This window comes from Gorilla gorilla, chromosome 16 (genome assembly GCF_029281585.2).
Source record: "Gorilla gorilla gorilla isolate KB3781 chromosome 16, NHGRI_mGorGor1-v2.1_pri, whole genome shotgun sequence".
NCBI lineage: Eukaryota > Metazoa > Chordata > Mammalia > Primates > Hominidae > Gorilla > Gorilla gorilla.
The window spans coordinates 38,943,655-39,067,203 of NC_073240.2; the positions used below are offsets into that span (position 1 = coordinate 38,943,655).

Here is a 123,549-nt window from a genome sequence, read left to right on the forward strand (position 1 = left end):
GTTTTAAGGACTGTAAAGGCTGAAGGCATAGCCAGATAAGAACATTATACTTTGACAGAAAGCAGTTTAACTGGAACAGACTTGAAAACAGAAGATGTTCTGCTGAAGGGAGATTTCCTAGAGTTAAGATCAAAGGCATATTTTTACATTGGGGAATGAAATAAAGTATCATCTTACCTAAATGTGAAGGTAAATCATCTGGACAGAATGTATATTATTTCCACAATCCTAGAAAAACTAAGAAGCAGATAGAATCCTCTGTCAGTATTTAAAATTTTTCTATTTTGTTCATCATGAATTTTTATGTATTAATTTGATTTTTTTTTTTTTTTTTTTTGAGATGGAGTCTCGCTCTTTCACCCAGGCTGGAGTGCAGTGGCGTGATCTCGGCTCACTGCAAGCTCCACCTCCCGGGTTCACGCCATTCTCCTGCCTCAGCCTCCCGAGTAGCTGGGACTACAGGTGCTCGCCATCACGCCCGGCTAATTTTTTTTATATTTTTAGTTGAGACAGGGTTTCACCGTGTTAGCCAGGATGGTCTCGATCTCCTGACCTCAGGTGATCCGCCCACCTCGGCTTCCCAAAGTGCTGGGATTACAGGTGTGAGCCACCGCGCCCAGCCTTAATTTGATTTTTATAAAACATTGCATTAAAGTATTATTTATCTTCACTACCGAGTTTTTTGATCACCCTTTTACATTTTTAGCTTGAAGTAAGTCCGTCACTCATCTCACCTTAGTCCTGAGCATTCCATCTGTACAAAAGTTCAAGGCAAGGGTACTGGTAAGAAGTGAAACAGGAGGAAATTATAGAAGCTTTAGTACCTGTTAAGCCAAATTAAATAAAATAACTAAATGGTATATTTATAATTTGCCTTTCTGCACCTAATTCATGTCCCCAAGATTTCCTCACTCCGTAGTAGAGTAGTTCTAAATTTTCAGTAGTGACCTCAGTATATATTTTGAACAATTACTGTGTAAGAAATACATGACAGGGGCCAGGCGCGGTGGCTCATGCCTGTAATCCCAACACTTTGGGAGGCTGAGGCGGGCGGATCACAAGGTCAGGAGATTGAAACCCCATCTCTACTAAAAATACAAAAAATCAGCTGGGCGTGGTGGCGCTCGCCTGTAGTCTCAGCTACTCGGGAGGCTGAGGCAGGAGAATGGCATGAATCCAGGAAGCAGAGGTTGCAGTGAGCCGAGATGGTGCCACTGCACTCCAGCCTGAGTGACAGAGTGAGACTCCATCTCCAAAAAAAAAAAAAAAAAAAAACAGAAAGAAAGAAAAAGAAATACAGGACAGGGATTAGAGGTACATTTCCTTGGGACTCTGAGGTAAAGACTTTTGTAATGAAATGCTGGAAAGCTTTCAGTCTTGTGCTGTGGGTCTGCCTTGTCACACCATATTTTTTTCCTGATGGATGACGAGGGGGGAGAAGACCCCCTCCTGACATATTACACTATACTCATGGATGGGGGCCATATTCTCCTATTACTATTGTGTCATTTAGTTTTAAGTGTGGCTATGAACTGGAACTGACATCCAATACTGATATGACAAGAAGCTATTTCTAAGAGAGTTTCTGAAGAACCACAGATATGCTGGATCTCCTAGTCTGATGTATACAGTGAAGAAGAACTGACTCCAGTACTCAAGTGGTCTCTGAAAGGGGTGAAAAAACCCCAGGATGTACACAAGATGATTTTAAGAAACAGAAATAATATTTTAGAAATTTTATTTTTACTTGTTCTTTGTTGCTTTCATTTTTGAAATTTTATTTTGGAGTGTTTATAATGAACATAATATTTTAACATAGCAATATATTTATATAATGTAATCATGATTTCATTTAGGGGTATATTTTATAAATTACCAATAGAGATATAGCCCATTCTTCAATGCTGAGAACAAGGATAATGAGATTGACAGAATCGTATTATGTAAATATGCTAGATTTGGTTTGAGTCAGAAAACATGAATTAAAATCCTAGTCTGCCTCATACTAGCCTATATAAGCTTAGGCAAATAACTTGAGTGTTTAGTTTCCATATCTGCTAAGTGGGTACACGAGGCTTAAATAAAATCATGTACATAGGATTGAGCAGAGTATGTGGTATATAAAATTTTAAATAGTATATCAATTTCAGACACAATTATTAAGCATTTTTATATTCTTAGAATGTGACATAAATATATCACATTATTATTATTAGACACATAAAAGAGACAACATTCAAATCTGTAAAGTAAGGTTTTTTTGAGATAAGGAATATTCATCCAAGTGTCTGAGTCTAATTATTGGGTAATAATTATTCCTTAGACAGTTTCAGTGGAATAAAGGTTTTCCCTTTTTTTCTTCTATTATTATCCCAACAACACCTGCTCAGTTTCATTTTAATCCATAGCTTTATAAAGAGATACCCAAATAATATCATTCACAAAATCCTTTGGCAAAATATTCCTTGATCAGTGGTAGAAAACTCAGACAACAAATTGCAAGCAAATATATTGGCTTGGATCTTTATAAAACTTTTTTTTTTTTTTTCAAACCAATGGCCTGCCCTTAGGCCAGACAGGAAGGAGTTGGAAGGGAAAACAATTTTTTTTTTTTTTTTTGAGAGAGTCTTGCTCTGTCACCCAGGCTGGAGTGCAGTGCCACAATCTCCACTCCCTACAACCTCCGTCTCCCGCATTCAAGCAGTCCTCCTGCCTCAGCCTCCTGAGTAGCTGGGACTAGAGGCAAGCGTCACCAAACCCAGCTAATTTTTGTATTTTTTAGTAGAGACAGGGTTTCGCCATGTTGGCTAGGCTGGTCTCGAATTCCTGACCTCAGGTGATCTGCCCGCCTCGGCCTCCCAAAGTGTTGGGATTACAGGCGTGAGTCACTGCTCCTGGCTAAGAAGAATTTGGTTGGAAAGAAAAGTGTCACCTGTCCTTGTATCTTTGTTAGGGAACAAATTCCCATGCCACCAGAGAGGAGCTTTCGCTTGAGCCTGGGTAGCATTGCCTCATGGAACAAGGTTTTTCATCTTTAGCACTGCCAACATTTCAATCAGATAATTTGTTGTTGCGAGGGGCTGTCTTTAGCAGTAACCCTGGCCTCTATGCACTAAATGCCAGCGGCATTCCCTCCAACCTTGCCAGTAGTGACAACTAAAAATGTTTTAGACATCACCAAATGTTTCATCACCAAAATTGTCCTCGGTTGAGAACCACTGTCATGGAGTGATCCTCATTACCTTCTCTACCGTGCACAAGATAAGGTGAGTCTAATGAATTAAGGAGAACTTGAAATGCAAATCAGAATTCTATAATGTTTCTGCTATAATTTTTTTTCTATCTTATCTCCGCTATAATTTTTTAAGGGCACACTTCGTACATATGCCACCGGCCTGTATTAAGCCTGAAAGCACAAATCAATGAGTATAGAGTTGATCCCATTTTGCTTTGTAAGAGTTCATCTTTTACAATTTTTGTCAGCCTTAGAAGTAAAGCAGGGGGAGATGCTAGGACAATATTCCCATATTAGAAGAAGTATGTCTATAGGTGGAGGGAAGGGGGTGGCTAGGCCAAAGACTAGGGAGGATTAGGAAGACCAAATCCAAAATGCAGTGCATTTCATTAGTGCTGATATGAGCAAGCTCGGGTTAGTTGGCCATTGTGTTGGTGGCATGAGAAGTTTGGAGGGTAGTTGTCTCCATTTCTTTTTTTATTGCCTCCCTTTTGTCTACATCTCTATTTTTGTTTCTTTTTCTCTTCTCTTATCCCTTACTTCTTTCTTTTCTCCCTTGTGCAATGCATCCTTGTGCATGTTATTTTTCTAGTTCCTTTCCCCTCTGTTGCTATTTTAGTCAAGCATTGGTCATGAAAGCCCAGCATCATGGTTGTAAGTGGGGTTCCGGAACAAGATGGCCTGAGTTTGAATCAGAGCTCTGCTACTTTCTTGCTATGAAACCTTCTCAAGCATATAATTTAACCTCCATGTGTTTTCATTTCCTTACCACTAAAATGGGGATGATATTAATAGTACCTGTCTCTTGGTCAGCAGTATTAACATATGTAAAGCGCATGGAAGGGAGGCTGTGGCAGGCAGTAAGCACCCAATAGATGTTAACCATTATGATTACCTTCACATCCCCTACCCTGTAGGGAAGAATGTGACCACACACTTTTATATAAAAGCATCTAGCAACATTTGCCTGTTTATATTTATTGAGAGAATTATTCTATATTATTGGTTTGGGAGAGGAGAAAGTTAGGCATCTGTTAATAACACTTTCAGGAATAAGGCTCATTTAACACCTTTGGGCTGGGGAAAGTGCTGAGGAAACACTATGAACAAATGTAGATTTTATAGTAATAGAAAAGAAGTAATTCCATTGAATTTCTCCCTATAGTATGTGTATTGTTATTGCTAGTCTGAATATAATGTATGCAATATTTCTCTGTGGCTGGAGGGAAAGCAAACTTTAAAATTACATAAATAACAATAGAATATTGAATATAGAAAATGAAATTTTGAAAAGCCTTTCTGAACAAGACTGTTATTTTTCACGTATTATTTTTCTTAGAAAAGACAGTGAGCTACTGCTAATACTGTTTAATAAATGAATATTCTCTGTATTAGTCAGTTTTCACACTGCTATAAAGAAATGCCCTAGAATGGATAATTTATAAAGGAAAGAGGTTTAATTGACTCACAGTTCAGCATGGCTGGGGAGGCCTCGGGAAACTTACAATCACGGCGGAAGGTGAAGGGGAAGCAAGGCACCTTCTTCACAAGGTGGCCGGAAGGAGAAAAGCAAGCAAGAGCAGGGAAGACTACCTCATAAAACCATCAGATCTCGTGAGAACTCACTCACTATCACAAGAACAGCATGGGGGAACCAGCACCATGATCCAATCACCTCCCACCTGGACCCTCCCTCAACAGGTGGGGATTATGGGGACTATAATTCAAGATGAGATTTAGGTGGGGACACAAACCTAACCATATTAATCTCATTACAGTTACTTCACAATAACAGCTAATGGTATAGCTAAGGAAATTGAAGCAAAGAGAAATTAAGAAACAGGTAGATTAGGGAACTCACTGAAGAAGAAACATGAATAAAATTAAACCTAGTGATTAGGGAAACACAAAATAAAACAACAAGATACCATTTTGGTAGGGCATCACACTGGTAAAAATTAAGAGATTGTTAATATCCACTTTGGGTGCACCTATAGAGTAAAAGGTACTCTTACACACTACTGGTTAAAAAATATTGGTTAAAAAAAGGAACAATGCTTTTTGGAGGGCAGTTTGGCATTATCTTTTATTATTTAAAATATTCATTCTCTTTGATGTAGCAATTTCACTTATATAAATCTTGCTGAGAGAAATCTTTGCCTTTACGTCCAAAGATAAGTGTACAAGGATAATCACTGAAGAATTGTTTTTGTTTGTTTGTTTGAGACAGAGTCTTACTCTGTTACCCAGGCATGATCCTGGCTCACTGCAACCTCTGCCTCCTGAGTGGGTTCAAGCGATTCTCCTGCCTCAGCCTCCTGAGTAGTTGGGATTACAGGTGCCCACCACCAGGCCTGGCTAATTTTTGTATTTTTAAGTAGAGATGGGGTTTCACCATGTTGGCCAGGCTGGTCTGGAACTCCCAACCTCAAGTGATCCATCCACCTTGGCCTCCCAAAGTGCAGGCATGAGCTGCTGCACCTAGCCAAAGAATTGTTTTCAATAGAAATAACAAAAACTAAAACAATAAATGATTGATGTCCATTTGTAGACAGAAACAGATAAATAGAAATAAATAACTTGTAGTATACCCACATTATGAAATACTATATAACCATTTAAAATAATGAATACTCATATAAAAATATACACAGCTTTTTAAAAAGTAGCATTATAATATGTAAAACTTGTGTTTATTATGTGTGTGTAAATATATGGAAAAGGATCTGAAATTATATACTTGTATTCTAAACTGCTAATAGTGGTCACCTTTGAGAAAAGTGGGATTGGAGTCCTCACTTTTACTCTGTACACTTTTTTATACAATTCTAAGTTTTTAGAAGGAGTACTTGGTTTAATTATTAAGTGAGCAAAAATGGCAATTTAGCAGTTTTGTCTTTGCACTTGGGGATTACTAGGGTTATATATGGAGAGTACATGTGGACTTTAAATTCCAATATATCTGATTTGAGCTAAGTATTGAGATTTCTTCATCTTGATATTATTTTGAGCCTTTTAAAAATTATTGTTTTGGGCCAGGTGCAGTGGCTCACACCTGTAATTCCAGCTCTTTGGAAGGCCAACGCAGAAGGATCACTTGAGCCTAGGGCTTCAGGATCACCCTGGGAAACAAAGTGAGACCCTTTCTCTACAAATATTAAAAAATTAGCCAGGCACGGTAGTGCACTCCTGTAGTCCCAGCTACTTGGGAGGCTGAGGCAGGAGGATTGTTTGAGCCCAGGAGTCTGAGGTTACGGTGAGCTGTGATCGTACCTCTGCACTCCAGTCTGGGTGATACAGTGAGACCCTCCCTGTCTTAATAAATCAATCAACAAATAAAATTATTCCTTTGAATTATACATGACATAGGTGCACATAAGTGTCCGTCAAATTTCTGAAAGGCAACAGGCAGTTTCTACCTATCAACAATACTAGACATTTGGGGAAGATAAAAGAGATCTTAGAAAGTAAGGCTACTGTTTTCTTAATGTGATATTCAGAGCAAACACGAAGAACCAAGAACACTTTTTGGAATAAAATAAACACAACAAAAATGTGTCTAGTATAGAATTTTTACATGCATTCAGAAGAGACAAGAGAAACAGGAGGCCTAGTAAAAACTATATTGGAATGGATAAGATGAGAATCAGAACAGGTGGCCTTGGACACTTAGAATTTTTTTTTTGTTTTTTCTTGAGATACAGTCTCGCTCTTCTTACCCAGGCTGGAGTACAGTGGTGCGATCTCAGCTCACTGCAAGCTCCGCCTCCCGGATTCAAGCCATTCTTCTGCCTCAGCCTCCCAAGTAGCTGGGATTACAGGTGCCCACCACCATGCCTGGCTAATTTTTGTATGTTTAGTAGAGACGGGGTTTCACCATGTTGGCCAGGGTGGTCTCGAATTCCTGACCTCAGGTGATCCACCCACCTCAGCCTCCCAAAGTGCTGGGATTACAGGTGTGAGCCACCATGGACAGCCAGGCATTTAGAATTAATAAAAAAGACAACCACTCTCAGTTCTTGGGTTGGGAATCAAACCAAGTGCATTATGTAAAAGATAATTTTCTCAGAGTATTTAGGTACTAAATTACGAGGTTGCTGAAATAAGCCACAAAGGGCCCATGTAATAAAAAACTGCCAGAAAATATAATTGAAAACAAACAAGTCAGCTACATAAACATCCATTGGGTCACTGTGTGGTACCAAACAGATATTTTCCCAGGGAAAATGAAATAGGTGCTGGTGAAAAGGATAACATATTTAAATAGGTTAAAGTTTGGGCAATGGCTATGACAGCTTAATTCTGATGGGGTTTCCTCTTCAGCCAAGTCCTAGCCTTGTCATATAAAAGTGTACCAAAAAAAAATATCCAAACACGTATCAAATCTCTCTTAGCTTCAATTGGCCCTTTGAAAGTTGAAGTTATACAAATAAATAACAATTAGCATATTTTTTCTATTTACATTCTCCTTGAACACATGGTTAAGTCAATTTCAAGGACTGTTTTTCACTTCCTTGTTCTTGTTTATGTTTCACTATAATGCTTCATGGTAACTCATCTGCTGTTAATCCTCTACTTTGTGAAGCAAAATCAGTTTCTCCCATAGTAACTCTTATAGCACTTACCATGGTAATGGTAATTACCAATTTACACCTTTACTAGACTATACACTTCTTGAGTTTAAGAACTGCTTTCATTTCATCTATAATAAGAGGCTGGCAAATAAAATAAGTAAGTCGATAAATTAGTGTTGCTGATATAGATATCTTCTGTGAGTTTATCAAAGATGGACCCTTTGAAAGTTGGACCTAAACACCACTCTCTAATGAATTCTAGATGGCTTTGATAGTTTTCTGAAGGTTCTTTCTATTGTTTATTGAGTACTGTTGGCTCTGTAAAATAGGATAAATATCAGAAGTGAAGGTGATAAGGAAAAGTCTAAAAAGAGCAAAACCAGGCAATAATAATGGTTAGAATTAAATGAGTTACACTTCAAGTGATTTTCAAGCAAATTTGATATTTTAGATATATGAAAAGTAAAAATAAACTGGAATTACACATAAGTAGAGTTTATGAATTTGGATGAAAGCATGTCAAAATTTCCATGCCATTTAAATGGATAGGAGCTCCAGATACATAAATTCAAAATATAAACTAAGAGTTGTCCTACTAGAGTAATAAATTACTATTACCATAATAAAATAACATATAATAAGTGCCTATCTGACATCTCACTTTACAAGTTATTATACAAAATAATTTGTGTAATGAATGATAATATGAAATTTGAGACTTCATAAAATTTGGAAAGGATGGTTAGCTAAATACAGACATTAAACAAATACATAGTTAAGGACAGACTCATGGAACCTATAAAGGATAATTACATTTCTAAGACATACTCTGGACCAAATAATTTAAGATTGCAGAAAGTAATTTTATTTTCCCAAATCAATTCCAAAAAGCTTTATGGAAAATATCGGGAGATATATAGTAACATGTTACTTAAAGACAAGGATAAATTCTGAGAAATGCATTGTGAGGCAATTTCCTCTTTGTGTGAACATCACAGACTGTACTTAGACAAACCTAGATGGTATAGCCTGTTGCTCCTAGGCTACAAAGCTGTACAACGTGTTACTGTATTGAATACTGTGAGCAGTTGTTACACAACGGTAAGCGTCAATATTTGCATATCTAAACATAGAAATGGTACAATAAAAACGAGGTATTATAGTCTTATAGGATCAATGTCATATATGCAGTCCATCGTTGACTGAAAGTCATTATGAGGCATCTGACTGTACCTGAAATAAGCAAGAATAAGATAGGTAAAGACAGACTGTCCAAAATGCATGGCATCTTGGCAGGGGACCCAGAAGGAAGTCTGGGGCGATCCAACAAAAGAAGGAAACTTGACATAAACAAAAATTGGCTAAAACCCAGGAGGCAATGAGGGTGTTAATTATTTTAGGGCTTTTTGATAAAGAGCTTTAGAGTTGAAGGAGGCATTCTCTAGGATGAAGGAAAGCCAGTGTCTTAGGATTTTAAATCTTATGGAAAATAAAAACATCTCTTTCTGGTGATGTAAGAACTGGCCAGATGTCACTGGACTGAAGTTTTCAGCATTTTTAAACCGGAAGAAGTTTTCCTTCGGGTGTGTATTCTTTATTTCTCTATACAAAAGTACTAAAGATAATATCATAGATCTTCAAAACAGACACATTTGAGGATACTAATAAGATTAGTGTCATTGGAGAAAAACGAGTTAATTTTATTACTTTTTATGGCATTTAGTCATACTGCAATTTATATAATCTAAATGTTCCCTTCTGGTTCTATGTCTCCCTAGCTAGACTGTAAGTTTCTGGAAAGCAGGCCTCCTCCCTGTACCTAGAGTAGTCCTGTAGATTCTACCACCTACATATGTCTACAGTCATCTTCTTTCTAGCCCCATGAGCAATGTCCTCAGTTTTCTCCTGTATAGATGATTGCAACAGCCTTTTTACTGGTCTCCAAAATCTTACAGTATAGCAAGGAGACATGGAAAACCAAATGGAAATATTTAAATAATATAAAATGTTATACAAACATATAAAAATATAATATATAAAAATAACTGCTATTTTTCCCTTGAATACTGACATTTTCTTTATAGCTCTCCTCCCACCTCTACCTATATTCTGACTTTGAATTATAACTATGAAACTGCACACACACACTGCCAACACAGAGGGCTGGAGGGGCCAATGTGGCATGCAAATGCAGGGTCTTTTGTTTTGTTTAGCTTTCTAAAATTATAGTGGACTACATGGAAGCTACAACAAAATGCAAAGTTTTAAGGTCTGAGTGACTTATGTAGAAACACCAGGCTTTACACGTGCCTAATGAAGTGTGACAAAGTCCAATTAAAATGTGATGTTGCAGTGGGAAGAGGAGGGAACCTTCAGGTAAGCTAGAGAGTTGAGGGCGGGGGTGGGGGGGAAAGACTTTTTGTTTTTTTTTTTTAGAAAAGCACAGAGATTTTAGAGAAAAGAGGGAAAGCAGGGAGCAGCTGCTAAGGCCACAGTCCCCTGCCAGCACTGCAGGGAGCTACGGGTGAGCAGTGGGCTTAATCCAGAGATGAACAGAGACAAGGTGCTGAGTGGTCCAAGTCACAGGCCAGGAAAAAGAGGCTAAAGGAAAACAGGAATAAAAATCCTGTTTTGGGGTGGGGAGCGCAGAAAAAGGGCTAGAAGTGGTAATGGGAATATCTGACTTTTGCATACTTGGAAGCTGGACAAGCTTGAAGAACAAGGTTAGGAAGGGACACTGTTAAAGATAAAGGGATTACTGGCCAGGTGTGGTGGCTCATGCCTGTAATCCCAGCACTTTGGGAGGCCGAGGCAGGCAGATCACCCGAGGTCAGGAGTTCAAGACTAGCCTGGCCAAGATGGTGAAACCCCGTCTCTACTAAAAATACAAAAATTAGCCAGGTGTGATGGCGCACGCCTGTAATCCCAGCTACTCGGGAGGCTGAGGCAAGAGAATTGCTTAAACCCAGGAGGCAGAGGTTGCAGTGAGCCGAGATCACGCCATTGCCCTCTAGCCTGGGCAACAGAGCGAGATTCCATCTCAAATAATAATAATACTAAAGATAAAGGGATTACTTACAATAGGGCTTCTTAAACTTTAATGCACAGATGAATCATATGGCGGTATTGTTAAAATGCAGATTCTAATTCAGGAAGACTGGAGTGAAGCCCAAGAGCCTGCATTTCTAACAAGCTTCCGGGTGAAGCTTTGCAGCTTTGAGTGGCAAGGATATGCAATATTAAACATGAACACTTAAAACATTTTTTTGTGTGTGTGACGGAGTCTCGCTCTGTTGCCCAGGCTGGAGTGCAGTGGTGCGATCTTGGCACACTGCAAGTTCCACCTACTGGGTTCACGCCATTCTCCTGCTTCAGCCTCCCAAGTGGCTGGGACTACAGGCACCCGCCACCATGCCCGGCCAATTTTTTGTGTTTTTAGTAGAGACAGAGTTTCACCATGTTAACCAGGATGGTCTCGATCTCCTGACCTCATGATCCACCTGCCTTGGCCTCCCAAAGTGCTGGGATTACAGGCGTGAGCCACAGCGCCTGGCCAAAACAATTTTATATGCGGGGTGTGGTGGCTGACGCCTGTAATCCCAGCACTTTCGGAGGCCGAGACAGATGGATTGCTTGAGCTCAGGAGTTTGAGGCCAGTCTGGGCAACATGGCAAAACCCACTCTCTACAAAATACAAAAATTAGCTGGGCATGGTGATGGGTGCCTGTAGTCCCACCTACTTGGAGGCTGAGGTGGGAGGATTGCTTGACTCTGGGAAGTGGAGATTGCAATGAGCTGAGATTGTGCCACTGCACTCCAGCCTGGGCAACAGAGGAAGAAAAAAAAAACAAACCCAAACTAAACAAACAAAAACCATTTTTTTACAAAATAAACCAGTCAATGAATTTATGCTTCCCAGTACAGATATCTTCTGTAGGTTTATCAAAGACTTATACATCAAAGATAACTATGAAATTATCCTCCCTTTTACCCTTAGTTAATGGCAATGAAGAGATGATCTACAGTGCCCCAGTTCACACTAATAATGTATTTGAGAGCATAATCGTTGTTACATGTCTACTTTAATAACAAGATAACTACTTTTGTTATTTACAGCAACACATTTGCACATTCATGTGTCTAAGAAAACAACCCGTGATGACAGAAATGTTTTATATCTAGATTGTTCAATATGATAGCGACTAACCACTTGTGGCTATTGGGCACTTGAAACATGGCTAGTATACCTGAGGAATAAACAGCCACATATGGCTAGTGGTTACCATGATCATCGATATCTGCTAGCATCACCCAAAGACAACCAGATGTTATTCGCCTTCTGATGGAAGTAGTCCTCCTATCAAGGCTCTAGATTTAGAAACCAATTTACAAAAGAGACTCCAGATGTCCCCAGACCCTACTCTAAGAACTGATGGTATAAAGGAACTTACGTACCTGAGGCCCACAAAAGGCAGCTGATAATAGCCAAGGAATTTAATTCTTTCGTTATCTAAAAGTAGGACTCTCCTGTTAAATCATTATCCAAAGTAATAATGACTTGAAAGTCTATCCCACCAAATATCCCATCTTTGAGAAATTATAATATTGAAACATACACACATACACACCCACACACACAGAATTTTGAAGGAGGGGATGAAACGGGGTTGAGCTCTAGCCATGCCTTTACTATTGTGTAACCTCTGGGACCTCTCTGATCTTCAGTTTGGAAGTCTCTTTGTAACCTGGAGTTAATAATAATACCTACTGGGGAAGGGTGTTAGGAAGGTAAGTTCCTGAAGGGCAATGTATATTTCAAATGTAATCCTGTTGTAATCCTATACAATGGTTAATTAGTACTCATTAAAAGGGAAGGCAATGCCATATTTAAAGCAAAATCCAAGGAACCAACCTAGAATGTTTTGTTATACTAAATTTGTGTTGCACGTGGCCTTGGATTATTTTATGATGGGTATTTCAGTCCTTCATATTTGTTGTAGTGGGACATAACCGTTAAAGAATGAGCATGCTAAAGCCATTTGGGAGAATAATGGTAAGTGCTTTATTTAGTAGTGTGGGGTCTGGTAAGCATCCTCCCTGCTAAGATTATACAGAAAATAAAGGAAATTGCAGACTGCTCATTTCCCTTGTACTCATCCTAATCTTGTGGAAACTTCCTGTAAAAGGCAGTTATAGCATTAAAAGTAAACTGATTACATACTCACCGGATACTGCCAAACCAACAATTGCCATCCTTAGGGAAAAAAGGAAAATAGCATACTTATCCTTTATACTTTGCATTAGTTTGGAAGAACATGGGAATCCTAGTGATGGGGAAGCAGACTCATGCCAGAGGCAAGGAAACTATTTAGAAACATGGTTACCACTTAGTAATTCCACTGAGAGGCAGGGCTCATTAGCCAAGAGACTGGTTAAACTAAAGAAAAAAAATCATTTATTAAACAAAGTACATGATGAAAATAGGAAGTTCCGATTGATCAAGGCACACATTAACTACAGTTTTAAAAAACAAAATTTTAATAACATCTGCTAAGGAGTAATGTTAAGGGTAATTTTAGAAATGGAAATATGCACTTGTATTTTATGTACTTTTAGAACCTCATATGTTGGCATGGCTGTCTCCTCTTTTGGCTTCTCAAGAATACAAATATCTGATGAGAGCTTCTAGTGCAAGGCACAGTGTATGTGAAATGCTAAACTGCAATAGTATTAAGTCCCAATAGGAAGCCAGAGGGGATTCCTGATTTCGACTCCAGTGCCAGTCAGTATAGCTTCATTTTTATATATAGTCAAGGCTCTGGTATAGTATTTCACCTAAAAAGCCTCTATTACTTACAACCACTGCTAAAAAGGATGCCAAAAAATATAAAGGGCAGCCCCTACCTTCAAGTCACTAAAATTTAATTGGGAAAACAAATATAAACTCATAAAAAATGAATCAGCAAAAATAATAATTATCAACACAAGTATAAACAGCAAAGGCAAAAATAAAAGAATCTGAGAAGACCAATTCTGAACTCATAAGAAAGATGATTACTATGGGCTGAGCAATGTGAAAAAAAGAAAAGAAACTTTGAATAGGAGAATGGCATGCCATCTGCCAGTGTCTCAGTGAGGACAGCCTACTTTTTGCTGTCCTTGTGAATAAACCCTGGCCTGATACCTACATGGAACTCAGAATCCACTTGTACCTTCTTAAATTGGATCATATCCTATACTGGCAATTACTTGGCAATTGTTCTCTTGTTCCTCCCTCTTTGGCCCATGGATCCTATTGATAATTAATTACCTCGAACAGGTCATTAAATGGTTGTGGCTAATTCCTAAAGCTGAGGACAATAATACAGATAGTCACTTGTGATAACCAGCTATTGTGACTAGCTTCCTTCCCACAGGGCTACCTAGAAAACACAACTGAGCAAATATAAGTATCTCCTTTCTTGCTGAGCCCGAATGTGGCCATAGAATTCTTCTTGATTAGTACCAACTGAATGGAGTTGGAGCTTAAGACAAAACTATGATCTGTATTTAGCTTCTCACATCTGGCTGGATCCCCTTTCCTAACTGAACTATCCCTCTGGCCTTGACCAGTGTCTATCTAAGCTTATGATATACCACGGGCCACCCTTTTTTGTGTTTAGCTGGAACACAGCTTTCAATCACGGATGTGCTGGGAGACAGGATGACAAAAATGGTTTTAAGGAAAGGGGGAGTAGATGATGAAGGACTAAAAAGGGCCAAACACCTGGCATACTTACAAAAGCATGGCCCCATCATAGACCTAGTGATCACAGTTTCTGAGCTGGGGTCCAGGAATCTGCATTTTAAGTACTTGCAGTGTATTTTAAAAAAATTATTATAGAACATTTTAAATTATAAAATAGTAAAGAGAATGTATTCATCATTAATCTATAACCAATCTTGTTTCATCTATATCCTTACCCATTCTTCCTACTCCTCACCCCAGTGGATTATCCTGAAGCATAACGTTTCATCTGTAAATATTTTAGTACATATCTCTGAAAGGTAAGGACTTGAAGAAAATGTTGCCATAAACCAATACTTAAAAAAAATTCCTTGTTTTCATCAAATCTCCAGTTAATGTTCAAATCTCTCCAGTTGTCCCAAATTTAAAAATATTTAAGTCACGATCCAAATAAGGTCTCACACATTGTCTTTGGTTGGTACGTCTCTTTACTCTTAAGGTCCAGACACCCGGATAGATAAGTCGAGGCCTCCTGAGTATAGAGCAGCCAGTGATTGACAGTCAGACTAGAAGATCCCTTGGCTCTGAGCAGTAGCACCATTTCTGACTGCTTCAGAGTAGAAGACTCTGAGCTCTGCTAAACCAAAGCAAATTTTTAAAAAGTTGGTGAGATCTTTAACAACTGGGTGAGAGAACTACAAATGCGTTGTTGAAAAAAGGGCACAAAAGTGTTCTAGAAATGGCATAGGACCACCAAAGGCTGTGGATGGTTTGGTGACTATGTCTTGGTCGTGGAGTTGAGAGCAATCTTTAAAGCATTAATTTGGGCTATTGATCACATCTTGCTCCCTTTATGTAAGCAGTGTGTGGTGTATGTGGAATGTGGAAATAGCCAGCACAGTGCCTGGCTCATGACAACAAAGATTCTTCCAAAGACTGTACTGACAATTTCCTTGATACACTAGAACCTCGAACAGATGCAAATCTTCAAAAGATAAAGGTCTTTGCAAATGACCGACTTTCCTTCTATTTACTTAATCATAATAACTGTGATAGTTTCATTTATTAATGGCTTACTAAGGACCAGGCCATGTGTCTAGCAACTGATAATTATTTGTTGAATGCATGAACAAGAATATTGAATGCTTTACATTTAATCCTCAGAGCACCTGCTACTATTTTGCCATGAAGTTTATTACTATCTCTGACAAAACAGTAGTAAGAACTAGGACTTATTCTTACTGTGAATTCTTAATCTGTTCTAAGTAACTCTGTATATCATTATCTCGTTCATCAGCTCTGTAAGTTAAGTACTATTATCCCCATTTTATGCAGGTCCAGAGTTTCAGTAACTTAGATAAGAACACAGATTATAACTGATGGTACTTGACTGAAACTTGAGCAGCCTAACTGGTTAACAGTAGTCCTGGAAGGGGAAGAGGCCAGTATCAACACTCCCACGTATAAGTTCTTGGCAAGAATAAGTTCAAAAAGGCAGGTTTAGAGGTCATGTCTAGCACAGACATGCCGCTGCTGAGGCAGGAATCAAGTTACATAAAGACACCTCAGAAATCAATGGGATGGTTTTTTGGGTACATTGACTGGTTTAGCGCCTCTGTTCATTCGTCAAACATTTATTAAGCACCTGCTACGTGCAAAACACTGTTAACAGTGCACTACTGTGCACGCTCATTCTCAGAACAACAATCCTGCGATTCCTGGAGAGGGATGGTAGGAGAGGAGTGCTGCCTTGTTAACGAGGTTCTCCCAACTTCTTTTTTTCCTCGGGAATTGTTGTCTTTAATGTGGCACCAGCGGCAACCTTCATTCTTAGGTCGCACAAATCTGAGAAGGAAGAGAAAAACATTGCACGCAGGGCGAGACTTATATCTGGGAAGATGAGTCAGGAACTTGGGAGCACTTGGGATTCAGTCCCCTAAGGTGGTTCATGTACAGGCTGGTTTTCTAAGTAGAGAACAGATAATAGAATTTGCAGAGCCAGGAGCTCTGACTCCTGTGGCTGGGCTGACCTTAGGCTCCAGCCCGCAACCCCAGTAGGTTTCTGTGCAAAAATCTTTTGAGATGAATGCATACATTGTCTTCTAACAATGCATTCGTGACAGCTGTCTATCCAATCGGTCCGCCTCCGTTCAGAGCAGTTCGTGCCACAGAAGCATCTCCTGCGCTATAGTTATGCAACCTCACTCGCAGCGGGAGTTATTTCCTCCGTTCTGGCTGCGCCAGATTCATGTAACACGCCTACCCTGGGCTTCAATGGAAGTCGTTCTCCATTAACAATCACTCCAGCTTTCCGAGATGAATGCCCTGACAGCATACCCCTTGCGCAGTAAGAATCCAGGCAGCGAGGCAAGGTGTTAAAAACACACATACATTCTCATATTCTCTCTCTCTCTCCCTCTCTCTCTCCCTCTCACACACACACACACACACACACTTCGTGCATGCAGCTAGGGGACTGCAGCAGTGCAACCAGGGGGACAGCAGGAGGAGCTCTCTTTGCAGTCCCTGCTTCTAACCCCCACTAACTAAAGATGAACTCATGCCAGTTCCATTCTTTGCTCTGCAAGGAAAACACACACACACACACACACACACGGCAGAAGAGAGTAGCCTCCAGATTTCCCCTCTGAGCACACTGTCTTTCTAGCCTCTTCGTTCAAGCAACCCGGATATTCCAAGCAGAGTAACGGGGAGTAACGCGCCACAACAATGCAACCTCCCTAGCAGCTCCCCTCGCAGCTCCCACCCCCGCCCCCTTTCGCGGCGTGCCAAGAGTTTGGAGCGCGCGCACGCACACCGAGCACGGTGCAGGGCGGATATCCCTCCGCCTCCCTCCCCCTTTCTCCGCGAAGTGTCTCGACAACGATTTGGGAAATGAAGGGAGGAGGGAACTACTTTCCTGAAACTTGCTATGCTGCACATGACTTCGAGTTGCAGTGATTCGCCCTGAGGCCGCGGCTTTTAGTCCTACCCACACACCCTCACAACCTGGGCACCCCGCTCGGCAGCCCCACCCCGCGCCCGCTCTGGCCTCCGGGGAAAGCGGGCTGCCGGGAGAAGTCGCGAGGGACTACTTCGCCTCCTTCTCTCGCGGGCGCCCCCGGTTCGGGCAGCGGCGGCGGCGGCGGCGGCGGAAGGAGCGGGCGGCGTGAGCGCTTCCGCCGCCCCCCTCGCGGCTCCCCTCTCTCGGGCGTGAGGAGCTGGCCCGCTGAGCTGCTGGTGGGCACTGGCTGGCGGGGAACCTGCGGCCGCTCTTGTCCTCTCCCGCCGCTTCTCGGGATCCTGCCCCCCGGACCCGGGCCCGCCCGCTCTTCTGCGGCCGGGTGGGAACGATCGGTTTGCCTGCCCCTCGCCTCACACGCTCCCCGCCGCCCCCTCCACCCCCCGAGGAGGAGTCCCGGCTGGAGCGTGTCTGGAGGAATCCGCCGCCGCGGGGCCCCTAGCCCTGCTCTGCCCGCGCCTGAGGACCGACCCAGACGCCGCCGGGGGTTGAGGGGCAGCCGGCGGCGAGGCGGGAGATGGTGGGGTGGGCTCCGGCAGGACCGCGCCGCCGCTGCCCGGAGCCTGGGCTCGGCACCCCCCCGCCGGCCCCCACCGAGCGGAGCTCTGCTTCCTCCTCGCCGCATCCCTGAGGGAAGCGCCGCCTTTGCTCCCGGGTTCTCCGCCCGCCGGCTCCTTCCTGGCCGGACCCCGCTGCGCTCCACCCCAGTGCCTGGAGTAGCAGCTCTCCAGTCAGCCTTTGCAGCCCCTCTCTTTTTCCCTTTCCACCGGGCCTCCTCGGATCCCTTGGCTGGGCACTGAGGCGGGGGAAGAGGCTGGGGTCGCCACGGCGGAGGTTGCTGCCGCCACCCCCCTGCGGGGGTGGCCGGGGTTCCCGGCTGGGGGGGTACCGTTCTGGGTGAGGCATCCACCATGGTGAGGCCCCTGTGCCGCTGCCCCCGCGCCCCCCCGGCCGCCGCTGCCTCCTGCCCCTCGGTGCTGCTGTTGCTCCCCCGCCTGCTGTTGCTCCTCCATCTCCAGATCGGATCACGGTGAGGGAAAGATGAGCGAGGAGACGGCGACTTCTGACAACGAGTAAGCGCCTCATTGATCTCGATTGCTAATCCCCCTCCCCCAATCCGCCCTCGGCTCTCCCCCAGACCCATCCGAGACTTGGGTGCCGGAAAGCTTGCGACCCTGGAGAGTTCAGTGCATCTTCTGGAGATAGCTGATTTCTTTAGCCGTTTTTAGTGGCAGCACCCCTCCCCATCCTCCCACATTTAGTTGCTTTCTTTTGGGGTAGGGGATTAAGTTTTGGGAGAGGATGGCAATTGTACGTCTATGAGATGGAATAATGTGGATGGATGGAAGTGGAGTAGAAACTACCCCTTTGCCTGTTAGACCCCTGTCCCGTTCTTTTTCACTCACATACCAGTCACCATACCTTCAGTATCCATCCTACTTCCTTTATAGCTGTTTCACTTGGAAACTAATGTGTGGGAGCACCTCCTGCAGCAAACTGCTCTTGAATCTTAATTCGATGAGTCAGTGACTCTTAAATACCGATTAAGCCTTCACCCTCTCCCCCCTCCCCCTTTTAAACTTGTGACCTGTAAGATTCTTGTAAAAAATAGGGTTAGGGAAACATTTTTAGAATTTAATAGGATTAAGGACACCTGGAGTGTGGGCGATGTTGAGCTAGAGTTTACCTTTGTGACTATTGGACGTGTCTTCAGGAACGGAGAAGAATTTTGAATGCTAATTTTTACCTTTCAGCTATGTGAAAACACATGATTTACGTTGATGTAACCGAATTTACATTGCTAAATATGTTGGTGATTTCATTAACTTTTAGAGCATTCCGGTTTAAGTTTTAGCTTATTTGGGCTTTCTCCTTGCTTTCCAAACGAAATACTTCGTCTTTTAAATGTTTTGCTTTAACGTGACAGCTGCGTGGAGAAATAATGGTTGGCAACACTTTTCTATTGAGAAGGGATTTAATTCCAAGCAGAATATTAGCATCCGTTTTCTTGTAATTAAGTTCAACTTTTGTTTATCTTTGGAGGGTTGGAAAGAGTTAAGTGAGTTAGGACTTAGTCATTTGGATGCATTCCTTTAAATACAGTGCATTACTAAAGTCAGACCTTTTTGAAATAACTTTATAAAGTCTAGTGCCGAGTCCTGTTTAACGTAAAATAGCTAGAGAAAGGCCAAACAACATTTCCTCCTCCCTTACTCCCTCCCCACCCCAAAACACACGCTTCTGCTGAGCGGGTGTAGAAGGAGGTACATTGCTGCAGTGTCAGTGCAGTGTAGAAGCAGAAGTGGCAGCCATGTTCTGTCTCTTTTTGTGAATCGCCCTCATTTGCATAGCACACTCTTCATTCATAAAAAAAATAATTAAACATCCATCACCTTGGACATCTTGAAAGGATTTCCCAAGAAAAAAAATTCGCGGCTTATTTGTCTGTGTGTAGATTTTTGAGTTCAGAAGGTAAGAAGAATGTGAAATTTTAGGTTAAATTTAAAAACATACGCACACACAAACAACTACCCCTGTTCTGAGAATGTTGACACAGTTATGTGGGAAATATCAGTTCGGGGAGGTGCTGGGATCACGTGATCGCCTCCATTCATAAAATACCTGGCTGTCCATTCACAGTGCAGTACAGTGTCTCCCTGCCTTCTGCAGATTAGACCTACTTTGAGGGAGATCAAGAAGTCTATCTCAGATAATGGTTATTTAGGAGAAAAACTGCTAAAAATGCTGAACCGAATGACGGTAACTTTTATTGGTATCTTTCAAACAGTTTGGATTAAAAATGTTAAGTTTTCTTTTAGAGATGGGAAAAGACTTCTTACCAGTTTAATTTTTTTCTTAAAGCAGTGAATATCTCCTTGTTTCCTTCTGGTTGCAGCTAATAAAAAAAGCAGATGATGGAATGTGAATTAACACAAGTAAAATATATTTTTTCTAAATGGCCATTTTTTAAATACTTGCCATAAATAAATTGAGACAACAGGTTTTTTTGTATAGTGATAGTGCGTTCCACTGCTATTACAGTAAACTGAGAAAATACTCCCAGTGATTTAATCCCCAAGATGTTGATATTTGAAACACCGATGGCAATCTTCAGTGAGAGGATTGCTTTAAATATTTTTTTATCTAAATGTACTTAGTATGGGACAACTTGGAAATTATCTCACTCACCCAGACTTTTAAAATCGTTTTTTCACAAATTTATCCTGCTTTATTAATAAATTATTCCCTAGGAGCTTTGTAATACTTTTAAGTTTGGGCAGGGCGATAATAATATTTAGCATAATATTTTGGTAAACCCTTCATGGGAACAAAATCTTGGGGGTTTTACTTTAAAAAACTCTATTATGTTAGAAAATAATGTGTTCATCTGATAATCAGTTTTACTAGAGCCAGCATTGTTTGCTTGTGCATTAGATAAACCACTGAGTGAACTTATTTGGAATGTAGCTTTTAATATAGTAATTTATGTCTCATCTTTAATAGGTGAACTGTTTTGAAATGGAAATTTATTATTTATAGTCATATATTATGAAGAAAGATACGTATCATGGCAGAAGCCATTAAGGCCTTAGCACAGTTTAAAACTGCCCCGTAACATGGATTTTATTTGGGCCTTACATTTTTTTCCCTTTTCTCTTTTTTAAAGCCATTGCTCATAGGGATTTAATTACAGTAGGGACTATTTTTAACATTCTTTAGTTTCTTTTTCACCTGATTTCAACCTTCAGGAAAAGTGAAAATCACCAGTTTCCTGGGAAACCATTAACCCTTTCTAGATAGCCATTGTGGTAAAATCCAGTAAGGCCTCATTCTGAAATCCTCGAGTACATGCTGTATTATCTGAAATTAAAGTTTTATGTAGAGAAATGGATAACTCCTAGGCTGACTGTGAGAATATATTTAATCAAGAATTAGTGGGGGATCTGTTATGTGTAGGGCTTTGCTTTAATGCCAAACCAAGTAAGGAAGAAATAAATTAGAATAAAGCATTTCTTAGATTGTTTCACATTTACGTTTAAAAATCTTACTTTTCAAAAATAGTAAACGTACTCTAGAGCAAAAGAGTTTGTGTTATAAATAGTAGAGGAAATAGCCACATACATGTTTGTTTTGTAGGTAATTTGCACAGAGACTGTTTAATACTCCAGTCAAATGTTTCCGATAGATATAACTGTACCATATTTTACATTATTGAATTAGCCTTCTAAATAGAGTTTTAAACATTTAAAGGCATATTATATAATACTTAAGAGTCTTTGTCCTTTGGTATTGAGTGTATGTAGCACTGCATGTCCTTTTGTCAATTTGGCCAAAACGTTTGGAGAAGTGAAGTAGCTGAAATAATAAGCATTTGGCTTATTAGGCTCATGTTAGCCAGAAACACTTCCTGTGTCAGTATTAGGCTTTCTAATAGCAAGTTGGGATTATATTAGATTTTGGAATTAAGTTAATTAGAATTAGACCATGTATGATAAACGTACTATGTTGTAATCTGAGTTTGAACCGTTTTTCCGTAAATAGAAAGCAAATTTTTGTGGTTATATCATTTAGTGCCTCATAAAAAATATACCCAGTGGTGAGTTATTTTTGATAAGTGTAAGTAAACATATGTTCACCCCATACATTTTACATATGTATATGTATGTACACACACACACACACACACACACATATATATATAAAATTGGAAAACATTCTAGAAATAAATGGAAGCACTGGAAAGCTGTGTAATATTAAGCGATCTAATGTTTGTTTATATAGATGTGGTGTATACATAATATAAAAATTTGCTTATTATTCAGTTGGCCTATGTAAAAATCAGCTAAATGACTGCATACTTGCTTCAACTTAATTTCCCTCTGCTTTCTCACTTAAAACTTTATGATCCTGAATTATATATTTTAAACACATTATGATACCATACCTAGAATTCCTCTCCTTACAAACTTTTGTAAATTCGTCATTTTTCCCCAAAAGACCTTCTCTCTTCCCCTCTTTCAACACTCTGTCCCTCTATGTTGCCTCTGTACTTCGTACATATGTATATTAGTTTTAAAATCATATAATATTGTGATTATTTACTTATTTCTATGACCGCTATTCTGTAATTCCCTACTTTTGTTTGTATGCCTAGCACAGTGCTTGATGGCAAATGCTCTACAAATGTGGTTGAATTAATGGAGCCTCATTACCTCATTTTTTTGTTTTCTCTGAATTTATGCGTTTGAGATCATTAGCTGTATTAGAAAAAAAGGCTGAAAAAGACTATGGGAAAAGTAAATTATTACCCGTTTAAGAAGGCTTACTTTTTTTTTAAGAAAATACAAAAATTGGACTCATTTTTGACATGTTTTGTTTCTGCAAGTTTGAGAAATAACTTAGATCAGGCTTAAAAACTGTCCTAAAATGCTGTTGGGATGTTTGGATGTGCTTGGCCTCTGAGTTATGTGGTGTATCTGAAGACCCGTGTTATATCCACAAGAAGGTAGACATTTGTGTGTCTGTCTTTTTTTGGCATAGGAAGCTCAAAATTTAGGAATATGTATCTCCAGCTGTTTATCAGTTTTAAGTTCTTTAAATTGCTCTCCCTTTCCCCCATGGTTCCACATTAGTGCCAAGGGTGAGGAACTGACTAGGGATAAAGAAGTGAAATTGATCAGGAAGGGGTGAACAGCAGCAGATTCCATGATTTTATACTGCAGCTGTTGGTGACTGAGAACTGCCTAAGGGGAAAGTGTAACAATTTAGCCTTTTCTCTGGTGTTGTATAACTTGAACTTGACTAGTCTTACCCAGTTTGGGGAAATGATTGGTAAAGACAAGCCTGCTTTTCTTCTCCATCTTTCAGTAGGAACAGGAACGACATTAAAAATGCCAATTTAAAAAATGCTTCACCCCTGTAAGAGTAGTAGTTTATTTCAGATAATGTACAAAATGATCTCTAAAGTGAATAATAATTTATTTGCAATTCTGCCATTAAATAACAGCTGTTAAAATTTTGGTCTACATGGAAACCTTTCTTATGATGTTGGTGATGAAACGTATTCATTTATTAGATTTTTACTGTATGCCAAGCACTGTTATAAATGCTTTATCAAAGCATTATGTAGTTTATATATATACATGTGTTTCTTCTCAGTGGAATGGAATTGCACAGTGGGTACAATTGTAGCTTAATGTGAATATTTTCTTAAGTTGTTAAATATTCTAGAATATAATTTTTAGTGGCTACATTATGTTCAGTGTATGATATACATTAGTTTTAATCAGTCTCCTATTGTTGGATATTTTAGTTATTTTTAAACAATGTTGCATACCATCCTGAGTTCTGTCTCCATCCAGATCTCTTACTTTTCCCTTGAGATAGTCTAAGAATGGAGTTAAAAGAGAGGAAAATATTTAATTTTATTCTTTCTGTTAAATTGCCCTCTAGAAAAGATTTAGTATATGAGAGTGCTTACACTTTGAAATGTCTGTACAGTTGTCTGAATTTTTCTTTGCCAATTTTGAAGGTAGAAAATGAAGTCTTATTTTTTAAATGCTTTATGGTAAAATAAAATTGATTTAAAAACTTATTAGGTTGTTTTGCGGTAACTAGAATGTTTTTAAATACTATATTATAAATAGAATTTAAGTGCTCATGTAAAAGCCATTTGTACATCATTTATTTAACTCTTACCATCTTCTGTGCAGTATGGTATAGTCTAAAGAACACTGGACTTGAAATTGGGAGATGGATTTCTTTTGTAGCTATTTTTAATTTATTCTCTAATCCTGGGCTCTGTAGGCCTCAGTTTGCTGATTTATAAATTAAAGAATTTGGACTAAGCATCATATGCGCCCTTCCTTTGTTGATGGTGTATGATTTAGACTTTGTTAATTTTATTATATTGTTATTTTTGACATACTTAAACAAAAGACTTAAGAGTAGAAGTGGTAGGAAGATGAGGTAAAAGCATGCATTTTGAACAATTAAGATACAAAATTTGGAAACATTTGGTATATTAATAGTCTTTTAAGACTTATGTTGGGCTTAATAGCCATGTATCTTTGATGACACAAAATTTTGTACTACTCAATTTTGTTTTTTATTTATTTATTTATTTTAAAGAGGCAGGGTCTTGCAGTGTTGTCCAGGCTGGAGGGCAGTACAGTGGTATGATCATAGCTCACTGCAGCCTTGAACTCCTGGGTTCAAGTGATCTCCCACCTGTGCCTCTTAAGTAGCTAGGACGACAGGTGCGCCACCACACCTGGCTAATTTTAAAATTTTTTGTGGTGATCCGGTCCTGCCCAGGCTGGTCTCAAATTCCTTGGCTCAAGTTATCCTCTTGCCTTGGCCTCCCAAAGGGCTGGGATTACTGGCACGAGCCACCATGCACAGCCCTCATTTTAAAAAAGAGAGAAAAAGTATGGCCTCCATCTGTGGATGAATAAGTAAACAAAGGCTATTGGGCTTAAACACCAACTTGATTAGTTCTACAAGGAATATGCTAACAAGATACCAGTCTTTATGCTTTACTTACAGAAGTAAGTTTTTTACTAGGTCACTTACACAAATCAATAATGTAACACTAGGGGATAACTGTATATTAGTTTAAGAAGTTAACTCAGGTAATGAATTTTGTCATTCTTTAATGTTTAGATTTATGATAAGTATTATGTCATAGCTGCATCTGAGAATCCAGAACCAAAATTATTACATATCTGTGAGATTGTGTTTTTGCGATACTCACAATGAAAAACAGTTCATTAATAATGGATTTCACGCTAAGGTATTATGTTGCTGTAGACAAAGCATTCTTAAAATTCAGAGTGTTTGTGGGCTTGAAGGAAAATGTGACGTTCTTACTAATCTCTACCTGAACATTCATAATTAAAGGAAATGTTAACAAGCTATGATAGTATTAGAGGTACTTGTGACAGCAAATGTGTTAGTTTTTATTGCTGCTTTAACAACGTACTACAAATTGGGTGGCTTAAAAAGCAACAACAAGTTTATTGTCTCACAATTACTAAACGTCCAAAATCAAAGAGTTGGCAGGGCCATGTTCCCTCTAAAACCAGTAGGGGAATCCTTTCTTTTGTCTTCCTTGCTTCTGGTGGTTGTTGGGAACCTTTCACATTCCTGAGCTTGGAGCTGCATAATTCCATGTCTTCATCATCACATGGCGGTGTTCTCCCTGTGTGTTTCTGTCTTCCTTTGAGTGATACCAGTCATTGGATTAGGAGCCTACCCTACTGCAGTATGACCTCATCTTAACTAATAAGGTCATGGGGCTAGGACTTCTACATGTATTTTGGGGGAGATGCAGTTCAACCCATAACACCAATAGAAACTATGGATTTTTTTTTTTCTTATAGCACAGTTGCTGTTAGCTGTTACAGCTATCTTGAAATACCGTTTATAGTCATCACTAATTTGAAACTATTATAGTTATTAAACCTATTGATAGAGCATATATTTTAAAGTGTTAATAAAGAACTGCATTATTACCATATCAAAATGAAAAATATTTCAATAACTATGTCAATATAATTAATTTCTTTTGTAATACTGTGTATGTTGTTTTAGGCCCCTAATATTGTTCTGAGAAAGGGGTCATAAGCTTTACCAGGCTGCCAAAAACATCCATGACACAAAAGGTTTAAATCTTCTGCAGTGGACAGAAGCCCAGAAGCCTGAACCCAAAGATAGAGATATAAAATAGGAAGAGTAAGAAACATGAGGATAAGATGAGTAACTCCAACATACAGCTAACAGTTCCAAAAGAAGAGAATAGAGGAGACGAAATATTACAAATGGTGGCTGCAAATTTTTAAGAACTAGCAAATCAAACCTCACTCAGCGAACTAGAACAGAACAAAGCCTCACAGTCAAATGGGGTTTATCTTGAGGATGTAAGAATGGATCAACATGAGAAAAGCAGTGCATTGTATCACATTTGAAGATTAATGGAGAGAAATGATATGATCTTAATAAATGCCAGAAATGTCATTTAATCTCTGCCCATAATAAAGTAAATGTTCATAAATATAGAGACAAATTATTTTTCTGCTCTCTAGAATTTTAGATTTTTAATTTTTCTGATTTAAAACGAGGGTGTGGGATTTACTCAACTTTGGGATTTTAGTCCAAGAGTTCTAGAATCATAACTGATTTTTTTTGTACTTCTGAATTAATATATCATTTCTGTTACTCAGATGTAGGATTGACTGGTGGAAATTGCCTTGTGTCTGAAATTTCTGAATTACCTTGCAAGGCATTTCTTTCTGTGTTTGGAGAGCAAAGAATAACCTTTAGCAAATTCAAGAGTAATTGGAATTAAATTTCAGTCTAATATCAGTTTAATAATTTTATGTCTAAATTTAATCTGTATAACAGGAGTTATAATTTGTTTTTGTTGTTTTTTTTTTTTTTTTAATTTATTTTTTAGACGGAGTCTTGCTCTGTCGCCCAGGCTGGAGTGCAGTGGCGCCATCTCGGCTCACTGCAAGCTCCGCCTCCCGGGTTCACGCCTTTCTAACAGGAGTTATAATTTGGATAAAGGCCATTATGAACTTGGAATGTGGAATGTAATTCTTTTTCCTGGTAGTATTTAGTGATACCATTGCGTGTGATTAAACACATTTTGCTTGAGCTGTTCATGTAGTTAGGAATTACATTCACAAATACAGTGTTTTTTAATGACTTCTATATATTAGCATCCTGTGGCAGGATTGCCAAAAATTTAGATAAAATTTAGTGAGTTGTGTCTTTTCTGATGCCACTTTTTCAAAGTTACTGTAACTTTTACCACTTCAGAGTGTTTTATTAACTTCAGCACAGTCACCAAACTCTTTTTTTTTTTTTTTTTTTTTTTTACTGTTTTATTGTGTTATTTTTATACTGTGAGATTGGGGAGTTCTGGGGTTTCCCCCCTTAATATGTAAAAGCAGTATTAAACATTTCAGAATTTTAGTTGCTGGATTATATATATTGACTTTTTACACTTTCAGGATAGATTTGAACAGGGACCATTAGTAACTTTTTCCTAAAGAAATTCAGTTCAGTGACATTTGAATGAGTGCTTACTAGGCACTTGACTTTTGCCTTAGCTTTGGAGATACAAAGATAATTAAAACTTTAAAATCGCTATCACAGTCCACAAGGGAAATAGATACTTCTGAAATGTGATGGGTGTTCTGGTTATAAAGTTCTTCAAGGCTCAAGGAGAAAGTGATTCTACCTGGGAGTGGATGGCAGGATGGTGACTGTGTGAAGGAAGGCTTCAGAAAAGAAGTGGCATTTTAAGAGTCAGCCATGAATGAGAGCATGGAAAGGGGGAAGGGTATTCCAACCAGGAAGAGAGGGGGCAGAAGACAAGCACAGAAAGAAGAAAAAGTTGGAGGAAAGGCAATACCTTTTTGGATACAGTTGTTTGGAGGAGTTGTTAAGGAAAGTGTTGAGGGACCAGATTGTGAGTAGTGTAGATTTGTGCTTACCTATGTATCACCAACTGTGGGGCAAGGGATGGTGGCTAGGCCTAAAATATGAGACACAATATGAGCATGGCAGAAGCCCCTGGAAATCAGTTTTTCTTGAAAAGTTGAATATTTATCTGACTGGTTAGTAATAAGATGAATTTCGAACAGAGTTCCCATTAATTTTATAGATGAAACACCGAAGAGTTGAAAGAAAATTTGTTCTTTGAGCTACCTTCCCTCCTTACCACAACTATCTTTAGTCAGTAAGGATACTTAATGAGAGGCACTAGGTGAAGTTTTCATCATGTAGACAGTGGGGACTCAGTATTTTAAGTGAGGGAATGATAATCCAATTTGTGTAAAGCAGGGCTTCTTAGGACAGTTGACTGGAGGGAGAAGAAAATGAACTTCAGTTGATGAGGAAGATGTAGTAAGACAACAAAACAGAGCTGGGAATAGAGCATTTGGAAGTACTGGGGACTCATATGAGAAGAAATTCAAATGTCCAACGATTATTTGACTGAATGTGAAGGAAGGAGTAGGAAGGTTGTGGGATGACTTGAACATTTTAAATTTAGGCCGCTGTAATGCTTTTAAATGAAGGTGGGAATAGAGATGAACCCGGTTTTTTAAATGGGAAAATAACCCAGTTTTGATCTTTTTTAGTCTGGGTGCTTACTGGATGTCAAGGTAGAAAGTGTCCAACAAGGTGCTTTAACTATGGGTTGAGTTCTCAAAAAGGTTAAGAGGGTAGAGTTATAGTGACATCTTCAGCATATATAGTAGTTGAGGCCAGTGGAAAATTTCCCATTGAGAATATTAAGTAATAATGGAAAGATGACAAGTGAGAAACAGCAGTGTTTTTAAGGGAGAGTAGAAGAAAGAAGAGACACCAAAAGACGGAAGTGGCTTAAATGGTAGGAGAGCTCTGAGAGGAAAGTATTTTAGAAGCCAAGGGAAAAAGGAGTATTGAGAAAGCATTAGATATCACAGAAAAATTAGATTGGTGATTTCTAAGACAAGGATTTAACTGTTAGGATGTCATTGACCTTTGTGGGAGTAATCATGGGGACAGAAGTCAGGTTTTGCTATAGGTTGAGGGTGTCCAATCTTTTGGCTTCCCTGGTCTACTTTGGAAGAAGAATTGTCTTGGGCCACCCATAAAATACACTAACACTAAAGGTAGCGGATGCGCTAAAAAAAACAAATCACAAAAAAAAATCTCATGATGTTATAAGAAAGTGTACAAATTTGGGTTGGGCTGCATTCAAAGCCGTCCTGCCGCATGCGGCCCATGGGCCGCGGGTTGGATGAGCTTGCTGTAGATTAAAGAGAAAATAAGAAGTGCTGAAGCAGAGAAGTCATAGAGTAGATGCTAGTCATTTAGGGCGAAGTTAGTAGTTGAAGTTTATTTGTTGGCTCATGTCAGTAGTGGAGAAGAAGAGAAAGAAAGACTTAAGGAATGGCATAATGGATGGAGCAAGGCCTAGGACAGTCTATCAAATTGTTTTACTGGTTGTCACACACTGTTAGATTTAATCCTTCTAAAGATCATGTGAGCTAAGTATCTATAGTTTACAGATGAGATAACTGAGACTCATGAAAGGTTTAGTAACTTGCCATGGCCACGCAAGAGAGTGAAGTGGTAGAACTGAGATTCAAACTGCACAGTATTTATACCACACTGTACGTCATATACTTTATTGACAGACTAGATTTTAAAGAAAACATTAGCTTGAAGTGGTAGATTGACACATAGAACTGATAGCTGTTTTGAAGAACTGCAAGTTTTGTTAAAGTTAAAGAGCTTGTAGAGTGTAAGTGGGAAAAATGAAAAGACAGATTTTGATCATAGAACAATGGCTCCAGAGTGATGACATGTAAGGGAAGATTAAAGTAGAAACAGGGATGAAGGTTATTGGAGAAGCCAGGGTCTGCTAAAATGTTTTTTTTAAAAAAGAGTGAACAGTATGGATGTTTGGATAGCTAGGGTGGTATCAGGAGTTGAGGTGGAGAGAAATCCTAAGCCAGTGCCAGTGTATTTAATGTGAGTGTGGGTTGAGTGACTTAGAGTGCTGGTATCACTGTTGCCACCTCCCTCTGCAATCAAGAGAGACAGGGGTAAGGATTTTGGAATTGGCGTTTGAAGAAAAGGGTATTGGGGAAGAGGATAAGAAAAGGGAAGGGTTTAGCTGGGAAGATTTGAGAGTATTAGCAATGATAGGATGTCATGTAATAATGGTCCTATCAGGAACGAGTGATTCTGAGAATTAGAAAGTAGAGGGGAAGAGAGACATGTAAATAAACTATCCAAATTAAGGTCTTATTAAGAACTTTATGTTTTTATGAGAGGCAAACCAAGATGTTGACTGATATTGCAGGGTTTTATCCAATAAATTATATTGTCATTTATGGGATGTTATAGCCTTTGGGTTCTCCATTCCTAATGTGGTTAGAGAAGCCCTTTCAAATAAAAATTTACTAATTTAAATTTTACAGTTAACCTGGTGTTCACAACTAACATAATCCTGGGGTTACTGCTGACTGTAGCATTAAGACATTGGCAAATAACATAATCTGTCTTTGTGCTTGCCTTTTCATCTATAAAACCAGGATAATATATCCCTACTTCGGAGGGATACAACCTCTGAATGTAACCTCTCTCCCTACAATAACATTTTTTGATTAGAGATAAAAGAATATTAAACAGAACTTTTAGTTCTTCAGAAGGAAGGTACTATGTTTATAAAATAATCAGTGCTCATTTTCATTTAGCCTGAAGGTGGGGTCGCTTTTTAAAAAGGATTATTAACCTACTTAGAAAAATTGTGTTTCATTTTAAATGTTAGAAAGCAACTTTTCAGAAAAACTTAAAATCTAAAAATTCCAACATTAGAAAAAAAATTTATATTGTGAAAATTTTCTTCCATGTTCTGGGCAGACTGAAGAGGTAGATGTAACTAGTCTTGAGTAGGTTAATAAGACAAACAACTAGCTCTGACTAGTTTTTTGTTTAATTTTTTAATACAACTATTCAGTTATAAAAGGAGTATATTTCTAGAACTTATTAAAATAATTTTAATACCTGAGCACAGTTTAGAAGTCTAAGTAGATTCAGTGTCTTGCCATCATTTTTGATGGAAAAAAACATCTTACAGTTCAATCCAGGAACTTTCAAATATTGTTGTATGGCAAGCAGAAATCTATTTTCGTGGGAGAGAATGGTAGAGGAAGATTTTTCAGCTTAGGGAAATTATTATTAAAGGTTTAGAATTTAATTTTTTTGCAGCTGTAATTAAACTAAGATTCCTATTAGATGGACGCACTATTTCTGCCAGCTAGAAATTCATTGTTCTTGATTTAGTCTGTTAACTTTAATTTGGACAGCTGATGGTCTGTATGCTCATGTTTAGTTAAGTTTTATGGTCATTAACAACTAAAGCAAAAATACGTTTACATTTTGCTTTAGCCTGATGTTTAGTCCTAGCATTCTGAAAAAACTGTATAATTTGTTAATTCAAAAATAATTGCCTTGGACACATAATCAGAAACTTGGTTTAGGAATGAATTATGTATGAATCAAAATCTTAAATGAGCATAAATCAGGGACTTAAAAATATGATGAAGAATGCCCATACTTTTTCTTTTGATGAAGGTTATTGGATCCAAAAATCAAACTTAATTAACTTAGTAACAGTTAAGAACATATAACAGCCTTAAATGATGTATCAAATTAGGGCCAGGCACGGTGGCTCATGCCTGTAATCCTAGCACTTTAGGAGGCCGAGGTGGGCAGGTTGCCTGTGCTCAGGAGTTGGAGACCAGCCTGGGCAACATGGCAAAACCCTTTCTCTACTAAAAATACAAAAAAATTAGCCAGGCATGGTGGTGCATGCCTGTAGTCCCAGCTACTCGGGAGGCTGAGGCATGAGAAACGCCTGAACCCGGGAAGCTGAGGTTGCAGTAAGCCAAGATCGTGCACTGTACTCCAGCCTGGGCAACAGAGTGAGACTCTGTCTCAGAAAAAAAAAAAAAAATCAGGATATTCTTCAACTTTGTATTATCATTTTTAAAGAGAAGGAGAGTGGCGAGAGATGGATGAGACAGACTGGCTTCTAGCCACCTTAGTTTTCCTTAGCAATGTTTCCTAGTCTTGATACTTGAAGAGCAAGCAAACTGAGCTTCTAAGTGAGCCAAAAAGAAAAAAAAAATTATCGGATGTTGTATAGACTCTACTGCTTTTGAGTCTGAACTGTGTTTTGTGTACTAGGCCCTAGCATATAACACATAAGAAGGATAATTTGACTTATAATTACTGGCTAATAGCAGATCATCCAATGTTTGAATTTACCCTATCTCAGATTTAGTCAGGTGGTATAAGGAAAAAAATGAAAATAAGCTAAAATCCTTTAGGAAAACAATGAGCAATAATTACATCAAAAGAAATCAACTAAAAGCCCAGCACAGCTTTCAACTGCATCTAGTTCCATACACATTTTTGCTTGTGTACATACACATATTATTTACCTGATTAAGTATATCACCTGATATACTTAATATAAAGACTTAGGCGTATATCTAGTTTTTAAATAATCACTTTAGTACCTGTAATATTTCACATCGTTTTACCAAAAGTTTACCTACTTGTTATCTCTTTAAAGAACACTTTAGGTTTCCAGCTCTTTGCTATTACAAATAACATTTTTAAGGAGCATCTTTTTGCATATAAATATTTTCTTCTCTTTAGTAAAATTTCTTAAGATAAATTTACAGGAGTGGGATAAGTGTGTCAAAGAGTACAAGTGGTTTTTTAAAATTCTTAATATGAACTGCCACTTCTGAAAATTCACATTTTTTTCTATTGTGGATTATTTGTAATGAATTTTGTTCTTAAATTTCTTAGATTCCATTTTTGTTCTTTGGTACCTTGTGGTTTTATGTAGCTCTCAGTACATAATTAAATGACAGCTCATATTTGAGTAACTAACAGCATTGGCCTAAAATCATTTCATGCATTTAGTCTTTATAATAACCATTTAAGTGTTTGTTATAATGTTACTACTCCCATTTACAAAGCCAAGGAAACTGAGGTGCAGGAAAGTTAAATGACTTGGCAAAGATTACATACTTGGTAAAGTCTTATGATTCCAAAGCCTATGCCCTAAACAATGGCTTTTAGACTTTTTGACTGCATCACAGTAACAAATACATTCTGCATTTTGACAGTTTGACATCAGCAGTGTACATACACGCACGTATGCCCATAGGATATACATATGAAAAGATTTAGTGTTTAAAAAGCTTTCCATCTTTTCCTAATACAAATAATTAAAAACATTTCATATTGGGAAAACAACTGTCCTAGTGATTAGAATTCAGTGTTCACATAAATCTGAGTTAGTTTACTAGATTTACAAATAATTATATACTTATAAAAGATTAATTTGCAATACATTGCTATATCATTTGGAGCACTTCAGTGAAGACATCTGAAAAAGCAATGATGTAATAACATTTGCTATCTCTACTCTAGCTACAGCAATTCAATTCTGAATTCTTCTGCAGTTCCTCACAGCTCAGCCTTGAAACCCACACTTGTGAGTATCCTATGCCTTTTAGTATTATCTCTTATTTTCATGAAATAAGCTGAACATAAATGTGAATCTTCACTACCAACACAGAGGTACATCCTTAGAGGAGAACAACATCCCAAATACTTCACAGTAGTTTAGAACAGGGAATTTTTCAATGGCAATGGGTCTCCATCAGCATTATGTTTCCATGCAGAATGGAATAGAATACCAAAGTCAGCCTGTGTGTTGTCACAGTAAGTCTGAGTTGTTTTGTGAAAAGTTATGTGTGTGTGTGATACACTTACCCTTGTGACTACCAGTCATTCCCAAACAAATTCACAAGGATGTTGAGACCATGTAGGGGGTGGAGGAATAGCCTAAACATTTAAAAGTGACCAGGGTATAGTAAATGATAAATCATCATACAGGACCCATCATTTAAAAAGATATTGTTAATACTCTGTTATTTGAGCATACTTTCCTTATTGCTTTATGTTAATGAAAGTAAGGTAATTAAAAGATTTTTCACAGGTTGTGTTAAAAGTGTATGGCTTCAGTCTCTTAACCTTGTTTTGTAAGTTTTTACTGTTCATTCCTTAATAGTAACCATATCATCTTAGTTGGAGAGGGATTCCTATCTACCTCAGTACATTTTCAATCTTTGAAATCATCAGATTATAAAGGAGTTGTAGAAACAGAAATCATATTTATAGTACTAACTTTTTTCTTTTCTTTTTTTTTGAGACAGAGTCCCGCTCCGTCGCCTAGGCTGGAGTGCAGTGGCGCGATCTCGGCTACTGCAAGCCCCGCTTCCGGGGTTCACGCCATTCCCCTGCCTCAGCCTCCCGAGTAGCTGGGACTAAGGCGCCTACCACCATGTCTGGCTAATTTTTTTTGTATTTTTAGTAGAGACGGGGTTTCACCGCGTGTTAGCCAGAATGGTCTGGGTGTCCTAACCTTGTGATCTGCCCGCCTCAGCCTCCCAAAGTGCTGGGATTCCAGGCGTGAGCCACCGCGCCCAGCCAGTACTAACTTTTTTTTAAGAGACAGGGTCTCTCACTTTGTCACACAGGCTGGAGTGCAGTGGCACAATCACAGCATGCTAACCTCGAACTGTCAGGCTCAAGTGATTAATCTGTCTCAGCCTCCTGAGTAGCTTGGACTACAGGTGCCTGCCGCCATGCCCAGTAATTTTTAAATTTTTTTGTAGAGACAGGGTCTTGATTTTGTTGGCCAGCCGGGCTGGTCTCAACTCCTGAGCTCAAGTGGTCCTCCCACTTCAGCCTCGCAGAGTGCTGAGATCACAGGTGTGAGCCACCATGCCTGGCCCTTACTACTAGCATTTAATTCATTGTCTCTCACTGTTTTTTCCAAATGTTTGTTACTTTACTGAAAGATACTACCTTTGTTATCTGCTAAAATTTTTACTTCCATTTGCTGCCAGTTGGGCTTTATTAGAATTATTTGAGAATCTAAAGCAGTGAGTACAATAGAACATTCTGTGATGATGGAAACATTCTGTTTGTGGTATCCACTATGGTGGCTACTATATAGTTATTTGGCTGTACTTGAAGTGGTTTGAGTGACTGAGGAGTTAAATTTTAAATTTTATTTAATTTATATAGCCACAAGTGGCCAGGGTTGACTGCTGTATTGGATGGCACAAATCTGGAGCATTTCTTTCTTTTCTTTTTTTTTTTTTTTTGAGACAGAGTCTTGCTCTGTCTCCCAGGCTGGAGTGCAGTGGCACGATCTTAGACCACTGCAACCCCTGCCTCCCAGGTTCAAGTGATTCTCCTGCCTCAGCCTCCCAAGTAGCTGGGATTAAAGACGTGTGCCACCATGCCGGCTAATTTTGTATTTTTAATAGAGACGGGGTTTCATCATGTTGGCCACGCTGTCACGAACTCCCGATGTCAGGTGATCTGCCTGCCTCGGCCTCCCAAAGTACTGGGATTACAGGCGTGAGCCACCATGCCCAGCCCAAATCTGGAGCATTTCTATTCCTTCAAGCCCAACACCTTTTTTGAAAACTATGACATGTTCTCCATTCACTCTGCTGAAGAAAGTTTCTAATTGTTTTTTCATGGAGAGGTAACTTGAGGTAGCATAGCTTTTTCCAAAATGTGGAATTTGCCACTGGTATGTAAGATAATTTTAGTTGTTTCACAGACATGGCATTTATATTAGTCTGTTCTCACTGCTATAAAGAACCATCTGAGATGGGTAATTATTAAGAAAAGAGGTTTAATTAACTCACAGTTCTGTAGGCTATACAGGAAGCTTGGCAGGGAGGCCTCAGGAAACTTACAATCATGGTGGCAGGCAAAGGAGAAGCAAGCATTAGCAAGGCAGAGCAGGAGAGAGCCAAGTGGGAAGTGCTACACACTTCAAACAACTAGATATCCTGAGAACTCTATCACAAGAACAGCGAGGGGGTAGTCTGCCCCTCTTTCAACACATGGGGATTACATACTCGACCTGAGATTTCAGTGGGGACACAGAGCCAAACCAAATCAGCATTAAATTAAATTGAGAAGTTATTCCTTTCTTAATACTTGTTGAATTTTAAATTAAAAAAATGTATGTATGTATGTATATATACTAATTAGTATACTATCTTCATATATCAGCTTTTGTACATATGTCTCTTGAACTGAGTGAAATGTTTTCTTTAAACATTTCTTGTTGATACCTTTGAGGTAGTGCTTTGTAAAGCCAATCATCTTTATGATCTGCTAGATGAACCATAGATTGTTGTTCGTTTGTTTGTTTTGCTTTATTTTACCTTTTAGACACTGGGTTTTTAAAGATAAATATTATATAAAAATGATTCTTCTGGTGATATGAGAATTTACTTAATAGTTATTGAGTGACAAAGTTTTTAGACCCAATAATAAATACCTAATTATCCGTGTACCATGCCAAAGTGTGATATTATCTAAATGTCAGATGTTAAAGTGTTTAGATTCTATGAAAATAGTGTTTAGACCCGTTTCAGTAAGGAAATGTCTTTTAATTCAAAGTCATGTGTATGCTGCATATTTTAGTGGTAATTAAATGTTTCAGTGCAGCAGACCCTAAAGGGTCAATCACACATGTGCATTGGAATGCTGGGCTAATAGAAACAGCCAAACAGATGGAGATCAGGATGTTGCAGCATTTCTTATTAGTCACATTTAGTCCATCTCCTGGATTTTACATTGCTCTTAGGTTTGACAGTCATTAATGTTGATACTTAATGAAATAGAGACAACAAACATTTATTGAGCACTTATTATATGTTAGAGAGAGGATAGAAACTAACATTTTTGAAGCTTACTCTGTTCCAGGTGTTAGGACAGTAGGCTTTAGAGATGAATAAAATGTAGATCTTTCCATCGTGCAGTTCTCAACCTAATGTTAGAAGTAAATGATTGATTGGTTCTTTGGTAAAAAAGGACTTAGAGATATTGATTCCCTGCTAGAGGAAATACATTTTTCCCAGGAGAGTGAGAAAAACTGCTGAAAATAAAAATTATTTCATTAAAAAAATTTCCATTCTTATTTTAGATTTGGGGAGTACATGTGCAGGTTTGTTACAAAGGCATATTTCATGATGCAGAGGTTTGGGGTATGACTGAACCTGTCACCCAGGTAGTAAGCATAGTACCCAATAGTTTTTCAACCCTTACTTCCCTCCCTCCCTCCTGCCATATAGTAGTCCTCAGTGTCTGTTGTTCCCATCTTTATGTCCAGGAGTACCCAATATTTGGCTCCCCCTTGTAAGAACAGTGGTATTTGGTTTTCTGTTCCTGCCTGAATTCACTTAGGATAATGGCCTCCAGCTGCATACGTGTTGCTGCAAAGGACATGATTTTGTTCTTCTTTGTGGCTGCATAGTATTCCATGGTATATATGTACCACATTTCTTTAACCCACTGTTAATGGGCATCTGGGTTGATTCCATGTCTTTGCTTCAGTGATCATGAGTGCACGTGTCTTTTTGGTAGAATAATTTATTTTCTTTAGGATATATACCCAATAATGAGATTGTAGGGGTCGAATGGTAGGTTTTTTTGTTTTGTTTTTTTTTTTTTTGAGATGAAGTCTTGCTCTGTTGCTGAGGCTGGAGTGCAGTGGTGCAATCTTGGCTCACTGCAACTTCTGCCTCCCAGGTTCAAGCCATTTTCCTGCCTCAGCCTCCCGAGTAGTTGGGATTACAGGTACCAACCACCACACCCAGCTAATTTTTGTATTTTTACTAGAGACAGGGGTTTCACCAAGTTGGCTAGGCTGGTCTCGAACTCCTGACCTCAGATGATCTGCCTGCCTCAGCCTTCCAAAGTGCTGGGATTACAGGTGTGAGCCACTGTGCCCGACCTCGAATGGTAGTTTGGTTTTAAGTTATTTGAGAAATCTCCAAACTGCTCTCTGCAGTGGCTGAACTAATTTACATTCCCAGCATTGTGTAAGTGTTCCTTTTTCTCTGCAACCTTGCCAGAGTCTGTTATTTTTTAACTTTTTAATAATAGCCGTTCTGACTGGTGTGAGATGGCATATCTCATTGTGATTTTGTTTTGTATTTCTCTGATGATTAGTGATATGGAGCATTTTTCCTTAGGTTTGTTGGCAACTTGTATGTCTTCTTTTGAGCAGTGTCTGTTTATGTCTTTTGCCCTTTTTAAAATGAGGTTATTTGTTTTTGGCTTGTTCAGTTATTTAAATTGCTCATAGATTCTGGATATTATGTCTTTGTTGGATGCATAGTTTATGAATATTTTCTCCCGTTCTGTAGGTTTACTCTGTTGATAGTTTCCTTTGCTGTGCAGAAGCTGTTAGTTTAATTAGGTCCCACTTGTCAATTTTTTTGTTACAGTTGCTTTGGAGGACTTAGTCGTAAATTCTTTTCCAAGGCCCATGTCCTGAATGGTGATTTCTAGGTTTTCTTCTACGATTCTTATAGTTTGTGGTGTTACATTTAAATCTTTAATCCATCTTGAGTTAATTTTTGTATATGGCTGGGATAGCTGGCTAGCCATATGCAGAAGAATGAAACTGGACCCCTACCTTTCACCATATGTAAATTACCTCATTTTGAAGAAACATCTTTATGTGTTATACTTAACTTTATAGTTCAGTAGTAGTCTTGTGATCTAAGTAGCTACAATCTTAACTGTTTTTGATTCACTTTGAAGTTTGTATGGCATGATAGATTGTGTAAGAAGGGTTAAAGATTTATTGTCTGTTAACAACATAGAGCTCAGGATCAAATGAATATCATGAACTAAGTTTTTTTAACCTTAGCCTTAATTTTTATTTTTATGTTGTTATTAATATATATATATGAATAATAGTTTTTTTCCTATAGGATGTGTAGGACTTTAGTGTTTTTAAAAAAATTATTCCCTTTACTAACAAGAGCTTGAAAATGGATAATTTGTAGCTAAATGATAATTTAAATTTAAATGATAATTTGTAGCTAAATGATAATTAGCCCAGTTGGGTCTGGCATGAGATGTATGAGATGTGTCATTCTAAATCATATAAATGGCCCAAACTGCCCGGATTTCTGATTGGAAGACGAAGGGAGGATTTTAGGTGAAGAACACGGTTGTGGTTCCCGACTCCTTAAATAAGTTGTCATGAACCTACTGAACTATGTTTATTTCTCCCTTTCCCTTCAGTTATTTATACTAAAGACTTGCTAAGACAAGAAATGACAGACAAGCATGTTTAAATAATCCCGTCACTACTTCTATTTTGACAACCTAGATAATCTTGAGAACTTTTTCACTATCACATATTAAAGAGTTATTCAAAGATATGTGGCCATTATTGGTAATTATGAGCGAGTCCTCCTCATATTGCTGTGTTTATTCAGAAAATTCTTATGCTTAAGAGTCTACTTTAAGATCACGGTGACAGGGAGACAGGATTCATTTTTAAATGGTCAGACTACATTTTTAGAAAAAGTTTTTCCCTTTAGAGTAGAAATTTAAGCACCCTTGGATACCCTTGGTTTAGAACCAAAATTCTACATGTAGGACCAGTTAACAATTTTGTTTCTTCCCACAGACTGGAAGGTGTACTGGGGGGAACTGCCAACAGGAAGTGTCAGGTATCTTGCAGCACCAGAGTCGGAAATGATAATGAAAGCTGCTAACATTTGTATATTACTTTAGAATCTACAGAGCACCTTTATGTGCATTATCTCATGTGATTCTCAAAGCAGTTGTGAGATTTATGAAACTACATATATATTTATTCTCACTTTGAAATAATTTTAGACCTACAGGAGTAAGAAAAAATATACAAAGAATGCACATATCCTTCAGGCAGCTTCCTAAAATGTTTTACATAGCCAAATCAGGAAACTAGGATCTATACAATATTATTATCAACTGGCAATATTCATATCTATTGATATTATTGAAATTTCACTGGTTGTTCCACTAATGTCCTTTTTCCAGTTCAGGATATGATAAATGATGTTGCATTAAGTTGTCATGTCTCTTTAGTCTTCTTTAAGGTGAAACAGCTGTTCAGCCTGTCTTTTATAACCTTGACACGTTTGAAGAGTACTGGCCAGGAATTTTGTAGAATGTTCCTAAATTCAACTTACATGTTTTTGGCAACAATACTGTAGAGTGATGGTATCCTTGTGCATCAATTCAACAGGTGGATGGTGTTGATATATCCCATTACTTGTAAATTTTGATCATTTGGTTAAGAAGATGTTTGTTTTGCCAGGTTTTGTAACTGTTCGCTTTGTGATAAGCATCTTTTGAAAAGATAGTTTGAGACTAATAAATATCCTATTTTCTGTCATTCACTTGTTACTGTTTTTAGCATCTGCTGATGATTCTTGCCTGCAACAATTACTGTGATGTTTGCCAAATGATTTTTTTTCTACTTCCATCATTCCTTCTGCTTTTATTAATTGGAATTTTATAGAAGAGCCTTATTTTCTCACATTTATTTAAGTATTAGTATCAATTATAATCCATCACTGTCATCATTTTTATGCTCTTTTGTCCCAGACTTGGCCATTGGGAACCCCGTCAAGTCTGTTTCTATGTCCTTTTGACATATCCCTTCATTTTTTCAGCACGTCCTTTCTGGTATCACAAGATGCTCCAGGCTCATCTCATGCTTTTCTTGCCCAGCTTTGGAACCATCCCATTACTTACAGGAGCTCTAGTTCCTTTTATTGGAGAATTGTATTTAGAAACTACTCTATGGGTGCTAGATGTGCTAATTGGCTTTGGGATGAGGCTGGTGGTGTTATTATTACTATTATTTTGAGACAGAATCTTGCTCTGTCTCCCAGGCTGGAGTGCAATGGCGCGATCTTGGCTTGCTGCAACCTTTGCCTCCCAGGTTCAATCAATTCCCGTACCTCAGCCTCCCAAGTAGCTGGGACTACAGGTGCGCACCATCATGCCCAGCTAATTTTTGTATTTTCAGTAGTGACGGGGTTTCACCATGTTCGTCAGGCTGGTTTTGAACTCCTGACCTCGTGATCCACCCACCCCGGCCTCCCAAAGTGCTGGGATTACAGGCATGAGCCAGTGCACCCCGCCGCTGGTGGTATTATTAACCCTGTTTACAGTTGGAGAAAACTAAGTTGAAGTTAAAAGTCTTGTTCACAATACCCAGGTAAGGTGATCCAGTTGGGATGTAAACTTGGACCTTCTTAGTGTAGAGTCTGGGTTCTTTCCACTTACTCTCCTGTGGTACTGTAGTATTCCTTTCTTAACATTTGCTTTTCCATTAATTTTGTCATTTGTCTTGCTGGACAAGGACAGGACACAATCTAATTAAAATAGATTCAAGAAAATTATTTATTAATAATAGATACAGTTATTTCAATGCAAAAAATAGTCATTGCAGTGCCAGAAATATTTATCATATGCTTGCTATGTGTAAGGCAGTGTGCCAAACATTGCTGGTATGTGAGTATTTGCATATGTACTAGGAGACATTGTGCTGTGAATGTTTTTTTTTTTTTTTACTGTGGCTCTTTTTCCCTAGGTACATATTTAAGGGGTAGAGGTAGGTGTATAACAATTGTAAATTATGTCATTATCCATTAATTCAAATGACTTAGGATTTTTATATTATATAAATATGCAGAAGTGTTATATATATAGCATTTGTTTACATGTGCCTCCTTTTAGTGCACTATCATTTCATAATTAGAGTAATACTATACACCCGTTAAATGATATTGTTTCATAATTGTAACATTATACACTCATTAAATGATACATATTTGCTAACCACAGTTAAGCACTTTATGTTGTTGCGTTTAATTCTCACAATACCTTCATGAGTTGGTCTTATTTTTCCCATGTTTCAGGTGAGCAAACAGACTTAAATTGACTCACCCAAGGCGTAATAAATATTATAAGGTGGATTTAAATCTAATTTTTATGCTACCTACAATGTGAAATACTGTTCCTATTGTAGATGTATTTTGTTCAGGCTTTCAAGTATCATTTTAATTCTCATGTTCAGGATTTGGTGAGTAAGTCTATTCTGTTTAAACATTTTTTGACTTACACATTTTGATCCTGTCCTTTTAAAGTTTTTGCCTGATTTATGAAACACTGTAGTTTATCCTAAAGAAGTCTTACGACAGTATCATCTTACTAACTTATGGGACATTCTTCTGGTCTATAAAGTTGTGTTAGGTTAGTGATCAGTATCCACAAGTAAAAAGAGGTGGATATATTTTTGTGCTACTTTATAATAGCAGGCTAATGCTTGGTGTGCATTTCTTTTCTGGGTCATCATGATAGTTTGGGGTCTATCTTTATAAAAAATGATAGTAATATTCATAAAGCTTATCTTTGCTTCTACATTAAGAGAAGTAAATTTATTAAAATTTCTTGTGTCAGTATAAGGACTTTTTAAAACTTTTAGGTTCAAGGTTACACGTGCGGGTTTGTTATATAGGTAAATTTTATGTCACGGGGTTTGATGTACAGATTATTTCGTCACTGAGGTAATAAGCATAATACTCAATAGGTGGTTTTTTTGATCTGTTCCCTCCTCCCACCCTCAAGTAGGCCCTGGTGTCTGTTCCCTTCTTTGTGTCCATGTGTACTCAATGTTTAGCTCCCACTTATAAGTGAGAACATGAGACATTTGGTTTTCTATTCATTCATTAGTTAACTTAGGATACCCATGGCTTCCAGGTCCATCCATGTTGCTGCAGAGGACATGATCTCATTCCTTTTTATGGCTGTGTAGTATTCCATGGTGTATATGTACCACGTTTTCTTTATCCAGTCTGCCATTGATGGGCATTTAGGCTGATTCCATGTCTTTTCTATTGTGAATAATGCTGTGATGAACATACATGTGCATGTATCTTTACGGTAGAATGATTTATATTCCTTTGGGTATTTACCCAGTAATGAAGTTGCTGGCTTGAATAATAATTCTAACTTCTTTCAGAAATCGCCAAACTGCTTTCTGCCGAAGCTAAACTAATTTACATTCCCATGAGCAGTGTGTAAGCGTTCCCTTTCCTTCATATCCTTGCCAGCATCTGTTATTTTTTGACTTTTTAAGAATAGCTATTCTGCTGGTGTGAAATGGTATCTTTTGGTTTTGATTTGGATTCTTCTAATGATTAGTGATGTTGAGCATTTTTTCATGTGTTTGTGCTTGTTTATGTATGTCTTTTTTTTTTTAAGTGTCTTCATACCCTTTGCCTACTTTTTAATGGGGATGTTTGTTTTTTTGCTTGTTAATTTGTTTAAATTAATGTAAGGATGTATTACTGGCAATGGCAAGTAATATAGGATTAATTATATCTTAGATATTTAACATCAAATTTTATAAATGGAAACAGGTAAGAAATAAGAGAAGGTAGAACTATTTATGTGTGTGTTTATTCACTAGCAGTAATGAAAACAGAAAACTCTCAAGACAAAAATTCATGTTTGTTACTAGAGAGCTCTTAGAAATTATTACTCCTGGCTGGGAGTGGTGGCCTATACCTGTAATCCCAGCACTTTGGGAGGTCCAGCTGGGCAGATTGCTTGAGCCCAGGAGTTTGAGACCAGCCTGGGAAATAAGATGAAACCCTGTCTCTACCAAAGATTTAAATAATTAGCCTGGTGTGGTGGTGCGAGCCTATAGTCTCAGCTACTCTGAAAGCATAGGTGGGAGGATCGCTTGATCCTGGGAGCTGGAGGTTGCAGTGAGCCGTGGTTGTGCCACTGCACTCCAGCCTGGATGACACAGAGAGACCCTGTCTCCTCCTCCAAAAAAGAAAGAAATTATCACTCCTTTTTGTATACTTTTTGTGTACATTACAGATTAACACTTACTGTTATTTGTGGGGGATTGGTTTTAGGATGACCCCTGACCAAATACCAGAATCTATGGATGCTCAACTCCATTATATAAAATGATATAGTATTTGCGTATAATCTACACACATCCTCCCGTATACTTTAAATCATCTCTGGGTTTTTTATGATACCTAATACAATGCAAATGCTGTGTAAATAGTTATACGGCATTTCTAAAGGAAGAATGACAAGGAAAAAAAGTCTGTACATGTTCAGTACAAACACAACCATTGTAACCTAACTACATTGTTTTTTTTTTTTTGTGAAATGAAGTCTCACTCTGTCGCCTAGGCTGGAGTGCAGTGGCGGAATCTTAGCTCACTGCAACCTCTACCTCCTGGGTTCAAGTGATTCACCTGCCTCAGCCTCCTGAGTAGCTGGGATTACAGGCGTACACCACCATGCCCGGCTAATTTTTGTATTTTTACTAGAGACAGGGTTTCACCATGTTGGTCAGGCTGGTCTCGAACTCCTGACCTCATGACCTACCCTCCTAGGCCTCCCAAAGTGTTGGGATTACAGGCGTGAGCCACCGTGCCCAGCCTCCTAACTACATTTTTGATCCAAGGTTGGTTGCATCCAAGGTTGATTGAATCTATGGATGTGGTACCCACAAATACTACAACTGTGGTACACCCACGTTATGATCGTACCATATTTGAATGTTAGTCAGTGACCAAGAAGAATTCTACCACATTTTCTTATTGTTGTACTTTAAATATGGTTGAATTTTCTCTGTAGAGCAATTACCAGTATGATTTATGTAGGCTATAGCTCTGCAATTTAGATTGTTTACTAAAATTTAGTCTTAAGAGTGGATGCAGAATATTATTTCTTGTTTTCTTAATCTTATCAGGTTGCAAATTAGCATCTCAATCAAAAGAGGATGTGTGTATGTGGTTTTGTGCCAAACAGCGCTATCCTATTCTAATCACAACCTCTGAAGTAAACTTCCATTGGTACTTTTGAGTTGCTTCTGCCCAGATCAAGGTCCAGCTCTTTTACTTAGCAGTTATGTGGTTCTGGACTTCTGTAAGCCGTAGTTTCCTCATCTGTAAAATGAGGATAATCATCAGGATTAAATATAATCCTTGTAAAGCATTGAACCATATCTGCACATAACAAATACTGAAGTGTTGAGTGCATGTTAATATTAGTGGTAGTAGTAGTAGTAATTCATTGCAAGGAGACATTAAAAGTTTCTAATGTAGAATAAGAACTAGGTAATACATGACAAACATTTATGGGGGACTATCTAGGATAATTTTAGGAGTCTTCAGTGTTTCATGGAATCAAAGAAGTTTGGATTAGGAGAGGGTTTTGATTAGCATCTTTTCTTCCTTAGTTTTATAGATGAGGGTGCTACATCTTGGAATGATAAAATAACTTGCTGGAACTATTACAGTTGCATGTGTCAGTCTCAGTGGAAACTTGGTCTTCATGACTGTAAGTTCAGTGTTGTTTCCACTGAATGTTGCCTTGGTCAATTTTTTCCTATAATTTTGCCCCTGGTAACCCCAGTGTCTTTAAAGGGAAATGATTTGTTTGGGAAGTCATCTTTTTCATTATTTTTAGGGATCATTGATATCAGTAATCAACACTGATTCTTAAAGTGTAGGTAATATAAGTTGGAAGACAAATACCTCATTTGCCTCCTTAAAGGAACACAATAGTATAATAATGTTTTTTGTCAGAATCTCTTTATGAATCTCTCCAGCAAGTTAATGAAAATCTCCAAAAGCACTATTCAGATTCTGATGATAGCCAGAAGGGTACTGGCAGTAGATTGATTATTTAGCTTATAGATGAGTTGCTTGTTTACTCTTACACATTTGAAAAATACAGAAAGGTACAAAAAAGATAACCTTATCTATATTCTTATCCAGAATTGACATGGATATCATCTTTGCATTAGATTTTTAAAAATCCATTGTTTTTTGTGGAGATAATTATAATTGAGTTAGACCATTAAATCTATCTTATCTAAAGATAAGAGATTTTAAAAATGTGATTTTTAGCTTGGGGCTACTTAGGACATTTGGTTAGGCAGTGTACTAATAGAGATAGTAAGTGTATATGTGGATCAGCAAACTGTTTTCTTTGATAATCAAAAGCCCTTGTTTGCCAAACCACAATTTAGAATGAATGAGTAGAAATTTAACATCTCTTATAACTTAAAAATAACTACTTGTGAACTCTATAGATCTTCATTCAGAATACGTAATTGTAAAATAGATAATACCTTAAAAGAGAAAACAGTGAATCGTTTTGCTAGTGAGTGAGCCTAGCTCATCACCTAAACATCCATATCTCAAAGGTTATTATTTATTCTTTTCCAGTACATATGTAACCATTGTGATAAATTCATAACCCACCAGTGTGATAATATATTTAGAAACTACATTAAATGAGGACAAATTGTAGGAACTGGTCAGGTTGAACTTGGAGAAGAGTTGATCACTGAAATATTAGTTATCTTCAAATAATTGAAAACCTCATACAATAATGGGAGTAAACTTAGACTCTTTTGTCCCTGAAAGTAAAACTAGAATCAGTGGATGAAAGTAAAAAAAGGTGGGGGAGTAAGTTTTGTTTCTATACAAAAGAGAACTTCCTACTGATGTGATTTGTTTGATGATGGAATGGACTGTCTTGTGAAATTGGGAGCTTCCTATAGTTATTTTCAAATGGAGAGTGAAAAGATTGATCATCCGTGCATCTTTGCAAAAGGAGTAAGTATTGTGTAGTGTGTCAGATTAGTCTAGATCTTTTAGGTTCCTTACAACTGCCTAAGTTCTGTTTTTTTGATTTTTTGAGACGGGGGTCTCTGTCTGTCTCCCAGCATGGAGTGCAGTGGTGTGATCATAGCTCACTGCAACCTCAAACTCCTGGGCTCAAGCGATTCTCCCCACTCAGACTTTCTAGTAGCTAAGACTATAGGTGTGTGCCACCATGCCCATCTAATTTTTTTTTTTTTTTTTTTTTTTTTTTTTTTTTTTTTGTAGAGACAGGGTCTTGCTACGCTTCTCAGGCTGGTCTCAAACTCCTGGCTGCAAGTGATCCTCCTCAGCCTCCCAAGGTGTTAGGATTAGGCATAAGCTACCGTGCCTGGCCTTTTGATTTTTATACATGTCATACACTGCTCTGTTTCTTACATTTCCACCCTTTGAGAAATGTACATTTTTGTATAAAAATATATAAAATGCATAGCTTTAGAGACATGCTATAAAGTTTGGGATTTATGGATGAAGAAGAAATTTTCGACCCCAATTAATCTTTTGGAATTTACTCAATTCATGTTCACTTACAGAAGTTCCTGAAATTTCTAGATGTAAAGTCGATACCTAGTTCAGTATGAGCTCTTACAGGGTAAAGCCGATTTTATTGCTAAAGAAGGTATGTTTTTGTGGTTATTTATGGAGTGAAAAAGCTTTACATGTTTTAAGGGATTAATTTGAAGCTTTCTGAAGTTGTCATAGTCCAGTGGACACCAGCATCACTGAGTTCATATACTGTCCATAATACTCCATGCATGTTCCATAAATACATCTTTCTGGGAATGAGTGTTGGTTGGTTTACATTCATTAAGTTAACATTTCTTATTCTGGCCAGAATCAGTGGCTCATGCCTGTAATCCCAGCACTTTGGGAGGCTGAGGCTGGTGGATCACTTGAGGTCAGGAGTTTGAGACCAGCCTGGCCAACATCCTGAAACCCCATCTCTACTAAAAATACACACACACACACACACACACACACACACACACACACACACACACACAAAGTTAACCTGGCGTGGTGGCAGGCACCTGTAATTCCCACCACTTGGGAGGCTGAGGCATGAGAATTGCTTGAGCCGGGGAGGCAGAGGTTGCAGTGACCAGAGATTGTGCCACTGCACTCTGGCCTGGGCAACAGAGCGAGACCCCATCTCAAAAAAAAAAAATTCTTATTTCATTCCTTATGCTACTCAAGAAGCCATGGGTAGTATGTTTGATTTACTCCACCTTTGTCTGATGTAAAAGCCACTGATGTCGATGGATAAGCAGTGGTAGGATGGTTTGAGTTTGGGGATCTTGGAAACACTTGAAAATTCTTATCTATGCCCATTTCCTAATAGTGATGGGAAATGTCTCCTGTACATCTTTGCTGTTTTTATTCAGTTTAACTTTGCAGATGAAAAGTTTATAGATTAAAATTTCTCTGCTGATAGCTGTTTTTATTTCTTCATTGTCTGTTTTTTCTTTAAGGACCATGGTTTGTAGCTTTGTAAGTCCCTCGCTGTCATGCGTTGTTTTAAACCACGGTTTTCTTGCTACTTTGAGGACTGTGACACTGATTTGAATCTAGTATTGCTTATAGTTAAAAAGCTTCTTGTAAGTTCTAGTGTATTTCCATTAGATACTGGATTGCCGAACATTTTGGGGTGTAATGAGGTATGTTAGTCCGTTCTCACACTGCTATAAAGAATACTACTTGAGACTGGGTAATTATAAAAGAAAGGGATTTAGTTGACTCAGTTCCACAGGCTTAACAGAAAGCGTGGCTAGGAGGCCACGGGAAACTTACAGTCATGACAGAAGGCGAAGGGGAAGTAGGCGCCTTCCTCACAAGGCGACAGGAGGGAGACAAGAGCGTGTTAAGGGGGAACTGTCAAACACATATATAACCATCAGATCTCGTGAGAACTCACTATCACAAGAACAGCTTGGGGGAAACCACCCCCATCATCCAGTCACCTCCCACCTGGTTCCTCCCTTGACATGTGGGGATTACAATTCAAGATGAGATTTGGGTAGGAACACAGAGCCAGACCATGTCTTGAGAGGTATAGGGAATAATGTGAAGGGATATGTAGACAAGGTCAGCATGTTTATTTTGTGAAATATATTACAGATTTTGTGATTTGTTTCCTTGTAGATGTCAGGGGCATGATGATGGAATCTGCTTTTTTTAGTAGGTGCTATGAGCTTATATTTAGACATAGAAAATTGTAGAAAATGAAAAATATAATTGATGGAGAATATTTACTCCATATATTCTTATTTTTATATAAGTGAAGCTGAGAGTATGATATGAGTGAATGTTTTCCTTTCCAGTCACAGCAGGACTAGAACAGCAGGGATTTAAATCCTTACTCAGTGATGTGATCTTGTGCAAATCACTTACCCTCTTGAAGCTTTAGTTTCCCTATCTGTAATTTGGAGATAATAACCCTTTCTAGGGTTATTGTCAGAATTAAAGATAATGTCTTTAACCAAATATTCAAAATAGATTAGGTAGATAGAGCTGCCTTACTATAGTGTAACTGCCTTACTAATAGTAAAAACTAATGGTAAAAATTAGGTATTTACTATTAAATGTTTGTTATTAGAGCTCACATCACTTTATTTTAGATAGTTTTCTTTGTCTATGTGATTATAAAAGAAGAAAATAAAGATAATCTCTACTTCTGCTACTAAGAGATAGCCATTATGACATTATGTTGTAAATTTTTCCAGATTATCTTTTAAGGCATATTTGATACATTTTAAAATGTTTTTATTTCTATAAAACTGAAGTTGTACTATTTTATACTATTTGGAAGTCTTTTTATTTACTGTATCAGCCTGTGAAAATACACAACATAATAGTGGCTGAAAATTTACTTTTAGTCAGTTTCTTAGTGGTGGGTCCTTAGGCAGTTTCAAAGGTTTTTATTTTACCATAATAAACAATGTTGATACACAGTTTTGTTCATACGCTCATGAGTGCATGTCTCAGTTTCTTTAGAATAAATATTTAGATGTTACATTTCTGGGTCTAAAGGTATAGTATTTTTAATTTGCCAAATTGCTGTATAAGATGTAATTTTATATTATGATACTAATCTTTGCCATATATGATAACATGTTTTTTCCTAGTTTGTCATTTGTCTTCTAATATCTTGGTGTTTTTAGCAATACAGAGATTTTACATTTTTATGCAGTTGAATATAGCAGTCTTCTAATTTCTGACTTGAGTGGAAGTTTTAAGTGGTATTACCACACAACTATAAACATATTTCTTTTAATAATTACAGTCTTAATTTTAGTGTAATGTAGAGATTCAAGTTTTAATTTTTTTTCCGATGGATAGACTTTTACTTCACTATTCCTTGAGTAAACCTTCTGTTTTCTACAGATTTGATGTTCCTTGTTGTTATCACCTACTAAATGTTTGTATGCGTTTGGATGCTTTCTGAGCTCCACTCCTGTGGTTTTTAAACTGTGCATAAGGGGTTACTTCATCTGGGATTTTTTTTTTTAAACCTATTTGTGGGCCTTGCCTCCAGAAATTTTGATTCAAAGTTTTGGTGGGATCTAGGAATCAGTTTTATAATAAACACATTTGGTTATTAAGATGCATGTGTTTTATGAGCCACACATTGAGAAGCCTTCCTCTGTTTCACCTGTACCACACCATTTTAAATACTAGATCTATTTTTTTAAATATATTTTTTTGCTCCCAGCTCCTCCTGCTGCCTGACTGCCCCCTCCTGCTCCCTCTCCCTCCATTCAAGTAATGTATTTTTACATTACACTTGAGTAACTACTAGGAAAAGCACCACCTCCAAATTAAAATGTTTATTCAGCAGATATTTTCAGTGCGTATTTTGTGCCAAGCACTCTTCTAGTTTAAGGATGTATTCAAGAGCAAAACAAAGATCTTTGAGTTTTTATGTAGCTGTGAGAGAGATCACAGAAGATAACAATGAAATTATAGTAATTAAGTTATAGTGCTGTGGTAGCACAGACTACATGGTATGGATGGCAAATAGAGTGGAGATGATGGCAGTAGGAGCACCCCATTGAGAAAGTGACATTTCAGTAAAGCAGAGAGTCTTTTGTGATGGAATCTGGCATACAGAATATCTGGGAAGGGGTTTAGGTGGTGAGCACAATAAGAGTAAATGTCCTGAAGCAGGCGTATGCTTGGCATGTTTGAGAAGGAGAAAGAACAGTTTGGCTGGAACAGGGAATGGGAGGGAGAATGGCTGGAGATGAAGTCACACAGATTACAAGAGCCAATTTTTGTAGGGTCTTTAGAGTTTGGACTCTTTCCGTGCGTGAAATATGTGGCTCTTGGAGGTTTCTGAGCAAGACTCACATGACCTGATTCATGTTTAAAAGATCACTCAAATGTTCTTGGCTCTAATGTATACTTAAAGCTCATGTTTTTCAAGTTACCTTTTCCCCAGAATAGCCCATCGGTATTTTAAACTCAATTTCCAATAAATGAACAGACACGTTAGAATTGTCATCCTTGAAATACTAAGCTTTGCTTCCAGAAAACATACAATATCTTCTTACTCATTCATGCCCTTTATACCCTTATTAATGTTTTCAGATCAGGCAGGTGTGGAGGCTCATGCCTATAATCCCAGCACTTTGGGAGGCCAAGGAGGGAGGTTTGCTTGAGGCCAGGAGTTCAAGGCTAGTCTGGGAAACATAGTGAGACCCTGTCTCTACAGAAAGTGAAAAAATTTAGCCAGGTATGGTGGCAGGTGCCTATGGTCACGCCTACTGAGCTGAAAAGCTGAAATGGGGAGAATCACTTGAGCCCAGGAGTTTGAAGCTGTAGTGAGCTATGATCATGCCAACCGCACTCCAGCCTCAAAAAAAAAAAAAAAAAAAAAAAAAGTTTTGCAGATTGCTTCAGATTAGCTCTGTACATCATTATCCTATCAATTTTATATTATTTTTATTGTGAATTGGCTCTTTTTGTATGTGTGACAATTTCTAAATCATTGGTAAATAGGACAGTTTTTAAAATTTCCTCTATCTAACCACTATATTGCATTCTTTTGTTTTTCTAATGGGAAATCTGCTTGTATCTTCTAAGTAAGCAGTCACATAATCTGCAAACAAGAATAATTTTTAAATGAAGATTTATGTTTATCTTTTTCACTATCTCCTCTAATCATTACTTATGCCTTTTTTTTAAGTCTGTGGTAATGTCCTATTTCTGACTTTAATAGAATGCCACAGGTATTTCATTTTTAGGCATGGTACCAATTATTGAAATACATTTTTATTGTTGTACATTACATATTATTAATTGAGCCTTTACAGTATTGATGAAGTATCTCATACTGCTTTACCATGAATATTTTTAAGAATAAATGTTGAATTTTTCATTTCTTTTAAACCATCATCCAAGTAAGTGAAGTTTTTCTGAAGCAGTGTCTTTTGATTGCCAGTTTAGTCCCCTTTCCAGTATTTGAATCGTGGAGTGCAGACTTTGTAAAAATAATGTTGTCCCACTTTATCAAATTTATGTTTGAGATTTCGCTCCTCTTTTCTCTTTTTATGTATTTTTATTCATACTGCACATTATTATATTGCTACTTGTATTATATCTACAATCCTATTTAGATGGTGAACTTCTTGAGGGAAGGTATAGAATCTTTTTTGTATTTGTTTCCCATCACACATGTCTTATGTAATAATGCAGCTGTTACCATGTTAAGTTGAATTGCATTACCTCCTTAATTCTTTATTTAAAATGTGTAATAAGGCCTTTATTCTAGAGACTAGAAACAATTGAAAAAAACAGAAAAATGCAACAGAGGTCAGAGTTTTAGAAGCACACTGGCTAGCACAGTTTTACCTCCAGAAGACATCTTCAGTCTATGTAGTTTTCTCATTTATTTGTCTAGTTATCTCATTATTCTAGTCTGTATTTCTCACCTGGATTTCTAGCATGCCACCTTCATCTATTGCTGACTCCCTTTCCCCCACTATCTTTTCATTCAATCTGCAAAACTGTGATTTTTCTTTAAACATACGTCTCTTTCATTGTTTCTTTGATCAAAATGTGTTTTTTCTTAAAATAAAGAACAAAATCCTTAATATGGCCCTGTATGAGCTGGTCTATATATCCCATTACTGCTCCCTCCCCACTTAAAAAAATGTCCATCTGAATCTTGTAGACTATCATTTTCTCTAATGCTCTTTCTTGTCTTGTGGCCTTTGCATCCATATGTATGTGTTTCACATCTGTGAATTGAGCCAGCTACAGATTGAAAATATTTGAAAAAAATTGCATCTTTACTGAACATGTACACACTTCAAAATCTTATTATTCCCTAAACAATACAGCATACCACTGTTTACAGATGATTTAAAGTATACAGGAGGATGTCCATAGGCTGTATGCAAGTATTTTGCCATTTTATATCAGGGACTTGAGCGTCAAGGATTTTGATACTCAAGCGAGGTCCTGGAACCAATTTCACACAGATACCGAGAAACAACTGTAGCCTACTATCAGGAAAGCCTTTCTTCTCCTTCCTTTATTTTTTCTTGTTTTTTGATTTCCCCTTGCTTATCCTTCTGATCTCTTAGGATCCAGAGTACTCCTGGTTCCTGGAAAGACTTGAATCATGAATCACTCTGAGATACGAGATGGTCTTCTCTGAATGATACACAACTGAGAAAAGTTCTGTATCTTCCAGTTTTTCCTTGGATTGTAACAATACACCTGTTTTCACCTCTCTATCATTAAGAGTTGCTTCTGGAGTCATGTTTACCTACCTTCAGTCAAAATTACCTGATCACAAGGGTCAGGGATAAATGAATATTGGTGGAAGACGGGAGCTCAGAAGAGGAAGGTAGAGGAAGGTACTGAAAATTTTCTACTTCAGGCTTGTTTACAACTAAACTTTCATAACATATGTTATTGTCTTCATAGAGGTTCATGAATATGACATGTTAATAAATTGAGAGGAAGGTTCGGAGTTTGTAGTGAGCAAGGAAAACAAGGTTCCTACTCATGGAGCGTAAATCCTATTAATAGAGGACAGACAATAAATAAATAAATAATTTCAGATAGTCATAGGCGTTATGAGGAAGATAAAACCAGAAAAAGAAATAGTGGAGAGAAGGTGGATGGATGCTGGTGCTACTCCGAGGAGGATTCTTGTTAGCTGATAGCTTAGAAAGGAGCAACTGATAGAATATCTCAGGGGAATACCCAACTAAAGGAAACAGCATCTAGAGCCCCACGGTAGAAGAGAACTATTATACTTAAGGAGTACAAAAATACTATCATTGCAATATGGTGAGTAAGCAGTAAGAGAGGTGGTCAGAGAAGTATAGCCTTCTAAGTTACAGCCATTACAAGATTTTATATTGCCAGGCTATGCTAACTCAGTATTTTTTTGCTTTGAATATTGTGTCTTTTTTTATTGCTTTTCTTTGGAACTCAATATTTAGGATTATTCAAAGCCCTAAACTAGAGTAACTGTTTGGTTAGGCTACATTACCTGTAGTGATATGAGATAAATTATTCTGGATAGAATTTTACAGCAACAAATTTTCAGTTAGTTTATTCAAAATTAAGATTAGTTTTCTAGTTTACCAGTATTCCAAATCCAACATCATAACTTCCTTCGGAATTTAAACTACAGGTTTCCAGTGCCTTAAACCTTAGGAATCAGGGAGTAGACTTGGGAATCTCTGTTTTTAGTTACCTCTAAACCAATGGAATTTTTCGCTAAAACAAGTTTTGCCATGATTCCTGATTATTAGTGTGGTCATTATTAAATGAATTTGTTGGGGTTTTACAAGTTTTGTATTCCACGTTTAAGAAAAACTGCAATCAGTGCTTTGAAATGGAAAAAAAAAAGGTAATCTCTTTAATTTGCATTCCTCTTATTCTGAATAAAATTACTTTTTCTGTATTTCATGGCATTTATGTTTTTCTTCTGTGGATTTTATTCATGAACTTAGCCTGTTTTTCCTTTGTGGTGTTTGTCTTTTCTTACTGATTTTTGGAGTTACTTTTAAGGAAGTACCTTTTTTTTTTTTTTCCTGTTATATGCCATTTGTGGTAGACAGAATATGTCCTGCCCCTCCCCAAAGATGTCCTTGCCCTAATCTCCAGAACCTGTGAGTATGTTAGGATTTTGCAACTGTGATTAAGTTTGTGAGCTTTGATATAGGGAGATTATCCTGGATTATCTGGATGAACCTAGGCTAATCACATGAGCACTTCAGTGGATAACCTTTCCTGACTGTATAGGACTGTGGTCAGAGAAAGATATAACTACAGAAGAAGGTTCAGAGAGAAGCAATATTCATGACTTTGAGGGTAGAAGGAGGGAGCCATGAGCCAAGGAATGTGGATGGGCTCTAGGAACTGGAAAAGGCAAGGGAAAACTGTTTTCTCTTTTAGAGCTTCTTGAAAGGAACATAGCACTGCCAGTACCTTGATTTTAGCCCAGTATGAAACTCTTTGGACTTCCAACTCACAGAAGTGTATAAATTTGTGTTGTTGTAAGCCGCTAAGTTTGTGGTAGTTGTTAGGACAGCAATAAAAAGCTAATACATGTGTGTTACATAATTTTTTCCCAATTTGTTATCTTTGTCTTTATTGTTTATGGTGTTTTTACCATGCAGGAATGTGTTTAATATAGTTAAATTTATCCTTTTATATTTTAATGGCCTCTGGATCTTAGGCTTTCCCGACTATAGGATTATTTTAAAGTTTTTCATATTTTACTCTAATGCTTTTATCTCATCATGAACTCTCATATTAATGTTGACTTCTTGTCTTCTATGTTTTGATCTTTTGTTGAGAATGAATACTTTTTATAGTTCTCTTCTTCTGACATAGACCAAGAGAATTTCAGAATGAAATCATAGTATCAATGCTAGTAATTAAGGAGTCATGGGGAGTGGACACTAGTAGTACCAGAAGGCAGGGGACATTCGAAGTAGTTATAGTTTGAACTATTTTCATAGGTTGATGATACTGTCTAGCAGAACCTAAAATGATTGATTCTAAAGGTGTAGTTTGTGAAAACCTCTATTCATCTCTCATATTTTAATTTTATTTCTTCTTCTGGGAGAATTCCCAGATGTCTGCATTATATAAACAGTTTGTGGAAGACTTAGATGACTGATATTTGATACTGTGTTAGTTTGTTTTCATGCTGCTGATAAAGACATACCCAAGACTGGGAACAAAAAGAGATTTAGTTGGACTTATAGTTCCGCATGGCTGGAGAGGCCTCAGAGTCATGGCAGGAGGCGAAAGGCATTTCTTACATGGTGGCAGCAAAAGAAAAATGAGGAAGAAGCAAAAGTGGAAACCCCTCATAAACCCATCAGATCTCCTGAGACTTATTCCCTATCACAAGAATAGTGTGAGAAAGACCAGCCCTAATGATTCCATTACCTCCCCCTGGGTCCCTCCCACAACATTTGGGAATTCTGAGAGATACAATTTAAGTTGAGATTTGGGTGGGGACACAGCTACCCCATATCATTCTGCCCTTGGCCCCCGCAGTTCTCATGTCCTCACTTTTCAAAACCAATCATGCCTTCCCAACAGTCCCCCAGAGTCTTAACGCGTTTTACCATTAACCCAAAAGTCCAGAGTCCAAAGTCTCATTTGAGACAAGGCAAGTCCCTCTGCTTGTGAGCCTGTAAAATCAAAAGCAAGATAGTTACTTCCTAGATACAATGGAGATACAGGTATTGGGTAAATACAGCCATTCCAAATGGGATAAATTGTCCAAAATAAAGGGGATACAGGGCCTATGCAAGTCTTAAATCCAGTGGGGCAGTCAAATTTTAAAGCTCCAAAATGATCTCCTTTGACCCCATGTCTCACATCCAGGTCTTGCTGATGCAAGAGGTAGGTTCCCATGGTCTTGGGCATCTCTGCCCATGTGGTTTTGCAGGGTACAGCCTCCTCCTGGCTGCTTTCACAGGCTGATGTTGAGTGTCTGTGGCTTTTCCAGACACATGGTGGAAGCTGTCAGTGGATCTACCATTCTGGGGTCTGGTAAATGGTGGCCCTCTTCCCAAAGCTTCACTAGGCAGTGCCCCAGTACGGACTCTGTGTGGGGGCTCTGACCCCACATTTCCCTTCCACACTGCACTAGCAGAGGTTCTCCATGAGGGCCCTGCCCCTGAAGCACTTTTGCCTGGACATCCAGGTGTTTCCATATATCTTCTGAAATCTAGGCAGAATTTCCCAAACTTCAATTCTTGACTTCTGTGCACCCACAGGTTCAACACCATGTAGAAGCTGCCAAGGCTTGGGACTTCCACCCTCTGAAGCAACAGCTTGAGCTCTATGTTGGCCCCTTTCAGCCATGGCTGGAGTGGCTGGTACACAGGACATGAAGTCCCTAGGCTACACACAGCACAGGGACAGTGGGTCCATCCTGTGAGACCAGTTTTTCCTCCTGGGCCTCTGGGCCTGTGATGGGAGGGGCTGCTCTGAAGGTCTTTGACGTGGCCTGGAGATGTTTTCTCCATGTCTTGGGGATTAACATTAGGCTCCTTGCTATTTAAGCAAATTTCTGCAGCTGGCTGGGATTTCTCCTCACAAAATAGTTTTTTCTTTTCTACTGCATTGTCAGGCTGCAAATTTTCTGAACTTTAATACTGTTTCCCTTTGAAAACAGCATAAAACAGCACCCAAGTCACCTTTTGAATGCTTTGCTGCTTAGAAATTTCTTCCCCCAGATACCCTAAATCATCTCTTTCAAGCTCAAAGTTCCACAGATCTCTAGGGCAGAGGCAAAATGCCACCAGTTTCTTTGCTAAAACATAACAAGATTCAGCTTTGCTCCAGTTCCCAACAAGTTCCTCATCTCCATCTGAGACCACCTCAGCCTGGACCTTATTGTTCATTTCACTATCAGCATTTTTGTCAAAGCCATTTTCCCACATTTTCCTGTCTTCTGAGTCTTCCAAATTGTTCCAAACTCTGCCTGTTACCCAGTTCCAAAGTCACTTCCACATTTTTGGGTATCTTTTCAGCAATACCCCGCTCTACTGGTACCAATTTACTGTATTGGTCGGTTTTCACGCTGCTGATAAAGACATACTCGAGACTGGGAAGAAAAAGAGGTTTAATTGGACTTAACAATTCCACAGGGCTGGGGAGGCCTCAGAATCATGGCGCGAGGCGAAAGGCATTTATATGATGGCAACAAGAGAAAAATAAGCAAAAGCAGAAGTCCCTGATAAACCCATCAGATCTCATGAGACTTATTCACTATCATGAGAATAGCACAGGAAAGACCGGCCCCCATGATTCAATTAAGACCCCTTGGGTCCCTCCCACAACACATTGGAATTCTGGGAGATACAATTCAAGTTCAGATTTGGCTGGGGACACAGCAAAACCATATCACATACTTAGCTATGATTAATAATTCTTAGCGTTAAAAGTTCTGAGAGGGAGCTGTCACCTTGGTTTTTTATACAAGATCATCAAAAATAATGAGACAAATGTAGACAATTTGATAATGCGGTTGTAGTAACATAAAGTTGATTTAATATATTAAGTCATTGTAATAACATTTATTGGGCACATAACAATGAGCCAAGCAAAATGCTAAGAAATCTACATGCATAACCTCATTTATTTCTTATAGCACTGTGATAAATATTATTATCTCCATTTTATAGACCAGGAATAGGGATATAGAGAGCTTAAGTAATTTGCCCAAGATTACAACTTTTTTTTTTTTTTTTTTTTTTTTTTTTGAGACGAGTCTCCCTCTCTCACCAAGCTGGAGTGCAGCAGTGTGATCTCATCTCACTGCAACCTCTGCCTCCCAGGCTCAAGTAATTTTCCTGCCTCAGCCTCCTGAGTAGTTGGGACTACAGGCACACGCCACTACACCCATCTAATTTTTGTATCTTTAGTAGAGACAAGGTTTCACCATCTTTGCTAGGATGGTTTCGATCTCTTGACCTCGTGATCCACCCGCCTCGGCCTCCCAAAGTGCTGGGATTGCAGGAGTGAGCCACCACACCTGGCTCCAAGATTACAACTTTTAAGAGGTGACACTGCCTTTGGAACCTAGATCTGACTTGTTATTAAACAGTGCCATGTTTAATATTTGCTCCATTTTTTAGAGTTGGCAGTGCTAAAGGAGTAATACAGATCTTCGTCTTTCTAATCAAACTCAGCTCTTCTCTGTAAGATGAAGAAATATCTCCTTCGTTAGGGTTAATGCAGTAGTGGTCTCCTACTGCTCTTAGAGCTTTTAAAATACAAATCAGAACATTCTGCTTTCTTGCTTATTGTCATCCTGTGGTCTCTTTATCGTGGTAAAATAGAGTACTAACCTTGAGCATAGTGTGCATGGCTTAATACAGTAAGTCAACTACTATTTTCTTTCTTTCTCTCTATCGCTTATGTCTACTGTCATCTTTTGAACTTCGTATTAGTTCTTAAATATGATATACTTGTGTCATGCTCTCTCTATTGAGTGTCCTTAGCCTTTTATCTACCTGATATACTGCTATTAAAAACCTACATCAAATATGAATACTAGTAATCTCCTATATTCCCATTATGTGGTAATTTATCTTTGCCCACTCGATTATGAGCTTCTACAGGGAGAGGATCATAACTTTTCAATTTTGTTTATGTAGTATATGAATCTCATGGGTTAAGTGAATAGATTATTGAGTAGTAATGTGGTTATCTTCTGAATGTCTGCATTCTACATAGTTTAGAAAGCACGTACTTACACTGTGAAGTACTGCATCATCCCAACCTACTTCTATTAAATGCTTCCCTTTTCTCTTCTACCTAGTCTCTGTAATAATGTTTAGTATTTGGATGGTTAATATTTACTTAAAATATATAGAGAGCAAAGGGTGTTCTGTCACTATAAATATGCCTCAATGGATAAATAAGTTCCTGTTATACTGTACAAATCTTAAGGCATTGTAAGAACTTCCTCAATTTGGTGGTTGGTGGGGCGGAGGTCAGGATTTTGTTTTAATACTATTGTAATTAAAAATGGAAAAAGTTATCTTTTTCTCCTGTATATATATTACTGTATCTTCGAGAACGTGTTTCCTCCTTTGTATTAGTTTCCTGTTGCTGATGTAGGCAAATTACCATAAACTTAGTGACTTAAAACAACAGAAATTTATTACATTTTAGCCTGGAGGTCAGAAATACAAATAGGTCTCACTGGGCTAATATCAAGGTATTTCTTGGGTATGTATTATAATAGAAAAGAAAGGTATAGAGAGAAGAGAAAGACAGACAATTTATTTTAGAAAAGTTAAGCTTAAGAACAGTCGACCAAAACAATATAAATGGCCAGCAGGCTGTTAGAAATGTATCCAAATTTAGGAAACTGATCTGAGCAAGAGCCAGAGCTGTACTGCTAGTCATTTTGTTTGTATAGCAGTGGTTCCTAAATTGGTGGGCCAGGGTAATCATAGATGCTATTGTGATTAAAGCTATGTACTATCTCCCCTGAAGAAAATATATATGTGGCAAAAAAAACTCACATTTGATTACAATTTTGGGGATTCATAATCCTTTCCAGGAGGTTCACAAAATTAATCTTTGGTGTAAAGGGTAAAGTTGCTTTGCTACAGATTTATTGGCTCTATGAATTTTGAATTCATCGAGATAACATTTCCTTGCACATTAGATATTTGAGTGCCAGTTGAGTGGAGTTAACAGCATCTTCTGTCAAGTAAATCGTGAAATTATTTTACTTTCAAGAGAATAAAAGTATGCTAAGTAAAGCAGTCACGTGTTTTGTAATACGTATTTGCTCTGAGAAATACATTGTTGGGTTATTTCATCATTGTGCACACAAACATCATAGAGTGTACCTACACAAACCTAGATGGGAAAATACACTAACACAATAGCTGATAAACTTTAAAAAAAATCACACAAAAATTTCATAATGTTTTAAGAAATTTATGAATTTGTGTTGGGCCGCATTCAAAGCCATCCTGGGCCACAGGTTGGACAGGCTTGCTGTATAGCATGTTGTTGTACTGAAAAGTGTCGCCAGTTTTAGCACAATGGTAAGTATTTGTGTATCCAAACGTCAGAAAGGTACAATAAAGATACGGTATTGTAATCTTATGGGACTGTTGTACGTGGAGTCTGTTGTTGATGGAAACATTATTATGCAACACAGGATTGTATTTAGAAAATGAAACCGATGTAAAATTAATGAGAATTCCATAGGAGTCAATATTGTGCTACAATGCTTGTTAATTTTGTTTTCCTGTTATTAAGTTGAATACATATTATGTTTAACATATTAACTAATAACAGTAAGAGGGATAGGGGATAGGTAGAATTTTAATTTATGAACATCATGCACAATTATTTTACCTCATAATTGAACATCTGGTTAATGCAAGTATTATAAGCTTATAAAAATATTACAAAAACTGGCATAATACTGTACTCTAGACTCATACATGTGTCAGCCAGTGAGCTAAAAAAATCACAAGTTTCATACATGCATTAGCATGTATGCATCTATAGTACAATATTATGGTCACTATCTGCCTTCTTGGTGGAGAGAAAAGGAAGAGTTGGGAACTTTTGGTTGTGACCAGGAAATGGGAAGAATGGGAATCAGTATTAAAACTGTGCAGTGTATGGTTAGAGTCTTTATGTTCTCTAAGCAGCTTGACTATCAAACACTTTAAGTGTTTTAAGCCTGGTTTTTCCTTATAATGGACACATAAAACAAGGAGAAAACATAAAATCTCAGATCTCCAGACTATGTCTTCCTTGAGCCTTCTACTTGTCTAGCAGTTGGATAGGGTATATAATAGGCTTGGTAATCACAAAGCAAGCTAGTTCTGTAAGGGAGAAAAGAAACTAAAAAAGCAGGTCACTTTAGGTGAAGGACACTTTGCGTTTCAGACAGTTAAAACTACTAGGGCTTGTAAAAATTTCTGCAACTATTAATTTGATTGTTAATCAAATTACAAATTTTGCCAATATGTAAATTTGAAATTGCTGCCATACATTTATCCACAAAGTGCAATAAAGTATAGCTTTAAGTTATTCTGGTTCATGTGTAATATAGTACTGTCATTTCAAACAAAACTACATGGTCCAATACAACTGAGACAAAATTTGTCTTCGTGTGTTTGGTCATCTTCTTTTGCCTTTGACTTTATTGAAATACTAGCTGAAAATTTTAGGAAATGAAGCTCATGGATGCTACTAAGAATTTTAGATGATTTGGAACACTTTACTTGTTTTGTACTTATAATCTCATCAGCAAGTTTCCTCTTGGCTCTACCTCCAAAATATAACCAAATCTCTCTATTCGTCTTCGTGTCCATTGTTATCATCCTAGTTCAATTCAGTATTACCTCTCACCTGGATTTCTACATTAGTAGTTGCTATGGATTTAATGTTTTTGCCCCCACAAATTTATGTTGAAATTTAAACTCCAGTGCAACAGTGTTAGGAGGTGCGGCCTTTTGGGAGGTGTTTAGCACCTACCATCATGAAAGTAAGAGTTCTACCTTCATGAATGGATTCATATCCTAATAAAAGAACTGAGGGTGCCCATCGCTTTTTGGCTGTCCACCTTCTGCCATGTAAGGACACAGCATTCCTCCCCTCCAGAGGTCACAGCATTCAAGGTGCACCACCTTGAAGTGGAGATTGGCCTCTTTCCAGACAATGAACCTACTGGTGCCTTGATCTTGGATTTCCCAGCCTCTGGACTTTTAAGCCTCTAGAACTGTGAGAAATAAATTTCTCTTTATCATTTACCCAGTCTGGTATTCTGTTAAAGCAGCACAAAATGTACAGAGACAGTAGTTTAGTTCTCCTGCTGTGTATGAAAGGATATATTTGAAATTACTGTCCAAATATGATCAGAGATTAGAAATTGAGTTACAGTTTAGGTTTTTAATAAAGAAGGAACATCTTATAAGATTCTCTTAATTTGCTTTAGAATAGAAGCTAGCCAACAAATGTGGTTATTATGTAGTCTGCTCCCACTGCCTCTTAAGATGCATATTGTGTTTATAGTGGTGGAGCTTGCTCCAGCCCATCTCAGGAGAATTTAATATCTACATCAACCCAACCTTTATGCACCCGCACTTCCTCTGACCATTTCTCTGAGTTGAAGATTGGCAAGAATTGGGTCCAGATAAGAATCAGAGCCTCTGAATAACTAAATAATAAAAAGCTTCCACAAAAGAGTAAATTATGAAGCCAAACCCTTTCAGAGTTTCTATATAAAGAATTATTTTGACCCCAATAATAGATAATTATGGTTGAACATGAAAATTCAATTATTTCCCAGATCCTATCTGATTTTGAATTACCAGGATGGTAGTGTCTTCGGTTTTCAATACTTTGTTGTCATAATGATAATAAAAAGTAATACTCATATAGTGCTTGTTATGTGTCAGGCATGGTTTACATTTATTATAAGTGAGTGCTGTTATTTCACACATAAGTTTGAGGCACAGAGGTTTAGTAACTTTCTCAAAGCCATACAGATAGTAAGTTTCTAAGCCAAGATCCAACTTGTGGAAGTTTGACTCTAGAATTCTCACTCTTAACCACAAGCCAGTGCAACTTTAAAAGTATATTCTCTAAAAAATACTTATGTCCAGAATATATTTTAAAAAACACTTCTAAAAATCATAATAAAGACAATATAATAAAAAATGGTCACAGACTTAAAAACAAGATAAACAAATGGCCAAAAAACACATGAAAAGATGCTCAACATCATGAGTCATTATGGAAATAGAAATTTGAAACGCTGTGGGATACCACTATATACTCAATACAATGAGTAAAGTTAAGACTGAAAACACCAAGTATTGGCAGGGATGTGGTGCATCTGAAACTGTCATACATTATTGATGGGAATGTGTAACAGTACAACCACTATGGAAGATAATGTCTTGTATAGTTAAACATGTACCTATCCTGTGACCCGTTAATTCCACTCCTAGGTAATTATTTGAGAAATGAAAAAATGTCTACAAAAAAGACATGTACAAGAATGTTTATAACAGCTTTATTCATAATTGCCAACAACTAGAAAAATCCAAATGCCTATCCATGTAAGAAAGAATAAATTATGATAGATTATTCAATTAGAGGACTACTTAGTTAAAAAAAATGAACTTCTGATAACACAAAACAACATGAGAGAAAGAAGTCAGACAAAAAGGGTACAAATGGTAATTCTGTTTGATTCCATTTATTTGAAGGCCCCAAACAGGCAAAATCTCTGTGTTCGGCATAAGGATTTTTGAAGTGATGAAAATGGCCTGTATTTTGATTATCATGTTGATTATACATGTGTCTTATTCTCTTTATATTATATTATTATATATATTATTCTCTAATAACAGAAATTTATTTCTTACAGTTTCTACAGACCAGTTTGCTTGTTAAGTAATTTAAGCATAACACTTTTCTTTATATGATTTGTGTAAGTGCTTGAGATTCCCAGTTGGTAGAATAAATTAAAAATGTAGCTAAACTAAGCATGTTTGTTTCAGCATTTGATTTATAATATTCTGGAACTGTTAGGGACTTCTAGATGCTACAGTTTAATGTGCTGAAATACAGCAGTTTGTCCTGGTTATAATATTGTAGCAAATGGACATATATAGACAAGTTTTATGGTACCCTGTGTGGTTTGACAGTATTTGCCTCTGGGATCCTTCACAACTTGTTCCGTGGCAATCAGATGTGCTGGAACTACTGAAATGATGAATTGAGGTAGTAGTTTTGTAGTCTTTTATTACAAGAGTAGTCTTTAAAATAAAGGACAACCTTAAAGTCTGTTTTTGGTTTTTGACCTCTTTCAAGTAGGTTACTTTCTGTAGATTTTCATGGAAGTAGTAAACACCTTAGTCACCACATGTTAACTAATGTGTTCTTTAGTTTCTCAAACAAGACTGATGGCTTGGCTGTTTTTTGTTTATGGAAAAGCTAATTCCTGATCTTTGCATCTATTTTAGTAATAGTTATGCACGAGTGCGAGCTGTGGTGATGACCCGAGATGACTCAAGTGGTGGATGGTTACCACTTGGAGGGAGTGGACTAAGCAGCGTCACTGTCTTCAAAGTCCCTCATCAGGAAGAGAATGGCTGTGCTGACTTTTTTATCCGTGGAGAGCGACTCAGGGACAAAATGGTAATGAATAATGTATCTAATACTATAATTTTAGATAATGAATTATCTGTTTAAAGTTATGATTAGTATACTGTTGTGAGATTTTTTTCACCTATGAATCAGTAATTATGTTTCTGGAGCTGTTTCTGTGTTAAAGACAGTGAAATACAACATTTTTTTTTCAAACTGAGACTGACATCGATACACATTTGTTGGGGGATGGGGTTGCTGCTTTTCCATTTACGCTTAATGCAGGGGTTAATAAATAGTCCCCCTAGTTATTAAACTGGTAACATCCTGCCTTCCCTTCTCTCAGCTATTCCCTAGACCAGAGATTGGCAAACTAATCCACAGGCCAAATGCAAGCCCACCAGTTGTTTTTATATTGTCTGTGAGCTAATAATGGTTTTTATAGTTTTACATGGTTGGAAAAAATTAAAAATAATAATTTTGTGTAACATAAGAATTATATGAAATTCCCATTTCAGTATCCACAAATTAAGTTTTATTCGAACATAGCCAAGATGATTCCCTTATTAATTCCCTTATTTTCTAGTCTCATAAGACTACCTGGTGGCCAGCCTAATTTTTAACACTATTGTCTTCCATGCAGATGTGTGGTTTCTTACCTGTATACATTTTAAAATTTCAGTTTAACCTTTGATAATGTTATTTGCTCTTTTTTAATTAGTATGGAAAGCTCCTTCACTTTCTTTGTTTCATTTGTGGGCCAAAAACAAATGATTACATCCGAAAAACTGAGTAATGTTAGTGTCATTTCTGTATCAAGAAAAAGAAGAGCATACACTTAGACGCAAAATAAAAATAAAGTCCCAAAATAGAGCCTTGAAAATAACAAGAATTCCCTTTAAATATATATTTGTGGATCTGTTTATTTAGCATCTTTGTTATTTCTTATGTTTTGAGCTCCAAATAATTCTTCCATGCATGAACAGTTTGAATATGACTTACTTTCAGTTTGGGGGCTTGGTTTCTTCATATTTTTTTTACAACTGAATCATTGTAGTTGCTTAACTTTCAGTGCCCCAATTTCTTCCCCACTTAAAGGGAGAGTTATCCTAAATCATCTCGAAAGCCTTCCTACACTAATGTTTTATGAGTTTATGATTCACCCATGCTACACATTGTATAATGTGTCTCAGCCAAAATATGTTTAAGTAGAGAACCCCGATTGAAGTCAAAAGTGAAATATGATAAATATGTTATCTTTAAAAAGTTTAAATTTTTAAAGGTGGTCTGGCCTTGGATAAAATGGAATCTGCCATATACTAATGCTTTTTTAAGCCTGGAGACATCTAAGAAGGTGCCTATTGATGGTATAATGCTTCTGGTCTGAGCTAATGGTAACTGGGGAATATTGTTGGAGAAATTGTCTATTTTAAAAACCGAGTAAAATGGTGAAAATCTAAGGCATTTTTTTCTAGATAAACTTTTTCCTAAGAATACAAAGGTAGTAGAAAGTAAAATGTGGATTAAGAGAGAAAAATGCTTGCTCGAAAAATTATAAGAACAAGGAAAGGATGACCTAGATGTGAAATAGAAAAAACTCAGTGAAACAGAATATTGGATATAGTAGAGGTGGACAGTTTAGGATAATAAGGGACCAAATCTGCATAACTAATTATGAGTCTGCACAGATTGATGGATTGGGTGATTGTTCAGAGTGTGGCTTTAACATAAATAAAGCTAGTGAAAATAAACCTGAGATTCAGAAAGAACAGAAACTTTTATTCCCTATGACAGCTTAAAAATCAAGAGCACTTACCCTAGTCCTAGGGTATAGAATATTGATAGACTAATAAGAAAATAGATTATTTTGCTAGAAGTAACAGGAATCAGAACACCTGTTGTATCCCGTAGCCATTTTTCTTTGAGGAAGCTTGTTACTTGTGAAACGGGGATAAGAAACATCTCTCAGTATTGCCATAAAGGAGAGCTTTCAGTCAGAAATTTGCCATATTTCTTAGAGGGATTAACTATAGTATAGCATTCTAGGTTATGGGGACTTGTGTGATCAAAGGCAGAGGCAATAACTCATGGCTGTAAATTGAAAATAGCGAAGTCTTGTGAAATCTCAAGACAAATGAGACAGTGATATTGAAATGAGATTAATTTGCACCCTCTGCTGGGTAATACACTGTGATCAAGACTACTTCTGAAAAGTCCAGTAGTAGAATTGACATATACATACCTTAGTTTACAATATCACTGCGTTTTGAGATCACTAATGTTCATTTCTATAGTCATTGGTTTTATTCATTGGTTATTCATTGATTTTATTTTAACCCATTTTCCTGAGTTCTAGTTTCTTGATTTTTTTTTTTAAAGAAGTATTATGTTTACTGACTCTGTAAGTCTACAGGGTTCCTCCCAGATTAATGGTAGCTTTCCTTTAAAAGCCTTCTCGGTGAATAAACAGTGCACTTTAAGAGTAGTTCTGATGTAATAGTTATGTGAAAGATAGTTGCTGAAAATTGTTCTGTAACCATTTTGCCTGTGGATCACATCTTAGAATCCTCTACCTTAGATGAATTCTAGAAGTGAGATTCTTGCCCCTCATATCCCATGAATTCGTGCCCTTGAAGAAAGAATAAATATTCAGAAGAGGAGTATATGACCACTCGTGTGGCTAATAAATACAATATTTTAATGAGTGTTTATAAGTCAGAATACTGATAACAATAGTGAAGAAGATGGCCCTTATCAGTTAGGAGAGAACCACTTTCACAGAAGACTTTTCCAACCTTTGATTTACAATTACAGGTACTAAAAATAAGTCTTGTTACAATTCCCAGAAGGTTATATACTTTACTGTTTTATTTTTACTTTTTTATTTTTTATTTTACTTTATTTTTTTAAGAAAGGGGGCACAAATGAAGAGCAGGCTGCCTGAGACTTGTTCAAGAAGACATCATTTTGTGTAACTGAGTCAGTGTTTACTCATTCACTCATTCAGTGATCCTATGTTGCTTACCTATAAAGCATCTTTATGATGCCTACAAAAGGTGGAGTTTATTTCCTGGATTATCCTTTGATACTCTAAATTGGAGCTTTCCAACCTGTGTGCCGTGAGTGTCTGGGGCCTCCAGACTGGTTGCCTTATGTTACTGTTCTATATGTTCCTGAGGAGAGAAGAGTTGGAAAGCACTGCTCTGCATAATTGGCTTTCATGCTTTATGGATGATTGAGAAAGAAAGAATTTGAAAGAAACACCAGGGGTTGGTGTTGTAGCCTAAGAAAATGAAAGTACTACCTTTCTTTGAGACACTTGGGGATGGAATGATCGTTGTTAAGGACAGATTCTGAGAAAGTCTTGGCCGGGTGTGGTGGCTCATGCCTGTAATCTCAGCACTTTGGAAGGCCGAGGCAGGCGGATCACAAGGTCAGGAAATCGCGACCATCCTGGCTAACACAGTGAAACCTCATCTTTACTAAAAATACAAAACAAACAACAACAACAAAAAATAATTAGCCAGGCGTGGTGGCACGCGCCTGTAGTCGCAGCTACTCGGGAGGCTGAGGCAGGAGAATCGCTTGAACCCGGGAGGCGTAGGTGGCAGTGAGCTGAGATTGTGCCACTGCACCTCCAATGTGGGCAACAGAGCGAGACTCTGTCTCAAAAAAAAAAGAAAAGAAAGTCTTACTTCATGTGTGTGAGCTATAGCCTCTGTTTTCTTCTAAATCTTTATAGCCTTGATTTCTTCCTTTAATTCTTTAATACAAGTTAGTATTACCTTGGAGCACATATAATTTAAATTGTTAACTAAAATTTAACTGTTCATTTGTGTACATCATAGAGTTACACATTGCCTATTTAGTTTTCATTAGATATAATGGTTCTTCTCTGTAAGTAGGACACTTCTGTCTTACAAACATTTTATCAAAATGTTTACCATTTGTATAGGTTATGTTATTTGACCATTTTTAGCTGATACATGGTATGTGACATGTAAATTTAAAATACCGAATTATAATACAGCTTAAGATTTTTTAAGTTTCTGAATTAACTAGTATCAAAAGTTTGCTAAAATATCTGTTTACTACTAAACACAGTTTTTAGTTATCATGGGGATCTAAAGTAGTTTTTCTTTAGTTTATATAATAGATAATAAAATATTATAAATTTGCTAGTATTATTAAAATTTGCTAAAGCTATGCTTTTTAAACCATATTATGGGCTAAGGTATGACAAAAGAATAGGCTGAGTAGAAAGATAGGAGTCTTTTAAAATGCTTGAATTCCTGAAGATGCTCTGTGGGGACAAGAAAAAGCAAGGTTATAAGACAGTTACCATTATAAACTTAGAGTGACAAAGGTAATGTGGAAATGGAGAAAGGAAAAACTAGAAATATTTCCAGTTTAAGAAGTTGCCAAAGAGATTAAGGAATTGTTTTTATGATTAATAAGTAATTAGGTTGTGGATAAAATTGTTTATAGAAGTTGAAGTGCCTTTAAGATAATGGTTCTATTGTTTAAAAAGAGCATGTTTTAAAAATAAGGTTTCTTTCCAGTTACTGTAGCCTAAAACAAAATTAGAATATTTCTTTTCTAGGAAGAAAATAATGTGGTTATAATATAGCAGTAGCTTTATTAAAAATGAGACTCACCCCTTTCTATCATGGGGGAATCTTGAAAGACCAGGGAAACATCTTTCTGCCTTGGGTTGAACTTTATCGAAGTACAGAACAAGAATTTCCTGCTAAGCTTTTCCACTGTGCCTCTGAATTATTCCTTTGTGAAACTTCAGTCCTACAGAAGTGCTCCTCCACTAAAAACCAATTGCCTTAACTAACTTTTCCTTAGGATTCAGCCTTCCTAGCAGTTTTGTTTCTTGAAAGATACTAGTTCTCCTATTCACCGTAATACCACAGTTAGGAAAAGAATGGGAGTGGGAGTAGAGATAGTGGAGTATTGTTATTGTTCCTTATTCCCCTTACAAGTTATTAGTCTATCACCCACATATATAAATCCCATTATTGAATCTGTGTAGCATTCAGATTAGCATCTATTAGCTTTCATTTTCATCTACTCATCTTAGCAATTTCTTCCCAAAGCCAGATTTTCTACATCTGAGCCTCATCATCATTCTTGGCTACTTTTCTTTGCAGTCTCGACCTTCTGGTCTTCATTTCAGCAGGCTACTTTCCTGGATCTGGTTGTTACCCAGAACTGTTCCATTTGAGGAATTTTATAATTTCCTGTCATTTCTTTTTTATTCCCCTCCTACTGCTCTTCAATTTCATGTCTTCGCTATTACATTGTGCCTCCAATTTTTTCCTTAACTAGATTCCTTCTGGCTTCAGTATTTTTTTATTGTTTTCTTTTTAAATTTAATCTAAATCTTTTCAGTCAATCTCTCAAACAACCCTTTCATTCATATTTCAGTAGACAATATGTTGCTAAGTTTTTTTTAACCTTAGTTGACAATAAAGGAACTTCATTGAATCCTACAGTATTTTCTTTCAATACTCTTTTCTTAGGCCAAGCACGGTGGCTCACGCCTGTAATCCCAGCACTTTGGGAGGCCAAGGTGAGTGGATTGCCTGAGGTCAGGAGTTCGAGACCAGCCTGGCCAACATGGTGAAACCCCACCTCTACTAAAAAAATACAAAAAATTAGCTGGGCATGGGGGCGGACGCCTGTAATCCCAACTACTTAGGAGGCTGAGGCAGGAGAATTGCTTGACTGTGGGAGGCAGAGGTTGCAGTGAGCCAAGATCACGCCATTGCACTCCAGCTTGGGTAACGAGAGTGAAGCTGTCAAAAAATAAAAAACAAAAAAAAACTTTTTTTTTTTTTTTCGTTTTAAAGGTGGGTTGTTCATTCATGCAATAAATATTGTTGAGTGGCTACTGTGTGCTAAGCACTGTTGTAGGCACTGGGAATATGTAAGTGAACAAAAATAGAAATCTCAGTTCTTGAGGTAATATACATTCTAGTGGAAGATAAATATTACAATAAGTAAAACAGGAAAATGATATGCTAGACAGTCCTAAGGGGAAAAAACGTAGGAAAAGGGAGTATAGGGAAGTTTTTTGGTGGGTGTGGGGATTGCTTAAAATGTATATAGACACAGTGACCAAGGAAGGCCTTACCAAAAGTGTAGGTAACATTCGTGTGAAGATTATTTATATGGTGATTAAGGTCTTATATTTTAGTTTGTATGTTCAGATTTTCAAATCTTCAGTATTCTTAAAGTAGAATAAATTTATCTTGTTTCAGTTCTTATGTTAAACTATGTAAGATCTTGAAATTGTTTGGATTTGGTGAACGTTCTCAAAATGTGCATCAATAATAGTTATAAACTTAGGAATTATCAGTGATCCCTCCATTTATTCAAACAGATCTTCTTTATTCTTGATTCTGTTTCATTCTTTTAATCTCTACCCCTCTCATATCTTTCCTGCAAATAAGGCTACTATTTTTTTTTTCGTTGCCCAGTTTTACCTGGCTCCTTCTAACTTCTGTGTTATTTACCATAATTCAATTTCTAAAACTTGGGTCTAATACTTCTTTAGGATTCCCCACTGATTTCCTAGAGACAATTTCATCTCCACATAGAAAATGTTTATAATCTGGCCCTGTCCTCCTTTGCCTTTAATCTGTCTGCCTTTTTTCTCAAAGGTAATCATTTCCATGGTATTTCCTTACTGAGTTACTTGTAGTTCATCAGAAGTACCATGTATAAGAAAATGCCCTTCCCCTTTTACATTAATAAATATGGCACTATATAGATAGCATATTGAGAGATTATGTGGAGTAGAGAATGTTGATAAACATGTTGCTAATGCTCAGAAAACAATAATGGCGGGAAACGGTTTCCTTTTTACTGTCATAGATGGAAAAATAGGAAAACTGGGTTAAAGCACCTTGGACAAACAATTTTGCTGTGAAGAATTGGAATTGAGATAAATGATAATAATAACCAGTCCAGAATCCCATTCTTTTCATTATTAACCCATTGAAAAGGTAATAAATTATGCTATTAATTACTTTCTGTACAACCATGAATTTTGTAGTTTTTCCCCAGCAGTTGTTTTGCAACAGTTAATTACTTAATATTGCTAGCATACCTTGAAGAGGGGGAAGAAGTCTGCCTATTAGCATTTCTGTTCTCTTTCCCTGGAGCCTTGTGGGAACTGGTTCCTGAAAATTAAGATTTAGAAAATGTCCCAAATTATTATACCTTCCTGGTTGCCTTTATTTTCTCATTTAGCTTAACACTTTCACCTTTCTTCAGCAAACTCTTTATTGTTACATTTCCTCTTTCTTCTTTCAAACCCTGCATTTGGCATCTGACATATTTCCTCTTTACAATTTATTTTAAACTAACATCATTCCTTTCTGTAGTTACTGCTTTTCACTGGTTGATTTGGTCTGTCAGCCTCATCAATATTGTCTTGGCTTCATTGTTCTCTTTTATACCTGATTGTGGTATATTTCATAATTTATTTCACATCCTTTCCATTATCTTCCAATTGCCATTAAACTGTAATAGCCTCCATCATAGCTAAATTAAAGCCCAAACTCTGACCTCAAATTATCGACCATACTTATTAGCTTTCCAAATGTTTCTGCACTACTTTTGTTTTATTACATTCTAAATTACAATTTGAATGTGTCATGCTTTTAATTGAGTGGTTGACTGTAGTATTCCTTTGTTTAATCAACCACTGAGTGCCTTCTATGTGCTTGACTTCCTGTATTAGTTTCCTTGGGCTGCCGTAACAAAATAACGTAGACTGAATGGTTTAAACAACAGAATTTATTTTCTCACAGTTATGGAAGGTGGGAAGTCCAAGGTATTGGCCAATTTTCTGTTTCTGGTGTGGGCTGTCTTCCTGGCTTTCAGACTGTCACTTTCTCAAGATGTCCTCACATGGTCTAGAGAAAGAGCTCTGGTGTTTCTTCCTCTTATAAAAGCACTAGCCCTATCAGATTAGGGCCCCACCTTTATGACCTCATTTAACCTTTATCATTTCCTCCCTGGCTCTATTTCCAAATGTAGTCACCATGGATATTAGGGCTTTAACATATGAATTTGAGGGGAGCACAATCCCTTCAGTCCATAGTACTTCCTATTCCATTGTACTGTTTGTCTGTTGATTGTTAGTTGAGTAGTATTCTATGATATGCATGTACACTCTCTAAATTATTGTAACTTTAATAAGAAGTTTAGTATCTGCTAGTGCTAGTTTTTCTCATTAGACTTACTTTAACTTTTGTGGGGAGGGGTATATTTTTGCTTATTCTTTCAGAACTCCAGACAGTTTATGTTTTTTCGCATGTAGGTACATTTACTTAAGTTTTTTCTTAGGGTTAAGGGGCTATTGTAAATGGTATATTTTAAAAATCATTTTTAGTATCTTTTGAAGCTCTTCATGCAGCTTTTAGAATAATGTTAGACAATATTGGTGATATAATATCTATTTTCTTTGGGAATTTAAAGGAATTTCTAATGTTGCACAGATAAGTATGATGTCAGCTGTTGTCTTGAGATGTCCTTTACCATGAGAAGGAAGTGTTCTTATGTTCTCCACCTCCCCAGACTAGAATTTGGTACTAATTTTTATGAGATCTGATTTTGCAAATGTCTCACAGACTTTTTAAATTGAAATTTTTGTTGAGATAATTGTAGATTATTAATTGCTATCGTAAGAAATAATAAATGCTGTGTACACTCTACCCTGTTTTCCCAGTGGCAACATTTTGCAAAACTATATTGTCATATCACAGCGAGGATATTTCTGTTGATACAATCTATCATATTCAGATTTCCTCAGTTACTTGTATTCATTTTTGTGTGTATTTTATTTAAGTCTGTACAGTTTTATCACGTTTTCACTACCACAGACAAGATGCAGAACAGTTTAACAACCACAAGAATCTCTTCTTTCTGTTGATTTTATCACCACATCTATTTCCATTTTTGCCAGGCAACCACTATTTTGTTCTCTCAATTATTTCTGTAATTTTGTCTTTCAAAAAATGTTATAAAAGTGTAATAATAAGTATGTAACCTTACAGGATTGACGTTTTTTCTTTCATGATCATTCTCTGAGGGTTGATCCAGGTTATTGAGTATCTCCAGAGTTTGTTCCTTTTATTGTTGAGTAGTAGTCTGTGATATGTATTTATATGACTTACTGAAGGACATCTTGGCTGTTTCCAGTTTGGGACTAAATATAAGGTTGCTGTGAACTTTCACATACATGTTTTTTCTGTGAATGTACGTTTTATTTCTCTGGGGTAAATGACCAGGTATGCAGTGGCTGGGTTGTATGGTAGTTGCATATTTAGTTTTGTTAAGAAACCGCAAAACATTTTTCTAGAGTGGGTTTATCATGCCACATTGCCACCAGCGGTTTATGAGCAATCCGTTTTCTAAGCATCCTCACCAGCATTTCAAGTAGCCACTATTTTTTGTTTTACTCATTCTGAGAGATGTGTAGTGATAATAACTTATTGTGGTTTTAATTTGCATTTTTCTGATGACTAGTGATCATCTTTTCATTTGATTATTTGTACCTTCTTTGGCGCATGTCAGTCTTTTTGCCCATTTTCTTATTGGATTGTTTGAGGGGTTTTCTTGTAGATAGCGTCTTCTTCTAGTGCAGTGGCGTGATCTTGGCTCGCTACAACCTCTGCCTCCCGGGTTCAAACGATTCTCCTGCCTCAGCCTCCCAGGTAGCTGGGACCACACGCATGCATCACCACACCTGGCTAATTTTTGTATTTTTACTAGAGATGGAGTTTCACCATGTTGGCCAGGCTGGTCTTGAACTCCTGACCTTAAGTGATCTGCCCGCCTTAGCCTCCCAACGTGCTGGGATTACAGGCATGAGCCACCGTACCCAGCCTTGCTTTTTTACTATTGTGTTTGGAGAGTTATTGGTATATTCTAGCTACTAAGTCCTCTGTTGGAATACGTGGTTTGAAAATGTTCTCTCCCAGTCTGTAGCTTGTCTTTTCATCTTCTGAACATGGCCTTTTGCAGACCAAAGTTTTAAACTGTGATAAGGTCCCATCTATCAAGTTTTCCTTTCATGGATCATACTTTGGTGACAAGTCCAAGAACTCTTTCCCTAGCCATAGGTCATGAAGATTTATCCTGTGTTTTTTTCCTGAAAGTTTTATATAATAGTTTCACCTTTTACATTTAAGCCCATGGTCCATTTTAAGTTAACTTTTGTGTAAGTTGTGATACTTAGATCAAGGGGTTTTTTTTCCTATGAATGTCCAGTTTTTCCTGCAGCATTGTTGAAAAGATTGTCTGGATTCCTCCCTTGAATTAACTTTTGTACTTGTTAAAAATCAGGTAAGCATATTTGTGTTCTTTGTTATGTTCCATTTCTCTATTTGTGCATCCCTCCACCAATATCACACACTGTATTATTGTGGCTATATAAGAAGCCCTAATACAGAGTAGAATGATTCCTAATACAGAGTAGAATGATTCCTCCCATGTTACTCTTCTTTCTCAATATTGTTTTAGCTATTCTGGGTCTGTGCTTTTCCATATAAATTTTAGACTGTGTGTGTGTGTGTGTGTGTGTGTGTGTGTGTGTGTGTGTGTGTGTGTGTGTGTGTGTGTGTGTGTGTGTGTGTGTGTGTGTGTGTGTGTGTGTGTGTGTGTGTGTGTGTGTGTGTGTGTGTGTGTGTGTGTGTGTGTGTGTGTGTGTGTGTGTGTGTGTGTGTGTGTGTGTGTGTGTGTGTGTGTGTGTGTGTGTGTGTGTGTGTAGATGAAGTTTCGCTCTTGTTGCCCATACTGGAGCGCAGTGGCGCGATCTCGGCTCATTGCAACCTCTGCCTCCCAGGTTCAAGCTTTTCTCCTGCCTCAGCCTCCCAAGTAGCTGGGATTACAGGCACCTGCCACCACGCTCGCTAATTTTTGTATATTTAGTAGAGACGGGGGTTTCACCATGTTGACCAGGCTAGTCTTGAACTTCTGACCTCAGGTGATCCACCCACCTCTGCCTCCCAAAGTGCTGGGATTACAGGCATGAGCCACTGTGCCCAGCCAAATTTTAGAATATTCTTGTATGTATCTACAAAAAAACCTTACTGAAACCTTACTGGGGTTTTGATAGGAATTGTATTAAACCTGTGGATCAACTTGGGGAGAATGGACATCTTTACTATGATGAACTTGTAATTCATAAATACACTGTGTCTCTGTTTAGGTCTTTGAATACTTTCATTAACATTTTGTGATTTTCAACACATAGATCTTATATGTTTTGTTAATTGTATACCTAAATGTTTTTCTTATATGTTTTGTTAATTGTATACCTAAATGTTTTGTTTAGAGCAATTGTAAATACTATTGTGTTTTTAATTTTGGTTACTGCATGTCCATTGTATATAGACATGCTATTAATTTTCATTTGTTGTTCTTGTATCCTGTTACATAGACATATTTAATTCTTTATGTAAATTCCCTGGAATTTTTTAATGTTGACATCATGTCATCTACAAATAGGAAGGGATTTATTTCTTCCTCTTCAATCTATATGTGTTTTCTTTTTCTACCCTTATTTCTGTGGCTAGAACCTCCAATTCTATATGGAATACAATGGTAGTAGAGTACATCCTTGCCTTGTTTCAGATATTAACCAAAACACATACACTCTTTCACTTTTAGTATATTGTTGGCTGGGGTTTCTTGTAGGCATTTTTTATCAAATTGAGATAATTCTATTCTTGCTAACTTGCTGATAATTTGTATCATGACTAGATATTGGAGTATGTTAAATTTTTTGTGTGTCAATTGATCACATTAGCCTGTTGATATGATAGATTATATTGATTGATTTTTAAATATTGAACCAGCCCTGTTTCTGCAATAAATCCCACTTGGTCATGGTGTATAATTTTTGATACGTTGTTGGACTTGGTTTGCTAATATTTAGTTGAGGAATTTTGCATTTAAGTTCATTAGAGATAATAGTCTGTAGGTTGGTGGGGATTTTCTTGGTACTGTTTTTGTTTAATATTGGTGTCAAGGTAATACTGGCCTCATTAAAATAAGTTGGGAAGTACTCCCTCATATTCTGAGGGAGTATCTATAAAAGGTGGTGACATTCTTGTTCTTTGACCTCTAGTCCTTGATATATTTCCAAGAGGTCCTGGTGGAATCCCAGTGTATCTCACCTCACATTCCCCTCATCCCATGTCGTCATTGCTTTCTAGTCATTCACTTTTGTTAATAGTTACAGGTCTCTAATGGTTTTCTATTTTATTTTTCAGTTAGTTTGGTAAGTTACAGTTTTTTAGGAAACTGGCTTGTTTCACTTAAGTTTTCATATTCAGGGTCATAAACCTTTATATTGTATTCTTTATTAATTTTTAAATCTTTACTTTTAGTTTTGTCCCTCTTTTTCTTCCTAACATAGTTTATTTGTACTTTTTCTTTTTTTCTTGTCCATTTCGCTGGTCTTTGCAAATAATCAGCTGTTGGCAAGGGTACTCTCAAGCCCTCTTGTATGCCTTTTACCTAAATTCTCCAATTTTTAACATTTGCCACATTGAATGTATCATTTTCTCCCTCTCCCAACACACGCACACACCCACGTACACAAAAAACACTTTTTTTCTGAACTATGTGATGTAAGTTGCATTGCAGCCTGCTTTTTACCCTAATTGTTCAGTGTATTTTTCCTAAGAACAAGGATATTCTCTTGCAACATTATAGTGTATTTATCATATTTAGGAAATTAACATAAATACAGTCTTTTATCTACAGTCCCTATTCCAGTTTTTACAACCGTCCATGTAATGTTCTTATGACAATTTTGTTTCTTCAGTATAAGATAATGTAGCATTTAACTGCCATAGCTCTTTAGTCTTCTGTCAAATGGAGCAGTTCCTCAGTCTTTAATGACATAGACATATTTAAAGAATACTGGGCAGTTATTTTATAGAATGTTTCTCAATTTGGATTTTTCTAATGTTTCCCCATGATTAGATTCATATTATTCATCCTTGCCCAGAATATCATATAACATCTTGTGCTAGAAAGTAAAGTTGTACTCAATGGGTGAAATCTTGTTGAAAAGACACAAGTCAGCATGAAGGAGTTCCCTTTATCCAATTAAAGTAGGATAAATGATTATAATTCATTGACTAAAACAGGAATTCATATTATCTATATTCTAAACAAGCAAGCAAATGGTGAAAAAGTAGTTCTTCCTTTCTGCAGATATTTTTAAATGAATTCATACTCTTTATTTCTTAATACATTTTTGAGTTTATTATATTCATTTTTAACATTTTAAATTGGACATTGAGTTCATTTTATTTTCAGATTTTGATTTTCACTCTAAGCTTTTTAAACTACAAATTTCCTTTTTGGCTTCTTGTTTTGGATTGTTGCACTACACAAATTTTTATATGGAGTTAATTTCATTATCTTTTAGGTCTAAGGGTTTTCTAATTCTCATGCTGATTTATTTGATTCACTTGTCATTTAGAAGCAGGTATAATTTCTTTCAAAAGAACAGGTATTTTAAACTAAAGTTGTATTGCATTATGTTTAGAGATGATAGCCTATGCAATAACAGTTATATTTGTCAAGATATATGTTATATTGTGGGTAAATGATTAATTTACCTAAGTGTTCCACATATTTTAGAAGAATGTATTTTTCAAGTAATTCATACAGGTTTCTGCATGTGTCCCATAGGTCAGATGTTTTAATGGTGATATTCAGATCTGCTTTATCTTTACTAATTTTGTGTCTATTTCATCTATCAATTATTGAGACATATATTCAGATATCTTACTCTGATTATAGATTTGTCAAGTTTTTCTTGTGTTTATTCTTGCCTAATAAAAATGTATGGATTATATTTCTACTAAGTGAACTTTATTCATTATACCTTTTAGCCTAAGAGTCCATTTTGCTTATTACTGTCAGCATCCACCACCTTTTCCCAATATTATAATGTCAAGTTTAATTCCAGCTGAACACTTTTTCATATCCTTGTAGTCATGTGAGCCTCCAGTTAAATTTTATTCCTCTATTGGTTGTTTGTTCTACTTTTTATTATTTGCACACATACGTGTATACTTTCTCACCTCATTTATTTAAGTAGGATCTAGGTAGAAGTGTGGGTTTATTGGAGTATGGAAACTGTAGATACTGGTGTTCCAGTTACTATCTTTTTGAGTGAAAATAAAATACCTATGTATGTCTGACTGTCAAATATTTGATCTCTTTTGTAACTTGCTGTTTTTTATATTAACTATTTAGTCATACAAAAATAATGTGTGTTAAAATAAAGTGCCATAATTATGAAAATATGATGCCATTTTCTTTCCTTCTCTCCTCCTTTATTCCTTTTTTTCTCCCTCCTTCCCTTCCTTTTATGGTAGCTGAAGGTAACGGAACTGCTATTGTGTGAGAATCACTGCCATTGCTGCTTCTGTTACTTTTATTTTTCAATGTCTAAAGTCCCACTCAGCTCAGAACACAGTGTTAAACACAAATTTATATTAATAGACAATTGTAAAAACATGTATTTGATAACATAATTCTATATAGAATGTCATAATGTATTTCTTAAAGGGTACAGGTTTTTATATCATTCAGAAAATTAAAGTTCATAATAAGGGCAACTATTTGAGATATCAGTTATTGACTTTGGTTATCAAGTAATTTAATCTGAATTTGGAATTATTATTTTAAAAATGAAATTATTTTTCATTGGATTCAAAGGTATTTCAGAAAGTTACTAGTAAAAATTTTTATGTCTGGTTACCAAGCATACTACTTCTTAGATAACACTATTTGTGAACATGTAAGTATCTACTCGTAAGATAGCAACTACAATATAGTACGTAGTAATTTAAAAGTATATATTTAATTGTACTCTCTTCTTCCAAATTATTAGTTGTTATTAGTGAAACAAAATGCACTTACACCCATTTTTGGCTTGGTCTATTTTAAATGCTTCTGGCAAGCAACACAGTTATTTTACGATGGGAGTTTTGCTCTATATTTCCCAAAATAACTTGGAATAAGTCTTCAGAAGTTGTAGTTATTTAGTAATCACAGTTTCTCCCCTTTTTTTCCCCCTCTGTAAATTCTCACCCTGGAACTTTTTTCAGATGAAGGAAAAGGGTTGGAGATTGAAGCATTTTTACAGCCTTTAGAATCCATTAACAAACTCTTCAGAATTTACTCACATAAATTCTTTGAAGTGCTTAATAGTTGTATCTGTCACTCAAACACCTCTGTCTCCATACTCAAAAATCCTCTTCATAAATAATGATCTCCCATCCTCGCATAGCAAGAAACCTATTGTGGGGTAGTGGCATCACCTAGTCACCAACATCACCATCACTACTAAGATTTATTGAAGATTTACTATGTGTCAGGCAGTATTTTGAATACTTTATTAGTTCATCTAATTCTCAAAAGTCAGCTGGATGGTGAGTGGTAGAGACTGGATGGGACCCAGCAGGTCTTGGCTACAAAGCCTACAAGCTTAACTAATTACTATACTGAATTCTTACACAGTAGTAACTGTTTTCTTCTTCCTTGGGAAGTGAATGTGTCATGTTCCTGGCCTGTTTTATTTTTCATAGCTTAATAATTTTATTTTGAACACTTTTCACTCATATAAAAATCAATTTTTGTTAAACACCTTCTTCCGCTGTCTCTTAACCTGGTGTAGTATAAGGAAACCGTTTGTCTTCCCTCTCCCTTCATCTGTATCAGATTTTAATAAATTTATGTCAACAGTATTTTCAGTTTTCTTGAAGTCCAGAGTTCACCTGTTTATCTGTTTATCTGTATTTTCATAAATAACATCTGTTTAATGTTAACAGACAAAAAAAAATAAAAAATAAAAATAGATTTTAAAAGTTATTTTTGTTACCACTGGATTGAAAGACTTTAAGATCTTCTTAAAATATCTGTGGTTCCCAAAATATTTACCTTGCTAGTAAAGAATTTAGACTTGTATGTCTTAAGCAACTTAGATTTGTTAAGATCTGTGTTGGAATGCAAAGTTGTGCTACCAAATACACCTACATAACTGTATTTTCCTCCTTTATTATTATAGTCACTTTCCTAAAGCTGGCTCCAGCCAGTCTATTTGCAGCAATTATATTGTACTCCAACCTGGCCAGATCCGTTTGTATGTAAAAGTCTGAATTTTTCTTCATGCAATCAGTATAAACATTTTAAGTGCTTTTGAATTTGTTGCGGCTTTTTCTAGTTTACAATTTTCCATTATATGGTTTTTTTTTTTTTTGGTTAATGTCTTTATTTCTAATCCCTGTGCATTTGTAGATGATGAAAAGTTCAAAAAGTTCTAGTGCTAATAATAAAACATTACTCTAATTTGTTCTTTGTCAACCAGCCGCATTTTTAATGGATCAGTGAAGGGTTATTTGTGTCATATTATTTTTGCATCATATTCTTTATTGTTATTCTTGTTGATTGAGTCCTACATTTAATATTTACTTTACAGTAGCTGTCTACACTTCTGATGTCTTTCCAGTTTATTAATATAAACTATATTTTGAGTAAAAAAGAGGGTGAGGCCACTGGTTGGCTTTTAAATTTATCTTTACTATCTATTTTATGAATGTCCTTCATTAATACGATGGGGGCCTAATGAAATTCACACCCACAACTAATTAATACTAGCAAGAAGTTTATTCAGCTTTTAATTAAAATTAGGGATGTAGTCCAATAGACTGAATATTTTTAAGATTATGTTTTTAATAGCTTCTGGCAATGGCCTTTAGGATAGTCTTAACAAGACTTAGAATTATTTATTTCCTTTTGCACCATGTCTTGTCTTACAAAGAAGACAAGACGTTAATTGCCATTGGTAATTAGTCTAACTTCGTATTGGCCAGAAGTAATGTATCCCTTTACCTCATTTCTCCTACAAAGTAAATAATTCACTTGGTAATACGGGATTGGTTGTTTTTAATCTCTTGTCAAAGATGTAATTGCTATTTTCTACAGTTTGTTTGCTAATTATGCCAATCTCAAATATGGTAATTCAGCATTGAACTCTGCTTCCTGTATGATTGTTGTTACTAATATTACTATTATCTTAAGATACAGAATTAATACAGTGAAAACTACATTGGGCTAAAGTCAGAACTTAGTGTTCTGATATAGTTGAGAAGGGACGTGAAAATAGCCAGCAGAATTCAGTAATTTTAAGAATCCTCTAGCCCTTAAAATTATTTTTGCTTTTCAGGAATGTAGATTTAGTTCTCATCAGATGATGAGTAAACATCTTCTGAGGCATTCTTTTTTTCTGCTTTCTTTTTTTTTTTTTTTAACAACTTTCAACCCCATTGATTTTTTTTTTAAGTTTGAAGTAGACAGTTGGTATCTGTCTCTGTTACTTAATCAAGGTGTACTATACATTGTGTTTAGTATGATGAAAGTACATTTTAAAAAATGCTACTTAAAGTCAAAAGCAAAACAACTTTCTAATATATTGTGTCACTTAGATAAATAAGAAAATATTGTACATTACATAGGGAACCTATGAGAATTATGTAAATGAGCGATAGACTGTTCTAGGAGGCATATTCTAAAAATTATCTACGAAGATGTTGGGTGATTGTGCCAATAGATTACCTTTTTTCTATTCCACTGCCTATTCCAAAATTCATTTTAGCAACTACCATAGAAGTTTTTCCCTAAAGGATAATCAGTTTTATGCTACATTAAATATATAATGCCAACAGTATTTTCTCGTATTTTTATAGATAGAAGTAAACAAGTTGAGATCTAGCTTATAATTAGTATGTTTTTGTACTGGTTGGTATGATATTTAAACTCAGTATTTTCATGACTTTTAGGTGGAACACATTTCTGCATGGGTATTTATGTGAGTCAAAGAGCTAGTTCATTGGCCTCTTCATTTCCTCAGTGCATTTTAAAGCTCATTTTTATTGATTTATTTACAATTTCATCTTTTAGATTCAAGGGGTACATGTGCAGATTTTGTTACCTGGGTATATTGGGTAATGCTGAGGTTTGGGCAATAATGGATTTTGACACCCATGTACTCAATAGGTTTTGAACTCTTACCTCCCTCCTTCTCTTTCCCCTGTAGTAGTTCCCAGTGTCTATTATTGCCATCTTTGTGTCTATGAGTATTCATTGTTAGCTCCCTCTTATAAGTAAGAACATGTGGTGTTTGGCTTTCGGTTCCTACATTAATTTGCTTAGGATAATGGCCTCTAACTATATCCATGTTGCTGCAAAGCACATGATTTCATTCTTCTCTATGGCTGTTTAGTATCCCATGGTATATGTTTTATAAGTATATACGTACCACATTTTCTTTATTTAATCCACCATTGATGGATACCTAGGTTGATTCCATGTCTTTGCTATTGTGAATAGTGCTTAAACTTATTTTTAAAACTACTTTTTCTGTGAGTGTTGGGAGGCTCTAAACAATAGATGCCATTTGAAGACAAGATTAGGGTAGATCACGTTGAAATTTTATTTGAGAGTTAATAGTTGAAAATATTAATTTTGTAAAATAGAAGAGGGGGCTAATTCAGTAATATTTTCATGTATTAAAAATTAATTTGGTGTTATTATATATTAAAAAACTAGAATCAAACTTTTTATGTCTTCCCCTTTTTAACAATTCCAATTTAGCATTGTTTTACAAAATACTGCTTTTCCCACTGTTTATGAATATAGTATAAATGTTGCAGTAATTTATGACACTACCATTTACTTCCCCTTGAATTCTAGAACTTAATCATGAATTGTTGTTGTTGTTGTTGCAAAATGGTTGTAACAAATATTTAATAGTAAATCTGTGTAAAATGCTTTAGCAAAGTGCCGACTCGTAAAAGCTCTGGATACATGTAAATTCTTTTCTTTTTTTGAGACAGAGTTTTACTCTTGCTGCCTAGGCTGGAGTGCAATGGCACGATCTCGGCTCACTGCAACCTCTGCCTCCCAGGTTGAAGTGATTCTCCTGGCTCAGCCTCTTGAGTAGCTGAGATTACAGGTTCCTACCACCACGCCTGGCTAATTTTTGTATTTTAGTGGAGATGGGTTTCACTGTGTTGGTCAGGATGGTCTTGAACTCCTGACCTCAGTTGATCCACCCGCCTCAGCCTCCCACAGGGCTGGGATTACAGGCGTGAGCCACTGTGCCTGGCAGTTAATTCTTTTCTAATACGCGTAGTCATCAAAGTATAGAAAGCAAAAGTCTTGAGAGAATTTCACTGCATTGCCTATAAACAGGCAGGACTGAACCTTAGTCACATTTTTGGTTATTTCTGAATTAATAAAACTTACTACCAAGAATTATTATATTCAGTGGTATGCTGATAAAAGGTTTAACAATCGGCTCTCAAGAGGGGACACAAGTCAATGATTTATAGCATTTACATACCTCTACCATGGCTGCTTTTACTCAACATGCCATCATTGCATATAGTGTTGGGAAGAAATGAGCAGCAGTGTGGCATTATATAGTATTTCCACTGTACAGATATGACAGACATAAACTACCTCAAGAACATAGGTAATTGTAAAAATATAGTAAAATAATTACGAACTGATGAGTTTTGTGTATTTTATTTTTAATGCAATTTATTTCATTGTAGAGTTATATATTCTAGCTTTTAACAATGGCTTCCAAAATTCTTGAAAATTTAATATCTGGCTCTTGGGAGCCAGTATAAGCAGACTCTAGCAGACCTCCCCTCCAAAAGTATAAATTAGAGATTCCTAGTCCATGATCTGTGAATGAGTTCCTCGGGAAGTGCATAAAGCCTAAAAGATTTCTGAGGAGAAGTATTGGTTGAGTACCTAATGTTTGTCTGCCACGGTAGTTTAAGGATTTGGCAAACAGACAAAGACCAGCTCATGCAGGGCCTAGTAGGTCATAGTAAGAATTTTAGTCTCGAAAGCATTGAAAAGACATTGAAAGTAGGGAGTGGTCCAGTAAAGTTGCAATTTTTTTTTTTAAGAAAAATTATTACTCTACCTGCAGAGTAGTAGTGCAATTACTATTAGTAATTCACTACTACTAGTAATATCTGAGGGGATCATCAGCAGTGCATGGAAGAGATGTGCAAGTGATAATGGTGATTGGAAAAGAGTGGAGGTAATGAAAATACAATCTTTCACCAAATACCAGCTGAGCATTTATTATGTGTCATGTGCTACTATGGGTTTCATTTGAATTATTTTTAATTCTTTTCCTCCTGTTTTCTTATAGGGGATTCTTAAAATAATTAAGGTGTGTAGTTCTAGTCTTTTTATTAGATTAATTGCAAAGATCACTAATATATCCACTTTTGTTTTATTTGACAACTAACATGTATTAAAAGCATACTGTGAATATGATGAAAGACAAAGGCCCAGGAACGAAAGACTGAAGAGACCTTATAACTGTCCTGGAATGGATCCTATACTGGAAGGATTTTTAAAATGCTCTAAAAGGCATTATTAGTATAGTAGGCAAAAGTGGAACGTGGTCTGTGGAACATGGTCTATAGATTAAAGTTCTGTGTTGGTTTTAAATTTCCTGAATGAGATCACCATACTGTGATTACATAAGAGAACAGTATTGCACTTAGGAAATATACTCAAGTGTGTATTAAAGAGCAGTAGAACATAATATATGTAACTCCTTTGAAATAGTTCATAATAAAGTAAATTAAATGTTTATACATGGATATATGTGGAGAGAATGTTAAAAATTAATGTGATAAATCTGGATAAAGGGAAAACAGGAATTTTCTGTGTTATTCTTGTTACTTTTCTATAAATTTGAAATACTTTCAAAATAAAAAATTTAAAAACCAAGGGTATATTGCTTCATGCATTGCATGAAGCTCTTTACATGAATGCACATTCGGTCATTCCACTCTAAGCTCTGGGATATTTTAATACTGCAATTTCTGTTTTAGAGATGAGTAAACTAAGGCTTCAAAAGTTAGGTAACTCACTTAAATACATATTTTGAAAAAGTGGCCAAGTGTATTTGTTTTACTGCTGTGACCATTAAATCCTTACACAAAATATAAATACATCTTTTAAGAAGTTTAGGAAAATGACTTTATTTTGTTTTGTTTTGTTTTTGAGACGAAGTCTCAATGTGTTGCCCAGGTTGGAGTGCAGTGACGTGATCTCAACTCACTGCAACCTCCGTCTCCTGGGCTCAGACGATTCTCCTGCCTCAGCCTCCTGAGTAGCTGGGATTACAGGCATGTACCTCCACGCCCAGCTAATTTTTTATATTTTTAGTAGAGATGGGGTTTCACCATGTTGGCCACGCTGGTCTCAAACTCCTGATTTCAAGTGATCCGCCCGCCTCGGCCTCCCAAAGTGCTGGGATTACAGGTGTGAGCCACTGCCCCCAGCCAAAAATGACTTTAAAAAGTTAAATTTCTATTATTACCACCCCCCTGCCTCTTTCCTGGAAGTAATTCCTGATATATTCCTCCGGAAATTTTGTATGCAATGGGAGTGTATGTATGTGTGTATTCTTAAAATGGGAGTATAATAAGCATCCTGTTTATAATGTGCATTTTTTATTCCATCTTAATCTCTTTATTGAGTGACTTTGTGAAGTAGATCACTTTATTTAAAATACTAAAAATTATTCATTAAAAAGTAATAGTGTTGTATCACCTCAGTTTGTATTTATGAGCTACATTAGATGCATTTGATATATGTATATTAATTTTTGGTATTTGGCTTTTGTCAGGTGGTTTTGGAATGTATGCTTAAAAAAGACCTCATTTATAATAAGGTCACTCCAACATTTCACCACTGGAAGATTGATGACAAGAAGTTTGGTCTTACGTTTCAAAGTCCTGCTGATGCTAGGGCTTTTGATAGAGGTATCCGAAGAGCTATAGAGGATATTTCTCAAGGTAGGTATTCTTGACTATTTTCTTAATTTATTTATCGGTTATATATAGTAGAGGTTATCTTTCTTAAAGTTGACCCAAAGTAGTTTTCACACTTTAACCATGTCAGCTTTTGTGATATGTGACCAGGCTTTGAAACCTCACAATAGATGAAGATAAAATAATAGATTCCTTAACGTGATTAGTATTTGTCACATCATAGTCTATGTCAATTGCATGTATTATCTTGAAGAGTCCATCAACAGCTGACTTCAGATAATTCAAATGTTTTAAAATAAGAGCTTGAAGGAAGAGGGAATAGAAATGTACAGCTGTGAGAATCCCAGTTGGTATTCTACTTGTGTATGTATGACACCAGTCACATCCTTTTTTTGGGTAATTATATAGAACTTGTAATATTCAAATGTATGTAGACTCTAGTTATTCCATGACAAAAGTCTTTACTTGATTGATTTCATTACTGAGGATTGGCAGAGACCACAAGCTCATCTATTCCTTTATCATCTTGCCAGTCTATTAAAATTATTAACTCAAAACCATACAGGTTTTGAAGGGAAGAATAATGTTTTTTCATGTAAGACTGGCTTATGCTTACTTAAACAAAAATCACATTAAAACCCGTTTCTTCCCATAAAGGAAGAAATCTCTAAGACTTGATTTTTTTTTCTAATTAAGAGGAAAATTATTTCAATTTAACTAACTTTCTATATAAAGTAACTGAAAGTGTGCTAGACTGCGTTGTGATTTGTATATTTTGAAGATGTCATTTTAATAAGAAAATCTGAAAACATAAACTGTGAGACCAATCACAGGCAAGAACATGGAAATACATTGTACAAATCTGTTTTGATAGTGCATAAAACTGTAGTTAAGTAATTTATTTAGCTACTTTAAAAGATTAGAATCTGGTAAATGAGTAATTTTTTATTCTGATCCAGAAAAAATTACTATGAAGTAATAGTAGCCATTTTGTCTTTATTGTAAGACCCCATAAATTCTCCTTAGATCAGTGTTCTTAACCTTGGCTACACATTAAAATCACCTGGGAAGCTTTTGAAGCTTAAAATGACTAGTCTGCACTCCAGACCAATTGAATCTATCTGGGGAATAGAGTCGAGTCATCCCTTATTTTTCAAAAACTCCAAGAAAGTTCAAATATGGTGAGGAATTGTTCTCTAGTCAAGTAATTGTAATTTGAATTTGAAGAAAAAAAATAAGAAACTTAAAAAAAAAAATACATGATGTTCTGTGCCTCATTCCACAGAGATTCTGATATATTTTGGTTTGATGCCATACTCTGGCATCAGTGTATTTTTTGACAATTCCTCAGTTGATTCTAACCTTTAGCCAGGTTTGAAGAACCAGTGCTTTAAAGAGAGAGAAAAATAGTATCCATGGCTGCTGGAATTTATATGATTTAAAGTTTTGAATTACTTTTAAGTTTATGCTCATGTACCATAACAGTATACCTCTTTCACTAGGATCAAACAGATTGGGTTTAATGTTTTAAAAAATGATTTATAAGGAGTAGCTTACAAACTTCTAGGTAGAGTAGACTACAGTACTTAGTCTGCCTTGTTGTTTTTGAACATTAAAAAACATTAGCTAGCATTATTATCAGCTGCTATATAGACTTTCAACAATCTCAGATTGCTTTTACTTGACCTTCTGTGACAAAAAGATAAAATATGCTGTTCTTTCCAAAGGGCGCATTTCTTCTTATCTCATGCCTACTCCATGCTAAGCTGTGCCTCTCAAGGGTAGTGTGAACTAAGAATACTTTGCTAGGACAAATCCTTTCTTATTAATTTATTGAAACTAAAGGTACTCTTAAGAGCATGAAAATCTGTACAGAGACGTTGATGCAAAAAAGTCAGTAAGAACAATTGGCCATTAACTGTCAATAGTGGATTAAAACTCATTTGTTTTCCATCTTAGCTAAAGCAACTAAAATCCTGGTTATGGGTACTAAATACTGTTTCCTGGGTCAAAGCATTTAGAAAAATTGAATAAATCACATCTTAGCATCACCAGAGCAATGTAATTATAATCTGCCTAGTAATTTTGAGTATTTGGGAGAAACTAGGGGCAGGGGCAGCTAGAGATAGTATACTTTCAGAGAAAACATCTCGTTAGTAAGCAGCTGGAAATTTACCTATAGAGGAGGGAAATAATTACATTATTCTCCATTATTCTAACAGGGGCAAATACAAGTGGCCAGTACCTTAATTGCCAGGCAGTCCAGAAAGATCTCTGATTAGTCTTCTAAAGTATTATAATGACATAATCAATTAGGCATTAATACTGGACTCTAAGACAAAAATTCTATACTTAATTAACTTTTATCTATTTTCTTAGGATGCCCCGAATCAAAAAATGAAGCTGAAGGGGCAGATGACTTACAAGTAAGTAATGGCTTGGAAGGAATTTGTAAACATAAAGGATGTGGAAGAAATCACTAGCCTTATTCAATAAACTTATCAATTACTAAGAATATTTCTAAGACACTGTATTTGTCAGATTTCTCCAGAAGAAAAGAACCAGTACAGGTTGAGCATCCCTCATCTGAAAATTTAAAATCTGAAATGTTCAAAAATCTGAAACTTTTTTTCTTTTTGAGACAAGGTCTTGCTATGTTGCTCAAGCTGGTCTCGAACTCCTGGGCTGAAGCAATCCACCCACCTCCCCACAGTGCTGGGATCATAGGCCTGAGCCACCATGCCTAGCCCCAAAATCCGAAACTTTTTGAGTATGGACATGACACCTCAAGTAGAAAAAATTTACACTTGACCTCATGTGATGAATCGCACTAAAAATGCAGTCAGAATTTTGTTTCATGCACGAAATTATTTAAAATCATGTATAAAATTACCTTCAGCCTGTGTGTTATAGGGTGTATAAACATAAATAAATTTCATCTTTAAATTGGGTACTATCCTTAAGATGTCTTATTATGCACATACAAATATTCTGAAATTTGAAACAGTTCTGGTTCCAAGCATTTCAGATAAGAGATATCAATCTTTATATAGAAAGTAAAGTTTCTGGTTTTTTTTTTTTCTTTTTTAAGGAAGTGGTTCATAAGATTGTGGGCTGGGTTGGCAGAATGGGCAGGCACGCTGAAAATTGGCACAAGTTGATGTTGCAGTCATGAGAAGGCCGAATTCTATTCTCTTCAGAGGACCTCAATCTTTTTTCTTATGCCTTTCAACTAATTGCGTGAGGTCACCCACATTATGGAGGATGCCTAACTGCCATATTAAAAGGACATTCAAGCAACACTGTGTAGATATTCATGTGGTGAGGAACTGAAGCGTTCAGACAATAGCCATATTAGTGAGCCACCTTGGAAGCAGGTTATTCAGCTCCAAGCAAGCCTTAATAGATGACCAGTTGTGGCATGTTTTCATTGCAACCTTATGAGGAACCCTGAGCCAAAACCATCTAGTTAAGCTGCTCTTGAATTCCTGGTCAACAGGAATTGTGAAATAATAAATGTTTGTTATTTTAAGCCACTAAATTTGGGAATGATTTTTGACTAATGCAGATTCTGGAGACCTGAAAATGGAGTGCTGCTGTAACAAATACTAAAACATGGGAATGACTTTGGACTCAGGACTCAGACAGTAAATAAAAGCTGGAAGGTCTTTGAGGCGAGTTTTAGTGAAGTTCCGAAGAGACTTACTGGAAGCTTGAAGATCTTTGGATAGAGCGTCAGTGAGGGCTTAAATGAAAATGAAGAAAACCATATTGGAAAATGGAAGAAAGGGAATGTTTGTTTAGTGGCTGAAAGCTTAGCAACAATGTCATGGCAGTAATGTGGGAAGCAGAAAATGTACCTAATGTACTGAGTGGTTAAGCTAAGGAGTTTTCAAGCAAAAGGTTGAAGCTGTTTGCCTGATTTCTTCTTACTGCTTATGATAAACAGTAAATGAGAGAAGCAAGCTAAGGAAGGGCTCCTAAACAAAAAGAACCCAGGGCTTTGCTGGTTTTGAAAATTCTCAGTTTCTCAATATGTCAAATGGCTAAGATTAAGAAATGGCTTCTAAGCAAAGATCAAATCCAGGGCCTTCTCAGAAAAGCATTGTCTAAGGATGTGAGTGTAAATTCCTTTGTTAAGACCTCAGGAGGATTTAAGATGAACCTCAGAGAAACTTTCGATCAAAGTAGTAGGTCCTATAAGAAGTGTAAATGTATGTCACTTAGCAGAAATTTAAGGTTGAAAAGAGTTTTTCTCATTTATGAGTGTGCTTTTTATCTAATGGAGTGGACCTCTATAAGAGTCACAAAGTTTTTCAAAGCATTATATTGGCAGAAATACCACCTTTGATTGAAGAGGGGCCCTTTGGATCCCCAAAATTCCACTGGCAGGAAGCAAGTTGAAAACACTATGCAGATGCAAACTTGGCCCACCTTTCAATGAAAATAGAAGGAAATTAGAAATTAGAACCAAGATCTCAAAGGCCAGAGCCACGAGTTATGAAAAATTATTCCCAGGTCCTAAGTTCCACTCTAGGAACTTCTAACATTGCCACCTTGATTTCAGAATTATGTGCACCAATAACTATGTTGTTCCTCTCATTTTTTCCACTTTTGAGCAAGAAGGTCACATGGCAGTTACCCTCTGCCTGTCCTACGGTTGTCTTTTGGGTATGTGTTGGGCAGGTAATTTGTCTCTTAAGTTCCAGAAATCAGATTGAGAGAAGCAATATATATTCAGGGAGCAGCATTTAAGGAACTACGTACACCCAGGAAATTTCATCTGTACCTGCACCTGTTTAGAAGACAACATCCTAGCTTCGAAGATGTTGCTGTAAAAAGATGAGACTTTTAGGGAGTCATGGGAGGGTAGAGTGTATTTTGAATATGAGAAAAATATAAATAATTGGTGTTCAAAGAGCAGTGAAGTATGGTCGTTTTAAAATACAGAAACATTATTTTATACTTCTCTCGTCATTGGAGTCTAATTCCCCTCTTCCTGAGTATAGGCTGTTCCTAGGGACTCACTTCTACCTCACGGAATGTGTTGAAAATAAAGTGTGACTTCTGAGGGTAGATCCTAAGAAAATTTCTGGCTTCCATCTTGCTTTCTCTCTTGGATCACTCTGGGAGAAGCCAGCTACTATACGTGAAGACACTGGAGGAGAGATGTATGAAGAGATCCATGTGAGGAATTGAGGTCATCTGCCAACAACCAGCAAGGAACTGGAGCCTTCTAGCAACAACCACGTGAAGTGAACCATCCTGAAAGCAAGTCCTCCAGCCACAAACAAGCCTTCAGATAATTACAGCCACTGCTAATATCCTGACTAGAACTTCATGGGGACTATGAGCCAGAATCACCCAGCTAAATTGGTCCCACATTTCTGACTTACAGAAACTATGAGATAATAAATGTTTGTGTTTGAAGCTGCTAAGTTTTGTGGTAATTTTTAATGCATCTATAGGTAAAGAATGCACAAGCAGAAAGGGAAGTTTAACTTTTTCTTAAGACGATTAGAATGATAGCTAATTTTTTCAGAGTTACAACTGCAAAAGAAAACTCTTAAATTTACCTTAGTACCATTTATTTCATTCATGATGTTCCAAAGGTTTAGAAGGTCATTTTTCTTTTGGAATGTATGGGAAGTTGCAGTGTGTTCTGATTTATCTAGCTACTTTATTAGGAATAAAATAGATCATGTTAAGTTTCATAATTCATCTTATGGGCTTGGCATAAATGTTTTGAATACAGATTATGGTTTAAGGTGGTGTTTATATCGGGTTTACTTCATTGGCAATTGTTTGCAAAGACAACTAATATAGTTTAAAAGAATAATGCATTATCTAATTTTTTAACAGTAAAAGTAATGATAATGTTATATTTAAATAAATGTTTTGAAGGCATTAAATGTCAAGAGTGGAAATCCTCTCCCTTTTGGATGTTCATTAATTAATTCAACAAATATTTGAGTACCTATTTCTGCGCCAATAACTGCTAGACATTTCCTTCATGAGCTATTGGACAACTTTCTGCTTTCAACAATTAATGTCTTCATCAATTATCATAAGTCAACAAAGAAATTTACCTTTCTATTTCATATCTGTCTTTGGAGGGTTTTATAACAGATCATCATTTGAATTTAAAATCCTATCTTTCTTATCTTTTATTCCTGATGTGTAGTATAGTGCTAATCACATACATAGTTGGCACTCAAAAGTTTTGAGGAAAAGTCTTAAAAGTTAAGATTTTTAAAAACCTAACCAATATTAAGGTATGAATGTTCTTTTCATTTGGTTTCTTTTCTTTGACTATTTTAATGAGACAAATGAGAGCTTTTGGTTTTTTTGTTTGTTTTTGAGACAGGGTCTTACTCTGTTGCCCAGGCTGGAGTGCAGTGGCATGATCTCAGCTCACTGTAGCCTTTGCCTCCTGGGCTCAAATGGTCCTCCTGCATCAGCCTCCCGAGTAGCCATAGGCATGTACCACCACTCATGGCTAATTTTTGTATCTTTTTGGTAGAGACGGGGTTTTGCCACGTTGCCCAGGCTGGTCTCAAACTCCTGGGCTCAAGTGATCCACCCACCCACCTTGGTCTCTCAAAGTGTTGGGATTATGGCATGAGTCACTGTGCCTGGTCTAGGTTTTTCTTGTTGTTTAATGCTAGCTTATGCTTGTTTTAAGATCATTTTAAGTGCTGACAGAGTTGTCACTTACAACATTTACAGCTCTTATTGTTCAGATATGCTGGATTGAGAACAAAACCCACAAAACTTACCTCACAACAGGCTTGAGGTTGAAAGAGGAAAAGATCTTAGATATCATGTTTTTGGGCAGAAGAAAGATGAGATCTGATTGATATGAAGTAAAACATTGTCATGTTTTCTCGTTTGGCCATTGAGAAGTACGTGACTAAGTTAATCTTTTTTAGAAGTAAGTAATGTCATTTCTGAGCCAAAATGATTAGAAGGCTGTGATTTATGTTTGTCTAATTTTGCTTTAGGCAGGGGATATGAATTGTTCATGTAATGATTTTCAAAGGTGGTAATATTTTAATAAGGCTCTATATCTGAAAACTAAGTTAGTGGATTGGCTTTATTTAGGTAGTACAGAGTATTTAATGGTACTGCAAGCTATCACAATCCTTTAGTAAGTGCTGCCTTAACAGTTGTCAGAAAGCCCTGTTGTATCTTAGGTTGAGTTTTATTTATTGCCCAATAAGAGAGCAAAAAAATTCTCTGTATAACTTTTTACATAATGTTATTTAAAATTTTATTGACTCTTAGACTAATATGTGCGTATTTCGAAAATTACAAAGACAAAATTAGGAATCATTCATTCCTACCCAAAAATAATTACTGTTTATATTTGAATATTTCTGCTTAGGTTTTTCTTTCTTCTGGCATCTTGTATACAAATGCATACTTCCTTTTAAAAGCACCATTGGGATCATACAAATGCAGTTAGCTTAAAATCTCTTGGCCATTTTCATTGTGTCAGTCTAACTTCAGAGTCTTTGATCTTAGCCATTACATTATGTAGCTATACTACAATTTAATCATTCACGTCATTGAATATTTCCCACAGCATTTTACATACATTTTAATTTGTATCTTTGAATGTGACCTTAAGATAAAAATCCTAGAAATATACTTATCATTTAAAGGGTTGAGGATTTATGTGTTAGCAGGATGTGTGTAAGTACTGCTTATTAACTCAAAAGTAGATCTACAGACAGTAAACAATCTCTGCAAACCTAATACCACATTAAGCCAAACTAACTCTTCATTAGAAACATAGTTTAGTTCTTCTGTTGAATAAGCCAGGTTAGAGGACTTGTTTTCCTTTACCACTATTGCCAGACATTGTGTCTTGCTGCATTTTTTATATTCCTTCTATATTATTTCATCACAGATCACTGTGTTCAGGTTGCTTAAAGAAAATGCTGTATGCTGTTAATGTTTCCAGTCAAAGCTCATAGACAAATAGAAAACTAAAAATTCAAGGGCTGGTTTATTCTTACCCTTAAGCTAATCAAACTAAAGAAAGCTAATGAACAGAATAGGAGACAGTTGTGGCCAAATTTAAAATGAATTGCAACTGGAAACACTACACCACATGTTAATAATGGTTTTGTTGGGCTTGTGGAATTAGAGTAATTTTTTTCCTTTTTTTCTGTGGTTCCTAAGCTAGCATAATTTGAGCATATAATTTTAAATACCTAAAGAATTGCTTTGGTAGCATGTTTAACACATGTAATGCCAAGATATAAGGATTCTTTACCAAAGAAAATTTTAAACCACTTCTGTCATTTAATAAACCAATGATATAATTATTTAAAAACTTATTTTAGTAGTATATGAGCCAGCCATACATTTTGCAAACCTGTAATTTGTGATTTACAATTACAAGAATGATGTTCTTGAGCAGTATGTCGACTGTGATATCCCTTTTTTTCTGCGTTTGACTTATTTATTGAGAATCATACATTAACAAGGGTTTGCAAAACAGTACTAAATTTTCTCTAAGAACTAGTACTAGCAGAAGGGGTGCAAAGGGAGGAGAGAAGCAAAATCTGTTTTTGTTTTTTCTGCAGCTGTCATCTGGCCTTATGTTCTGATCAAGAGCTACAGCTGGAATTATTTTATTGCTTTACTCTGTATCCTTTTGCCTCCACACACAAAATTGCTATAGAAGTCTTTGAAAAATAAAAAGCTAGGCAATCACTTATCAACCATAAGAGAATAATTCTTACACCAGCAGCTGAGAGTAAAACAAATTTTCATTGTGCATTAACTATTGGCATGGGTTACTTTGTAGACAATACACATTAGCCTGTGCCAGCATACAATACTAAAAGCACTGAAAGTGAGTATATATAAATGCTATAGATGTAATTTTTTTTAAGCTAGAGGTCATGCCAGTGTATTTACAGTCTTTGTGCCTATCATATATTAAACTTTTTGCTCTTGTGGAAGATTTTTGGCATTTCCCACCACCTAATTTTATGTTATGTTCATGTTTCCATAGTAATTGTCACTTTTCAGGGGTTATAACCCAGTTAAAAAAAAAATAGAAGTTTGTCTAAGTCTGAACACTTTATGCTCAATCATATCCAAATTAAGAAAGTGTTTTGGTTATTACTACAGGTTGAGCATCCCTAATCCACAATTCAGAATGTTCCAAAATTCAGATTTTCTTAAGCACTGACATGTGGCTCAAAAGAATGCTCAGATTTTGAATTTTTTTTACTAGTGTAGGTATATTGTATTATATTATATCATACGCATTTATACTTAGGTTGAACATCCCTAATATAAAAGTTAGGTAAGCAGTAAGGCCCAGTGTGGGCAGAGATGTAAGGAAATGGTTCCTCTGTCTTAAACAATTAAGGGGTTTTCAGTTGATAACATAAGTTTGCCAAAGGGTAGCTTGGTAATATAATTGAATATGTGTATATACTTTATTCAACAATTCCATTTATAGGAACTAATACTAAAGAAATAATACAAGTACACCAAGATATATGTAAAAAGAAGTACATTACAATGCATATAACAAAATTTTGGAAATCTAAATACCCATGATCAGAGTATTAGCTAAGTAATATATGACATATGCAATACTGGACTTCTTTGCAGCAGTTGCAAAGTGTAACTTGTATACTGGTATGGGGAAAGGTCCATGGAATGTTAAGGAGTGAAGAAAAAGAGCACTGTGTGGATAGACTGCAATATAAATGGGATCAAATTATACATAGCATGTAAACACATATGCATGCATTAGGAAGTTTAGGAAGATATATGTCAAATAGTAATAGTGGCTATTCCACGGGGGTAGGATTATGGAAATAATTTTTATTGTTTTTATAACTTTGAATAACAGTTATTGAAAGATACTTTTTGCCAGGTGTGATAGCTCATGCCTGTAATCCCAGCAGTTTGGGAGGATGAGATGGAAAGACTGCTTGAGCCTAGGAGTTCAAAACCAGCCTGAGCAACATAGTAAGACTGTCTCTACCAAAAGCAAAAAATTAGCCAGGCATGATGGAGTCCACCTGTAGTTCCAGCTACTCAGGAGGCTGAAGGGAGAGGATCATTTGAGCCTAGAAGGTCAAGGTTACAGTGAACTGTGATCGTGCCACTGCATTCCACCCTGGGCAACAGAGCAAGACCTTGTCTAGCTAGCTAGCTACAGTGTTTGGATTTATTATTGCTTAAGGAGCTCTCTTTATACACTTTTTTTCTAATATATCACATTTACTCCTGAGGTATCAATGTGATCTGATTATTGGATGTTTGCATGTCACATTCAGTGTGTGCCAGGCATGTAGTTCTATGCTCCAGGGATAAAACTTCGGCAGAGTCCCTCCTTACAGAATGTCCTAGTTCATTCTAGCTGCTACAGCAAAATGCCGTGACTGGGTAGCTTATAAACAAAAGTAACTTGTCACCATTCTTGAGTCTCAGAAGTCCACTCAAGGCACAGACTGTGCCTGGTGAGGGCCCACTTTCAGGTTCATAAGTGATACTTGGCTATATCCTCACATGGTGGAAAGAACAGGACAGCACTCTGGAGTCTCTTTTATAAGGACACTAATCACATTCATGAGGGCTCTACCTTCCTAATTGAATCATAGCCCCACCTCCTAATACCATCATATTGGTAATTAGATTTCCACATATGAATTTTGTGGGGGACACAAACATTCGGAGTATAGCACTGGTTCATAGGAAAAAACGTAAGTAAAAGAGTACTCAGAATATAGGGTGATAGATACATATAATTTTAAGGTAATTCAAAGGAGGGAGTGATTAACTTGTGAGTGAATCAACAAAGACTTTTTGATGAGTTTGTAGCTGAGGTTAAGCATAAAACAGTTTTTTAGTGGAAAATTTGAAGCATGTCATTGTTGGGCAGAGGAAGTGACATGTACCAGAAAATCAGAAGTATGAAACATCAGATGCTAACAGAAAGAGACAGGTACATCAATATTTTTAAAGCAAAGAAATGAGGATGAAAATCAGTAGGAACAAGCCATATTAAGAAAGTATATTGACTCTTCTAAAGTAACAGACTGTGTGTTCATTTATTCTTTTGTTCATTCTTGGAGTTTCTTATTCACATAAGGAAAGCCACTATATAATTTTTAATAAGATGGATCCATTATAATAGAAATTAAATAGCAGATATACATATAAGAGTGAACAGTGTGACAGCACCTAGTCTTGGTAAGAATATGGAGCACCGATTGTGAATATATGAATTGTTCAAACCACCTCAAAAATCATTTTCATTATGAGAACTGGAACGTATGTATATCCTGTGACCCAGTATTTCTATTCTTTGTCTTCTTGAGAAACTCTTGTGCATATATACCATAAGGCCTATACACTATTATTCCTAGCAACATTTATTGAAATAGCAAAAAATTAGAACTGCCCAAACATCCATAGACAGAGAATAGATGAATAAATTGTAGTGTTCTTATCCAGACTCTGCCACCTAGTAACATTTATTTTAGGCAAGTTGCTTAATCCCTTTGAATTTTAGTCTCTTCATACGGAGTAGGTTGATAATACTATGTACCTCAAAGGATTATTGTGAGGATTGAGTTAACCCATGTAAAGTACTTGAGACTGTCTGATACACAGAATATGCTCAATATATTTTAGCTATCATTGGTACACAGAGGTCAAAATGACTGATTATTGCTACACATGTCAATGTGAATGAATTTCATTGAAAAAAATTGAGCAAAAAATTTCAGAATGTCCCATGATATCAGTCAGTTCAAAAGCATCTATAACTAAATATTGTTCAGGGATATTTGTGTAGTAAAACTGTAAAGAAGATAAGAAAATGAAAAAAATATGACTTCAAGATAGGGTTTATCTGCTGAGGGTCCAAGTGGTAGAGGTGGGGGGTGCTAATACGGAGAAACACAGAGGAGTAATTAGTTGTATTGGTTATGTTCACTTTCCTTAAGTTGGGTGACAAATGTACACGTTCTATTATTCTTTGTATGATTATGTATATAGTCCTTTATACATATAAAATAACTCCTTGGAGAGAGAACCCATGAGTCCCCTGGTTCTAGCCTCAACTCTACGGAACTATATTGATAGTTTCTGGTATTTTAAAACTAAAAATATGAATCCATCAATTCATCCTTCTATCAGTTAGACAAATGGGATCATGCCATGTTGACTGTTCTGTACCAAGCTTTTTTCATTTAACAATACCTTGGGAATACTGAAAATATCATTTTAATAGCTGCACAGAATTCTGTCATATATCATAATTTTTGACCAGTTCCCTGCTGGTAGAGCCATAAGATATTTTGATTCTTGTTTTCTTTATTTTTGTTAAAAAATAGTGCTACTGTGATTGTGTATGTGTGTGTGCGTATCTGTATATACAGTCAATCTCTCAGAGTAGAAATGCTGGGTCAAAAAGTACGGATTTTTTTTTCCAGTGCTATTATCAAATTGCACTCTCACCAACAGCGCAAAAAAGTATTTCTATTTCTCCAAACCCTTGCCAACATTGAGTATTACTACCTATTTTTTACATCTTTCCTAGTTAGTATATAAAAATGGCATTATACTTTCATGTGTCTTTAATTGAATGGTCAGTATGTTTTTATATACTTACATTCCATTTCTTTTTCATAGGAAAATAAAATTGGGCTTTATCTTGTGAGTCTCATGTTTCCCAGGGAGAGAGAGCTCATTTCTATGTACTGTGTAGATTATGTACCTTGCAAAAGAGTTCCTTAGCTAATACTTATTCTCCTCCCTGTCCTCTCCAGTATGTGCCCAGTCTTCCAACAAAGCTTTGGTAATTGGAAACCTTAAGGGGTTTTGAACAGAAAAACCAATTAGATTTGCCTGAAGAATAATGGGACAAAGGCTGGAAACAAGGAAATCAATTAGAAACCTACTGAAATAAGACAGGCAAAAAAAGATAATGAGGGCTTTGCATTAAGACAGTGAATAGTAGGTATTGAGAAGAGGAAATGGATGTGAAAGATACTCAGAAGATTACCTTGTTTAGAAAATTGTTTTATTGACATAAAGACATATTCTGCATGAATTCAGAAGGATTTGGGCAAAGGTATAGTATGTCTCTCAGTTAATTATTTCAGATGAAGAGGGAAAATGTATTTAAGCTAAAAAATGATTTCATTGATACAGTATATTTGTATTATATTTTTAAATATTATGATTTATCAGGCACAATGGCCTATACCTGTCTGTAGTATCAGCTACTAGCGAGGACCATTTGAGGCCAGGAGTTTGAGGCCATCCTGGACAACATAGTAAGACCCTGTCTCTTGAAAAAGAAAGGCAAAACAGGAATAGAATTGATGCTAAACCTGCCTCATTCTAGCAATAATATTCATAAACATGTTAATTGAAAAAAAGATCAGTCTCATTGAGTTACACCTCTAATAAAGTTTAAAAAAATAAAAATTTAAAATATAAAATGATTCTATATCAAAAGGGAGAAAGTATGCAGTATCTTGATTTTAAAATTGTGTAAAAGCACGCTTACAAAATTGGAAAATTAATCATACCATCAAGGAGTATTAGCCTTCATTTTATTTCCAACTTTTTATCTTTTTATGGCTATGATACTACTGTAAATAAAATTTTATGTACTGACTTTTTAACACTAAACATTTCCTACATTGTATATTATATTATTCCCAAACATGATTTCAAATGACAACACTATATTTCACTTTATGGGCATATCATAATTTACTTCACCTTTCCCTTATTATGGCATGTTCAAGTTGTTTCTTTTTACTATTAAAAATAGTTCTCTACCTAAAGGAAAAGAAGTCATACGAAAAAGTTGCTTGCATATGCATGCTTATAGCACTATAATTTGCAATTACAAAAATATGGAACCAGCCCAAATGCCCATCAATCAATGAGTGGATAAAGAAAATGTGGTGTGTGTGTGTGTGTGTGTGTGTGTGTGTGTGTGTGTCTGTATGTGTGTATATATATATAATATTTTATATATATATTATATATATTATTTGAGTCATTTTCAGAAATCTCTGGAACAAATAAATACATTTCCTGAAGTTTTCTACTCTTCCCAATTTTGATTATATATATACACACACACACATAAACACACACACACACTGTGGAATACTACTCAACCATAAAAAGGAAAGAAATAATGGCATTTGCAGCAACCTGGATGGAATTGGAAACTATTCTAAGTGAAGCAACTCAGGAGTGGAAAACCAAACGTCATAGGTTCTCACTCATATGTGGGAGCTAAGCTATGAGGTCACAAAGGCATAAGAATGATATGTTGGACTTCAGGGACTCGGAAAAGGGTGGGGGTGGTGAGGGATAAAAGACTACACATTGGGTACAGTGTACACTGTTTGGGTGATGGGTGCACCACAATCTCAGAAATCGCCACTAAACAACTTATTCATGTAACCAAACCACCTGTTCCCCAAAAAAACTAGTGAAATAAAAAACTTTAAAACAACAACAAATAATAATTCTGAGAAAAATACTTTGTGCCTAAAGCTTTTTCCATTTTAGTACTCTTTTTTTTCTTTGCTAGATTCAAGAAGTGGTCATAATGTGTGAATGTTTTAAAAGCTTTTGGTACATTTTATTAAATGCTTTTTTATTGCATTATTATTAAAATTGCTTTCCAGAAAGAGTTGTTCCAGATTTTATTTTACTTGTGTGTGTGTAGAATTAGCAATGAATGAGTATGCCTGTTTTCCTTATCACCACTTTTTAAAAAACCTGTAAATTTAATATGCATTTAAGCATTTAACTTGCTGAAAGAGTTAATTAGGTAGTAGGAAGATACTTTTTTCTAGTTTAGGATTCTCTAAAATGTTAATTTGATTCTTACAATTCATGAATAATATATACTTCATTGTAGATTGTATACTTTGCATTTTCAAACAGTCTTTTGTTTGCCATATTAGACACTTGAATGATGCTTTGGTTATTTTATTCACTGAGACCCGTTTAGGTGTATAGCTATAAATTCACTGTGCGATATGAACTATTCCTAGTTAATAGGTTAATTCCAGCTATATTGGTAAACATTTAAAAATCATTTGTTACTTAAATATTACACACAATTTAATAATGAAGCAATAAACACTTGTGATATTTTCTTTAAAAAAGTATTATATTTAAAGTAAAATGTGTTAATGTTTAATTTACAGGATTATAAATAGAATAACCCAACTCAGTACAGCAAGACACTAAGTTTGTTCATTTGCAGATTTTTTTAAAGTCAGCTTTATTTTAATTTATAATTTTAATATGACTTCTCAGTTACTATAATTTAGTAAAAGATAATTCAAAAAAGTCACAATTAAAAGCAATATCTTGTAATTACCACTGATACTACTCCTAAAACTTACGATTGTTTATAGTTTTCAGTCTCCTGAGTATCCCTGAGATTGTTGAGGCAGATATTCAATTTATAATAAAAAGAAATTGTGCGCCTGTAATCCCAGCACTTTGGGAGGCCGAGGCGGGTGGATCACTTGAAGTCAGGAGTTCGAGACCAGCCTGGCCAACATAGCGAAACCCCGTTGCTACTAAAAAAAAAAAAAAAAAAAATTAGCTGGGCGTGGCAGCGGGCTCCTGTAATCTCAGCTACTCAGGAGGCTGAGGCAGAGAATTGCTTGAACCTAGAAGGCTGAGGCAGAGAATTGCTTGAACCTGGGAGGTGGAGGTTGCAGTGAGCCAAGATTGCATCACTGCACTCCAGCCTGAGTGACAAGAACAAGACTCCATTTCAAAAGAAAAAAAAAAAAGGAAAGAAATTGTGGTTTAGAGAAGTTAGACAAGATTCTAACTTAGGTCTTTTCTCACCCATTTTTTTTTTTCTCCCAGTATTCTATTCAGTTTGCTTATGATTTTTGACAATTATTTGAGTCATTTATTTTCAGAAATCTCTGGAACAAATAAATACGTTTCCTGAAGTTTTCTACTCTTTCCAATTTTGATTATGTATTTTGAAAGCATGTTTGCTGGGTATCAATGTTTAGCCAACATTTTTCCAATATTTTATCAGCAACTGTCACAACACATTGGGACAGCTGTTATGAAAATTGGGTAAAAATAGCAGCCAGTTTTGACATAGTTTTAAGTGACAGTAGATTCTCAGATATATTTTTAATAGTTCAATTGCCTACTCCTTGATACAATAACAGCTTTTAGTTTCAAGAGCATTTTCAGTTATTACCATTATATCCTTATGATAACCCAGTGTCATAAAATAGCATCGGTATTACAATTATTTTCTAATTGAGAAATTGAATGCCAAAGGAATTAAATGAGACAAGGCTATTTTTTTTTCTGGAACAAAAACTAAAACTTGCATTTATAAATTTAAAATATCTTAGTCATTTTTGAATTTTATTTGTTAATTTTAGAAGTAGCACCAACAAAATATTTTAAAAAGAAAAGCTTATGAAAGGTTTGAACCCTTAAAATTGTTAGCCCTATAGTGATTACTATGAATTATTTTAGAATAAGCTGGTGAAAGTATTTCAGCCACTTTTACTTGGATATCAGCTTTTTTCTTAAATAATTATACAGTGATGGGAAAAGTAACATCCCATTTCTTTAAAAAATTAAATGAAACAAAGCCCTTCCAGGACTTTGTGTTTTGTAGTGTGCTAAATTTTACTTACTTAATATTTATTTTATATAAACTATTGTTTATGACATTTTAAGTGTCTTTAGTGAGTGTCATTTATTGAGCATATCTCCCAACCTAAGTCTAATAAGAGTACATGATTTAAATCCTACGTAATCAGCAAGTTGAGGCTAATTTATTCATTCACTCATTCAACACAATAGTAGACTACTGTTGTCTTCTGTCTTTTGACTCACTGTATCAACAGCAGAGTTCTTTGAACATTTTTTTAACTTGCAAAATAAAACAGATTTGTGTTTTCCTAATAATTTCTGCATTTCCTATGTACATTTATCACTTTTTATTATAGTTAAGAGCAATATTATAATTAGCTCTTCTACATGACATAGTTAGCCTTTTAGTTCTTCATGTTATTTTTAATAAGAAAGCCCATTTTTCTCATGAAGTTGAATTTTTCTAAAAGTTCATATTATTGTATTTTGACATAGCTTTATAATCACGTACATTTGAGTTTTGGGAATTGCTATTCATAGCGATGGTAGCGATATATACTTACTGACTTGCTAAATACTTTTTAGAGTGAAAGTATCTTATTTTGTGGTGGTGGTGGTTTTTATTCTGGCAACTAATGCGTTGAGGGTTGTTCCCAATAGGCAAATGAAGAGGATTCTTCCAGTTCTCTAGTGAAGGATCACCTTTTTCAGCAAGAGACAGTTGTTACCAGTGAGCCTTATAGAAGCTCAAATATAAGACCTTCTCCCTTTGAAGATCTGAATGCCAGAAGAGTCTACATGCAAAGCCAAGCCAATCAGGTAAGAAGATAAAATATTTTTTCAGCGTGTTGTTTATATGTGTAGAAATTGGATGATGTCATAGATAAGGACGTTAAAACCATCTGCCCTTTACCAGACACAGTAAGCAAACAAACAAAAACCCCACAAACAAAACCAGGAGAATTTGATTTATAGTGAACCAAATCCCGAGTGAAACAATAAACATATACACCATAAAGTCCTATATGGGTGTAGCGATTGAGCAAGGGGACATCACAAGCATTCTTATTTTACCCCTTATTTCACAGGAAAGCTTTCAATATTTATCATTAATTATGATGTGTTTACTATATGTTTTTATAGATCTCTTTATTAGATTAAGAATAACCTTGTGTTCCTACAGAACTAAATTTTTATTACATGCTTTTTCTGCAGTAATTGAAGTGATTCTATTTTTTTCTTCCCTTATTCTGTTTGTTAAATTGCAGTCATTGGTTTGCAACCTTGCAGTCTTGGAATAAACCCATCTTGGTTGCCATGTGATATATTCATTATACATATACATACATGTATGTATACATTCAAGCATACATAAGATTCGATTTGTCAGTATTTCATCTTGGATTTTTAGGTCTGTGCTTATAAAAGAGATCAACATAATTTTCCTTTCTCATAATTTTTTTTTCTTTTTTTTTTGAGACAGAGTCTCACTCTGTCTCCCAGGCTGGAGTGCAGTGGCATGATCTCGGCTCACTGCAACCTCTGCCACCTGGGTTCAAGCAATTCTCCTGCCTCAGCCTCCAAAGTAGCTGGGATTACAGGCACCTGCCACCACACGTGGCTAATTTTTTTGTAGTTTTTAGTAGAGATGAGGTTTCATCATCTTGGTCATGCTGGTCTTGAACTCCTGACCTCGTGATCCACCCGCCTCAGCCTCCCAAAGTGTTGGGATTACAGGCATGAGCCACTGCACCTGGCCCCTTTCTTACAATGTTTTTATCGGGTGTTGCTATCAGGGTATGCTGGCTTTATAAAATAAGTTGGACAGTATTTCTTTTTTGCATATGTGGAAGAGTTTAAGATTGGTAGTTATTTCTTTCGTAAATGTTTGGTAGAATTCCCTAGTGAAGCCACCTGGGCCTGGATTTTTTTTTTTTTAGATGGTTTTGAATTACGGAATTAGTTTCTTTAACAGACACAGGACTATTCACCTTTCCTAATTCTTTTTGTGTCAGCTATGACAAGTTATAGTTTACAGTAACTTTGTCTGTTTCATCCAGATTTTCAAGTTCATTGGCATAAATATATCCCATTTTTCGTTGCTGATACTGAAAATATGTGCCTTCTCTCCTTTGATTATTCTTGCTTAGGGGTTGATCAATTTTAGCCTTTTCAAAGATAACTTGGATTTTTTACTTTTTTAAATGTTTGTTTTCTATTTCATTTATTTCTGCTTCTAACTTCTATTTGCCTACACTATTAGGTTTTAGCTTTACCCTTCTTGGTTTTAGATTCTTGTGAAAGCATAGTTTCTTGATTTTTTTTTCAGCTTTTTTCCTTTTTTTCTCTCTTCTTCTAATGTATGTATTTAAGGCTATAAATTTTCATTTAAGTACTCCTCTATCCACATTTTACAATATTTTCTAGTTTATTCATTTTTAATGGGAAATTTTAGACATACCAGAGGTAGAATGAATAAAGAAGTGAACTACCGTATGCTACTCTGCTTCCAACACCTATCATTGGCAAAATGATGATATGCCCTATTTTTACCATTGTCAGAAACGGGTTGTTTCATTTCTAAATATTTGGGGTTTTCTAGTTTTCTCTTTAATGTTACAAATAAAGATGATTTCATGTATGACTTCATTTTTTTGATATTTGTTGGAACTTGGTTGATGGGCCAGCATATATGGTCAGTGTTTTATGTGCATTAAAAAAGAATGCACATTTTTAGTAGTTGGGTATAGCAGCCTTTTTTGCTGAACTGATCCTTTTGTCATTATGAGATATCCTCTTTTATCTCTAGTAATACTTTCTTGCCTAAAAGTACTTTTTTGATGTCTGATTACTTCAGTTTTCTTCTGGTTAGCGCTTTCACAATAGGTTTTTTTCTTTTTTCCTTCCAACATTTCAGACCTCTCTTTTAAACCATATATAGTTGGGTTTGGGTCCCCCCCCCCCCCCCCAGGGTGTCTTTGTCTTTTAATTGGAGTATTTTGTTCATTTACTTTTACCACAATTATTGATATAAATCTACTGTTTTATTCATTTTTTATTTGCCCCATTTGCTGTTTTTTTTTCCTTCACTTTGCTTATTCAAATATATTTAATTACTTGATTCTTACCCCTTTATTAGCTAATTAGTAATACAGCTGTTAAGTATTTTTAGTGGTTATCCTAGAGATTACAAATGTATCTTGCCTCCTAAAAATCTATCCTGTATTAATGTTTTACATTTTCAGGATAATGCACATATCTACAGTATCTTAACTCACTTTACCTCCCTTTTACCTTTTATGTAATTGTCATTACAAACTTTATCTCTATAAAATTTAAAACCTTGCAAAAATACTATTTTAAGCAGTCAGCAGTCATTTAGGTTTATTCACCTTTTTATGACTTTTGACATTCTTCAATACCTTATGTATTATACTTCCATCTAGGATCATTTGCTGTTTATTGGTGCTTGCTGAACCTCAGTTTTCATTTATCTGAAAAAAATCTATTTCCTTCATTTTTGAAGGATGTTTTGCTTTTCATTGAATTCTGTTATAATTTATTTTCTTTCATCAATTTAAAAGATGTAATACCATTGAGAAGAAGTTTCTACCCTTCCTATTAAGAAATAATATCTTTATTGTTTTCAGATGTTTTATTATGCTATACCTATGTATTAGGTTATGTATTTTGTTTTGGTTGTATAAAGCTTCCGGAATCTGTGACTTGATGTCTTTGAACAGATTTAGAAATTTTCAACCAGTAGCTCTTTAAATATTGTTTGAAGCTCAGGGAGAGTTAAAGACTGGAGATAAATTTTGGAAATCATTATCAGAGAATGAAAATTGAAACTATGAGGACAGTTAGAATTATTTTGGAAGACTATATATGTTCTATTTTAAAACTATTAGCGGTAGGGAATCACTACATATTGAGACAGTGAGTTAAGAAAGAGCGGTCACATTAGGAGAACCAGAAAAGGATGTCTCAGAAGCCCAGGGAGGACAGCGGTGGAGTAAGGAAAGGAAATGATGGAGTAGTTAATATTTTACGACATAAATGCCCCAATAAAATTCAAATTCAACTCTATAAAGGTAATTGATAACTGTACCACAGTTTCAGTGAGATTAAGAGGTGTGCATGACTGGAGAGGAAACAAAGATGATGTTTGCTAGCCACTTCTCTAGAAGCTTGACTACAAAAGCCTTTCTTAAAAAATAGATGGAGTTAGAGGGGTGCAGGGTCAAGAAATGAATATGGTCATAAGATGAAGAAAGTGGAGAAATTAAAAGATTCAGGACAGAGAAAAAAATTGATAGAGAAAGGTACAACGGAGACTGTAAAGACAGGAGAATTGCATGAGAAGAGATAAAATTACTTCATTTTCCAAGGTGGAAGTGAAGTTTAGGTAGAGTTACAGATTTGCTATTGAGACAGAAAGTTAACGAAATTCAAACTTGATTAATTCGGCATTGTGGGCCCTACTATTCTTGTCCTAAAGTCTTAAAAGTGAGTAGAGAGAGAACAAAAAAACTTCTAGATCATCTGGGAGCTTTTCTTCCAGCAACTCTCATACCATAGCAAATACAGTTTGAATTATTCAAGGTAGACACAGATTGTAAAAGGCTCCGGGTAAGTCTCCCAGGCTCCCTGTAGCTTTATTTTTCACTAATCGTTATTATTAACATTTATCATAGCTGGTACCTACTACGTGCTAGATACTGTTTTAAGTGCTTTACTTATATAACTCATTTTAATCCTCTCAACAAACTGGCAAACTACCTAATTTTAGTGATTAAAAATTATCTGTAGTTTATGTATGTTATCCAAATTTATTATGAAATTTTATAAAAAATTAAAGAAAAATTAAGATATTGGTACAAGAAGGAAAAAATTGCAAGCCAGTTTTACTTTGAGCAAAATAATTGCAAGAATGAAGGCTAAAAGCAATCTGCATATTTTCACTAGAGATTTTGGGACATTAAAAGGAACCCACCAGGAGTCATACTTGCTTATAAACTTCCAGGCATCCTGTGAGACATTTGAATCTGGAGATACTCAGTTTAACAGTTTTAAATACAAAATATTTTCCCACATATTGAGTGGCGGGCAGAAAAACTCATCTCAACATAGGAGAGAGTGGAAGTATGCATATCCTGAACTAAGTCACTGATTGATACAGTTGAGCAGGGAAAGAAAACACGGTGAATGTAACACAGGGATGTTATGATATACCAGTATTCCTCATCCCAGGCCCTGGGAATTTATTTGGCCTACCTTCTTTGGCTGAAAGAACTATAAATTTAAAGGTGTTCTTTTGATTGATGGGGAAAAGGAACTGAACTCTTCTCCCAAAATAGTAATGGCGGTTATGATGGGGTGATTGAAGAATGTAGTCATCAGGTAGAAAGTACAAAAAGTGCTGAATAACTGCAAGAGAGAGAAGTGAACAACATTGGCAGACAGCTCTTAGCTTTGGGATTATGACATGGCCTCTAGAGCTATTCTGTTTGGGTCTGAATTCCAACTTCTTTACTTACTAGTTATGTGGCCTTGGGCAAGCTACTTAGGTTCTTTGTGGCTTAGTATCCTCATCTGTAAATTGGAATAATATCGGTATCTACCTCCTAGAGTTGTTATGAATATTAAATAATTAATGTTATATACAAAGCACTTAGGAAAAATGTTAAATAGAACAATAATACTCGTAAGTAATTCCTTGTAATTGATAATTTCTCTTATCTCCAAGATTGATGTGACTTAGAGAAACAAGCGTTATATTATATGAATTGCATAACTAGATGTTTATACATTTGCTGGTGTTATAATTGGTGAACTTCTCAATTTAACAGGAATTAGAATGGAATGGTTTACTCTTTTAAAGCTGCAGTAGACTGTAGCTATACATACAGTAAAGAAATATTGTAGAAGTTTCTTAATAGGAATAAAACACAGTTCCATTCAGCACACTGCTGTTAGGATAGTGTAGCAGTTTTCCATTTGTATGTGATCAAGAAGGCCTCACAGGATGAGTTTTTCCATGGTAGAGAATCTGGCCTTCAGCTTGCAGACCAGACACCTTATTTTCTTAGGATACTAGGACTAAAGTCATCTTCAGAGATTCAAATAATTGAGTTTAAGAAAATGATATGTGAAAATCAGAACATAAAATTTGATTTCAACCATCGTGAGGACTGTAGTTACTTGCAGTAGCCTGATTAACACATTCTCTACCTAAAATAGGTCTTTATGAGATCATCACTAAAAGCTAACTTGGTGAGTGTAAATGCTCAACAAAATAACTATGTCTTTTGAATGTTTAATTGCATTCAATTGGGGTAAGTTGATGGATCCTTTTCTACAACAGAGGAACAACCTTGCCAAAAGGACTAGACAACTGCCTTGCTGAACTATAAAGATTAAGCTAGCAAGTTAACGTACTAGTTTTATGAATCCTGCTGAAGACATGGCTGCTGGGCCAGACAAAGGACTTTATTATTATTCACAGTACAATAGTAGCATGAGCTTCATGTTTGTGTTGGTTTCCCTTGCTCCTCCAAATCCCATGGGAATGATGCTCAGGAATATGTTGTCCACTCGGTGGGTTTGCATCCCAGCATTGGAACCCTGAACTTAGGGAAGTCAAGTCTTTTGTAATGACTTTTAATGCACTTCAGTAGCCTGCCTTACTTGCTGAGGAAGGAGATACTGTCTTTGTTATACTGGGCACTAAACAAGCCTGTCTCCAAAGGGGAAACACTGTGTCTTTCAAGGGTTTCACTGTACAGACGTCCTTGAAAAGATAGTCTAAAACAAAAGGCCGATAGTGCATATGTTCACTAGATCTGCAGAGATGGGACCCATAAAGAATTGTCAACTACGCTAGTTTATGTTCCCTTAGTAATGCTTAAATAGGCATTGCCAGTATTTGTCTTTGACTCGTTTTTTAATGCTTTGAAGAGCTAGTAAATCTTTTGAGGTCAGGCATGGTTGCTCACACTTGCAGTCCCAGCACTATGGGAGGTCGAGGTAGAAGGATCACTTGAGACTAGGCATTTGAGACCACCTGGGCAACATAGCAAGATTCCATCTCATATATCATGGTGGTATGCGCCTGTAGTCTCAGCTACTCAGGAGTCTAAAGCCTGAGAATTGCTTGAGCCAGGGAGGTCCAGGCCGCAGTGAGCCACGTACGCCATTGCACTCAACCTGGGTGATAGAGTGAGACCTTGTCTCAAAAAAAAAAAAAAAAAAAATCCTCTGGATGGATAGATACATTGTTTCAAAGTCTTATAGGCCTGGAAGCCATTATAGTTCTTTAACTCAGTTTCTCTTACTTTCACGGGTTCATTTCCCTGTAGACAAATATGACAGCATATATCAAAGATTTATGACATGTTTAATACATAAAAAAGAATGTATTCACTGAATACTTGAGAAACCACGAAACAACTTAAAAAAGGAACACCCCCAATCTATACCTTTGCCTTCATCCTAGAGGTAACTATTACCTGGAATTGTATTTGTCTAACATTCTCATGCTTTCCTTGATAGTTCTAAAACTTGTTTCTTTCAGTTGTTTTCAGGTTTTTATTGTTACAGGCATACTGCTAGTACAAACTTTCTTGTCCGCAGCTATTCATGTGCATGAGTTTCTTTGGAGTGTTCAGGAGTGGATTTTTTACATTGATGTGCTACAGAAGGTTCTGGGACAAATTGGACTTTAGGATTGATGTGTACCATGTACAGGGGATATGTATTGAGTATTTGAAAGACTTCGGAAATAACTGTGATTGTTCCTTTACAAATGGATTTTAACTGCATGCTTTCATATGGCCTTGTTACTAGGTAATCAAATGTTCTGTGTTACTTCTCTGTATATTCTGGATTCAGATCTTTCTGAGTTTTATTTGCTGCTAGTATCTCCTAGTTGGTGATTATTTTTCACTCTTTGTGGTGTTTTGGTGAACAGACATTATAAATTTTAATGCAGTTGAATTTATCATTTCTCATTATTTTTACAGACTCTTCCCTATCCTCATCTTAAAGATTTTCTTCCTAATCTAAAAGTTTTAAAGTTTTGTCTTTAATCCACTTTAATTTGATTTCTCTTCTATGGTAGGGACCAAATTTTATTTTTTCCACATAGGTTACTAATTGTCCCCGCACTGTTTATTGGAGCTTTTCTCCGCACTGATATGCAGTACCATATCTGTCACATCAATTCTCTATATATGTTTGAGTCTATTTCTGATGTCTCTAATCTAAATTAGTGTCACATTGTCATCTTTACTGTAGAAATGCTGTAGCTCTATAATAACTTAGTATTTGTAGAGAAAGTGCCTAACTTTGTTTTCCCGCTTGGATCTTTTTTTTTTTTTTTCTTTCAGTTTGGCTGTTTGCCCTTTTAAAATATTTAGAATCAGCTTGTCAAATCTGATGAAGAATCCTTTTGTGGTTTATATTTGAATTGCGCTGAATGTGTGTGTTAGTTTAGGGGATAATTTATCATCTTATTCGTGAATATGATATATACCTCTGTTTAGCTCTTCTTCTGTATCTTTACATAAAACTTTGCATTTTCTTTGTGAAAAGATAATACATATTTTATAGGATTATTTCTTTGTACTATTTTTGTTGTTCTATTATAAATGGAATCCTTTTAAAATTTTAATTGTGACCAGCTTTGAAGAAGCATCTCTTATGACTTTTTCAGCTGATAAATTTTCCTGAAGATTATAGCAGAAGTACCAAATTTTGAGGGTATTAAAAAGCAGAAATTAATTGGGGTGTATCTTATCACATCTGTTTTTAGTAAGTGTGAAAAGGTCAATATTGTCCATTTATTTGTCTTTTCACTTAGAGATTGTGTGAGAGAACTAATATTCATAGACCCTATTGACTCAGGTAGTTTTCAAAGTGTGTATGTGTTTAAGTGGTGTGTGTGACTTTTTTCTGAGACAGTGGTGAGAAAATTGACATTTTTAATCTTTAAAATAGTTCTTAGAAATGTATATTTAATATACTAGTTGAGATCATTGTGTTCTATCAGGAAAAAAAATTGTTCTCTCTGCTTCCTTTTGTGCAATGTTCTTCTGTTTTTCTTTTTTTCACTTGACCAAATATCTAGCTTATTCTGTGTTTACTTCAAGTCGCATTTCCTTTCATGCCTTCCCAGACCATTTAATCCATAGTTATTTCCTCTTGTTAATTTCTAAATTCTTACAGATTCTACTTATAAACATAGAATGGCCTCCATATTGTATCATTAAATGCAGAGACCAAGGGCACAGTACAAAGGGTCCTATTTTAAAGATCTGTGTGTGTGTGTGTGTAAAAATTTTTGGAGGAATGCACTAAAAAAATTTTTTTTATGATAGTTAACTTTTAAAACTGGGTCTGAAAGGTCTAAGATGGAAGGAAGAGTTTTACTTCATGTGCTTTTATACTATTTGAAAATGTTGCTATCTGCATGTATTACTATTTATTTTCAGGGTTATAGTGTTTATTAAGTATGTAACAGTAGGAGTTGGATCAAAATTATCTGGAAAAATAAGAAGTAAACAAGATTGCCAAAATGTTGATGATAACTGAAGCTAGATAATAGACCCGTGGTGATTCATTACATTATTCTCTCCTTTTATGTATATTAGAATTTTTCACCTTAAAATTTTAAAAATTAAACATTGATATATTCTAGCTATAATTTAGGTCTGAAATGGGCTTTGCAATTCAAAACACTTGTAAATGTATCAGGACACTAAAGATTCCTATTTTTTTTATTGCTATATAATTCACCTACCGCAAAATCATCCTTTAAAAAAGTATGTAATTCGGTGATTTTTATTATATTCACAAGATTGTGCAGCCATCAGCAGTATCAAATTCCATATCACTTCCCAAAAAACCCACACTGATTATCAGTCATTGCCCCTCCTTCCCTATTCCCAGCCCCTGGCAACCATTATTGTGACATGTGTAACTACTTTATTTCTCTTTGTGGTTAAATAATATTCCACTCTATGGATTTACTACATTTTGTTTATCCGTTCATTAGTTGATGAATATTTGGGTTGTTTGTACTTTTTTGACTATGTATTCATTACTTGTTAAAGTTTAAATATGTAATAAAAGACCTATGGTTTTTGTTTGTGTTTTAGGTGGGGGGAAATGATTCTATTTTTATTCTCAAAACCGTTTTTGAAAAACTTTACTGCTAATAGATTATGAGGTTTTGGAACATACACTGTACAGTTTCATTAAAAGTAAAATTCTTGTGTCATTTAAGTAGAAATTGTTTGTATTTTAGATAACATTTGGTCAGCCAGGCTTGGACATTCAGAGCAGAAGTATGGAATACGTACAGCGGCAAATATCCAAGGAATGTGGAAGCCTAAAGTCCCAAAATAGGGTAAGTAGTGTTAGTTTATCTTGTGATATGGAATTTAACTAATTAGTATATAGGTAAAGTTTTCCAGTCTTTCTAATTCTCCATATAGTTGAATTGTACTAGAAAATTTTTCATTGTATAAATTTGCTGCCTATGTGCTTATAAACGCTGTTAAGTTAAAAACTCTGCAAACTTCTCATTTGAGTCTAAAAGATTGCCAGAGCTGCATTTATTAGATAGGACCAAAAGGAATTATATATTGTTAATTAGATAAACTGTATCTGTCACCCCACCTTTAGCTCAGACCTAGAATTTTCTTAGCCCTAATTCCACGTATCTAGGAAATAGAAGTTTGCCCCAAACTGAGTCAGATGCTTACTTGTAGTAGACTGGTCACTATGTCCAGGGACTGGAGCTAAAGATACAAATTTGTCTACTTAGAAGCCTGCATTTATGGATGATGTAAGGGGTCAAAAGACTTAATTTTGTTCTTTGGCCTCAAAGAACCAACCTTCCCAGAAGGGTTGTGGAAGTAGGGGTATTTTACGTCATTGTTCAGAGACTTTTTCTGTACCCAAGCTATACACATGTATGTCTTTGTATTAATTTGCTAGGACTCCCACAACAAAGTATTACAGACTGGGTAGCTTCAACAACAGAAATTTATTTTCTCACAATTCTTAGAAGTTCAAGATCAAGGTTGTTGGTAGGTTTGATTTCTTCTGAGGCCTTTCTTCTTGGCTTGCAGGTAGCTGCCCTCACATGGTCTTTCCTCACTTTGCCCTCACATGGTCTTTCCTCTGCCCGTACATCCCTGGTGTCTTTCTCTGTGTACCCAAATTTTCTCATAAAGAAAATAGTCACATTGGATTAAAGTCTCTCTTAAGGGCCACATTTTAACTTAGTCACCTCTTAAAAGGCTCTATCTCCAAATACAGTCGCATTACTGGAGGTTAGGGCTTCAGCATATGAATTTGAAGAGGACATAAGTCAGACCATAACATTTTGTCCTTTGTTCCCAAAATCATGCCCTTCTCACTTGCAAAATACATTCATCCTTATCCCAACAGCCCCAAAGACATAACCCATTCCAGCATCAACTCTTAAGTCCCAAATCTCATCTAAATAACATCTTTCAATCAAGTGTGGGTAAGTGGCTCATGCAATAGTAGAGGTACAGATCCAAAATAGGGTAGGCTGTCTGGAGACCCAAGAAATAGTTGTAGTCTGAGTCCAAAGGCACCCTGCTGGCAGAATTTCTTCTTGCTCAGGGGGAGCTCAGTCTTAGTTCTAGTAAAGCCTTCAACTGATTTTATGAGGTCCGCCTATATCACAGAAGGTACTGTGCTTTCCTCATAGTCCACCAATTGAAATGTTGATCTCATCCCAAAAACATATCATAGAAATGTCCAGAATAATATTTCAACAAATATCTGGACACTGGCCCCACCAAGGTGACACGTAAAATTAACCATCATAGCCCTCATTGCAGTTTTTATCTGTTTCTTTTTTAGGTCCCTTTGAAATCAATCAGACATGTCAGCTTTCAAGATGAGGATGAGATTGTCAGAATAAACCCTCGAGATATCTTAATACGTCGCTATGCAGACTACAGACATCCTGACATGTGGAAAAATGACTTGGAAAGAGATGATGCTGATTCCAGTATTCAGTTTTCTAAACCAGACAGTAAAAAATCAGACTATCTGTACTCTTGTGGGGATGAGACTAAGTTAAGTTCACCCAAAGACTCTGTGGTATTTAAGACGCAGCCTTCCTCATTAAAAATTAAGAAGTCAAAACGAAGAAAAGAGGATGGTGAACGTTCTCGCTGCGTATACTGCCAGGAAAGGTTTAATCATGAAGAAAATGTCAGGGGAAAATGCCAGGATGCTCCAGACCCTATTAAAAGATGCATATATCAAGTTAGTTGCATGCTCTGTGCAGAGAGCATGTTGTATCATTGTATGTCAGACTCAGAGGGAGATTTTTCTGATCCCTGTTCGTGTGACACTAGCGACGACAAGTTCTGCTTGCGATGGTTAGCCCTGGTAGCTTTGTCTTTCATTGTACCATGTATGTGCTGCTACGTCCCTTTGAGAATGTGCCATCGCTGTGGTGAGGCATGTGGTTGCTGTGGTGGGAAACATAAAGCTGCTGGATGAAATGGTCCAGTGCCAAAATGAGCTTAAAATCTTTGTTTCCAGGAATTAGCTAACTTGGATTTGTGGAAGCTTTTGGCAAGCAATATGGAATCTTGCCTGGTATCATTGAGCCCACACATGGAGGAAGCAGAACTCATCAGTTCTTGGCGTTTCACGCCATGCCTAACTTTTCCCTTGAGTGCATGGCATGTTTTGTTACAGGTTGTAGAGTATTTGCAGAAGGAAACCATTTCTGGTTATTTGGCTATAAAAAGTCAGCATAAAATATGATCCAACTAAAAGGGATTAATTTTTGGCATTTTTGTATATTTATGCATTAGGTGATGGGACTTTTAAAGGTTTGAATTTATTAGGACATGAACTAAAAATAAAAGTGCACTAGGGGACAGTTGATTTCAATCTAAGAAAAGTTAACACTTGGGAATTACAAGAAGTAAAACAAGCGCAACTAAATCATTTATTAGTTGTTTTTTGAAAGCAGTTTTATGTATAAATAACAAATGTTTATATTTAACTAAATGTAAGGTACGAATTATTACATATTAAACTTTTCTTCCCCTTCCTAGTTCTGAAGTAGATATATATATATATATATCTACTGTCACATTCCATATATTTTGAATATTTAACTCATCTAGTTAATAATGTTTTTATTCCATGCGAATGATTTGATATTTTCATCCTTATTTCTCTTTGGCTACAATTTATATTGAGTTATATCTGTACATTCTGGTAATCTAAAATCCTTAAAAATACTCTAATAGCCTTGAGTGACCAACTTTTTTTTTAAAGCACAGATGTAATTGTCTAATGTTCTGATGGGAACGTAACACTTATTTTTATATAAAAAGAGACTGAGTAAACAAACATTATAGAAAAAAAAGTGAAGTTTTTTAGTTGTTTTTTGTGGTATTCAACCAGCAAGTTGTTTTCTTTCAGAGTTTCCTCCTTCAAAAAATTATATTGCATTTACAAATGTTTTACAAGGCAGAAAGTTTGACTGGATAGTTAGTGTAAAAGCTTCATCTTGAGATCTTCACGTATCATTCTGCTAAACCAGAATATGTTCAGCTGTGTTACTAATTTTTCAGCTTAATCCTCAGTGCTTATTATTTACATAACAATAACTTTTTATCAGTTACATTTTATTTTTATTTAAACTGGCCAAAAGCAAAATTATTTTATGTTAAAATGTGTGCTAAACTATCCCAGGAAAGTATTTAATCCAACATTGTAAATGAAGTATCTTGTACATATAAATTTATTTCTTTTGCAGAGCATTATATTACTGGATGTTTAATTTACAAAATAGTTGGGTAAATGTTCCAACAAACTTTAAAGTACCTTGAAGTCAGATTGTCTGTTTTTGTTTTGTTGTTGTTGTTGTTGTTTTCTTAAGTGTTACATTAAAACTCTAACCAAGGAAAGGGTTCTTTAAGAACATTCCCTTAGAGGGATAAAGTTGAGAAGTGTGCCTTTTTTTAAATGGCTTGAAGTTTCAGAGGTGATAAAAATTAAAATCACACTACCATTTGAAGCTCATTTTCTATGCAGGTTTTTAAACGTCATTTATGTATCATTCTTTTTATATATCACACTTAAGCTTGTGTTAGCTTTTTTCTTTTGCCCCAGATCAAACTGAACAATGTATATAACACTATCTGTCTGTAAAATACTTTTTTTAAGAAAGCATTTATATTTATATGACAGCTTGAACTGACAACATTGTGTATATAGATCATCTTGAAGTATTATTTCACATTGAAAAGAAGAAAATATATTGATAACTATAGATGTTATGAAGAAGAGGGTATTTCTAGTTTTGTACTAAAAATCAATTGGATGAACTAAATCCAAAACATGACACTGTAGCAGCAGTTTTAAGTCTTATTTTTACTGTTTATATATTTGAATGCTGCTACAACAGATGATCTTCATCCTGAAGTTTTCAGCTAAACTTGGTTTCCTAGAATAGACTGTTAACTTTCAAAATTTTTATTGGTAAATGGAAATACTGTTTTTCCTTGTGAATTAATTTTCATATTTGTAAGTGCTAAGTTTATAATTCAGGTTTGATCAAGGTGTGAATAACTGAAGAAAATAACTTGCTGGCTATATAGAAAAATGCTGTGGAAATGAACTGTGTATATACTTCTGGGAGGAACAAATTTAATCATTTCTTCTGTTAAGCACTAATCAGTATAGTGCAACTCCTGGTTCTGTACTGTATTTTATATGCAACATATATGCTTTAATATTTTAATGTTTGTGCATTAATATTTTCAATTTGTTTAACCACTTTGCTGCTAAGATTTTGCCGTCCCATTCCCATTTTTTCCTTTACAATTTTAAACAAGTTTCTTCATTAAAAACTATGGTGATGAAATGGTTTTTATTTTACCTTGGATCTTTATAGTTAACATACCCAGTTTCTAAATCAGTCTACAAGACTAACTGATGATATAATGTTCTCTGAATCCCTATATGGAAATTTTCTTTTGAGTAAATTAGAATTCCTTTGTGAAAGCAAATGGGTAGTTTAAATCACTGATTCTTAAACATGTGTATAGGCGCCTTCAGGAACATTTTCTCATTCTCTGTACAGATTCGGCACTGCCAATTGGCTTTTCCTCTAAAACTTTTCTTTGTTTTTATCTGATATAAGCAGATGGCTCAAGACAACTGCTTGAGTAATAGTGTTGAAAATGGAATCATCTAGACGGCATGACAAGCAAGACTGGTCTGATGAACTTGTTCAGAATTGATAATTCTTAAATATTTCTCTTGGCTTGAAAAGGGACATCATTTGATTTCTGAAGAAGTATGTCGTGTGGAGCTTCAGCACCACCTACTGGATGATTTCCAGGCCAGAGACATGAGATGGCAATAGGGATCTGACAGGGTTCATCACTACTACCATTAAAGGGCTATTTATGTGGTGACCACCTCTACCAGGGAAACCAGGAGTAAGAACTATCTCAAAGGAATTGTAAAATGGTTATTTACCTAATGTGTCTTGTTGGCTTGCTGAAAGATTTTAAGCACTTTTTTCTTACATATCCTGTTTTAAAATATTTGTTGATATTTGGGACTGGCAATCAAACTTGATGTACTGAGGCATTTATAGAACCAGTTGCTTTAACTCTCAAAAGCCATTACCAAAATGGTATTTTTTTTCCTCCTTCCGCCAGTCAGGGAGAGTTTTTAAAAATAATAATCAAAACATGAAAAAACATAATCACACCTGTATTTTATCATGACAGCTTCAGAGAGTGTGTGTGTACGTTTCTCTCTCTTTTATTTGAGACGGAGTTTCACTCTTGTTGCCCAGGCTGGAGTGCAATGGTGCGATCTCAGCTCACTGCAACCTCCGCCTCCTGGGTTCAAGCGATTCTCCTGCCTCAGCCTCCCAAGTAGCTGGGATTACAGGCGCCCACCACCATGCCCAGCTAAGTTTTGGTATTTTAGTGGAGATGGGGTTTCACCATGTTGGCCAGGCTGGTCTCAAACTCCTGACCTTAGGTGATCCACCCACCTCGGCCTCCCAAAGTGCTGGGATTACAGGCATGAGCTACTGCGCCCAGCCGTGTGTATGTTTCTGAAATGATGATGGGGTGGGGTTAAAATCTAAAGGGAAAAACTTGAAACTACCTATTTTCATTGGTTATTCAGCAGTGCCTAAAATGAGCTTTTAAAGTAATGTAAATGCACTTTCAATTCATGTGTATAGTGCCATCTGATATCTTGGGTAAGTCTTGCTTTTTCTTTTCTTTTTCCTCTCCCCTGCCCCCTTAATTAAATGGCACAGAAATGTTTCTTAATATGCACGTGAGTCTCCAGAGTACAGGAAATGTGCTTTCCTCTAAATGGTCAATGTAAAGAATCTTAAGGATATTTCTTATGTTGAAATTTACATTCGATTTTGTGATTACACTTGGAAATATGTGTTAAATTGGGTTTTTAATTGTAGCCCAAAGGTGCATTAAGCAAGTGTAACATTTTTTCCACATAAAACTTAGAAAACTTTAGTTACCTGAAAAGCAAGGATTCTTTACTAATTATTATGCTCATTCTTGATTTGACTTCCATGATCACACTTCAAAGTGTAAGAGGAAGCACTAGAAACTGGCATTATTGTTGCACTAAAAAAGTCTATAAATCATAATAGCACCGTGAGGTGTTTTGCAATGAGACAAACATAAAGAATGAATTTCTTTAAGAAAGAAACACAACCTGAGGTGATTTATATAAACCAAAAGAAAAAAAAAGGCTTTAAGGTATTAGGTACTGTTTGCCTAGCAGCCAGGTGGTTATAAAAGATTCATATGCTTTGGTACACTGATAAATGTTAGCCATTATTCCTGAAAGCTTCTTAAATTGCATCAGTTGTTAGTTTTGAAATTTTTCAAGAATAAACTAGTTGAAAAGTCTTTGTATTAAAAATACACGTAGATTTTTGTGAACATTTCCAGTGTGTAGTGTCGTTTGCTTTCTATTTCTGACCTCAAAAGTGCCTCACTTGTATATTATTTCCATTAAAAGCTTGACTGCATTCTTTCTAATGAACAATGAAAAACTGTTTAACTCATGTCATAATGTGTCTCCTCAGATATAGTTAACTAGCTTGATAGTTTTGAGTATATAATGTAAATAATACATTATAAGTTTGTAACCATTTCTGTTACTTCATACCCGTGTAATTGGACATAGCAGATGATTATCATAAGATTTTGTTTTAATGGTTTTTTTCCCTCCTGGAATTACCTGATTAAACCTATCATGAATTATAAAAGGACTTTTTCTTATTCTCCTAGAGCTTATCAAATTATCACATAAGAGATAATTACTGGAGGAGAAAGTAAAAATGGAAGCTTTTGATAACTAGCTCTGTTCTTTAAAAGTATACTTTTAAACTGAAAGTCCACATATAGTTCATCTTAGTAACATATTTATTCATCCTTAATTGTATTCAGATTTTTTTTTAAGTCTCTAAACTAATAATGTTATATTTATTGGTTTGGTAACATGTTGCAGCTAAGCTAATGACCTTAAGTGGCAATTGTTTAACCCAGGACTACTGATTTTTTTATATTCAAGTCAGTTTCATCGTTTTACTTAACTCGCCATATAAACAAAAAATAACGAATAATCTAAATGAAAGGTTATTAGGACAGTAATAAAAGATTATAGTGTATCTCAACACTAGAATAAGTTGGATTACTATATTATAGTTTATTTGAAAAATCAAGGAGTAACTATCTTTACCATTAATTATGAAATGTAGTCTCATGTGCTTATTTACAGGTTTTTCAGAATTTGCTTTACATTCTTCACATCAAGTTAATACCCACAAGTAAGTAGAATAGCTTTTATAACAAGGAAATTGAAACTAGGGTTCTAGCTTGGCTGTCAATATAAGTGTCATGCACATAGTGCTCCTTAAAGAAAAAGACATCGACATCAATGGTATGAAAGCTGTAGTCACTCTTTAAATTGAACTGCTCTAAGATTTGCAGTTTTAGTGAGATCTGAAATGATGGTTCAAAAAATACATTCATAATAAAAGTCTTAACAAAATCACAGTTGAAATAGTGGTTCTTTTGTCTTTATTTTTGTTACATAATGTATTTTATACATGATTACTTTTAATCCTCAAGTAACCTTGTAAGTATTATCTTCCTTATTTTTCTAAAGAAGAGATTTGGGCATCAAAAGGTCAAAATACCAGATTACACAGAGGCACCAGGTCTGAAACAAATTGACTCCAAAGCATAGGCTTTTCTTCCTGATGCAGTTTCAGCTTTCTGTTACAGGAGTCACAGATACACTTCATAAAATAATCATTCTGTTAAAATGAAATTCTATTTATTATTTTAAGCTGGAGTAATTTTGTTTTATAAAAGAATAATTTCTTAATTTCTACTCTCCCTTGTCCATTTCTGGGCCCCCTATCTCACTAAGTTGTGGTACGTGATCCACAGTATGGCATGGGAATTTTTTAAATTGGAGGATAATTGTGATAATGCTTCAAGATATGCCAGTTGTGAGTTGATCCAATGGGAAGCACTAAAAACATACATAGTTCAGTTTGTGGAATTGTTCATTTTGCTCAATTGGTGGTATTTCATTGGAGGGATTCATTTTCACCAAAGCAGCAATACTTCTCCTTGAGGCAGTAGGAAACAATGCTCTAAAATGAGCCGTGTATACAGTACTCTTCCGACCTCCCGCTCCCCCCCTCCCCCCGCCCCCAAATGATGAGCGATTCATCTGTCAGTTATTCCACAGAGCCTCTTTTGGGAACCAAAGTTGCATTTATTGTCAGGACTACTTTTTTTTTTTTTTTTTTTCTGGAGACACAGTCTCGCTCTGTGCCCAGGCTGGAGTGCAGTGAGCAATCACATTACACTGCAAACTTGACCTCCCAGGCTCAAACAACCTTTCCACCTCAGCCTCCCAAGTAGCTGGGACCACAACAATTGCCACCATAACCAGCTAATTTTTTTCTTTTTTTGTAGAGACAAGGTGTTGCTGTTACCCAAGCTAGTTTCAAACTCCTGGGCTCAAGGAATCCTTCTACTTCGACCTCCCCAAAGTGCTATGATGACTGGCATGAGCCACCGCACCCGGCCAGGACTACTACTGAAACATGTTTCCCACAATGAGATTAGTATTCTCTCAAAATTACTGGTTCTGTTAACCTGGAAATAATCTATAATAACCAAGATGCTATGTGCAATTAGGAAGAAAGGAGGACAAAGAATTCCAGAATATTCAGTATTGAAATGTCAAGACTATTATCTCAACAATAAAATTTAAATTAAAATTTAACTTAAACCTGTCTTTCATTTCTATCACTTAGTTTCGTATTGCCAGTTGCAAGGCACCAATTTAAGTGCTGGTTTTTTTCCTTTTAAAATGTATTGTGATACATCTCCTTGTAGATTTATTTTTCTTGCCAAACATAAACCCCATTTTTTTGTGCTCCACGTTTTCCTCTCCGCTTTTTTTCTATTAATTAAAGTAATGTTTCTCCAACTTCTCCAAATCTATGAGAGGAAGAATTCATGGAGAAGAAATTTTCATGAGTATATTTTACATTTTCTTTAAAAATTCTTGTATTCATCCCAAGAAAGTCCAGCAAACTTGAATATATGTCTTCCGTTGGTAGGGGAAGCAAATGATTCACAATCCCTTAAAATTTAAGAGAAAACAAAGTTGTATGAATTCACAAGCTTCTAACTGGTTAATAGTTTTTGTTTAAAACTGCTGAACTAAAGTGCTAACAATAACATGATACTCTGGAGTCTAAGAAGAAAATGGGGATCCAAACCAAGTTGTTTAAATAATAAAATGATAAAGTTGAATTCACTGAAGTTTTAGGGCTGAAAGGCACCTTAAAGATCAGTACGACACCCTCATTTTATAAATGTAGTAATGGATCCAAGAAGGTTTAGATACTACTGCAAGGTTGTCATTCACTTAACATACACAGTAACATGATCTGTACTA

The 123,549-nt window shown here is 36.2% G+C and overlaps 1 protein-coding gene across 2 annotated transcripts; it reads left to right on the top strand.

Annotated features, from left to right (window-relative positions):
* Positions 1-17,745: 17,745 nt before the first annotated feature.
* On the top strand, positions 17,746-120,502 carry SPRED1 (sprouty related EVH1 domain containing 1). Of its 2 annotated transcripts, none has more exons than XM_019011240.4 (7): positions 17,746-18,631; positions 64,759-64,933; positions 86,664-86,832; positions 89,188-89,234; positions 104,143-104,301; positions 113,792-113,893; positions 115,387-120,502. In XM_019011240.4, the coding sequence occupies exons 1-7, from the start codon at positions 18,600-18,602 to the stop codon at positions 116,035-116,037; spliced, it is 1,335 nt and encodes a 444-aa protein (XP_018866785.1). In that variant the 5' UTR covers positions 17,746-18,599; the 3' UTR covers positions 116,038-120,502. The 2 variants fall into 2 exon arrangements, with proteins under 2 accessions (XP_018866785.1, XP_055220208.1); XM_055364233.2 differs by lacking the exon at positions 17,746-18,631 and adding an exon at positions 33,510-33,642.
* The last annotated feature ends 3,047 nt before the right edge of the window (positions 120,503-123,549 follow it).

What these genes read in the sequence shown, in the direction of transcription:
- SPRED1 (XM_019011240.4), top strand. Translation starts at nt 18,600, where the DNA reads ATGAGCGAGGAGACGGCGACTTCTGACAACGA. An exon ending in AGCGACTCAGGGACAAAATG is followed by an intron (nt 64,934 to 86,663) that starts GTAATGAATAAT and finishes GGCTTTTGTCAG; the next exon opens with GTGGTTTTGGAATGTATGCT. An exon ending in GCCTAAAGTCCCAAAATAGG is followed by an intron (nt 113,894 to 115,386) that starts GTAAGTAGTGTT and finishes TTTCTTTTTTAG; the next exon opens with GTCCCTTTGAAATCAATCAG.